Source organism: Arctopsyche grandis, chromosome 3, assembly GCF_051622035.1.
Source record: "Arctopsyche grandis isolate Sample6627 chromosome 3, ASM5162203v2, whole genome shotgun sequence".
Classification (NCBI taxonomy): Eukaryota; Metazoa; Arthropoda; class Insecta; order Trichoptera; family Hydropsychidae; genus Arctopsyche; species Arctopsyche grandis.
Window position 1 is genome coordinate 19,345,687 of NC_135357.1, and position 143,689 is coordinate 19,489,375.

The following is a 143,689-nucleotide window of genomic DNA, read 5'->3' on the forward strand; positions in this document are numbered from 1 at the left end:
TTCCATATCTAATATATAATTTGGAAAGAGACTTTGTATATATCCTTGGTTCGTTCGTTGGTTCGTCATCCGTAGATCGGTGACGTCATCGAACACGTGATTCGATTTTTTTTTTCGATTCATAGGCGCCGATTTGTTTTTTTTCGATTCAATGGATTCACCTCCGCGGGGGCGCAAGGGGCGTAGTCCCATGGAGCCCCGCCAGGGGCGCCACAGGGGGCGCAGCCTTATGGGGCCCCGAAAGGGGCGTAGAGGGGCGCAGCCCTAAGAGGCATTAGCTAAGGGGGGCGCAGAGGGGCGAAGCCCTAAACGGCAATAGCTAAGGGGGGCGCAGAGGGGCGAAGCCCTAGAAGGCAAAGGCTCAGGGGGGCACCAAAGGCGAAGCCCTAGAAGGCAAAAAATATATTTTTTGACTTTTTTGATTTTTTTTTGATTTTTTTTTTTGATTTTTTTTTTAGTTTAAATTTTTTTTTTTAATAAAATGTTCACTATTAGATTAGTCATGTTCAAGTGGTTTATATTATAAATACTGAGCGAAGCCGGGTAATACAGCTAGTTAGCTATATGTTTGGCAAAATATCAGAGAGACCTGAAGAGTGAAAGCGGTTCAAAATTATGGTTAAAAAATCTGATTAAAATTTTTTGACAGACAGGAATGTCGCTGAACTAGCAGAATGAAGTTAATAAAAAGAGTAAATTGAATTGCGTCGTACATAATATGGAATACGTGTGTACATATTTACATACATATATGTACATATAAAATCACAACTTGCGTTAAAATTATAGTTTTGAATTAAAATTTAATTTGAAATATTTTTTTTTCAAGCAAGCCATAAGCGAGGGGAAGACTTACAGTTTTCAATTGAATAAAATGGAGTGTAATAACGTATACGTTTATATTGTATTAAAGTGAATTCATGAATGCAATTTGGAACTCTCTATCGCCAAGTAATAAAACAATATATATATTTCATCATTTTGTTTTTAATCGATTTTAGGCCGGTTAATCTTTGACGAAAATAGCCGACGGTTTGGAAAGTTTGCGCAATAACTGTAAAATAAGTAGATTAGTGTCGGGGTTATCATCTGGGTCTACCTAATGTACATTGGATAACTGTGCGGTGTTAATAAGTAAATAGTGTGACCCTGGAGCGTTGCCTGCTTAATCACTGATCTATAACGTTACAGGGGTATGGCCAGGAGGGGAAAATTCTCCTAACGAAGAGAAAGGGTAGGGAGTTTGGCGATCAAAGCTAAAGCCCCCTGAAACAATTTCGCTTGAAAGTTTGTTCAATAAACTTTCGAAAAATCAAACTAGTCACCCACCCTTTTGTATAATTTGAATACTATGTTTCGCGAACTTTCCTTTTAAAATTAACTATATTATAATTCGGCTTGAGAAAATAAGTTATCTGCAAGTGAAAATTATTGGTTTAATGGCGAATTCATTATCAAATTAAAAATGTACAAAACATTACATAAGTGATACAACCGTTTCAAGCATTAAGGTTTGTTTATACCAGTATATCTCAAACCGGCAACTGCACGCAAACAGCAGTACGAAAAATATTCTTTAATAGGGGTTCCAAAATCCGCCCGAAAGGAAAAGCCAGTTTTCGTTTTTTTTACAAATAAAAAGCCGGTTGATAGGCTTTCACCGGTTTTAGAAAATTTAGTTTTTATTAAGTTTAAAATTTTTATATCGAAAAAAAAAATAAGATCATTATTATATATTATTATTACAAATAATACAATTTGTATTATATATAACAGCCGTAAAATGGCAGATTCTAAATATGCACAAATAATTAAATGATGTAAATAAGCTACTACTATAAAGAATATATTATTAAAAAAATAATGTGTAACCTCGCAGAAAACTATAATTGTGGAATCGTGAATAGATATTAAGAACTGCTGAAATTCGCTTTGAGGTGCGCTCAACGTTGAATTATTTATATCTTTCAAAAGTAGTATTAACACATCTGTTTTAGCTTAAAAATCCAAAAGCTTAACAATCCGTTGCAAATTTTGAAAACAAATTCATTAGAAACGGCATATCACAAACACTTTAAAACCATAATAAAAGTAGGTACGTGGCCTCAATATTTGAAGGACTTCCAATTCCTTCGAAGAAAAAACAATTATATTCTGGAAATTCCCACGCATTTTGTATAAATATTTGAGTTTACGAATACTTCTTTGTTGTTGTCAAGTAAAAGGTTTTGCGATAATAGTGGTTTTTATACCTAAAGTTGGGTATGTCATTGAAACTACATACTTTCAATAATATTTTATTGGTTTATGACCTGGTCTTCATACATCTCAAAGAAACGGCGAAGTGCTCTAACTTTTTTTTGTTGTTCAAAGAAATATACGTCTATTACCAAAGAGAATTTAGATATACACATTTATTTTGTCTTTCATAGAAATTTGAAGTTCCGTAATATGCTAGTGACGTAATCAAAATAGCAGTAACCGACACGATCTATTCATATAATCACGACAAGTAAAAACAGTGTTTTTTGGCAATTGTGGAAATATTCACGCATGGCGTAATGAGTGCACTCGTACTAACAAAAATAATGCCATGTGTATATGAATATTTTCGGAAACGTCATATTGTGACAATATTGATTCGTTGATACGACGAAAGGAATATTGCGCCGTTTCATTGCTCTTTTTAATGTAATACATGGAAGTCGATTTTGCCTTGCTTTCATCTTAAACAAGTATGTATGAACGTGCCAAAAGCGGGCGGTGCGGTATAGTATGTATAGAATTCGTCTTTTACGTGCAGTGTTGTGTCGAGCTGTTGACTCGCAGTGCTGGATAATATAAACGAACATTAAGGCGTACCATAATGCATAGTTTATTTATAGTACTTTCGTATGAAAATTTTTAATATTGTATTCATGCGCGGATAATCGTGAGTTTATTTGTGCGTATGAAGTAAATTTTTCATATAAAAGTTTCGAATTGGATTGTTTTTATATAAAGTGGTCGATCCTTTATTGTAATCGGCATCATTGTCAATATCGAATTACGTGTCCCTTATTAAATTAGCCTGACGTTTGAAGGGGGCTGCTGGGCGGTTTCTCGCCGACAATTTCTAGGGTTTGTGTCGTGATTGGTCCTAGTTTTGGGTCCTCGAATTGGTTGGACGTTAATACCTAATGAGTGGAACTGGGGTCGTAGGCTTCACGTTACAATACAATGGAAAATTCGCTTTCTACTCTATAGCTATATTATGTTTAATTTCAATGTGCAATCTCGCCTCCATAAACTGTTGGGGCTTTGACTTTTGCCCAAAATATGTTTGGTGAGTATTAAAATATGTATGTTTAAAAGATATATTTTATCCGATGCGTATGCCATTAATCTCAATGAATGTCTGGGCACTGAAACTCCACAGAAAGAAATTCTAAAGTGCGTGGTAAATTGAATGGGTTTTGTTAACGTTTTATTGTCATGTTTAGAGCTAGGGCTCTTCAGAGAGAAAGGGTCAAACCATTAACATAATTTACAACATTATCGGTAACCCATTATTCCTTGTTATGTGAGTCGACCTTAGAAATATTTTACAAGATGTATAGTGTATTGCAGACATTAAACTTTGCAGACAACTTAAATTAATATACTCATATATATGTACTTACGTACATGTCTGTATATCATAATTATGTTTTGCCAAATATTGCGTTAAGGACAATACGGAAAACAAACTGTTGATAAGCTTTTGGTTCTGAATACCGCACAGTCTCAAGAGGGTAAAATGCTAATCCCTCGATTAAATAGCCTTAAGGGATTGTTTGATTAAAGAGCGCAGAACTTCCAAATCGTAATGGAATCTGAAGTTCACTCGATATTGTACTAGTATTCAATTAAATCGATACATTATCTCACTAATGTGGAATATTATCACTAATATAAGTAGTCATTGTTCTCTTAGTCGTAGTATTGGATATAATATGCTCGAAGCTATTTGATTGTTCTCAATACTGTTTTGTTTATTTTTCCATGATGCCATTAGGCGATATCTATAGTATTTAATTTGTAAATATATAAATTTATATATTATAAATTTGAAATCATATTCAAATAGTGGTGACATAGTGGGTAAGGTGGTTTTGCCAATTTCATGAGGATCAGTTTTATCTTTGAAATCAGATATATTGGTAGACTTTGATAGGAAATGATCGACTTGGACTCACAAATATTTAAATCTGACCAGCATAACTACAAAAATCGTTTAGAATAAACCCAGGGTTTGAACCCGTGAACCTCTCGGTGTTTGGCATTAACCCATCCACCGAACTGTACCGCTGGTTGTTTTGAATAAATTATTTATTTACATATCTGAATTGAACCAAAAATTTGTTGGCAAGTTCAATTGTTCCCATGCATGGAAGCAATGTGGTGATTAATGCAGGCTTGTTGGAAGGGTTCAATAAAGGATGATCGAGTTCTTGAGTTGACCTGGTAGTGAGGGTAGTTTTTGTACCATTAGGTGTGATATTAAAAATTGGGGTCGAAAAAGTAAAAAAAAAATACCGATTACGAAAAAACGGGGTTAATACTTGTTTGTGCGGAAGGTGAGCCTCCAAGGTGGAGCGTGGCATTGATTGATGAACGGCTTTGATTGCCGTGTTTATTATGAAAAACTCACCCTGTATGTATATGGAAGGCCCAGCATATTCACATTTTACATAATATACGTTAAATATTGTTCGCGTATTAAATAACGTAACGTGTTGACGGTTTGATGAAGCGTGTCAGCGCGAGCGTAATAAAGAATTTTAAATCGATATTCGATGATCGCACATACTTAGTGTAAGAACTTACGTAAAATATTTACATACGTATGTAAAATATATCATAGATAGAGAATGGTTATATTATAATAATCAATGATGAATGATTGTACATATTTTGGTGTGTGACTTTTGTATAGGTACTGAGAATACAACGTTCCCAGAAATTCCATTGTATGATATTTTGTACTATCATCGTCGTTATTGTTAAATATGCATGTATATATTAGTTTGGTTTGGGCGTGTTAATGTAAAAATCAATTACAGTATACCTATTTGATATATTAATTTTTTTATTTTATGTACTTGCCTGTTTGTGCTAATGAATAGGTTTTAAATTAAAGTTCATAAGTTTTAAGTTCACTTAAATTATGATTCATAAAAATATGATTTGTGTTTATAATTTATATATGTACATACATATGTACATATGTATGTAAATTCACTATGCGAATTTTTCTTATGGAGTGCGACAGAATTACATTATAGAATTTACGTGTTTGTAGTAGGTATAATTAAGCACAGAAAGGGTCGAGAATCGTTTGTGCCAGTTAGAGGGTTAAATTCAAACTGATTAATTAGCCAGCGAACAACGTTCTAGGAATTAATATGTTACTGAGCCGTTTGTTTGGCTTATAAGTTAAATCTTGTTTTGCAATGTTTCTACAAGTTTGGTTCGAGTGTAGCGAAACAGTACATTTGTATTCAAATTTATTGTCATTCGCAGAATTTCACTAGTGACTAAAATTCTTCCCAATGTTTCGAATTATTAACGCTGTAAATAATTAAAAAAACTCATGAAACCAAACCTACCTTTATTTATTTATATATTATGTATATGGCCATGTAACTACATATGTATATGTATGTACATATGTATACATATATTATAGATATACAAAATTCACAAAATATTTTTATTCACGTGGAGTTGGGTATTAAAAACAGTAGTGGGTAGAACTATGTAATTAGTTGGGAACGTGTTTGCGAATTTTTTATCGGAAGCAAGTTAGGAGTTAGTTTTACATATTAATATGAGAAGTTATTTTTTTTTGCATCCTTTTTGTGCGAACTTCCGCTTCCGGCGAGAATAATGGCGGTTTATTAGTCACTGTCCCGACCAGTCGGGGTGAGGCATTTGTTTGGTTAGTGTCTCGGAGAAAACGATCATTTTCACATTGAGTCAATATATTTTCATCAGCGAAATAATTTTAATTTATGAGCAGCCTTAATGAGAAACGATGAATATCATACGTGACTTATAAGGATGAATTCTATGTATATGTTTGTAATACATATACATATTGTAAACATATGTACTACATACATACGTATACCTACACATATTGTTACTGTTCTGCACACATAATATTATTAAAAGAAATTGTTTGTCTTCACAAAAATGACTGAGGTTTAATATTCATAAGGAGTGAAAAAAATACTGCGTTTTATAACAAAAAGATATCCAGTCACTACACCCTGAAGCTGTATCAGAAATATGCATTATGTTTTGGCAAAAAAATTGTGTGGCCCAAAAACGAAGCGGTTTTTGACCGATTTCTATGTCGTAAGAGATCCTTAAGGTTTTTTAAACTTTTTATTTATATTTTATCATGATGCCATTACGGGTTTTACCCCTTTGAGTGACCCCTACGTTATTAAATTTGTACATATATAAATTTATAGGTTATAAATTTTAAATTATAATCAAATAGTGGTGACAAATAGTAGGTAGAATGGTTTTGCCAATTTGCCAATCAATGAAATTAGGTTAATTTGCAAACTGTGACTTGGAGTCACAAATATCTAAGTCTGGCCAGCAGCACTTATTACAATAAATTTTCTTCAATCGAAGTCAACCGAGGGTTCAAGCCCTGGTTAGCATTTAAGCAACTACCGAGCTGTACTGCTGGTGTTTGTATCGTAGGTAGCGATTTTACCACTGCAAATTGATTATTATTATAATTTATTTTGTTTTGATATAATATTAAACAATTTTAAAATTTATAATAATTAAGAAAAAAACTTTTGGTTCATTGTTGAATATTATTATATTTTCAGTCTTTGAAAGAGTAACGAATGTCGCATAGTAAGCTTTAAGGTATTTAGATGAAGTTTTAGAAAGGAATCGAAATTAAAAAAAAAGTATTCGAATACATACCTTTTGGACCTCACCCACTATCTACCTCTTACTAATTTGTTGCTACGATTTTTGTTACGATGAATTGTCTTATCAATTGTAGCGTCACTATTGAACCTAATGTACAAAGTAATGAAGATTTATGTGTATGTACAAATTAAATGTAAATATGTATGTATAAATATATTTAATTTAATATGTTGTTAAGATGCAATTTTGTATGAATACAAAAATATTTATATTATTAAATATTCATACAATCAATACCTAGGAGGTTTCGTGATTGCGAAATTTTTCAATATAAATTTATGCGATTTGGTAACATAAAAACTTTGTAAATTCAGCGTCAATGTATATTCTTACAATCGAATCCCAGCGGAATACTTACGCGGAGCGCGTTCGTTTGACAAATGTTCGAACCATTCAGGAAAAACTGACGCAGAAAGACATCTTCAGTTTTTTTCGCCCTCATACCCAAGTCTTACTGATGGAAAATCCAAAGATGGACGAAGAAGCGATAGGCGGGAATGAGAGATGGTAAAGGGAGAGATTTTGGATTTTTTTCGATGTGAATTCGTCGCATAAATAACTGTGCGTCTTCCTCGGCAGGTCCTCGATCAAAGGAGTGTATGACGCATTATTGAGAAGATCGTGACTTGGCTGAGAACGACTTTTCAATAAATAATATCGTCGAGGACGCTTCACGAAATAAGCAAATTCTTGGCAAGCCCTATAAAAGCCTCATAAAAAGGGTGCCTCGCGTAAGAGGCGTCCTCCACTATACAACATGCCCTCAAAGGAAAGATTTGAATATAGTCCGATTTAATCTGCGCTGTGAGTGAAGCGAAATTGATTTTACACTAAGGTTATCTCACTACAATACATAATCTGATTGAAGATTCATTTGCAGGAGTAGTTTTTAATCTATTTGTGTGACACTAGAATTTTTTTTAGTGGATTTATATTTTTGTATATCAATGGAAAAATTTGGTATCTCACAAATTTCAAAACGAAATTATTAAGTGGAATGGTATGTTTTGAATCACTTTGATTTTAAATTTTTTAGACTTTATTTTATTTAAAAGTTCATAAGCAGCCCTTTTCATATATTTCAATACATTTTTCATGCAAACGGTATATTAAGATAATTATGCACTCAAAAATATTTGAAAGTACTACATACATATATTGTAGAAAATATAATAAAAGTTACTGTATTTTACATATCGTCTGCTTACAGAAAAATTATGATATGTCAACGAGAATTAAATTAATCAACGTTCTCTTTTTTTATTGAAATAATGATAATTATTCAAAATTTTTCTCGAGTTTCAATTGTTATTTCCATTGAATTTTATTTTCTTCTAATAATTTTGAAGGATTGATACGAGATTTAAAATAATGTTAATTTCATATCTAAAAAAAAAGAGAGGTTATTTTGAAAAGTCTCCATTGTGCTCTGATATACATAGTATGAAAAATGGAATAGAAATTAAATGGTGGAATGATTATTATTGTGCTCTAAATACATGTATTGTACGTATTTATATACATATGCACATATAATAGAATAAATAAATTATGCATTTCACTAATATGTTTTAGAACGTTTTAACTCGTGTGCCATTAATTGCTCCCAGATGGATACGTCATCGTGTGAATTTCGTGAAAACCACATTTGCTACGCAGAGTAACATAAAATGATTTATTACTTGTATGTGGGTGCAAATTTTAATGGAATAAATTGACGCGAGGGTTCAGGTGGGATTTTAAATTCGTACTCGGCGTGTTGTAAATAACGGTTGCTGAATAAGGGGTGATGTTTAGACTAATGTTCGTAGTTTTGTTCGGAAATGTAAAGGTGTCCTAGAAAGCCTCTTTAGGGGAAAAAAGCCATGAATAGAAAGAAAACACGCGCCACAGTGAAGTGGTTTGTAAATATTGATAAGGCCACCTTTGCTTAGAAAGCTACTACAGACACCAGCTTTTTTCGAAAACGTTTGTAATTTTTACTGCGAAATTTATATGATTTTTATGAATAAACAAACATATGTACATGCATGTGTATTGAAAAAAAAGTAGAAGAGCTTAATTTTAAATTAAAACTGCGAGTAAATGTATTTTTCATACTTTTCTATTCATACTTTCCTAAATTTTGTGTTATTTTATTAGGTTTCAAATTTTTCATTCGGTATTCGTCAATAGTAGATTTTTATTTGTTAACGAAAATTTGTAAAGTTGAAATATCCCCCTTTCCCTCGTTGTTAAATATCTCAAAAACCTAGCCTGTTCCTTACCTGGTGTGTATATAGTAAATTTTGGGTCCAAATATAGATTTTGCATATGTTTGTAGTAAAAAAATCGATAGTTATTTTATGAATAATAATATTTTAAACTTCAATATCAATCAATAAAAAATACTTGTGTTAAGTTTTTTATGCTCATTATGTAGTATGTACATGCATAAAAGTTTTAGCCCTATTCGCAGAGTGATTTAGAAAGTATCTGAATTTAGAAACTTAAATAATAGACGACATCTATAACGGGAGGTACCAAATCCGGTCAAATTAAAAATTCACGTCGTATGCATTTCAGTATCGATAAGCAAACGTGTGGAAACTTTTCAATATTTTCAAGATGAATATAAAATGAAGCTATTAAAATGAACGACTTAAAAGGTTATGCTTAGAGGTTGTGATCGAGAAATCTCGAGAAATTTTGATTCTCGTTTCTCGAGAATATTTTATTGTAAAATTTCGAGATTCTCATTTCTCGAGAATATTTTATTATGAAAATTTGAGATTCTCGTATCTCGAGAAATCGTTTATTAGAATCTCGAAAATATCGAGAATATTCTTAATTTATCACTACATGTTTTTGCTCAATAAACTGACTGATTTGTGTACTTGTTAACTCGTAAATAATTTTGTGAAGTATTGTAATATGTATAGATGGTCAGTATTTTTATTATTTGTCCGGTAAGTTATTATTCGGTCATCATATAAGTACATATACACATGTTACAACGAAATCGCACCATTTTAAAGTAACATATATGTATGTGCATGTAGGTACTAGTCACTAGTGCGAAAGTATTCGGTTGTGATATCACTAAAACGCTAGTGAAAATATATTTTCACTGACAATATGACCCCATTTAACACACATAAAACAAATATTTTTGATTTATTATTTATTTATTCGAGTATATGTTCCTTAGTTATATTAATCAATTTATAGTCAGTATTTTAATATGCATAGAGGGTCAGTATTTTTATTATTTGTCCGGTCACAAAAACACGGGCAAAGCCGGGTAGCAACACTGGGAATCTTATATAATTATTTTTTACATATTGTTATTTTTACTATTTTGAATTACTTTTGTATATTTTTATTTTATTTTCATGCCTTTAAAATTATATAAAAAAAAAATATTATAAAATATAATTTTTTTTTTAATATAATTTTACTTTTTTTCTATTCAATGTTCAATTGTATCTCTCTATACCTTTCTTTCGTCATCTCTTTAATAAAGTTGTAAGCCCCTGATATAATATACATATGTAGTGTTTGTGTACTTTTGATTTTTGTATGTTGTCAAGTTTATATGCTAAAAAAATCAATTCACTATATTAAAAAAAAAATTATACTTTCTCGAGAATCTCGAGAAACAAAAAAAGAAAATCTCGAATTCTCGAGATTCAAATATTTCGAGAAAATAAGATTCTCAAATCTCGAGATTCAAATATTCCGAGAAAAGGAGATTCTCGAATCTCGAGAATCAAAAAAAGTCGAGAAATCACAACCTCTAGTTATGCTTTAAAATCGAAATTATACAAATGAAACAAAGAAGGGTATTCGAGTTTATTGTAATTATCTAACTTCAGTGTAAGAAAAGTTACTTTAACTGTCAGAAGCATCCCGTAAATGGTTTAATTTAAAAACTTTTACGTTTCCTGCGAGTTTCAACGTAAAACTACAATAGATTGGCATTATAATAAATTAACTGAGTCGGCGCGAAAGCGCTTTAATTATTTCATTCATCAATTAATTTTAAGTAAAGTCTCAAGTTGAGAGCCCTCGACGACACTCGTAAAATGCTTAAGTTTCGCCCTCGCGAAAAACCAGTATTAGGATCGACGATTGTTCAGCGTAGGAAATTTTTTCAGAGCCTCTCAAGTTGCTTGTAAATCAGATTATAATAAATAATTTTATCACGGTTACATTTGTATAATGAAGAAAACGTTGAGCGTTTGCCGCTTGTAAATCACGGTTTAAGTGACATTTTACTAGAGATTAATGTGTAAAGCCTCAACCCCTGGGGATATGGTAAACAGATTCCTTTTTTTATTCCACCCTCCCCCCCCTCCACTTTAATTTCTTATAGTCTGTGGAAAAAAGCCGAATTTTACACGCGTGTACGGTGTCGTATTTATTTTAACGAAAATACATACGTGTTATTAAAATTGTTTAGCATTGCGTGAACTGACGACATTTAAGGAAGTTTTATAACTAGGTTTTGTGGTTTTTTATACATATTCATGATAATTTATTTTCTCTAAATAGCTTTTGAGAGCAACCACTGAAGCAAATGAAGTTTTATAAAATTATTTAATTTTTAATTAGTCATAATGAATGCTAAGTAGCTTCCGTCGGTATTGTTTCTTCAAACTAAAAAAAATTAAAAAGTAAGTAATTTGAAGCTCCGATTATATCTTTTTTACTTACCAAGGTTTAGATTGTTTTTTTCCATTGTAATTTTCTTCAAACTTAAATATGTAATACATTTTATAAAATTAAACAAGGAGACGAAAATTTTACAATTTTATTTGTAATAATTTCTTCTTTTTTAATACATCACTGAGTTCAATATATTCTATTCAATTTAATTTGTATTTGAGAGCAATTGAATCAATAAATATATTTTTCAGTCCACTCTTTATATGTATGTATATTATAATTTCATATTACAACGAATGAATGATATGAGGGTGAAAAAAAATCAAGATTTTTATAGTTTTTGATGATATGTTTCAATTTGCTCGTTAAAATTGTCATGAATTATGGTTGTTTAAAAACTAAATATATATTATATAGTACATACATACATAATATGGTCATGATATTTTGGAAGAGTTAGCAAAAATAATAAAATGTATATGAAATTCATATTTATTTGATTGTCAAATCAATTTTGGGAAAATAGATTTTTTTTAATAAAGTGTGTGTATATAAAATATCGGGATGGATGTTATGCTCAGAAATTAGTAAAGCTTATCGATAAAAATATTGTAACATACAATTAAACGCAGTCTATAGAAGATTAAATTGTAAAAATAAAAATAAAAAGTATATACACACATAATATAATGTATATTATGTCATTGTTTTAATTCCCTAAAGCATAACATCAATACTATATTTTTATCATATTTCAATAAAATATACACCGAGAGCTTTCATATTGATTGTGCCCATATAATTCAATAAATACATCAATACAAGATTTAATCACAGTAATTTTATATATTTATTATTGCTAGTTTAAGTATCCAAATCAACGTACTCGCATATATTATCTTTTATATACACACTTCCATGAAATTCTCTTAACAATATAAATTTAGCATAGACTAGATTGTTTTTTTATTTAATATATTATATTATATCACCTTCGTTTTATAAACGAAATGTTTTTCATTTTAATCGAACCGCAATTTAGATTATTCATTTATTTATATAAAGTGTCTTCTTAGATCACAGTTACGTTATCCTGCGAGTCGACCATACCCTCTAATCATAGAAAACTTTCAGAAGTTCTTTCCTTGAGCTCCCTGTCGTCGGCAGTGACGATTTCAACACTCTCCTCGTATACTTGAGTCTTGTGCGTACTATTAACGGCACAATAGTGTTGTTCTGGATCACCATATTGACTATGATAGAACTCTTCCCTCATCATGTGGTTCAGATTTGAGCACCTGAAGTACAGTATCTCCTGGAACGGCTTTCTGAAGTCTTTGTTGAGCGTGGCGTATATAATCGGATTGAGGAGGCTGTTCGCGTATCCCAGCCACAAGAACAAGCTTGACAAGGAATGGGGGATGGCTTCCGGATCGTGTAGGAACGGTCGCACCAAAGCCAAAACGAAGAAAGGCAACCAGCAGAATATGAAAGCTGACATGATAATACCTAACGTCGTGGAAGCTTTCCTCTCTTTGGCCAGCTGAAATCGGAGCTTCTTCTGGTGTGGGGAGCTCACGTTGCCCGAAAAGTCTTTAGGGTCTTTGTGGCCTTTGAACACATTGAGGGAGTCTTTCTTTTTGAATATGTTCGATTTGGTAGTTTTCTTGGGCTTCTGTTGGCTTGTCGTCTTGGGCTGAGACTGGTCCGAGTTCGCTGGAACTATATTGGGTCTGTTGAGAGGGGTTTGGCACTGTTGCAGCATGGGGCACTGGGACTCGTTGGATTTCCTCTGCTCGCCGGAGAAGCAGCGTCCAATCGTCGATAGAGACTTCTCGACACCACACTGCAAAACAAATTGATATATTTAAGACAGTGTACATATACGTATTTGTAATGAAAATGACACGCGTTTAGGTCAAGGTTGGACACGCAATGACACGTGTTTCAGTTAACAGTGTATTGTCATTCGTGATTTTGACTCTGATAATAATAAACGTAACTTTCCGTTCGCATGCTATGTTGAATTCAGATTACATTAGCGTAAAAATAGACGTGACTTATAAGTGAAATGAATTTGTTAGTCCATGCTCGAAAACACACATTTTTTACTGATGATCAATCAAATATTCTTCCTACGTTTATCGAAATACGTCTGTATGAATTTGATCTTGACTTTTTAAAATGTATATATTTTAGGAAATCATGGTTAAAACTGTGTAAAATATGGCTTTAGTCAAATTTTTATGAAAATAGTTCGTTTATAATAAACTTTATCTTTTTTACAAGGCTTTTATTAGTTTCACCTTGTGCGTGCGCAAGATTTGCGTTTCTTGGTTCCTGAAAGATAAGTAATATCTATTACGTATTTTAGATACAAAATGTCGAAAAGAATAAGAAAATCTACAGACATTGAAAATGCTGTAAAGAAATCCTGGAAAAAAAATCAAAGCATCTTACTTTTAAAATTACAGGTCAATGTAGGTCTTCTTCGATTTTATTCCATTTTTTGATATTTCTATTCTTTCAGATGTTGAAACAATTAAAATTTTTGTAGAATTTTGTTTTATATTTTTATTTTAATAAATAATATTGAAATATTATGTTCAATGTTTAGTATAAGGTAATATTTTAAGGATATTGTTTTAAATTGTTACCAATAAACATACATTAGATAGAACGAAAATATGACATTGTAAACGAGTTCACATACATAAACAGAAAGAAAATTTTCACATATAATTTCAATGGCCCTTTCATGTGAACCAATGATCCTTTCATGGATGGGTTTCCATGAAAGGGCCAAAATTAATGTCCTATTCATAAAAAACCGTAAGAACAATTTATGATGTTTTTTTATAAATTTCTCTTCCTAAAGGTTCTTTTTATGTTTTGTTAATATATTTTTCAAATTTCGATTGATTAAACGGTATTTATGAATCGATTTATAAAAATGGCCCTTTCATGGTACTTCTCCTCTACATGTAATATAAACAAATTAAAAAAATAAATTTTAAAAGTTTAAAAAAAAATGAATTAGATTGTTATAAATTAAATTATATATTATAAATTATTTAAATATTTTTCTTCACATACAAAACGTGTATATTTATTAAAATTAACATTTTAAAGACTAAAATATCGCATTCATTATTGTCGATGCGAGTCGGTCGCGTATTTTTTCCAAGGGAAATTATAATAACGAGGCGATGCAATGTGTCGTTAGCATTAATGCACTATAATTTCTTCAATTTCCCTAGCTCTCATTGCAGGTTCTAAAGCACATGCAGTATGCTGAAACAATACCCAATTTAGTATCATTTCAGTGCAGGCAGCATAGCGCCACGTTCTAATATGCATATGAAAAGAATTCAACGTGACATTCACATTTACATAATATACGATGAATATAATCATTTTTGCTTTGTAAATGAAGTACATCACGTTTCTGTTTTTGAAATTCTATGCAAAATGTTCAATAGACTTAAATAATATGTTTTGAATGAGTTTGAAAGTGAGTAGCATTCGGTACACGACGCGCTAGAAATACATTTATGTTGAACATTTCGAATATCAATGGACATACTAATTGAGGGATGAGGTCTATTGCGAAGTGAAACTGTATTTAAATTGAATGAAAAACGACATAATTATCGTTAGTTGCGTGTTTATTTAGTATAACGTGGAGCATGCTTTAAAAATGAATAAATTTTTATGGTTATTTAAAATCAATACACGCGTATTCAAGTTCATATTCAACACTTTTTAATACTGAAGTCCAGAACTTCAACACTTGTAATACATTTTGTAATATTATATGTGACATTAGGCAGTAAATTTTTTTTTTTGTAAAAACGAAGTTTATCAAATTTATTACTTATTCAAATCGGATAACCTCTATTTAAACACAAATTTTAAATTTAAATATGTCACTATCGATTTCTTTTGAATTGTGGTAAAATGAACAGATTGTATTTAACCACGTCTCTAGTACTGAGCAAAAAAACAAACATTGTAGATATCTCTTTAAAATTATTATTTCCATTGTAATGAATGAAATTTTATCTGTTTATAATTCGCAGAATTTTACCCGCATTATGAAATACATATATATATTATTATATAAATACTGTAAAAGATAATAATCGAATTGAACTTACTGAAGCATTGGTAGCAACTGAAGACGATCGCGCATTAGTAGGCGTCGCTTGTCTACCCAAAAGCTTCGATTCTGCACCACCACCATTCTTCACATTGATTTCAAGATAGCAATGGCTCTCCAAATGCGACTGCGCTCTCTTCTCTTCCATGACTATCTTCCTGGCAGCCCTGAAAATCTTGTAGTATACGACAATCATCACAAGCAGTGGTATGTAGAACGAACCGAGCGTTGCGTAAATTTGGTAACCGAAATTTTGACACACTATACAGTGAGACTCTTCGCGTTCGTTTCCCAATATAAGAAGGGGCGGTAGTGAGATACAAGCCGCACCCAACCACACCAAAAATACACAGAAGATCATGCGCCTTGGAGTTCTTTTCACGCCGTATTCCAGCGGTTTCGTGATTGCGTAGTAGCGATCCACTGATATCATGCACAGATTGAGGATGCTGGCTGTACACGAGAGTACGTCGAACGACACCCACAGATCACAAAAAACAGGTCCAAAAGGCCAATTGCCTAGAATTTCGTATAGCATTGCCATGGGCATTACCAGAATGGCCACACATAGATCACTAACGGCTAGGGAGACAAGTAAGTAGTTGCACGGACGTCTTAGTTTCCTCACTAAACAGACAGCTACACAGACTAGTATGTTGCCCACAATCGTTCCGACGATTACACATAGGAGTATGAGTGTTATGAATACTGCTACTGCTGTACTGTAGTGGGAGTTCTTTCCAGGAAACCACAAAAAACTTAAAGTTTCGTTTTGGGAGGAAAAGCTTTGATTGGAATTTGTTTCGTTGGAATAGATTTTCGAAGCAGGGGTACTGAAGAAAATAGTTGTGGACTGACTGAAGTGCTCTTGGATCGCGGTTGTTATGGTAGATTGAACCGTTGTAGGTAGAATATCACCCTGCAAGGAGGATGCCTCCAATTGACAGCGTTCCAGGAGCAGAAGCAGGATTATGACAATGAAGATTGAAGATTGAAGAGTGAGATTGTGGTGAAGTCGGACGGTGTGGGCCGCCATACGCTTTATGGTGTTCCGTGATGGCGGATTTTCATTCGCATTTAAAAATTAAATTTCCAAATCTTGATCGGTGCATAGTTGAGATACACACACCGTCACAACGTATAAAATGTAACTTTAGTCTTTTCATGCATTATTTTGATATTTTTTCTTCTTTTTTCGCTTCACTTCACGTTTCATTTATAGTGATTGATGAGCTACTTTCACCTGCAACAAAAGAAAAATACAATTTGATTACATATGTATGTATGTATATTTGCTATGAAGGTTTTCCTATAGCACAATTTTAATTAATAATAAATTTAAAATAATTCGTTGACTATTATTATTATTATACACATACACACACATATATATATATATATATATATATATATATATATATATATATATATATACATATATATATATATATATATATATATATATATATATATATATATATATATATATATGTATATATAAATATATATATATATATATATATATATATATATATATATATATATATATATATATATATATATATATATATATATATATCATATATATATATATATATATATAAAGATATATATATATATATATATATATATATATATATATATATATCATATATATATATATATATATATATATATATATATATATATATATATATATATATATATATATATATATATATATATATATATATATATATATATATATATATATAAAGACGGTAATCTGTGTGTGTGTGTCCTAACGCTAGCCGAACATAATGAATGAATCGATAAAAAGCCTAAGCTTTGTATAAATTCTCATTCGGAGTTGAACCGGTGAACCTTCACGCGAACAAAAAGATTCTCTTATATGTACATAGGTTCAAAAACTTAACCGTGAAAACATCGTCAAATATTCAGTTAGTTCTTTTTTTTTAAACATTAAGTTTTTCGTTCTCGCCATATAAAAATATGTAATTATAATAATATTGTTTAGCGAAGTTTTGAACCATTTTCATATTAAACAATTAAATATATATTTTTTTTAATTAAAATTAATTATATTTTTAAGATATGTAACGTGGGGTGAAGTGGGTGGCTTTGACTGAACAGGGAAAGACCAGCAGAGATGGGAGTCTAAAGGAAACGACAGTTCTCAGAGAAAGCTGTGGTCCGACTCGACTTCCGAAGGAAAGGGCGCTTCTTTTATAGCTGAGAAAGTAGCGGTACTTTCTCCCACTCCCCAGCATCCGAGGGCGGGGGTAGTTTCCCCCCCACTCCTTCGGCTGCGGGGGCGTACGTTACACTGCCCTCTCCTTCAGGATCGGTCGTCTCGAGCGATTTATTAATGTACAAAAGCATATACAAACAAATACAAGGAAATACAATAAATAAACAAATACAAGGAAATACAATACGGGGTTTTAATTTTAGATCGGATCCGGTGTTGCGAGGTATCGCGCTAATCTGTTGACGTGCACCACCAGATACCGGGAGTTCCCTGTTTCCCGGCGGATCCGATAGACCACGTCGCTGATCCTCTTAATAATCCGGAACGGACCTTCCCAAGGGGGCTGGAGTTTAAGGGTGCGACCGGGCTTCTTGGCTGGGTTGTGCAACCAAACGCGATCGCCCTCTTCGTATCGTGGTTCCCAGATCCTCCCGTCGTAAGCCGCTTTCATTCTTTTATGCGTCTTCTGGAGGTGTTTCCGAGCGAATTTGTGCGTTTCCGCCATCCCTTCTATGAGATTTTGGACGTATTTGTGGGCTGATTGCTCGGGTATACTGTCCGGGGGTCCGCCGTAAATAAGTTGGGGCGGAAGGCGCATTTCCCTGCCGAACATCATCAGGGCTGGCGACTCTCCTGTCGCGTCGTGTGGGGTTGAGCGGTAAGCCATGAGGAACGGGGACAGCATCGTGTCCCAGTCTCGTTCTGCCTCCTCGTCGTAGTAGGACAGGAATTTCCGGAGGTATCCAAGTAGAGTGCGGTTTAACCTCTCGATCATCCCGTCCGACTGAGGGTGGTAAGGGGTCGTCCGAGTTTTGCAGATGCCCAATTTATCCAGCGTTTCGGCAAAGACTCGGGCTTCAAAATTACGGCCTTGATCGGAGTGCAGTTCTCGAGGTGTGCCCAGTTTGGCGAAGACATGGGTTACTAGGGCTTCCGCTACCGTTTCCGCCTCTTGGTCCGGTAAGGGAATGGCTTCTGGCCACTTTGTGAAGTAATCAGCGGCCACTAGCACGTAACGGTTCCCCCTATTGGTAACCGGTAGTGGTCCCAATATGTCGATCGCCATTCGGTCCATCGGTGCCCCTGACACGTATTGCCGCATGGCCGCCCTGTTCCTCGTATGTGGTCCGTTTTGCGCTGCACACCTGGGGCATTTTTCGCACCATTTTATAACGTTGGGGCGGCATGTTGGCCAGTAGTATCGGCGGCGGACATTCTTTAGCGTTTTATTGACGCCGAAGTGTCCGCCAGTCGGGGAACTGTGCATCTCCCATAGGATTTCATTTGTGTGGCTCTCGGGAATGACCAATTGCAGGATCTGACGCTCGCCGTTTGGGCTTTCCCATCGCCGGAAGAGCTGACCCTGGTCGACAGTTAGTGCGTCCCACTGGGCCCATAGAATCCGAACTTCGGGTTCTTCTGCCGAAACTTCTTCCCACAGTGGTCGTCTCCCGGACTCTTTCCAGGCGATGAAGCGTGAGATTGTGGAGTCGGTGGCCTGGGGACTTTGTGGGTTCCCTAGAGTGACGAGTTTAGCTTCGGGTGCTATTTGCTCACTCTCTATTTTCGCGCATTTCGGGCAGTCTGGGTCACATGGACGTCTAGAGAGGGCGTCGGCGTTGCCGTGTTTCTTCCCTGCTCGATGCTGTACGTCCATGTGGTACTGTCCCAGTCGTTGCAACCAGCGGGCCCATTGACCTTCAGGTTTTCTGAAGCTGCGGAGCCACGTCAGTGCGGCGTGATCGGTTCGGAGTGTGAAGGGGCTTCCGTACAGGTAGTGGTGGAAGTGCTCTACTGCGTCGACGATGGCGAGCAGCTCTTTCCGGGTGACGCAGTAGTTCCGTTCCGGTACCTTCAAGGTGCGACTATAGTACCCGATCACCTTCTCCTCGCCGTCTTGAACTTGGGAGAGCACGGCTCCGATGGCATGTTGACTGGCATCCGCGTCCAGAATATAGATTCCCTCGGGTCGGGGAAATGCCATTGTTTCCGCATTTGTCAGAGCGTTTTTGAGGGCATTGAAGGCATGCTCGCAGTCTTGGTCCCACGTGAAGACTGTTTTCTCCTCCGTGAGACGATGCAGTGGTTTCGCCGTTTGCGCAAACCCTTGCACAAACCTCCGGTAATAGGTGCAGAGGCCTAAGAAGCTGCGGAGTTGTGCCTTCGATTTGGGGGTGGGCCACTCTCTCACGGCTTTTGTCTTCTCTGGATCCGTGCAGACGCCGTGGGAGCTGATTTTATGGCCAAGGAAGCAGACCTCATTCCTAAACAGCTGGCACTTCCGCGTATTTACTTTGAGTCCGACCGCAAGTAGGCGTTTGAGGACCGTCTGGATGTGTTCCAAGTGGGCCTCTGGGGTCGGACTAAATATTATGATGTCGTCGAGGTATACCAAGGTTGATCCGGTCAGGTCGCCGAGAATGTCTTCCATTAGCCGGGAGAATGTGGCAGGCGCGTTGCAGAGGCCGAAAGGCATAACACGGAATTGGAACAGACCAAATTCAGTGGTAAAGGCGGTTTTTGGTCGGTCTTTCTCTTCGACTGGGACTTGCCAAAAACCACTCTGCAGGTCCAACGTCGAGAAGAATTTGGCGCCCGCGAGTCTGTCCAGGACGTCGTCCATTCGTGGCATCGGGAACGAGTCTTTCGTTGTCACGGCGTTTAACCGACGATAGTCAACGCAGAGGCGCAACTCGCCGGTCTTTTTCGTGACCAATACGATGGGGGAGGCCCAGGGACCGGCTGCTGGTTCGATTATTTGTCTTGTCAACAAGTCGTTGATGAGGGACCGTACCTCTGTCTTCTTGTGCAGCGGTATTCTGCGAGGGGCCTGTTTGATGGGGGCGGCGTCGCCGCTATTTATTCGATGGCTCCCTTTATGGACTTGGCTTAAGTCCCGTTCGCTTTGGGCGAAGGCTTGTCGATGCTGGAGGAGGGAGTTGACGATCGTCGACCGTTTTCCAGGTGGTAGGTCGATGATAGCAGCGTCCAGTTGGCGGGGCAGGTCGTCTTGTCGCTTTCCGTTCAGTTCGTGTCTTTTTATTTCCTGACACGAATGGACTGAACTTACTGGTCGATGGGGCGCAATGTCGTTCCGGAAAGTGACCCTTGTCGTGGTTCCTCCCAGTTCGACGATCGTATTGAGGTGGCGCAGGAGATCCATCCCCATGATGACCTCTGAGGAGAAATCAGTGACGGCAAATTTCCATCTCGCTTGTGTGCCTTTAATTGCCAACGTAGTCTCGGCCCATACGTAGATCGCTACGTGTCGACCGTCTGCGACTCGTATTCTTTCCCTTTTGTCGTTCACCCTTTTTCTATGTTCGCGGGGAATTTTGGCGAACAGTTTGCTGGAGATAACGGAGACGCTTGCCCCGGTATCCAACAGTACCCTACATGGTACTCCTCCGATCTCACCTTCGGTGTCTAATACGAAAGGTGAGTCGCCGACGCTCCCTAACACTGGGACGGGCTTTTCTTCATCTTCGATGATCAGTCCTGCCCGTGTGGAACTGACCATTATTCTTTTCCCGACTGGGATCGCACCTCTTCCTCGTCGGAGGCGTTCTCGACTGCCCGTACCTTCGGACAGTTCCGCCCGCGACATTGTGGGCTTCCGCAGTTTCGGCAGTTCCTTTGCCCTTGCCAGGGCGGTCTGTTGCCGTTACGGCCCTCTGCTTGCCAGGGAGGTCTGCTGGCGTTTCGAGCTGCGGTATTGAAGTGAGGCTGGTGGTCTTGGGCTGGTCTGTTGGCCGCCCCCCTCCCTTGACTCCTCAGCCGTTTCGCATCCCTCGCGTGTTTTGCGAGCCGTAACAGCTCCTGCAGTGGGGTCTTCGGATCTGCGGTGAAGACGGCAGCGCGGATATCCTCGTCGTGAAACGACAATATGAGGAGTATCTTGTCTAGGACGTCCAACGGGATAGGCTCTGGAAAGGCCTCCATCCTTTTTCGACGGATGTCCGCGAACCGAGCTTCTATGTAGTCGTTGTTGCGGATCGACGGGGAAATTAGGTCACGGAATGCGTCGTACGGGTGTGGCGAAGATTTGAAACGCTTCACCAGCCTCTCCCTCAGCTCCTCGTACGCTTCGTACGCTTCTTTCGGTACTTCGTCGATGAGGAATATTCTCGCTTGACCTCGTAGAGCGAGAATGAGTGAGTTTGCCGTCGGTTCGCAGCGTAGGGCTCGTGACACGATTTCAAATTCGCTGATGAATCGTTCTACGTCGCCCGTTCCGTCGAAAACAGGAAGCTCGGTCGGTTGCTTGTGGATGGTGCTTCCTAGCATGGGGTCGGTGACAGGTCGTGGAGTAGCGTCGTTTCTGCATACTGATGACGAGAGACTCAGTGTGCTCGCCGGAACCGCTGGGACCCTCGTTGAAGGGCTTGCCGGAATCGCTGGCGTGCGTGTTGTGGTGTCCCTCTCGAGAAGCGCGACGAGTCGCGCCATCTGCTCCTCCAGACGTTCCACACGTGATGGTTCGTCCAACTGGTGAGGAGATGCCTGTCTCCTTTTTGGGGGCATCTTTGCGTGGTGTATTCCTTTTGCGGCTCAGGTCAAACACTTCTGACACCAGTGTAACGTGGGGTGAAGTGGGTGGCTTTGACTGAACAGGGAAAGACCAGCAGAGATGGGAGTCTAAAGGAAACGACAGTTCTCAGAGAAAGCTGTGGTCCGACTCGACTTCCGAAGGAAAGGGCGCTTCTTTTATAGCTGAGAAAGTAGCGGTACTTTCTCCCACTCCCCAGCATCCGAGGGCGGGGGTAGTTTCCCCCCCACTCCTTCGGCTGCGGGGGCGTACGTTACAGATATTTGAAAAATAAAATTAAATCGTTGTCTCGGATCAAACCTGGGCCGCTCGGTTGCTTGACTGGACTTTAAACCAATACACCACGAAAGCTGACAAAGGAGGTGTTCTTAATTTAATGTATATGTAATTTATAATATTCAAGGTTGCGAGGTCAATGACTGGGGGTTTGTTTATACATAATTGTGGGTATTGGGTTTTGTAAGTGGGTATTGGGTTTTGTACATTTTTGCTTACGTCACGCGATGTAAAAGTGTGTACTTTTCATATTATCCGATTCCGATTTGAATTTAAACTTCAGGTTTTATAATTTTATTATTATTTTTTATTGCATAATTTAACTGGCGTAACCGATTCACGATTTCTGTTTCAGTTCCGATTCCGATTAATTATTACTATTCATATTGTAACTTCATTTTAAATTATGTATCAATCTGAAAGCACCCGTTGAAATTTCAACGGGCATAAAACTAGTATAGTATAAGTACGAAATAAAAGGGTCGAGCTGTGAAATTTATTCAAAACGTCTTAATTTCGAAAGAACGTTCTTGAATTGGTGCAGGTGGAAAATTGGATTTGCGTTTCACGCTACGTGAGAAAATTGTGCGTTTAAATCACCGCAGAAAATCTGGGTCATCGGGTTTTTCGAGTCGATTTCCATGGTTGGACGCGATACGTTAATAAATTTAGCTAAGCAATCGTTTCCCAAAAAGCTTTTAGAGAAGCCTGACAATTTTCGTAGTAGCAAAGACAAAATTGACTTGAAATCGGTTACATTAGATTTCTTTATGTAGCGCGGCGTCCATCAAATATTCAAAAGACAGACAACGACTTCTGTTTTGCCGTTGTTACACTCCGTTTTAAAAAGGGCACAAACATGAAAAGAATACACGATTTTCGCCCAGTGTGTGTATTTTCTTTGGTGTAGATAGTTCAAGGACGAGTTTCGCTGCGGCAAAGTAAGATATCGGATAATGTAGACCGAAGTTTTCTTCGACAATGAACGGCAATAAATTTCCTTCAAACTGAATAACTCCGCTCATATATTATACGATGTATATTAATCTTCAATATTTCGATGTATACATCCGACCTTTGCTGACTCAAATACTTTTAATCAACAAAAATATTTTTTCCATATCTTATATATAAATCCGAAACGGCGTCTGTGATTCGTTTCTGATTGTCTGGATTGGTCAAAGACGTTTGTGATTGGTCAGTCATTAAATGATATTATTTTTTTTCGATTCAAAATACTTTTTTCCATTTACCGAGCGAAACCGGGTGGCACCACTAGTTGTATTATACATATCAAAGTATTTATTTTTATCTATTTAAAAAAACTTGGAAGGCAGCATAGACCGAATGGACCAATAGACCGAACTCCGAAATAGTGCTCTTATGTAATTTCGAAAATGTATTCGGAAAATGCTTCACTTCTGTGCACCTAATATATATGTATATATACATAGTATGCATGTACAAAGTTGACCATACACACATATATGTATATCTAGGTGTCACATTGAGGCAATCCCGTAATGAAAAAAAGTAAAAAAAAAACATAAGTGATTTTTTTTAATTCCTGTAAAGATAAAATAAACAATTAAGAGGGCTGTACACCCGAAACCTTAATTTTGTTGCCGTTACTTTCTTCGATATATATATTGAGTGAATGTATATATTGAGTGAATGCGACAATATATATCAATATATATATTGAGTGAATGCGACAGTTGCGCTTCGACCAGATAAAACGTATTTTAAATTGATAAAATCGAGGTTTCGTATTCTTCTATTTTTCCTCCGAAACTGGACCAATTTTTAAAAAAATTTCATCATCGGTATGAGAAAGATATTTTCTGTGCAACTATGCGCGTATTTTTTTTTAAATCGACCGTTAAATAAGCACGCTGGACTCTTTTCGTGGGTGTAAAAAAGAGGCGATTTTATTGATGTTTGGCGGCTCTTAGCTCCTATAAAAAATAACTAATCAAAAAAATAAAACGATAGATGCAACCCAATGGTAGATATCCATCGCATATTAAAAAATAATTTCTCTAGTGCCATAATTGAGGAAGGGAGAAGTCTAATACATTTGTATGGACAAGGCGCTGGTGTCCAGCCCTCTTAAGTATGCATTTTGGAAATTGTTCTTTTTAGAAATTTATTGCACGGGTTGTACTATGAAACTTTATTTTTGAAAGCACATATCCATGACCTTTTCTAAGCTTTGCAATAAATTATGTCCTTATCGATTGTTATTTACGATCATAGCTCGACCTATGTCTATTTTCATCACAAAAATTAAACATAGAAGAGGCTTGTAATGAGGATCTAATCTAGATATACATATGTACATATGTATAATCTAAATTGAAGATTTTATATGACTTGAAGATCATCAAGAAAATCGTTAATAGACAACAGTTATGACATTTTATGTACATCTTTACTAAGTGTATGACATGCGGTTTTTTCGTGTTTGTAGTCGAGGCAAATTTGCAATGTCGTACAGTATTTGCACGTGTGGCACGCCACATGTTAACATAATACCTAAGTGCCCGTGCACTTAGGCGCTTCATGGCAGAAAATGCATTTAATTTTGCATCCGCCCTAATTGAATATGGCACGCCAATTATTATAGGTAAATAGGTGATACGCCATTTATGGCTTTTCAGAAATAGCTATTGAACATTAATTTAAGCAGAAATCGTCACATTATGATATGAACATAAATGCATGTACATACACATGTATATACATATGTACATAAACGAGTTCGATGTATTTGGCTCATTATAATATTTTAATAAAAAGTATTTCATATTACTAATCTTAGCAGAAATATTAAATTTTGATGGCATGCAATAACAAGTTTTTAAATTTCAAATTGTATGTAGAGTGCCCGTATATACATATGATATAATTAATTGAAAATATAATAGTGATTTCATAAAATAAATTTTCTTTTCAAAGTTTGAAATTGAAATTTATATGAACAATAAAATGAATATATTTTAAATGTCATATTTAATTAAAATAATGAATAATTAGTATATAACTATAAACAGTATAATAATAAACAGTAAAAATAATAATAAATATTAATTATTTATTGAAAATCTATATTTCACTAAGTTGAATCGTATCATAATTTTGAGTGAAAGTTAGTCATTGTGTTGAGAGAAAATAATGTTTTTACATCCTTGAAACTTTGACGCTTGAAAAGGCTTTTATTTTTCTCCAGATACTTCAATTCCACCTTGGAAAAACTCTACTTCAGCGTCGGCCAAGTGAAAACGCTTTTCCAACGTATTACACAAACGCCCACGAAGAAAAACCGAGCACCTTTTTTATTCCCCTGTTTTACATAAAAAAGCACCATTTTGTAGTAGATTTTTGTGCGGTGAAATTTAATTATTATTCGTCAAAATTCACTCCAAAAGTTGGGAAATCGGCAATTGATTTCATTATTGAATTATAATGTACATATGTTTAAATTTTTTTCCGATAAATCAAGCAATAAATGCAGTATTTTTTCAGACACATTTCAATGGTCATATTTAAGGTATTGTATAGATAAATATTAAGTTGGTTGTGAAATATATCGTTAGTAAGACCACAAATTTGATGAATTCTAAGCAAACATATGTATGTATGTACCTTTAAATATAATACATACCAATATTTAATGCAAACTTTCCGTATAACTTGGAATTCAAAAATATTTTTTAAATGTTAAAGTAACACAGTTAAAATTATTCACGAAAGCAGATTTAGCGAATCTTGGCAATTTTTAACATCAAAAATGTTATTTCCCGTACAACGGAATTCTAACTAACTTGACGAAAGGGTGAGGGGAAAGAGAGGACGGGATAATCCTGGCACCTTTAAATATTTAGATTGTTTCTAGCACGCCGGGGGCAACAGTTGAGTTTGCACTACTCTAGACTCCGAATATATTACCAGGGGGTGTATTTGCATATCAGGGTGGTATGCCGACACACCTGACCGTTACGTGTTGCTAAAAAGAGAACATCTAAACCAGAGATTCGGATTTTATTGAGGCATTCTTTAGTAGAAACGTGCTCAGCGTACGGTACTCAGGTTGTAATTTGCGATCGATAGCCAACTCGGACAGGCTAGAAAATTATCTCACTCCGTTGGGATAATTTTTATATAAAAACCGATCGATTGAGAGACTTGAATCACTCTGTATTATAATACACATACACTCTAAATGCATATATTAAATTGTGCACTTTTGTTTCTTCCATTAAACCATGTAAAAGCAAAATTATAAATTTATCGTATTTTTAGAAAGCTTATGAGAGAGTAATGAATCTGATTTGAATACTCCCTAAACATATAAGTAGGCTAGTGCTAGCCTGCATAAATACATACAGTTACTGGGTAGTTAAAAAAAAACTGTAGTAAAAAAATAAATGTATTTAATAAAACTGTAGTAATAAAATAATGTACTATAATATAAATAAAATTAAAAAATTAGCCAGCAGTTTGGCTTATTGATAGCGTATATATTTAGCATCACTGAGGTCATAGGTTCGTGTCCTCGCCACTGCTGGTTAGATTTGGGGGTTTTGTGACTCCAAATCGATCGTTTCTCTATCAGAGTTTGCCAATTTTATCTGATCATTGCTGAAACGGTTCCTGAAAATTGGTATTAAAAAATCTAATCCTGTTGTCACAAAAATCTGCCTGTGTATAATTTGTATTAATTATACACAGTAATCTGAAATCCATAGATGTCACTATGATTATTATTTCTGATTAATTGTTATATTCTATATATTCTGATTGTATATGTATGTATTACTGTATTTCTGATTTCTGATTGTTTATGTATTTCATTAACGTACACCCGTCGCATTGGAGCAAATCTGTAATGGCGAGTGTGTATTGATTTGTGACAATAAAATAAAATAAATAAATAAATAAAAGGAATTTAAACAATATTTCAACAACAAATGTACAAATATGTGGGATTTCATGATCAATATTTCAATCAAATAATTTTCTATGATTGGGATTTCAATTAAAATTATGATCCCGGCTTAAACTAATTTAATTAAATATATTACTAAGAGGTTTGGGCCGCATGTGATGATATATGCACGTATGTGATGATTTTTATTATTTTACTTTCCCTTGATACGACGAAAGTTTTCTACTAGGTCCATCGATGTTTTTCGCTCCGGCCTAATGTATCCATTGTATTACATTAATAAGGACATTAAATTACAATAAATTATGACGAGACGATTCTTACAAAAACAATATCCCTCGTATATAATATTTGATACAATTTAATACCAATTATCGACTTGCGAATTACTAGGAAGACAAGGATAACAAGATCGCTTGTTATCCTATAAATCCAATTAACATATAGTGGGATTTCGTTTCACTATAATCCGATTAAAATTGACGAGAGGTAAGCGCCATGGATTACAAATTACTATGTTCCACATAGCGGTCGCAGCCCGGTTGAACATTAATTTTTACCCACTTTACAAATTCGGCTCCCGTAAGAGTATGAATATAAAAGAATGAATATTGACGGGTGAATAATTTCCAAGCGAAGTTTTGTTTCCGAACTGGTAGAAGCAATGGTAATAATTTATGTTTCGACATTCACAGGGCCGGATGAGGCTTATCGCGGGCCCCACAGACAAGCCGTAAATATTACATAATTATAAAGTGAGCTCATCCGCCCGGGCTGTGGCTGAAATCATAAAATTTCTTCTTCGAAAGCCATCCCATCTCATCCCTCTGCACTGCCATCTCCACCCCAGTTTGCAGGATAAAACTTGAGCTCGTGCAGCTCTTCGCCCGAGGATACCTCATTAATACGTAACAAGGATGTGCCTCTGGCATCTCCGTCTAAAATGAAAGCGTACTTCATACATGTACGTAATATATTGACTCTAGTCCCTGCAATCCTTCTAACCAGATTTTAAAACATAATATTTCACTGAAACTGTAATTTTCCGATGATGATAATCACGGTTTTGGATTAGTATAATATTTTCATGAACGTGCGTAATGAATGAAGGCTACGCCACGTGCTGACAACGTTGAAAGTCATTTCGTGAAAGCTTTACGGCTTTACAGCGAGACGCAATTTATTCATTTCGCTGCAACGTTCGAAATCGCGAGCTTTTCGGTCCGGGTTACGATCCGCCATCAAAGTTTTACGATTGCTTCGTATATTCCTTTTTTTCCCACTCGGTTTCTATTTCATTCCTTCGTCGTGCTCGAGGTTGTCATAACGCGACGCAAATTAAATTTTTGCGGTATTATTTCATTTTTAACGACTGCTTTTATAATAGTCGCTTGCTGCAGGTAAAAGCGCTTAGCTAGATTAAGTACTCGATGAGTTAAACGGCGTACTTTGACTTATAAAATATGTAGGTATCTAATTTTTACTTTATCTTTTTTTTTTAAATTTCAAAAGCAACCCAATTAACTTAAGACATGTCATTTTTTTTCTTTTCTTTTAAATATTAGACATATGGCGGAGTTCAGTCTGTATTTTGGGTTGGAGAATTTTCAGATTCTCAAGTCAAGTCAGAGTGACTGACAAGTTGCGTCATTTATGTCACTCACTAGTATTACATATGTTCACTATGCAACAAAAAATGCAATTGTATCGATAAGAATTTCAGTAACCGGTACTAAGTTTCAGTTCGAATGGTATTCAAAAAATCCCAAAAATACACAGTCACACACACACACATACATACATTATTTATAGATCACGAAAACATGATCAGTAATCGATTCCGAGTTCGAATCAGTTAAAATCACAAAGCGGAGCTGATCAATCTTAGCCCACTGAATTCGAATATGATGATTTTTTTGGGTTCGCTGACGTTTATGAAATATGGGCGCCTAAAAAAATTCACAATTTTTACAGAGTTTAGTATTGCTATGCTTAAAGTGAGTATTGGAGTTGATATTCAGTTGGTTTTTTTTAATAATTTTTATTTTTGTTGCTTTAAAATACCCAATTAAATAAATGATTATCTAACAAATTTTTAAAGTCAAAAATATAAATTACTAGTGGTTTTACCTGACTTCGCTCGGAATTTGTTACATAAAAAGCTTAAACACGACAAAAAAATCTAATAGTAAACTTCATTTGTTTTTTTATTAAATTTATTTGAATCGAAAAAAAATATTTTTTCAACGATATCGATATCCTCGTCATTTTTTTTCAATGCTCCCACCCAAACCTTTAAACCTTACATACATACAAAGTCTTTTTAGAAATTATATAGTAGATAATATATTTTTTTATCTGTGTTTTTGCCAACATTTCATTTAGCCACCTTAATAAAGATTGGTTTTCTATCTCAATTATTGTTTGTTCATGTAAAACATTTTTTAAACACTCATAAACGAAAGCGAACTAAAATATATCGATGGGTAAAGCTCAGTAAATATTGATTAGCTCTATAAACATAAAAAAGGGATTTTTTGAGCCATCAAATAAAAAAAATATTAATCCAAAAAGTTATGCTTATGATGATTAGACTGGAAATATGCAATTAGTGCTGAAAAAGTTTATTAAAATTAAAAAAAAATTTATGTATTAAAAATACTCACTTAAAGGTAGAAAATTTTATGTCTACTAAAATCCTTAGTAGTATCTCATGGCCATTCTGCGAATCAAATGAAATATAATTCGTTAATAGTGTTTCTTTATGTATCAATTTTGATAAACTTCAAAGCGGTATATTTCAAAGAGTGTTATAAATTTGACAACCTTTTGTTGTACATTCGATAAAATAAATCGAAATTTTATAACTATTATTATTTTTTATGCGATATCGTTTAAATTACTCTCAATAACAATATCTTGTTAATTGAATTTGCTATAGATGGTTACTCTGAGTAAGACCTTTTTAAAATATAAATACTACGTATAAAATTTGTAAAATAAGATTACATACATTTTATTATATTAGGAGACAGAAATTGTGCAACATTTTACATTGTATGTACATACATATATGCCCTGAAGGACAGATACGTTTTCTTTGTCTATCTTTCACGTGGTTACAAATCCAGGGACTTAAAAGGCTTTAGGAAATTGCATCTATCTCACTTAAATGCATAGCGAGTACTTAAGTATGAAAGTAGAAAGCGTTTTTTCTTCCACTGTAGAATATAAGATTTAATTTAAAACCAAATTTACTATAAAAATATTCATTTAATTTTCATGGGTTTTGTTGATGTCATACATTCTATATCATACCTATGTATCTACCACCGTAGTATTTTATGACCCTGTGCGAATCTGCGACACAAATTTATTCGCGAAACTTTCTGGACGCAGATGTACGCATATAACTCGTACTCGAATATACAATTCAAATTGCCGAGCGTTTCGGCCTAAGACAGGTGCTCGCGCCATTACTAAAGTTGCTTTTAAAATCCCATAGTTCACAGACATTCAGACAAAAGTGCTCACATCTCATTATTTATTAAAGCCAACATACGTTCCATCCATATTTATTTTATATAAACATAATAAACTCATAGTGTAAGAGACTTCTGACACTTTAAATACACTTTGTCTGAGGCGTTACGACTTTCTGTATAATCTATGCACGGAAAAAAAGTAGCTCTCTTCATACTATTCAGTATTTAATGCTCATTTTCGGAACGTTATAGTAGCGAGTGCACGAATGACGAATTTTCCCAAAAAAGCCATAGAAAACCTGTTTTGCTTGATACGTTATGGTAACATGTACTGCTTTTTAGTATGAATAGGCTATGTCAGCTACTGCTGTTACATTTACGCCACGTACACAGTACGGAACATATGAATGTACATATCTATGTATATAGAATTTACCAAAAAATGCTTTTTTTACTGCTGTTTACATGCAGCTACGATTGATGTTTTGCCAGAATGATTAGATCTTATATCGTAGTAAAATTTATAACGGATCACTACATAATCACAGAACTTATGCAGTTATACACGTTTATTTTATGCAGTTATAAACCTTTATGCAGTTATACACTCCAATCGGTCAATGGAGTGTATTTTTAACGTCAATGACCATCACTGGCTTCCGATTAAACGCCATCAATTTTCTTTATTTAAATCTATTTCGACTATAATTCATTATAGAGTAGACATAATGTGTCTACTCTGTAACGAAACAGAATTTTTTTTATTTTCCTATTTTTTTATAATTGAATTTAAAAAAAATCCTACATGTCTTTCTGAAATACCCTAAAGACATATGTATGTATATTATACAAATAAAGCAATGTAAATTTTGTTTACACATAAAGCCACAGGTGCATATCTTTGCGACGAACACTCAAACGTTTCCCTACGATTTTCATCTCAGCCCTATAAGTAACTTCATTTTCCGGCCGCCCCCTTTTCATCATTTTCATCGTCATTTTTTTTATCCCGCGTTTTCGCACATAAGAACAGGGATGAATTTTATATGAGTGGCACGCGAACGAAGGGGTGGTGAATGCTAATTTTTTAAAGAAAGATCTTGGCTTCAACGTTGGATCGATAAAAGACGTGTGTGAAACGATAAGAAAATGTTGTAATAATGACTGAAAAAGGTTCAGTTTGAATTTAGATCGTGTCTCGAATAAACTCGCGAATATTGCATATTGAATGGGAGTGAGCCGTAATCCGCTGTATCAGAATGATTTTCGAAACGTTTCGAGAAAAATATTATCACAAACATGTAGGCGTATATACCGTTGTAGTCCAAAATTCAATAAAAAAAAAATCTGTCAATAGTATGTTTTGAAGCGTAAAAAAACCCATCGAAAAGATTTTGGAATGCGTACTAAATGTATTCAATATCGTTTTAGCATTTTTTAAGTACGATTTTTACTATATTTGAGTGTTCGAATTAAAGTGAATAAAAGCTGTGGTAAATGATTTAAAATTTTTCAACTACAAGATCAACATTAAGTGTTCTAATTACATTTTATGTACATACATATGTAAATATGTGGATACATATACATACATAGTATCACATAAATAAAACTCATATACATATGTAATATTATATAATTAACTGCTTATCGTTTTAATATTATGGAAGGTCGAACAAAGTAACAAACTATCGAGTTTACGAATTTAACGTATGCATAACTATGTGCATACACATGAACATTCGAATGTGTAAATTTAACTTTGTATACATTGTATGAAAAGGCACACTGAAATAACTTTATTAACATACTTATGTATGTATTATAATTTGGTATTTATTTATTTACATATTTAATGAAAAATAATTATGAAATGATTATAGAGTGTTATGTACGTTAAAATAAATCAGCGTCTATTAGTAGTATTCAAATCAATATAAAACACTGAGTAATGATGACGCTTGGCAGCGGATAAGCACGTAATCTCTGACGACAGACGGACGGTTTGTCTATACAAAATGGCCACAATGTATAATATGATTGTTCGCAGACGTGAAAGATGAAAAAGAGCCGACGAAGTAAGCGCACTCTCGAAACAATCCGAATGTGTTGTGCTCCAAAGAAAACTGTTCCACCTAGAGATTGACAGGTTATTTAAACGGTTTTTCACCGTGCGCTACGGGATTTTCATTTCCGCAGACGGCGGCAACGAGAAAATCTTATACGATTTTTCAAACAAATCTTAAAAATCGACGACGACTAAATCGGCACCGCACCCTCTTCTTACCTCCCTTTGCTTTCTTATTGCTTTCAAGGAAATAAATAAAGTGCAGCTGCTGCGTAAATTGTACGCTGTCACGAGCACTCTGACTTTCTCCTGGACCACAAGATTCTTGGATTGTACTATTCGACGATTGGACGATGCTAAATCATATATAATAAAAATCTAATTTATTTTCGACTTTTTTTTAAATTAAATGCCAATGTCTTAAAATTTACTAAACGATAATGCATATATTTTATCATTTTAAATATAGGCACTTAGTACTTTTAAAGTTATACATTTTTGGAAGGTAAATATTTTTATTAAAATGTCCATTATACATATTAGTCTTTCATATGTTCAAGAAACTAACTGTCAAAATAAGCTGACCATATCAAAATATCGGAGCTCAATTATAGATATCGTTGGTCAGTATTTTAATAAAATATTTACCAATCGATATCTATAATTAAGCTCGTACGATAATAACAAATAATATTCATTATAATAACTGACCAAAACCATTTAACGTTGTTGACTAATTGAATACAGTGTTTAAGTATTGATTATAACAAATAGAATACGGATTGAAAATGAGTGGTATTGGCGTTGAAATGGATGGGTGATCCGTTTGAGGGTACGAATGAAGAGAAAAGCTTAAATTAAATATTTAAAACCTATTTTTTTTTTATAACGTAATAGGTAAGTTTGAAGGCTAAAAATAAAAAGATTCAATAATAGAATCTAAATTTAAAAAAAATCGGATTTTGTTAGATATTAAAGTATGTAAGTTAAATTTATAAAAGTCAGCGATAAGTACGGTGGTAAAATATTGTTATTGTTGGTGATATTATTATGGCTGTGCGGATGAAAATTTTGAAATTTCACATTCGGACGAAAGTTTTTTGGAACTGACATAATGATTACGCTCTGCTAAATGACGCGTGAAAATTCCAATTCCCAGACAATTGGTTGATTTTGTCGTTATAAATTAAATTTTCAATATTGGTCGATCGCTGTGCCGATCGAGCTCCAATTATTGTGGTCGGGAAATTCATTTCACGCATACGCTGTGCAAATATAATAAATTTTCAATATTCCAAAATGAAAGCAAAATATTTTTAAAAACAAGAACTGTGAATATACATACATATAATGATTCATAGAAATTGATGAAACGCATATTTAACTAGGCGAATAAGATTTGAGTGTGCGGTTTATTAAAGCGAAACAGATTACAAAGTAAACGAGAAAACTTTAAGGTGCGTTTCAATAATCAGAATAAATTGTAATACACCGTTTTTATAGCAATTAATATCTTTACTAATATACATTTGTATCGAATGCATCGAATGTCGAAAAATCGAAATCTTTATGACGATGTTCGTTCACATGAATACATATGAAGAGCGGGTAGTATATATCAGTGGCGAGCGGTAAAATTCTCTCTTTTTTTTGTCGTACAGTCTTACTTAATTTGCGCGAGCAGGATACAAGAGGAACAGGCTGTTCCTCTTGTATCCTGCCCGTGCACATTAAGTAAGGCTGTACGACAAAAAGAGAGAGAGAGAGAGAATTTCACCGCACGCCACTGATATATATATATATATATATATATATATATATATATATATATATATATATATATATATATATATATATATATATGTATACATATATTCGGTCTCCGTGACGAGCCCACATATATTATATATATACATAGTACCGTTTACCATGCATGCGATCTTTCGACTTAAGATCTTTCGATTTTCGTTCTTTGCTTTCCGATATTTGCTTTTCGATCTTTCGACTTTCGATGTAGTGAACCAGACCCATGTACAACATAGATATTATATACATTTATTTCAATCTAAAAGATTTCGATTTTGTTTTATCATAAAAAGTTTTAAATTAATTTATTCTAAAAAACTTTAAAAAAAAAATTATTTTTGTATAAAGTATGTTCTTTCTACTGTAAAAGTCATATATATACGAAGTACACTAACAATAAAATACATCGATTTTTCACGTAAAAGATAAGCTATCCAAATTATATTTTAAACTATGTACATATGTACACATACATATGTATGTCCTTTTTGTACAGCGATGACGTCTACAAAAGATGAAAATCACAAATTACATATATAAAATTAGAATGGACGTATTCGACGCACCGTATATGATCCGCGGGCCGAGGATTGGCCGCACCTGACGCGGGAAAAACGAAATCGGAACACAGCGTTTACGGAGCGGAGTGAAAAACGACTGCGTCGCACACACATAAATAATCCGCCACTATTAATCTCGCATGCGAATTTTCCTACATTTTTCACGATTTTCTGCGGTGTCACTAACGCTGCCACCTGACGTTTTATTAAATTACGAGTAATTTCCCACGTGCGAGATCGGATCGATACGTGTCGCCCGGCTTTTTCATAATGTGTGAGTGATAATGAGCTGTCAGTCAATGGCGCCGAATTAACTTGCGACCAAAACAAAAAATAAACACTGACACAATTATATATAATATGTATAAAAAAAAAGTAAAAACGAGAGAATTTTCGACGCACATTCGAGCCCTGTCCTGGTTTTTCGCTAATAATACGCGCATTTCGCGACGTTTCGCGTCACCGGGTAATTTTTGAGTGACATTGAATTTTAATGATTTTTTTTACCCGATCGGTCCCACGACGCCGAGTGTAATTTTTCTCAATCGGGTTTTATAATGCAATTTGAAAATCAGCGTTTAAATGTTTGCAGAGAGATTTAAACTAAGCAACAAATATTTTGGTCGGCTAATATTTTGGGTAGCTTTGAATTAAAATGATCGATTAAATACAGACATTTTAATTAATATCTTGCGTTGGAGTGAGAGTACGAATATATTAAGGAAACATTGAACTTATCAAAATTGAATAGAGTAAAATGTTCTATAAATACTTCACACAATTTGCATAGGTTTTTACACATACATTTTTGTGTGTGCATACATATACACATATAGTATGTATATGTGTGTACATACTATATTGGGTATTCAAACTTATTAATTCAAAAGTACACCGCATACGTTGACTAAAATTTTAATTTAAACTTTGTTTGACCGTTACATACATAAGTGCGGCACATAGACGGGTGAATAGAAAATCCTACTCATTATAAGTTTTTTAACTAACTTTTTGAAAATTCATTTTAAATTTTCAATATACATATGTATGTACATACATATGTACATATGCATGTAGTATCGTAAGAATATGTTTTACTTTAATGAAATGAAATAAATTGAACTTATTCACTTCGAGTTGCACAAAACGGAATCCAAGCAATGCTGCGTACGTCAGTCAATGTAATAAATATTATACATATTATATTAAATGAGTAAAGGCTCGAGTATTATTTTGATAAAAAAATAATTTTAATTAATTAATTAATTAATTAAAAAAAATTGATTCCTTTAAATTTTAATAAACTTAAGAGTATTCTTTTAATAAAATATTCATTAATTTTCAACAATGACCTGTGCCACCAAATAATCGATTATCTCGGCAAAAATTTCGAAGAAGTAGTTTTATTTTTATTTTTTACTATTTAAAAAAATTAACACACCTTAAATTTTTAACTTTCACCTTAAATCTTATATGTACATATGTTATGTGTCTATGTGTTTCAATATTATATGAAAAACGAGCAGAAGAATTTTCATAACACGCGGCCATACAATTTTTTCGGCTAAAATAATGTTTCGACTTTGAAAAAACTCTTCAATTAGGGGATTCAATAATAAAATTTACTATTAAAACAAATTAAATTTGAATCACGTTGTATTTCTCTTGTTCAAGTTGTACATATACATATGTATATTTTTTATGCCAGTTAGTATAATAAAATATATTTATTTTTGATATCGAACAATGCAAATCAAAAATAATACAATACGAGCCTCCACGGTCCTTTCGCAGAGGATGTTAAAAATATAAGAACGAATGATGAACAAAGCGATTTGTGTACTCGAGACTAAACTGGATAAACATCGCATCTTTTGTTTGGTTGCTTTTGTCATATTTAACCGTGCACGAAAATAGAAAGGATTTTGTCATGGAATTACAAAAAGAAGAGGAGAGTAGAACATGGTTATAACCGTTGTTCCCTCGCTCTAATAAAGGATTAATCCTGTCCGGAAAATGATGTCGAGGTGGCCTACATTTTAATTCGTTTCGACCGCATTTATGTATTTAAACATCGTATGGAACGTGAAGTGTTGACCGCATTTGCGGGATCGATACAAAGTTTAGTGGTTGCCACCCGTTAATGGCAGCTACTCAAGGTGCTCTGCAACCACCCAACAACCCTCTAAAGTCAACATTCACCATTACCACCTCCTTACAACCCCCCCCCCACCCTATGCATGACTATTGTGTGTGCCTCCGAGTATTATCTTCGTAAATTAATGCCTATAATGTTGCCAGTGTGCATGTGAAATTTCAAAAGGATCTATGATATACCTATACATCTTATACTAGATATACAAGTACTAGCATACTGATGTTGAAGTAATAGTGTAGAACAGAATGTGCACTTTAAGCGTCGGTTCTGTAGCAAGAGATAAACTAGTGTTGGATATGATGTCATGCAGTACTAATGGATTATCATATATACATACACACATGTTGTATGTATATATATATATATATATATATATATATATATATATATATATATATATATATATATATATATATATATATATATATGTATATATATATATATATATATATATATATATATATATATATATATATATATATATATATATATATATATATGTATATATACATTTATACATACAGCATGTGTGTACGTATGCATATATTCAATTATTGTATATCAGTTCGTTTTATATTGTATTTCCAATACCAATTCAATTTTGAAAAGAGACTTCGTGCATATATTTTACTAAAACATGCATATATAACGTTCTAAAAAATATGGAATTTATGTGTGTGTAGTAAAATATCCATATACATAGGCTATAACTATATAGTGTAATTGGTCCCATAGAGACACTGTTGGAATTTACGTATTAAAATTCCTTTTTATAAATGTACATGCGTGTATATGGGGGTACTTACGTATATATGTACATTCATGGGAGTATATGGGGTAAAAAATAAATGATCTACATTGAATGTACACCGTGGTGTATGCTAGCGAACCACAAATCATTTCGTATTTACATGACAATTTATATCTCACGTAAATACAAGTACATCTTCGATGTAAATATACACAAGTGTTTGAATCGCAGCGTAACTCAAAGGCTCTTCTAGACTAGGTGAATACGACGAATGGTGTTTAATTTTTTAAAACACCATTATTTTTTATTTAAAAAAAATTTAAATAGATACTGAATTGTTTGCGAAGTAATACATAAAAGAGCCTTGTAAAAAATAAGAATATTTCTTAATTTTAAATTCCAACGCAAAGTTACCGAAGCTATAATAAAATCCATGTAGATTTTTTTTTATAAATCACTTTTATATTCAATTTGTAACAGTGTATTTACATATTACAAATAAACATATGTACATACATATTTGCTGAATTAACTAATTTGTGCTTTGAAATTTGTTCATCGAATCACATATGCGTGGGTTGTTGGGGATGTTTCTGAGAATTCGACCGGGATGTCGTGAATACGAGTAAATTGAACGCCAAGTTCTAGCCAATATTTTCATAAATCGAATCAGACACGATAACGAGAAATGTAGCACGCAAAGTGCCGATTTATAAATCTGCATTAGAAACGTTTCAACGGATAAATATGTATGTCTAAGGAACATGTTACGGTCAATGAACGAAGTTTATTGAGGATATACGAGATAAATTAGATTAATCGAACGCAAGGGAATAAAAACACAGCCCACTTGGCCAATAATAGAACTTCGAAAGTTGAATAAGTTGTTCAAGTATCATTATTTACGGATGTTATTCGCAAATTGTTCGTACATACATAATATAGAGAGATCAATATATACAAAAAATGCTTGAAATGAGCTAATTTGGTGTTTTCAAGTATATTATAAAATAAAAAATGGCAATCGACGGAATTGTTGAAATAAAATTCAGTATCAATGGTATATTCAGTATCAATCTGCAAGATCAATTCTCTAGAAAAAACAATGTAGAAATATCCGGCATACCTATGAAAAAGGGTGAAAATCTAGTGTCTATATTATATGACTTATGTGCTGTCGTGGGTCACAAATTGTGCGACACAGATATTGACACCATACACCGTGTGCGGCCGTACCCGTCCCAGGGCGTTGCAGGTTCACAGCAACAGCAACAGCGAGAGGGCAACAGCGATGTGAGTGTGCGCACGTCATCAGTGGTCGTACGGTTCACTCAGCGCCGTCGTAAGGACCTGCTGATGGCGGCCGTGCGCGCCCGCCGCGGCATCACCACCAACGACATCAATATTCCAGGCCCGCCCACCACCCTATACGTAACGGATCACCTTACACCAACGAATAAATTATTATTGAAGCGAGCACGCCAATTGAAAACTGAATATAACTACGCCTACTTGTGGGTTAAAGATTGCAAGATCATGATTAGAAAAAGTGCGAGCTCCAATATCATACAAATCTCAAAAGAATCAGATCTTTGCAAAATCAAATGACTAAGTGCAATATTAAATTTTAATAACCTAATAATTATCTATGCATTTATTGTCTACTGGTCTGCATCACATATTATAATGTATGTGCAAACAATTATGTACGTATGGCTATATAATTTATTATTTTTATTATTACTATATAACTATGCTATTTACATATATTTTACTCATAAACTAAAAAAGGTACGAGTTCGTTTTTATATTTGTGTCCATGTATACCTTTGCATTTCAACTGGTATCACCAAGGATGGTTTGCTTAATAATTCCATATCTTTATCTGTGTATGCAGTTATGTGTATGTTTATATGCATATATCTATTTTCATTTATGCATATGGATATTTATATTTATATCAGTACGTGCTCTATCTACTTCCTTTTTTACAATGTCTTCTAATCGTCTTGTCATTTATTATCAAAATGTCAGAGGTCTCCGAACTAAATCTGACTCTTTTCTTCAAAATGTATTAGTTAATAATTATGATATTATCTGTCTATCAGAAACTTGGCTAAATGACTCATTCAATAATAGTGAGTTTTTTGATGCCAGATATCAGGTGTTTCGACGTGACAGAGATTATTCTCTTCATAACCAAATATTTGGTGGTGGTGTAATCATAGCTGTGAAAAATAATCTACCCTCTGTCATTCAAAATAATTGGTTAACTTCCACAGAAGACCTTTGGATTACTATTACCACTAAATTTTTTAAACTAAATATCTGTACTGTCTATATTCCTCCTGGTAATTCTCACCAAACTCTATTAGTTACCCATTTAAATAAAGTATCTGATCTAATAACCAATTATCCAGAGGATCGATTCATTTTACTCGGTGATTACAATCTTCCCACTATTGATTGGACAAAATACGACTCAAATCTGCATCTATTTCCTTCCAATTGTATTAATTTTTCTTCCCTTTCCTTTACTCAATTCTTATCTTATAATAAACTTTATCAATACAATTATTTGTCAAATACTAATAATCGTATTCTTGACCTAGCTATTAGTAGTTTCCCCTTATATATTTCTCGTGCTGACTCTACGCTAATCCATGAAGATTCTCATCATTTATCCTTTTGCATCTCAATAATTTACAACAAATCTTCACCCTTGAATTATAATTATAATAAAACTTTCCTCTTTAGAAAAGCTGACTATGCTACAATTATTCCAATTTTAAGCGATATCAATTGGAATTCACTTTTGTCCAATTTAAATATTGATTTAGCTTGTAAAAAATTTTACGATACCTTACAAAATATTATTGAATGCCACGTCCCTTTTACTCTTAAATCTAAGCGTACCAAATATCCCCCTTGGTTTACATCGTCTCTTATTAAAATAATAAAAGAAAAAAACAAATTCCATAAAAAATTTAAAATTTATTCAAATCCCTTAGATTATCAAAGTTTTTCACTATTAAGAGCTCGAATTAAAAAATATTCTTTAATCTGCTTTAGAAATTATATTTCTCTTATTCAAAATAATATTAAAACTAATCCCAAATCATTTTGGTCATATATAAATTCAAAAAAAAATACCTCCTCTTCATATCCTTCCGTAATGTATTATGGAAATAAGTCGGCTTCACATGGTTCTGAAATCTGTACCATTTTTGCTGACTATTTTGACTCCACTTTCAATAGTGATTCTACCATTAACCTTTCTATCTCTAATACAGATACTTCTTCTTGTAACTTATCTACTTTTCATTTTGATTTATCTACTGTACTCAGTCACATCAACTCTCTCAATGTTAATCTTGGTGCGGGTTGTGATGGTTTGCCTTCTTTTTTCCTTGTTAAATGTGCTGTCCCATTATCTCTTCCCATAACAATCCTTTTCAATCTTTCTATGTCGAACGGTAAATTTCCTGACTATTGGAAATTATCTTACATCACCCCTATTTTTAAAAAAGGTGATAAGAATCTTATTGAGAATTACCGTCCTATATCTAAACTATCTGTCATTAGTAAAATCTTTGAAAAAATTATCTATAATTTCCTTTTCTCCAATTTCAAAAACTACATTATACCTGAACAACATGGTTTTTTTAAGGGGAGATCGGTAGAGACTAACCTGCTTAATTTCACTAGTACTCTCACATCTTATATGGACAAACGAATCCAAATAGACGTCGTTTATACGGATTTCTCTAAAGCTTTTGATAAAATCAATCACAACCTTTTACTCAATAAACTTTGGTCCCTTGGAATCCGAGGAAATTTATTTCGTTGGATCTCTTCGTATATACTAAATCGTCACCAAATCATAATTCTCAATGGTTTTAGATCATCACTTAGACATATTCCTTCCGGTGTCCCACAAGGGTCGCATTTAGGTCCCTTATTCTTTTTACTCTATATTAATGATATCTCATACATCTTCAAACATTCCTTTATACTTCTTTACGCTGATGATTTAAAAATTTACAAACCTATATACACCATAGACGATTGTCATAAGATACAAGAAGATCTAGATAGATTCTCTATATATTGTTTAAATAATGATCTTTTTATTAATCTAGAAAAATGCTCTATTTTAAATTTCACTAGAAATAAGTCAATTATTACTAATCAATATCAATTAAATCATTCAATCCTTAACACGTCATCTTCTATTAAGGATCTTGGTGTAATACTCAATAATAAACTAGATTTCTCTGAACATATTTCTTTTATTACCAACAAAGCATTTAAATCTCTTGGATTCCTACTCCGCTCAACAAAACCCTTTAATGATCCTTATGTACTAAAATTACTTTATTTTTCCTTTGTAAGGTCTCACCTTGAATTTGCCTCAATTATCTGGTCACCTTTTTATTTATCCCATATTAATTGTATTGAGAAAGTTCAACTTAAATTTATTAAATCCTTACGCTACCTTTTTCCTACCTATACCCATTCTACTGTTTCCGACATTTTAAAAATCCTTTCTTTTAACAATCTTTCTGTCAGGCGACGACATTCTGATGCTATATTCTTCTTTAAGCTCATAAATGGTTTCCTTGATTGTTCTGATTTACTGAATAAGGTTAATTTCAGAATCCCAGTTCGATACCCTAGACGCGTTACACTCTTTTCACTTGATCCTTTCAATACTAATTCCCAAAAATATTTTTATCTGCAGCGCGTTTATCGTATGTTTAACGGAGAGCTGAATGAGGTTGATCTGTTTGGTATTTCCCTACATCAATTCAGGTCTAACATCAAGAGAATCTTGACCGATTGATTCATTTTTTCTTCTATTCTATTTTTCCAATATTTCCATTATTTTTATACTTTAGTTTAGTTATGTAATGTGCTATTTAATCATATTATAGCTTTCATTCCTTTCCATTTCATTTGTTTATTTTGTATTTACCTTTTTCATTTGTTTTTTATATTTGTAAATTTCAATTTCTTCTTATATTCTATCTTATAACCTTTTCCAAATATTTTAATACTATAGTTTAATTATGCAATGTACTACATATTTTGTCATGCCTTTATTCTTTACTTTTTAATTTGTTTTCCTTATATTTATCTTTTTCATTTTTGTAAAAATCTATTATTGGACTCGGGTGTTACATATATTATTTATTTACTTTTTGTGTTTTTTATACCTATCTCTGTACATCCTGTCTGTTGATTTTTCAATTAATAAAATAAAAAATAAAATAAAATATTACATACGAGTAGTATAGTGAAAGTCATTTATGCAGTTGGATAGTAGTATCATGTGAACTGCACTAATTAATAGTCCTATAGATATTCCTAACTCATCGATGTCAACTGTATCATTACTAAAGACCAATGAGGACCAACAATCACACATACTACCACGATTATCCTACATAAATGACTTAATTTTTTGGTTAAAATCGTTAAAACAGCAAAAACATGAAGACGTTCTAGCGAAGTTTTTATATGTTACGTTATATGTACATTGAATTGTTATGTTGGTTGAATTGTTTTGAACGGATAAGACTATTTCCGAATACATATATCGATTTATAACGAACTGTTATCGCAAAAATTATCAACTTTCTCTTTGAGACCCGCTGATCGGTATTTCGCAAGGTGTAGAAGAACCTAACACATTATTTTGTAAGTAATAAAGTAATAAATTATATTAATTGATTAAAATGACAAATGCTTAACGGACAATTAGCCAACGTTTAATTAATTCATATTTTATCGTGTTAATGGCTTCAATAAATCAAAACTGGTAGTAAAAAATGTTGTTTTTTTTGGAATCCCTTAGTATGGGTATTAATTATTAGTCATAAAATGTACCTTAATCAAATTTTTGTATAAGTTTAATATTCACAAAAAATTGAAATATTTACATGTAATAAATACACTCGATATACTCGTATATAAAATTTTCTATGGTACGTACATACATACGAAAATTACCAAGTGAAGTGGGTAGTAGTCAGGAAAATTCATAAACGCTGCTATAAATCACTTTTTGTCCTATAGAAAACATCATATTGTCTTTGCTTTTTTGTTAAGCGTGTTAGTATATAAATAGCATAGCCTGATAAATTTCATACGTATAATATTATATAATATAAATCTAATAATAAAATACGAAATCTAATAAAAGCGAATCTACGATGGAGTATGTAGGTACCAACATATGTATGTATATATGTACATACACACATATGCATTCAAGATAAACTGTATCCAATAAACTGATGGCTGAGCCCATCGATGTATGTAGATATACATATATAATAATATTTTCGATTAGTGTTCTATGCGAGAATATTAGCAGGGTAACCATCCGTCAGCGGTCGCAGCCCGGAAAATGGGATTAGATGGGGGTTTTGTGGTCGCAATTGTGTAGCGTCAGGGGTGTAAGATACGGGCGCCAGTCACCATTGTGTCAGATTTCCACATCATCAGATCAAGCATATCTGACAAGGGTAAAAGGGGTCGATTGTGTAGCCCGGAATTCGGGTTTGTGTCGAAAGCTTAAGGTGTACGTTAAAACACCTCGCCCAAAGACGTCCAAATCTCGAATGAGAATATGTACGTTTCCCGAGAGATTGTGTTTCGTGCGATACATGTAAATCAGATTGACAGTGCTTAATTAATATTATATGTACATATGTGGTGAAGGCAGAATTTGTAAAACTGTTCTATTGAGCCTGATTGTAGTTTTATATATATATATAAGTGTAATATAAGAAATAACAGCGAGAACGCAATACAAAAAATTTCTATCAATGGTCGGATAAGATTTATAGGAATCGCTTTTTTTAAAGTGTGCGTATATTATAAGTTCATAACAAAGCTTTTTGAGGTTAAGTGTTTGTGTATTGCAAAGACTCAATGAAATATGAAGGTTATTAGTTTCAGAATTAGCTGTATGGGTTTAAATGTGTTCTACAAGAATTGAATTTTTGATGTATATGTATGTATACAATATTTTTAGTATTGTTCAAAATAAAAATGGTCCGAGTTTGATTTCGAGTAAGAGGAAATCGTTTCGAAATCAATATATCAAAAAGTCAAGATATCGAAACAGTTCAAACGGCAGCTGTTGCAAATAAGAAAAAATTTTCCCTTTCGATAATTTTTCTAACGAAAAAATAACAAGTCAGAAAATGTTTCGACGCAAAAAAGGTTTTTTCGCGATATACGTGTCCGACCGGCAACTCGAACTCTGATGAAACTCGCGTTATTTTGTTTAACAAATTTTCAACGGCCTACGAAATTTCATTATATTCGTAAAACAGTACTCTTTGAAACTTCGTTATTTTACAAACAAAAATTGAGTAGCGATGGGATTTAGAGGGAAATTGTTAATCTGAAATAATAGGGAGTGACTGTGATAATCACTTTGACCCTTTGTCCTCGTCTGCACGGTAGACAGAACTTTGGGCAAAGACAACGGTCAAGTTCTATTAGTGAAATTACATCAATTATTCCAGATTAATTTATCGAAACTTTATGACGAGACATAAATCCATCTTTAATTTATTGTTTGGTCGCCCTCCACCGTGGAGGTAATTTTCTATGAAGCGTGGGCGAATCTAATATTGATGAAGTATAACGAATACCTTTTTCGATTAAAGTGGATGCAAATTTTTGTTAAAAAAAAGCTTTTTTTCCCTCTCCAACATTTTCTTTTACATCACAAAATACTTCTTCGCGACACAGACAGAGATTCACGCCTTTTGCGAGTTTCCTCCGTGCAATTCAATTTTCAACTTTATTGAATTTGCTCTTCTTCTTCGTCGCTATTATGATTGCTGTGCAAAAGGTTTTTCTCGCTACCTTAATAACCCACTCATCGGAATTCTTCTTGCAACTGCAACGACATTGTGAAGCGTTAAGTTTACAAACACAATCATTACATATATGAATGTATGGTTTGATTTTAAATTTAATGAAAAGTATCTTTATATGGCTAAAGAGTGAATCAAATTATGTTTTTTTTCTTGAAAAATATACTTTATGATTACATATATAATACATATTTTAAATTGGGATTCATTTATGTGAATAAATTCCTCAAGGTTTTCCAGACATCTGCGGATTAAGAGGGCATACGGAAATTTAGCATAAAACTAGTCTGGAATAGCGAAATTGTACATTTTTTGTGCTTTTGTAACAGCTGTGGCCTCGCAAAAATACTGGCTTTTTTGGGCTTTCAGAACTCGTTTTATACGACTTCTCTTCCGTAGTGACCAGCACGTTAGGGTTCAAAAGGAAACTGACCAAAAGGTAAATGTACATATATTTGTAGTTCTTTGTTGCTCTCCCTATTTTCTATCACAACAAAAAACGCTTAAAAGAAGTTCGTTTATATTTTTTATTAAATTGATAGTTTTGATTTATTTTATTCGAAGTTCAAATCAGTTAAAACATTGAAAGTATCCAATATTGAAAAATACGTAACAATTTATTTCTTGTATTGAAACTATGTACATTTCTCTCGTTGTTATTATATATCTATAAATATATGTTATATTTAGGCCGAAACGGAAAAAGTGCAAATTTGAAACATTAAAATAAGTATATGTAAATAAAAAACAAATATTATAGCTTGTGTATAATTGGTCAGTAACTAATCATGCTTTTAATCAGTTATCACAAAAAAATGTCATTAAATAAAAATAAATGACCAATATTTTTGCTACAACTGATAAAATAACTGACTAAAATCATACATATGTATATATACATATACTGATAGTTTAATTTGAAAGTTACTGATTTATAACAGATAATTGATAACTGTTTGAAAGTTTTGTTGCCTAAAACTATTCCATAGTTTCACTGTGAAATCTAAATAATAAGTAGTAAAATATGAGTAGCATGATGATTTTTATATTCGTATTTTGAATTGATAACACATTATATTGTATAGCTGTAAAAACGTATGCTATGCTGTATAAGCATCATATACAGTAGATTGAGTATCATTGTTTTCATTGCATTCGGTTCCGATATCGTTAATACAAGTATGCACTTTATGTCAACTGGATGACTTGTAAAAACACAGCGTGCAATATAAACTTGTATCTCACGTGACACAATGACTTATTCAATTGCAATTGAATTGGCAAAAGCTCACAATTTCGCTCCGATACTCAATCGCATGCTCAGAGACCATTATTAGACGGACCTTGCTCAATTCCGCGATGGCAAAACGCAAATGGAGAAACGATGGGATAGGGACTGTTGATAGAGATGAATAGAAGAGCGGAACAAGTGTTCAATTTATCGACCATGCTAATCGATTGTGTGATACTAGACAATTGCACTAATGATAGATGACGTGCATGCTTGTAGTTACAGTGCATCCGATACATTATTCTGTTGACACTCGGGAATATGTTGTATACATTTACACACTTCGATAATGTAATTTGCAATGCGTCTCGGTAAGATGTGTGTTGCGAGGAGATGGTGATAAATTCGCCTGCTAAAATATTCACGTTCGAAAGGCTTAATGCTCGAAATAGCTTCACATTATTTTGATGCCAACGTTAGGGGGATGAAATGCACGATTTGAGGGATTTGGCGGGTAAAATGCGTACGTTTTGAAAGAAACAAAATAAAAGCTCGAATGATTTCACATATGCACATATACACGATTTTATAAATTTATCAAATTTTTCCCAGCCTCTCTTATTATTTTTATTTTGTAAATGTCTTCTCTTATAATTTCGAAATTTCTTCATTTTAGTGAGCTGAAGTTTAATTGCAGCATGATGGTTAGACAAATTACATATTTAGATATTCTAGAGAAGAGAATTTTCAATGATTTTTGGATCAGTGAATGTTCTAACTGAAGCTACAAAGAATTCCATAATACTAATGAGCACAATTATATGTTTTGAGTCTTATGACGTCCCCGAAATTAAACATTTTTTTAGTAAGATATAAATTTAATAACTAATTAAAAAATAAAATAAAATTAAATGTACGAATATTTTTTGCATGGTTTGATAAACTTAAAAAAATGATGTTTTCCCATTTATGTGTAAACTAGTAGGTACAATTTACATATGGCAAAAGTCTATTTTTCTTAATTTCGAGAAATATTATAACGGCTCATATTATGTTATACATATTAATAAATGTATGTACAATATACATATATGGTAGTATGCCTTTAGTCATAGCTATAGATCTTTTAACGAATTTTTAATCCAATTTTGTTTCTTATCAATATGCACTCTTAAAATTTAAAGTAGCTTAAGCTTGTTGAAAAATAAGCTCGTGAAATTCTCGGTAGCTCGTGCAAAAAATTCAATTTTATACACGGCTGATTTCATACGCTTTTTCTCTTCGTCGCTTCAAATGTTTTTCATGATAAAAAAAGAATCAGTATCGTCGAAGTTTACGAGGAAATTCGATCACCGAATATATTTTCTTTATTATATCAAATTTGTCGATTGCTAAACAAATATCGACTGGCATATATTCACCTATCAATCTAAAATGGTAAAAGTAGGCTGCATACAGTTTCAAAAGTATTTATTTTATATTAAAAATAAGCTTGTGAAATACATTATACATTGTAAATATATAAAAATACACACAGAAACAAAGCAGACATATTTTATAAGCGTGCACAAAGGAAATTTATCAGGTGCGAATTTAATGTATAACTTATTCAAGTGTTGCGTAGATGTGTAGGTAATTTGTCGTTTAATCCCCCGGTGGAGAATAAATTAACACATCCATTTGAAAGGAGATCTAAAATAAAAAGGTTTACCATCAAAAACACATTAACAATTTAAAGCGGACAAAAATTGCGTAACGCCATTTTGAAATCGACGGCTAAAAACCCTTACCGAAACAATTTTTCTATCTGAATTACATAAATTAAATTTTAAAAATGCATGTGAATTTTCCGCATGATTTCGGCGTGGATGAGTTTATATTTTATAACCTTTATATTTTTATTTTTTGTGTTCTATTCATCCTTTCGGTTGGTTCGTATGTATGTATAGGCTTTGGTTACTTTGGTCCAGTAAGCCAAGCCGCAAGTTTCGCTGCGGTCAGAGTAATTAGCGGTATTCTTTGAATCTTTTATGATCGAGAACCGTTGATTCTGCGAAATCACCCCGGCACTAATCCACCCCAGCGAAAGTTAGGACTTGTGAAAGTTAAACTGTGCTCCCATTAACCATTAATAACTCGTTTCGGCTTATGAAATTCGGATATAACGGAAGGTCATTATTATATTAAAGAGAGAGATAAAGAGATAGAATAATTTATGTCTTTTTTTATATTTGCAATTATAATTTATTTCGTATTAAATTCGAAAGTGATTTTCAATACAATTTGTTCAAAAACAACAATTTAAAGCGATTTATGATCTAAATAGTAAATTTAGTGTGTATTAATGTGGTAACTATTATAAGATTTGTAATTTGTAAGTTGCGTAATGTGCTAGTGGTATAGACGAAACAGTCTTTTTCTTGGCCAATGTATGTATTTTCTGTAGTATGCTCCGTATTAAAAGACAAAAAATACTAAATAGTAAATATAGCAAATATAAAATATTGATAATACAAATTACAGATTAGCCACATATGTATTACATACATATATGACTCCTAGCTTTAGCCCTAAAAGTAAACATATTGCAAGAAAACACATTAATAGACACTCTTTAATAATATTATGAAGGCAGCATATCAGGGTAATAGCATTATTTAATGTGACATTATTAGAACAGAAAAATAGAGTATAGTATGGATAGAAGTACTGCTAATCGTGCATTGCTGTGCCAGGGTGTTGCCTTGCAACGCGGGCTAATATGAATAAACCTTAAGGTGTATACACACAAAATGGTATGCGGCACGTGCTTTTTTTAGATAGTTTTGCACACGCAAAAAATAAACACTGGCATGCCTAGTCTGTATACCTAGTCTTCGTGATCCTTTCCAAAACCAACCCCCTGTAGTGTTTTCGGTGATACTTAATCCTTGTATTGACAGTGATTCCCATATTTGGAAAAAATTTGGAGAAGATTCTCAAAATAATAAGATCGTACGAATTAGCAATGACATCAAGAGACACCTATCACAGCTGGAGTCCACCTAGGCATACGATGCCGCACTTTTGAGTGTGTTCTTACCAATTGTCGCAAATATTAAATTCACTCTATCTTGCGTAAATAAGTTTTCTTTATTATAAGATTCATCCACCGAATGTAATTAGTATACAAAGTGTAAAGTGGCGTGCGATGGAAATTTCTCTGTTTCTATCGCACAAATTTACTTAGTTGTGCGCGAGTAGGATACAAGAGTACGCTGTGACGTCATACTACATACATCTGTATGTAGTATGCATGCAATTAAGCTGTAATTATTAAATTGATTGTATAATTGTATTATACATATATGTAATTTGAATTTTAAACTATTACGTAATAATTTCAGGAATGCGTTTTGGTATTGTATACAATCAACTATTCGTCCCTAGAGATATTGGTTCACAAATGAGCCGAACGTGCTCACATAATGAATATTAACGTTCAGGATTTTCCAGAGAGAACTCGGTAATTTCTCAACAGAAAAGATTTGTTCTTTAACGTGTTACACACAGACGTACAGACTGGGTAAAATTTAACATACCCACACACACATACACACATATTTGCAAACATGTCAAATAGGTGGGATTATAACACGTTATGGTTTGCAAGTATCCGCAAAACTCTGTAACGGAATTAAGATTGATGCGACAGAAAGCCGATGTTGGTAGTAACGGTCTTAATGCGCCGCTGAAAAATGATTAATGATGCCCATCATCCCTCAGGACACACCCCCGTGATATACTATTGAAGATACAAATTAAAGCCCTGTCACATTATTTCAAACTATGTGATCATGCGAAACAAATAATGCAAGTGGTTGTTGTACACAACCTGTATGTAAAATATGAGAAACAAATGTCATATATGAACTTATTATAAGTATGTACGTACGTACATATGGACATATGTGTGAGTATGTGAGTGTTTTCAGATCAAGGACCAAGGTTGATTGTTTTGTGGTAATAAGTAGTCGTCGTTTCGTGCCCGTTTGGCACACGCCGTTTTCCACGGCAATTAAAGGGTTAAACTGTGATTTTCAGGGCACGAAGTCGGCCAAGGTTTCTTCTGTTTTAAAACGTTTGGCAGTGAATTTGGAATTTCCATAATCGTTTTGACTTTCATTTTGAGGTCGCACAGCTCTTCGCCAAACACGAAAATCAATTCGTTTACGAACACCATTTATTATTATAAGACGACCCTTTGCTTTTTACGTTGTTTACACTTTTATGTTTGACGGATTTTGCATTGAATATAAAGGTCCATATGTACATACATACTCATATGTGTGTATTTAGAGGAAAAATAAAAATTATCTCTATATGTATACATACATATGTACATATGTACATACATAAATCGTCTAACATTTTCAAGAAAATCACGCTTTCCTATTTCTCACTTTTTTTCATTTCCAGACAAATCCGATATTTACCACACCTGCAGTGTCAGGTGACAAAGTTTTCAAAATTTTAATATAAGAAGATTGATATATTTAATTTAATACGTGCGTGGAATTTTGGCCGAATGCACATTTGTCCGAAGGACACTTGGCCGAACGGACATTAGGCCATTTAATTTTTTTTCATATAAAACGACCCTAATATTTAACCAAATATTGTTTAATTTTTTTTCATATAAAATGACCCTAATATTTAACCAAATATTGTTTAATTAAATATTAAATATTAATATTTAATTAAATATTAAATATTGTTTAGTAAGTCACCATGCCTATTAGTAACTATTGTAACAAAATGCAACTTCATATCTATATATTATTGTAATGTGAGAGGTAGTCTCAGATTTATAGAGATTATAAAGGAGACATATTTTATTTAACCTCACTAATATGTAATGTAATTCTACATTTGAGCCGTTATAATTGAAAGTGGCATAAGTCCACTTTTTTAATTTATAGAAATATCTTGCAAAAAATTAAACATAATCTTTTGCGTTTAGAAATATTTAAAAATATCGATGTTTTGTAATTCGTTTATTCTGCTTTTCCGAGATTCTGGATATATCGGATAAAAATAAGTGATAATAATTTGCAACAGAAATAGTGCTTAAGAACTGAAAACTCAACTTTCGCCACTTTCAAATATAATGGATTATGTGAACGTCAAAAAATATCAATAATAAATAATGAGTTTGAAAACTATTTTTCCATTTTTAGCATATGATTTGATGTATGTATAATAAAAATAAACAGTTATCGTGTTTTTTTCCCAGCGGAAACATTACGTAATGAAAATTATTGATCGGTAACTAAAGTGATTATATACATAATATCAATTACGATATTTAGTTTAGTGCGCATCGATACTATAATGTCCAATAACATTTTATTAAAATTGTACATTTTCTTGAGCTTTATCGGGCGTAGTGATGTAACGATGGGTGCGTCGATGGGCTTAGTATGGAAACCACACTAAACGTACGACACATATGTATGTATGTATGTATGTACATACATACAATATGTACCTATCGGAAAGCTGTTAGGGTCGAATCATCATTTATTGGAATCCTCTTTTTAGGTTTGTTGGATAACCTTTTCTACCGTTTTTTTTATATATTCGGAAATCCTCTATATTCACTACTCGTCCTTAAATTGATAAGAGAGGCGGTATTAGAATTCAGAGAAGTATGTCGTAGATGCGATCTAAAATGGCATGAATTATTAGGAACGATTTTTTCCAACCGACTTGATTCAAACGTGTTCATATGAATGTGAAAGACTGTTTCGAAGCATTTCTGTAATTGATATAAAAATATGGAATAATTATAAATTTAGCTATTTCGTTACAAAATTCAATTGAAAACCTTTTCTATAAATTCTAATTCTAAAGTAATAAAATGAAAAATTTTGGCATTAATTAAAGATATTTGTAATTTTAATTTTATATTTAATTAATCAAAGACATTTGTAATTTTAATTTTATTTAAATTGTTGAATTTCATACTATATTTTATAATACTAGTTGTTTTACCCGGATTCACTCAGTATTTTTTTTAATATAAACAGCTTAAACATGGCGAATCTAATAGTAAACATTCATTTGTTTTTTTATTAAATTTATTTGAATCGAAAAAAATATAATATTCAACCAATTGAATTGTCACCGTAGAAACATTGTATTGCTTACTAAATTCCCAACCAAAGATACAAACTTACATACAAATTCTCTTTCGAAATTATATATTAGATATACGATTTGGTTAAAATTACTGAAACCAAAATAAAAAAATATTTTTTAAGTGCAAAACGAAATTTAAATGTTGTTTGTAATAAAATTTTTAACGTTTTGTATTGATATCGTTTAAAAAAAATGACTTTTATGTGTATTTTCAGGATTCTCATTTTATTATATTAATAAAACACAAAATTCTCCACCCTGAGCAAATACTGAAAAAGCCCGTTTGATAATTTATATTTTCTGCCGGGCTTGTATTATGTAAAACGCGGCTATTTTCTAAGATATATGTACATATACATATATAATATTCGTAAGATGGAGAATCACTCAAATGATTCAATACGAGGATTAGTATCGTTTCACACGTAACAGTTTCGTGGTGACAGACATACGAAATTATACAATTGGGGTAATGAAATTAGCGCATTTTCGCGTTATTTACCCGACGCTGTCGTGTGCGAGTTCAAAGAGCATAGGCAAAGTGGGCAAATTAACAAAGGGCTTTTGTGACCGCCTAACGGAGGGTTAATGTGCCGAGAGGACAGTGGTCCAAATTTCCAAGGGAAAATGTGTCACGAGGAAAATGTAACAATCCCGTGACGCGTTGTGAGTGTTACTGAGAGTGATGGCTGGTTTACCATTAAACTGATGAGTGGTTTAGAATAGTGGTAAGTGGGATTGCGCTTTGTCTACAACGAATTTAGTATTTAGACAAGATTCAAATGAAATTATAACATCTTGCTGAAGGGTGGTACACGTTTCTGGCGAAAAATATTTTTTTTTGCTTTTATGAAATGAAAGTTAAATGCTATTATATTAAATTCATTTTTATACATATTACGTCCTTCAAATACAATGGTAATTCCGATGTACATATGTATATGTACACGATTTTACTATATACATACATACATACATATGTACATATGCACATTATTACATACATACATACATACATATGTACATATACAATTATCATATTTTATCAGAAATTTTTCAATATAATATTTATTTTTCTACGGGTATCCAGACTGGCCAACACAAACAAGATTAATACTTATAAAATTGATACTTATGCAAAAGATAAAAAGATAAAAGATAAAAGCTAATAAGCTGAAAGATACACCAGTTGAAATGTCAACGTGTAAAATATTATTAGAATATAAAAATAAATTCAAAGAAACTCAACTGGAAGACAGGTTATTGGAATACAAATAATGCAGACTCAATATTTTCCTATTCAGTCTCCTGATTTTATACATTATTAGACCTTGGATATATGTATGTATGTATCTTTGTCGATCGTGTCTTATTCGATTTAATTTTTGAAATGGTTTCTCACCAAATTGGCCACCTACCCTCTCTTTGTCACCTCTATACATAGAGGTGACAAATACACATGTATGTACAACTTTGGCCATATGTGTTACATTGGGGAAATCTGTAATGGCACCATGGTAAGATATAAAATTAAATAATTCGGATGTGATCAGCGACTTTATCTATGTACATATGTATTTGAGGAATATAAGAAGTATTAAAAACAAAATTCTATAATGAAACATATGTAAGTAAACGTTCACACATACCGGCTATGAGAGTATTTCGATAAAAATTGAGCGTAAATGTAAGGAAACTTACACAAGATAAAAGTTTTACTTCCGGCAGTCGGATTTATTATTAATTCCGGATGTGTATCATTCTTGCCTATTAACTGTATTTTATATGTATTATCTGGTCACAGTGTCATATTGGGATTACCTGTCAAGACACTGGTATTTTTTTATTAAAATAAATAAAATAATATTTAATATGTACGATACACCGAAATGACTAAATTTTTTTTGCAAGATGAAATATTCTTTTCCGTAGAAAGGTAAAATGTAATTAAAACCGACTTATTGCGGGAAGCGGGACTTTTCAGCATGTTTATAAAAAGATTTTCTATTGACAACATTCCTAAACGAATATAAATAAAGTGAAAATATGCCGTGAATAAAGAGTCGAGTGATTAAAGGTACACCTAAAAAAGCAATATTAATTGGACAGTTCATTTAAAAATTTACGAGAATTAAAAATACAGTTACAAAAAAGTTTTCCGTCGGCAGTAAATTTTTAATGGACCTTTCAATTTGTCGGGATGAAAAGCTCATTTTTCCCTAGCGAAAAGCGAGCCTTCTAACCGTATTGGTTGTGGGGCGCGCTATATACTAGAGTGTGGGGATGGTGTTAAAAAAGACGACCGCCAAGGGAGGCTGTGTACGTAACCGACGTGAATAAATAATAGAGAATGGCGGATGCTTCTGTGGTCATACGTCAAGTTGACGCTTTAATATTTGACGTTTCGTCGGGATAATGCAAGACTCGTTTCCTTCTCGGAACAGTCGAGTCGTCCGAAGTATCCCACTTTTCTCGAAGGCATAATCATATTTTACAACTTGCATGTGGAATGTGATCGTACATTCGCCATTGAATGTTTGATGACTTGCAAACGTGAATTGTATATTTCTCTTTTTGCGACCCAGTATAACGATTTCAGACTGAAGCAATTCTGTCGTCTCACGACGTCTACGACATAGAAAAATGGTTTAAATGCAACGAAATATAAACGAAAAATATTAAATTCAATCTAGAACTTTTTCTAATGGCTTCTAGACGTAAATGAATGGAGTATGTCAACGTATACCGAGAAAAAAATTAATGACTGTCTATAGGTATACTAATTATTTTATATTATCCAATTCAAATGTATGACTCAGCTCCTATAGTTAGATTTTCATTCGGTTTTTTGAATAACAAACACTTCAATTCAATGAATGCTAATTCTAACATTTATACTGATTAAATATTAAAAAAAAATAAGCATCACCTGAGTTTATCACACCATCAAATATTACACATACATACATATAACTACATAATATAATTGCAGATGATAGTGTCACGCTATGTTGCGACACCTATGCGGTTATCTGTTATAGTTGCCGTTTGAAAATAAAGGTTGTAATTTGTAGATCACTTCTTCAGAATAACTATGAATTGATTTCGACATTTATTACGTTCTAATATTTGGTATTTTTATAACGACTCCGATTAATTATTACTATTCGTATTGTAACTTTATTTTAAATCATGTATCAATCCGAAAGCACCCGTTGAAATTTCAACGGGCATAACACTATATATAAAAATCAATGTTTGTCTGTCTGTTTATCTGTCTGTTTGTATTTATTCCTATACCATTCAACCGATTGCAATGAAACTTACATGAGTTATTGTGTGCATGCCCGCAAAGGTTTCTGTAACGGGAATGGGCAAACAGGAATGAGTGACTTTGCAACGCAATAATTTCAAATTTGTTCGCGTCGCCACCTGCGTTGTTAGTGTAAAATAAACAAACAATTGAATAATTTCAAAGGTGTTCGCCGCCTGCGTTTTTCCGACAAATTATCATTACTGTAATTTAATTTGATTATTAAGTATTTATTTGAAACTGAAACATTCACTTATAGAAACACATCGAAAAACGGGAACGGGAATTGCATGCGTTATTGTGGCATTGCAACGCATGCCGGGTTCAGCTAGTACTACATTAAAACGTTCCTGTAATTCTCGTTTCCACTCATTTTTAAAATATAAGCATTCATACCTAGAGAATGGGACAACGATTGAGAATACTTAAACTTATGCCTAATAGTTTGTGCATGAACAAACTACATATGTCCATACATACATAGCTCGTTTGTCAATGTGTTGTTTTGTGTACACTCAGTCAATTCAACTGAAATCATTCAATTGAAATCAGTGTGCTTTACTTTGTGATAAAAAATCGGGCATATTTATTTGTGATGTGGTTAAATTTGTCTCGGAAAATTGTGACGACAATTTATTAGGAAAAAACATTTAATTATTTAAAATTCTGATTTATTAGGAAAAACATTAAATTATTTAATGTGAATGTGAATTTTTGTTACAACTCACAGAGACAAATTAAAACACATCACAATCGAATATATCCGATTTTTTTATCGCAAATTAAGCACATTGTTTATATCGTTAGCAAAAAACTGAAATCTATCATTTAAAGCAGTGCTTCCCAATTACTTTCATGTCACGACCCCCTAAATCTGATGGAATTAATTCCCGGCCCCTAAAATTATTTTTTTCTAGTTTTAAGGTTTATTTGGCAGTAATTATTACAATTATAATACACATATTTATATTCGGCATAAAATTATAGGAACTTGCTTAAAACCATTTTTTTTAAATTAAAACTATACACACATGAAACAATTTAATGCAATAGATGAGGTCGCATGTATTTACATAACAAATCGATATTGGGTTAAATGTCAGAAATGCTAACTCGCAAAGTCTCCGTGGAAAGGCATGACCTTTGCTTATTTTTTAATATATGTAAGTAATGACGAAAATGGACACCTACATATAAGGGTAGGTACCATTTCCAGTCAACTTAAAAATTTGAAAAATAATTACGTCGTGTCGATAAGAATCTTAGTAACCGATAGTATGTTTTAGTTCGATAGAACTAACAGTGTTCAAAAAATACACAGACACTCACACCTACATACACACATTTTTTCTAGATCAATAAAACGTGATCAGTGATCGATTCCGAGTTCGAATACGTCAAAATCTCGAGTTCGAATTTTTGCATGATCACAAAGCTTCATCTATCGTTACTACGTATATACATACATATGTAGATAAAATAAAAAGTTGGCTTGGTTACTTACGGTTATTTTGTATTATTGCGCTATCCATGCGAAAAAAATACGAAACTATGATATGAGCACTATAACGATGAAATGAAAATAAACGAATACATATATGTAAGAGTGAAATCGTATTTTTAAATAAAAATATTTTTAAATTCAAATATTTTTGATAACGGTATGATAAACAAGTATACAAATACGAAAGAAACGTAGTACCATTTAAAATGTTTACGTACAAGAACAAACATAGTGAATGTGTGCTTAAACAAATTCTGATGTAGAAATTTAGCATTGCACAACTCTCTGAAGAAATCGTTTTATACTATTTATGAAATAAATCTTTTTCAAATATTTATTTTAATATGAAAACAAAATTCATCAAAATGTTGTGTTTTGAACGTATTATGATTTGTTTTAAAAATTAGGCATCGGAATAACGTAATCGGAAAATTTGTAGAAAGTTGGTAAATAACGGGCGATAAGGCGAAATATGGATTCCGTCGGCCAACTTGGACTCGGCTGTTATGAAATGTTCCTATTGTCGGACTACAAACGGAACATTCGTCGGTCTCCGGATAACTTCCCCTTATTTATGCGGAAACTTTAACCGAAATACGTACCGGCGGAGGGAAGCTGAGGAGGTGGGCGGCGGCTCTGTGGGGGCGGGTGGGCTTACAACAGAGGCCAATCTGAAACGAAAACGATACTCGTTTTTAATATTCACCAACCGCGGTGAAATTTCACCATCGCGTGTGTATTTTAACGGCGGTTGGGAATTTATTCCTCGGATCAAGAGATATCCCGTTAATCAAACTCTATTAAAATTAATTGAATAATTCAGCAGATTAAGCGAATATATAGGTACTATATGCATACGCGTATGTGGACGACCGATTGCTATACCTGCTCGTTTAAATCTACACACATTGTACATACATATGTATGTATGTATGTATACACAGCTGTATTTAAGGTGTTGTCAAACCAGGGCTCGCGAGCCGTTTGAGGCTCTAGGGGTATGTATATATATATATATACATACATACATATATATATATATATATATATATATATATATATATATATATATATATAAATATATATATATATATATATATATATATATATATATATATATATATATATATATATATATATATATTTTATTTATTTATTTATTTATTTTTTTTTTATTTCATACCAGGAAGGCATTACAGGTAAACCCCAATGCGCCTTCCTGGCCAAATTACAAACAATACAGCATTTTTTTATTATATAAGTCGCTAAATTACGAGACACTGACTTAAACTCGACAATTAACGAGACATCTATGAATTGTACATACATTTTTATTGTAATATTTACATTAATCATACTCAAATAGTGGTGACATATGAAGGATTTTTAGCCAATTTTTAATCGGGAATCGTTTCAACAATGAAATCAGAGAAAATTGGCAAACTCTGATAGGAAACGATCAACCAGGAGTCACAAATCCTGGTCTGACCAGCAGCATTACAGATATACTCAGAAAAATTCTTTTCAATCGAGGTCAGCTCAAGGGATCGAACTCGGCGCCTCTCAGTGTTAAGCAGAAGCTTAACGACCGAGCCACGCTGCTGGCTGGTCATTAAATCTTAAAGTAAATTAGTCAGAGCAGAGATCGTCAGCTCTATAAGCCGAATGTGAAAAGCACAACTATTTATTTGTAACTCTTTGACAGGCAAAACATTTTGAATTTTACGGTTGATTTAAGTGAATCGGTAGCACGTTTTAATTTTTCTTTATCTCTAATTCGTGTGTGTATGTACATATAAGCATATGTGTATATATATATACATATATATATATATATATATATATATATATATATATATATATATATATATATATATATATATATATATATATATATACATATATATACACATATGCTTATATGTACATACACACACGAATTAGAGATAAAGAAAAATTAAAACGTGCTACCGATTCACTGACGATCTCTGCTCTGACTAATTTACTTTAAGATTTAATGACATATTATACTAGACGGTAACTGTCAAGCTATAATGTTAAGCCGAATGAATTGTGGTTTCAAATTTGATATGTGTATGTATGTGATATATGTAGATACTATTAATTCAACATCAACTTGCTCTCGTAGACAGTGCAATGACTTTGTTGGAGTAGGTGAACCCAAATTTCAATATCATATTGCCACTGGAAATATATATGTTTTTACATATGTATATGTGTTCAAAATTTCAAGAAAATCAGCTGAGAAGTGCGTCAAAAATTAATTACAAGATTATATTGCTGTTGGTTCCCTCATCACTGAGGATCGTGACTATGATGTCCAGCTTCCTCCATTCAGTTCTAAATTCGGCCAGGCGAAGACTTGCTACCGTGGAAGCGCCCGTCACTGCAGATACTTGGTCAGTCCAGCGTGCGGGGTATCTGCCTTTGGCTCTTCTGCCTTCGACGATACCAACCACAACCAACCGCTCCAAGCTCTCCTCACCTCTTCGTGCAATGTGGCCAAAGAACTGCAATATACGTTTCAGGCATATTGTTGACAGTCTATCCTTGATTTTTAATTCTTCAAGAATAGACAAATTTGTGCGTTTGTCGGTCCAAGGCACGCGCAGTAGCCGTCTCCAGGACCACATCTCGAAGGCATCGATTCTCCGTCTATCCGCCGCCTTCATGGTCCACGTCTCGACCCCATAAAGGCAGACAGAAAAAAAGAGACTCTTCACGAGACGGATTTTGACAGTAGTTGTAATGGCTCTATTCTTCCAAATCTTCGTTAGTTGTGACATTTATATTAGCCGATTTTGCTAATATAATCCGGCGTCGTATTTCCAATTCGCTGCCGCCGTTGTTAGACCCCAGATAGACAGAATTATCAACCATCTCTATACCGTTTAAAGCTGAGTTGTTGTTTTGCAGCTGATGGTGACGGTCAATTATCATAATTTTTGTTTTGGGGCGGTTTATCTGGAGGCCAAGCACATTACTCTCTGTCTCAACACGACGGATCAGTTCGGCCATTTCTTCATGATTATTAGCTATGAGCGTTGTGTCATCCGTATACCGAAGATTTGATAGTTTTTTTCCACCAATGGACACTCCACCCTTCCAACCATCCAGTGCTCTACGCATTATATACTCTCCATATATATTAAATAGGTCTGGAGATAGTATACACCCTTGCCTTACTCCACGTTGTACTCGAAAATTTGTCGAGCTTAGCGAGTTGATTCGAACTACTGCATTGTTATCATTATACAAGTTATATATTATTTTGACAAGATGCATGGGGACTCCCTTGTCCAGTAGAACTTTCCACAGATATTCCCAGTTCACAAAGTCAAAAGCTTTTTTAGAGTCTATAAAACAAAGAACGTTTGGAGTTTGAAATAAGCTGACGTATATTCAGTATTTGTTCCCTCGTCCCTTTGCCTTTTACAAGCCCTGCTTGTTCGTTCGGTATTTGCCATCCAAGCTAACTGCTCAATTACAAGATTAGAACCGGACAAATAGAAATTCAAATGTATAGGTATAATAAAACAATTTTTTTAATGTAAAATACATACATGAGTGGATTCGGCATCCAATTTGTTTGCAGTGCTTTTGATTCATTTAAACGAGCTATTTTACGTCTGCTTTTTATTTATTATGTATGAAGTGTGATGAGTCTGTACAAATATGTTTTCGAGATACCTGGGCCACCGTGACTTAACAGCATTTTAATTAAATGTACTTACACACGTCCGTCAAACAAAAAGTCGCTATCTAAAATGACAGTTTGATTTTCATAATATTGAAATAACACGTGCACGTCGCATGTTCGTACTATTCTCTAATTAGCTACGACAAAAAATTAATTACAATAATTTTATCCGACACCATGCGTGCAATAATTAAATACAAATTTAATATTTCATTTAAAAATTGAATTCAAAGAGATTTATTTAATTTAATTGAATGGCTTTCGATGTTGTTTCTTTTTGTGGTGCCCACCGATAGATTAACTTTTTCCGGCGACACACTGATGAGAGCAAGATTTTTTTTCACTCGTAACATCCAACGAATTTGTCGATTATTTATAGACGAGCGCAATACTATTAGTGATGATTAATGCGTACTTTGGCTTGTTTATTCGCCGACAGTAGCGTGTAAAAAGTGACCTTCGAGAGGAAAAAAATAATGATAAAATATGGGCTGCACAAGTACGCTGTACCGGTGACGTTCGCCTAAATATTTCATACGCAGAAAAGACACATCGGAAGATGTGAAACTTTATCGGAAAAAGGCAATACATAAATCTAATGTATCGAGAAAAACTTCCAGCGTTAAAAAAATATAACAACCGTACAAGGGAATAGTGAAATAAGTCTATAAATTTATATTTTTATATTTAATACTCGGTACAGTCAACTGCGAATTGTTTTTACTATATTTTTAATGTGATTAGAATTACATTACATGTGCATTTCAACTGTGAGAAATATATGAGTGTTTGCTTGCGGAAGAAATTAAACAAATCGTAAATAAAATTTGAAAATTCGCAATGGCCACGATTTGGTAAAATTCACGCATCCGCAGAAGGTTATCTTTAATCAAAGTTTTGTGTTTGTTTGATAAAAGGAAAGTTTTATTAAAAAAAAAATCCAAAGATAAATTAGAGACCCGTTTTCCGTTTTTCCGACTGTCAACAGCCGCCAAAGCAGTAAATTTGAAATTCCATTTTTATGTGCTCGTATTCAAATTCTTACTCCGTCTTTTTATCATTTTTTAAAAAGAAAAGAAGAGTAAAAAAATAAAAAAATAAAAATTGAATTTCATTAAAATGTAATCCGAATAAGAGGCGTCGATTTGAACATGACGATGTTATTGACATAATATTGAAAATTTTTGAACAGTAAAATTTGCCCGAACAGTAAGTGGAAACGCCTAAGTATAAAATATTACAAATTTGTATCACGCGATTTATGTAAATAAAACATATGCAAATGTAAATTTACATTTTACATAGTAATTCACAATTTAATTTTCAAATAATTATAACATATAATGTATGTATTTTCATAAATTCATTAATTCTACATAAATTAACAAAGTACATGTGATCATTCAAAAAATGTCATGAAACGGAATTAAACGAGAAAAAAATTCGCGACACGTTTTGGAAAAGAGTTTACGGCGTAAAATGGACGATTTTTTTTTCTATAATGTGTCAAATTACGAGATTTTTCGCATAGATTATTTTTTGAAGAAATGGCCTTGATTTCGGTCGGATTTCCTTAATGTTTTGGCTTTATGGATTTCAACGGAAGCCCATTCAGAAAACACGCAAACTTCAACGAACGCAACCCAAAGCTTAATCATCTAACACTCACCAGTTTCGAAGGGAGACGTGGTTGCGAAGGTCATTTCTCCGATTACCTAAAATATAACACAAACAACTTTTAGTTACGTAACGAAACTAGTGTGATATATTTGAAAATAGTTGAATGTAATTTCAATGAAAATATTTTAGATCAACAGTATATTTAGATTTAAATGAACAATAGTATAATTAGATTTAAATGTATATTAAGTATATTTTTTTTAAATCAATTTTCAAATTTGCATGCTAAGAAAGTCTCAAATTTCGGGTTCAGAAATAACGAATTACTCGGCTGAAAAGAAATGAATTTAAAATATAATGACATTTGTGTAAAATTCTTTATTAAAAGAAATATAAGAGATTGTTTAGGTGCAAGCTTGTGTGATCAGTAATATTTAAGAATACATGTAATAAATTGTATGATGATGAAAATATTTGAACAAGTTTTAAGTACATACATAAAAATGTACCTCTTTTTTTACCGTTATCTATGTTTGTTTTCACGATTAAAATTAAAAACAAGAAAAAGGAGATTTCTCTTCGGCGAAGGATATCTTAAAAAGGAAAGGTTCGTTTTTATAACGGATTATCCCAAGACACAATCTCCTCCAAAATTCGCGACTTAGAATATTATAATAGGGATGAATTTTCAAGAATATAAAACCTTTCTAACATCCAATTTTTATACGCAAAAAACATGGAATAAAAATATATTTTACATTATAGTTTAAATATAACACACATATTCATTAACAATATTTGCCTTTGAAATGGGTGCGATCAAAAATTCACATTTTTCTACATAATTGTCGAATAAATCTTTTTCGTGTTATTCCATCTAAACTGTACACATATTTCTTTCTTATATTTGCCTGCCTATCATTTAACGCCATTGATCATATTTTAACGTTGTATCGTATTCTATGAAAACTCCCAATATACGAAGCCTCGGATCTCAATAAAGCCGTTATTTTATATAATAATTGTTCATTGCGTGCGTGTCAAGTGTAAATATGTATATGAATGTAGCCAACATGCTCCGTCTCCCTTTCGACCCTTGGAATCGTATATCGTGGAAAGAGACACGGCATAGTATTGGCTTTGCGCATGCGCGATGCGATGCGATATATACTCACTCCCCATGCTCCGTTTCTCTTTCTCCCCTTGGAATCTAATAGTATAATAGTTAAAATTTAATTAATTTGTTTTGAAAGAAAAAAATCGTATTTTTAATTTAATCTTTTGTTAATGACGGCCGATCAAATGGAGTGCACACAGGTCACTAGTCATGTTATAAGGTTTAATTCAAAAATTGTAGTACATATGTACATACTAAAATGAATATGCGAATATGTATGTAAAGATAGCGATATAAAACCAAGCTAAGCCTAGTAATAGTAAGACACCATAGCAAGTACATATAAATGTTCATATTTACGTCATTGTAGTAATTTGAACAACTGTAACCTTTATTAAAATAATAAATTTCTTTGTAAATATTTAAATGGGCAGTTGGTTATCCTCAATGAACGTTCGTTAGGAATAATTTCCGCTATATTAACGAATATAGTCTTCAGACGGCACAGTTTATTTACTTAGACGTGTTCTTAAAATAGGCATTGGAGATCTCGTTTGAACCTGACAAGAATATAACAACATCATTAGTCAATCTCGAACACCTCAAACACATCTATTTCCAAGTTTGTTTTATTTATAATTTTACAAACTATTTCAATATACTGCTGGAGTCATATTTTAAATTGCAAAATACTAATGTGCTATTGCATATCATGTGTATACTTAGAAGGTATTATTATAGTATTATATAATAGGTATTTTGCGATTAAAAGTGATAAAGATGAGGCAATGTGTGAGTGTGTTTTCACCTCAAAACATAAGGTCTTGGACCCCACCCCTGTCGTCGTGTTTTAAGGGCTAAAATTACGACGGTGAGTGGGTAATTTTCTAAAGTACTAGTGATTTATCGGTCGTCCTGCGAGCGAGAAAATTTTGTTAACAGGAAAATTCGCGCGGTAATGGTCGCCAGCTAGATACGTGAATAAATCACACGCGATTCGGGTATTCGCGCGAAATTCATTTTGCGAGCCACCATTTACGCTGAATCATAATAATGTTTACAATCTTAATCTGCTCTTCAAATTTTTTTCATGTATTTGCTGTTCTATGTATTATTTTTTAAAATAAAAAATGAATTTTCGTGTAATTTCGTAGTGGTAAGGTGTCCTCTTCAATTTTTGTTGTATTCGCGGAAGGAAAATCATTAGCATCACAAGCAATTACAAAGCAAGGAATGATGAAAGTGAACGACGATAATAAGAAAGGATGGGAAAATGGAGAAAAAAAACTGAAGCGCAGGTTCAAGCGACGGTTTCGCAGACGGGAATTATGAAAAGTCGTTGGAAAATATCGGTTTCAATTCGTTAAAAATGCTCGCCTCAATTAATCTTAATCCGCAGAATCAACAGAAGATAATAAATTACCGACAAAGAATGGCCGACTGATATTTTGCTGTCGGGAAACGGAATGGATAACGGAAAAACGGAGACGAGGGGTATTATAGCAAACGGTGAAAACGAAAAAACTGGCGAATTGTGGATGTTTTTCTCGTCTGCTTTATAGGACTTTTTCAAAGAAAACGGGCCACATCCGTTCGTGGCTTCATGCGAATATCCAATCGAAATAACTAATCACATAAATCAACTGCCGATCGTCATATTTTCGCAATACGAAAAAGTGTGAACATTCATTCAAACGCTTTCATTAGTATAAAACAAATTTACAGATTTTTTTCGAATTGTGTATGATTACTATTTCCGATTTCCCATTAGGTAGCAGTATGGCTCCGTGGTTCCGTTTATGTTTAGCACCCAGAGGCTTTTTTAGCACCGAAAAAAGCACTGGTTTGATACCGTGCTAATCTTTAATACTGCTGGTCAGACTTGGATATTGGTGACTCCAAGTCGATCGTTTCCTATCAGAGTTTGCCAATTTATCTGATTTCATTGTTGAAACGGTTCCTCCATCAAATTGACAAAAACCATCCTACCCGCTATGTCAAAAATATCTGAATTTGATTTATGTACAATATGTAAAAATTTATGTACAATTCCATATATGTCTCTATGGATTAATTCATTAATTAATTAATTTTTAATTTCGTTTTATTCAGCATTTTTCAATATACCTACTGCGATTTATAAATAAAAAGCTGCAATGTTTGTAAATAATTGTCTAGGAATGCGCATTAGGGCCTTCCTGGTATGTAAAAATAAAAGAATGTATGCAAAAATAAAATAGTGAATTTAAAATATATCATACATATGAATACATATAAGGTATATCATAAATTCCGTTACACATGAAATAGTGGCTGAAATCATACGGCAAATATCTTAAAGCACCTACACACACATTGATGGCATGAAACATAGTAATTTTCCGGGTTTTTCGCTGCCAAAAAAGGACGTCGAGTCATTTTTTATTGAGTATGTGAAGGTGAAAATTCACGGCGGCGAGATGTCTGGAAATTTCCCACTATACGAGAATAATATTTTTCTCAATGTTCAAAAATGAAGGAACATTTATCAGAGATAACAATAAAGTTTTTAAAGACAAGTTATCGTGTCTTTTTTGCCACCGCGGAATGTCTTACAGCTTCTGTGAATACCTTACATGAGTCAACTCGCTCGTTTGTTATTTCCGTACCTGAAATATGTATTTATGACCATTTGAATAAGCGATTCATGTTTATGCTACATGAAAATATTGCCAAATACATATATACAGATACATATATTAGAATAATACGAGTCAAAATGTATAATGTATATATAAAATATAGATAATCTTCTTAAAAGTATAAATATTGTATAGTTTTTTTTTGCTTTAATTTTGAATATTTTTTTCTGACCAACCAGAGTGGCAAAAAATTACGAGTGATGTTTGTTTTATTTGAGGATTTTCGTATTATTTCATCGTTGAAAATTAAAAGGCTGAAAATTAGAATTTGTTTATTTTTTTTTCTGATAATACAGAGGTTTAAATTTTTATAATCTTGAGGCAGGCCGTGCGTCAAAAATGTGCAACGTGTACGCACCCTCATCAAAACGCAAAAGTTTAGCTACAATTAATCATGGTTAGCCGAGGGAACATAATGGACTTCTCTTGAGAGGAAATTTTCCCATATTGCTTCCTAAAGTTTTCACTGAAATAGTCCAATGCTTTGACGTCCAAAACGCGCTAACTTTTCTTAAATGATAAAAGATACTATTTTAAATTATTTAGTTGGCTTGTAAAAATTTTAGTTTTACCAAAAACCATACTTCAGAAAATAGTATATACATATATGTACATACATATGTATGTATGTATGGTGATAGTACTAAATCAATGGAATCTCATAATAATGAGGTGAACACGCAAATTAAACACGTAAGTATATACATATTTATGTAATATATTGTTTCAGTTTTGCGTTGTTCAAAATATCAGCTGAAAAATATAATATAAGTGGGTGCGAATACTTTGACAAGGGAAAAATTTGCATCGAAAAAAAGGCAAAATATGAGGAAAGTCAAAGCTTATCGTCGTTTGTACCGTGCAGTTTTTTTCAATATACATATGTACATGTTTCGCTATAAGTTGAAAGAACGATTCTGTTACAAAATTGAAAATATTCTATGGAGGCGTTTTTTTAATTTAATTTTAAAAGCAACGCTTTGAAAGTTGAGGATTTCGCCTGTAAAACATCAAAGATGTATTATTCAGGTCTCGCGAAAATAACAGGTAATTTCTTTCGTATATTACATTCCGTATTTCAGCCACGTTAGCGTTTCGAATTCGCTTTAATTTTAATTTTTTTACATAAAACGACCGTTAATCCTATTAAAGAGAAATAAAAATAATGTAATATTTCTTTCACGGTGAAAGGAATCATCAAGAAGTATTAAACGTAAACGTAGGATTTTAGACGAAAACGGATATAATTAAACTTTATAAATCAAAATGGCGAAAATCTTTCGCAGTGAAGAAATACGGTATTTTTGTTTTTCTATTAATTTTTCAATTAAGGCCCGTGATGGTAAAACTTTTTTATTTTGATACTATGATAAAGAAAGTTTAAACCCAATTCATAATTATAGGTAAATATTTAATTCGTGAATATTTTCAAGTGACAATAATTTAAATAAAATTAAAATCACTTTTCAGCAAAATAATATTTTATTTGCAATTAAAAAAGCGAATCTATGAATCAATAACGCGCATTTTTATAAAATGAGACAACATCTTAAGCAAGAATTATTGTCATTAAATGTACAAATATCTAACTAAAATTTCAGCCAAATATTGAAAGAATAGATTTTCTTGTCTATAATGTCATTATATTTAAATTAATTGATAAATTCAGAAAGGACTCGAAAACAATTTTTCTTGTTTAAAAAATTCTTTACAATTTGCTTTGATTAATGTTTGTCGAGCTTGAAAAAAATGGCTAGACATTAATAAACGGGTTTGAGTCATTAAAATAATGGAGAGATCATTTGAACAAATCTCTCGGGAAGAAAAGAGGTGGAAAACTTTGGTTTTCCTGAATTTTACCAGCCAAAAATTAAATATATATTAAACGTACGTCAGTATCTCTACCAGTGCTATATTTTTAAATTAAAAGTGTACTGTATCTGTTAGATATGTGTGTACATTTTACGGCGGATGATCAATTATGCTTTATTTGTGTATAATTAAGTTAAACAAATATGCTCAATTCGAAGCGGATTGTTCGAATATTGAAATTTTATCAAGATGAATCTGAGTTATTATTGTATTGGATTCCCAGTTGGTTAAATGGATTGGGTTCGGTTGAGGTTTCACCGTCCCTATTTATATATCATGATATATTACACATTGTTTCCAGCTTGATATTTATTACAGATTATGTAGTATGATTACTTCATTTATTATCAACGATGTATTATGAAAAATACATTGTATAATACACGCGATGAAGAATTTTTCTCCACGTAGTTTTGAACTAAAATCCTATGAAATGATTTAGCAAAAATATTAAGTTATATAATTTTTTTCCATAATTCAACCTCGGAAACGAGATAGTATAATATATAAAAAAAAGTACGTTGGTGAAAAGTTTCGCTGCTAAAGATTGAGAATAAGAGTAAAGAATTGGAACTCTCAGATGGTATTTTGGGCGGAAAATTGTAAAAAAATGTTTTTCTCAAAAACATTTCAAACTGTATTTATGAAGATCGATGAGAATGTCATCTGACCAAAAGTAATCTTAAAGTTTCCGTGCAAAATGACAAATTGATGAATATTTTTTTTACTCTTAACATCACTATAAATATTATAAACATTAAATATAAAGAAGATAGAAATAATTTAAAAGGTTTAAAATAATAAAATGTTGTTTTTAAAAAAATTACTACTTCTGGTTTTTGAATTCTAACCAAAACTATTTAAAGGGTCAAGAAAAATAGTGGAAGAATGATCTAATTAGAATGAACTGCAACTTCCGGTTGACGGTTGTTTAGCAAAGTTTGTATTATATACTAGTGTTGTGCCCGTTGATTTCAATGCTTGGTTTCGAAAAGGAATTGAAACACGAATAAAAATAAAGTTAATGAAATTGAAACGACTGATTTCGAAAAGAAATTGATTTCATATTTATTTATTAATGTCTGTCTGCCTATCGGGTTATTATTTTCACGAATACACTATTTTTTTATTTTATTTATTTAGTTTATTTTCCATTTAACCAGAAGTCGCATCAAAAATACATAAAGCTTAAAGCCATTCCACGAAAGTTTCCAATATATTATGTAACATCAAAAAGGTCGGCATTAAAATTGATTTCAACGTTATCCGATTACCAAAGTTTGTGGACACAGACTAAGCATCTATGTATGTAGACCGTGAGCTCTACACAGCGTATATATGTACATAGATATAGACATTTAATTTTCAATTACAACGAGATTTAGAACACAAATTTGCTATCAATTAGATCACTTACGAATAACATAATGATTCACCGCCAATTTGTAAGCGATCCAATCAAAGCTGTATCCGAACTAAACATTCAAATGTCAAATATAAAATTACTACATACATGCATATATTGCGTATGTGTTTTCCATGAGCTATTTCATTGGGGGCGTATATATAGTGTGTATAAAATGTACATATGTATATAATTTGAGGGGCGAGCGATTAGAAAGTGTCGAGGTGACACGTCACACAAATTACACACCACTCACTTCATATAATTGATCGCTCATCAAGATGATTTCAAACGCCAAGTTGTGAGTTTCTCGTCATCCGCACGACGGCCATTAAACGGTTACCATGTTTTACGAAGCGAGTGCTCCCAAAGGTGTGGTTCGCGCACAAAAAAAATGTATAAAAGGGATGTTCCCGACCATCCCCCTGACGCAAGGGCGGGGAAATTTCCAGGTGGATTTATAAAAGTCGAAGAGCATTAAGCGCGGCTGTAAACGTGGATGTGTACGAGTGCCGTTTTATGGCAGCAGTTGAAATATGCACGACGGCCTACCACAATGTAACGAGAAAACATTTTATCATGTCCTCGTCTCGTATGCAAATATGCAAACGTATGGGTGTATAAAAAGGTCCCAGAGTCCTATTATTCTTGATTTAATTTTATTTTTATGAAATTTTAAGAATTCTTTATATGCGTACATGCATACATATGAAGAATGTATAATAAATTATTTTATTATTTATTTTATTTACATAGATATATACCAAGAAGACCTAACAGGCTTCCTAGCCAATTACAAGCATCGCAGTATTTTTTATTATATAAATCATTGAATTTCGAGATGTTGAAGAACACGAAATTAGCAATTAATTAATTAATGAAATCCATAGAGACATGGATTTAGACTTGTACATATTTTTTTACATATTGTACATACATATACCCAGCAGCATAGCTCGGTCGTTAAGCTTCTGCTTAGCATCGAGAGGCGCCGGGTTCGATCCCATGAGCTGATCTCGATTGAAAATAATTTTTCTCGGTATACATATCTGTAGTGCTGCTGGTCAGACCTGGATATTTGTGCTGAAGGTCGATCGTTTCCTATCAGAGTTCGTTAATTTTCTCTGGTTTCACTGTTGAAACGGTTGCCGATTAAAAATTGGCTAAAAACCTTCCTACCTACTATGTCACCACTATTTGAGTATGATTAATGTACATTAAAATTTATATACAATTCATAGATGTCTCGTTAATTTGCGAGTATTCAGTGTGTCGTAATTCAGCGATTTGTATAATAAAAATGCTGTATTGTTTGTAATTGGCCAGGAAGGCGCATTGGGGTTTACCTGTAAGGCCTTCCTGGTATAAAATGTAATGTATGTAATATATCGAATTCAGATATTTGTGAGATAATGGGTAGGATGTATTCATTATGACTATGACACGAATTTTATTTTAATTTTTCATAATTATTTTATTTGTATGTATGTACATAGGTTTATATGTGTGTATACATATGTATGTATATATATTTTTTTACATACATAGATATATACCAAGAAGGCCTAACAGGTTAACCCCAATGCGCCTTCCTAGCCAATTACAAACATTGCAGTATTTTTTATTACATAAATCACTGAATTTTGAGATAGTGAAGAACAAGAAATTAACAATTAATTAATCCATAGAGATATCTATGGATTTAGTCTTGTACATATTTTTTTACATATTGTACGTAAATCAAATTCAGATACATATATATGTAGTTACATAGTGGGTAGGATGTTTTTTTACCAATTTGACGAAGGAACCGTTTCAACAATGAAATCATATAAATTGGCAAACTTTGATAGGAAACGATCGAATTGTAGTCACAAATATCCAAGCATTAAAGATTAGCACGGGATCGAACCCGGTAGCCTCTCGGTGCTAAGCATAAACGAAACCACTAAGTCATACTGTTAGATCGGTGGTTGCGTAGTTTTTTTGTGGTTGCTTATTTTATTTTTATGTACATACACATATACACTTATAAATGTATATATTTATGAACAACTTAAAAGTTAAATAATAGGTTTGGAAATTATTTTTGTCTATCTATTACAAATTATGTCTATCTATTACATATCGATGGCTCAGTGTATAAATATTGTATATCCATTTTTGAATTTTCATCGAATTTTACATAAGTTTGAATTGAATTTTTAGTAGGTAGATGCTGGAATAATTCAGGTTTTTCCTATCAAGGTAATTAATGTACACTGGAGTTTTTTATGGCTGTGTTAATTATTATTTTTTTTTAAGGATTTAATTTGAATTATTTGAAGCTTGAAAAGGTTATTTAATTATTAAGGTTATTTAATTAAAGTTTAATATTGATAATATGAGTGCGCGATATAATTTTATTTAATTTTTATTTGATTGAGAACTATGGCAATTAAATATTGGGTATATTGAGGTTATTTATTTATTCATTTATAGGAAAAAAAACAGGCCTCAGATGTAGAAATTCATAAAAATAAAGAATAAAGGCTATAACACGTATCGCCCTACATTTTTCTGCCATATTGTGAAGGGCCCATTTTATTCTTTTATCGAACGTTACTCCTTTACATTTTATTATTGTTTGCCATTTCAGACTTTCGCCAGAGGGGATTTTCAGATCTGAACATGGCTTATGCTTTCTAATACTAAATAATATCGTGTCTGTTTTGGTTTGTTAAATTTTAATTTTCTACTTAGTGAAGTATTTCGTCATTGTTTTAAGTGCAAGTTCAAGATTTTTAGTGTCTGAGCATGCAAAGTAAGCGAATAATTGGCTGGGTTTTTGGGCTCTTGTCAGGATTAGGTATTGGAATTACGTTGACTGTTTTCCAATATTCTGGGAAATACCTTAGGTGATTAAACATGCGTAGAATATTTTAGTTAATGTAAAAAGGGCTTCAAATGGGAGTTGCTTGATTGTATTGGTATCTATTGAATCGGGTTTAGGTACCTTTTTATTTAAGTTACGTATATTTTAGTTCTGTTGAAAATTTAGTGGGAAATCTTCAACCGTTTATATGTATACACATACACGTGCTCTATTGTCTGCACCACACACTCGTTCTACGCTCTGTACTCTAATTAATTGGATTTTTTTTGAAATCTCCATACTTGTCGATACAAAATCAAACACACACACTCACACACATCAATTCCATTTCAATTTTCGTCAAGTCTCCAATTTTATGAAATAAATCCAATAATAAATTGAAATTAAATCATTTATTTACAAAAATCACGAATTGAAATTACATACGTTATAAATAAAATCATTGAATCGTATTTTGAAGTTTTGTGGCCAAAATTTTTCCTTCGCTTATTTTATGTACAAGGTTTTTCTTAGTTTCACTTAGTTCCTTCCTAAAACTTTTCTGATCGCTTTAGATAGATATCCCCAGATAGAGATTTCAATTGTGTCCTCTAGTCAATAGTGAAATATAATTTATTCTCGTTTTGTTTATTAATTTGTATTTTTTTCTGTATGAAATTCATACACATTAGTATGTATGTATGAACCCTATGAATGTACTTACTTTTTATTAATACCATTTTTATTACCAATAATTCAATATTTTGGGATGCATGTCAATTTCTAGTGATTTTTTAAATTTTTTTTTTTTTATTTATTTTTTTATATTTTTATATATTCTTTATATATTTTCTCTATTTTCTATTTTATATATTTTTTAGGTCTCCAAATATTTTAAGCGACTCCACTGGTATATATATATATATATATATATATATATATATATATATATATATATATATATATATATATATATATATATATATATATATATATATATATATATATATATATATATATATATATATATATATATATATATATATATATATATATATATATATATATATATATATATATATATATATATATATATATATATATATATATATTATACCCAAGAATTGATTCCAGCATTAAGTAAGGTCAAATCAAGATCAAATTACATAATTTGATTTTCTTTTTGTGAAAATTTTCATAATATTTCAGAAAGAAAAATATGTATATTCATTTAAAATGTAAGACTACGTTTATAGGTCAGTAAATTTATGTTTACATAAATATGATATGTGAGAAATATATTCCTTTTTGTTGCAAATAGTAAATTTTTTCATTAAAATTTATATTAAATTTTTTACGCATATTGTGTCGCAATGTTATTCATATTAAAAATAAAAGCTACACAAAATATACATAGAAGGAGGGGTAAGTGACCTTTTTATAAATGCAACACGATAATGCCAGGTCGTTTTATGTATTATGAGGAGTACCCGTCGGCGATAGCTGAAAGCTTCATGAATAAATAAATGACGCTTTGTTATATCCTTAACGCACTTTCATATTGTATTTTCACAACCTTTAAACACATACACACAAATCCATACCATAAAAGCTCACCGTATAAAACAGGATCCCTCTTTCGATCCGAATCGAAATTAAAACGAGGTCTTCGAAGCGTTTATTTCACAGGGTTCTGCATTAATCGTATTGCGTAAATCACGTTAAATTCACCCCGTGGGCCATTTGTATTATTCCCTTTTAACTTTAACGACCGCCGTTTCTTTAATAGTACGTTAAAATAAAAGGGCCAGTCGAAGAAACCCAAACAACACACGAAAATTTCACGCAGAATCGAACGCAAACACAACTTATCCCGTAAAAAGCTTGGAATCTCTGCCTGAAACGGATGAAAGCTTTTTTTATTAACTATAAACAAACGGTCAATTATTTGATAATGCACAAAGAGCAGACAAAGGCTTTGGCGTCGTTAGCGAAACGCTGGACTGTGGTGAAATCCGGATCGTGTTCAAAGGGCGTGTCTCTATTTAAAAGGACATGACACTAATTGTCGCTATAACCGGGTCAAAAGCGACCCATTTTCTTGTTAAACTTTTCACTAGAGACCTTCGCGCAATTTGGCTCTTTTGTCCGATACAAATTGAATGCTTTGCCGGGCAGTTTGCGATTTAAACGCTAGGAGGATAAATGACTGACGTGGATTTATACGGCATTAAATTCGTGTACTTTTAACTAAATTTAACTAATTTAATGTGTATATCTTACACCGATTAAAAAAAAGTATGTGTATATTTTTGACGCGATTGAAATCAGTTACTCGATATAATAAGATATAATATAATAATATTAATAAGAAATTGACCATATGCTTTATAATGCACACTACAAAAATATATATTCCTTGTTGCATTATGTACACACATATGTAAAATCTACTACAATATGTACACATCAGGTAAAAATTAAGTTTGTGGAGTAGTTCTTACGTACATATGTATGTATATTTTTGTACCTTAAATCAAATCAATTTGTTGTACAAGAAAATCGGCTTCAAAAATAATTTGTATACTAATTCAAAATACGGTTGATCAGGGGCAGCTCGTGACTTTGAACTTAAATTATTTTTAGTAATATTTTATGCAAGGAAAATGACTTTTTTAACAAAATTATCGACTTTGTTCATGATTGGTTATAAAAAAGCAATAATGTAATTGGCAAATTTCGATAGATAATTTAAGCATACTTCGCAAAATATGGTCGAAAAACGTTGATGCAGTCGTGTGTTTTTCAAATTTTATACGTATACATATGTATGTACTATATGTTACAGACGAAATTTATTTTCAGTTTTAATATATTCCAACTAGCGTTTTAGGTCCAATTATATCTCTACAAGCGTAAATACACTTTCAACAATGTGCGCCAGTTGTAATATAACAGGTGAGTTTTGACTGCTCCGAGTTTTTACGAATGCTTTAGAATTCAAAAATACATATGTATTTCCTAGGTATTACGTATAAAGGTAATGAGTACCGTATTACGATAGCTCTAAGAATGTGTTCAAAATAAAAATGTAGCTTTCCATATGAATCAACTTACGTGGGTTAGACGGAATATATTCCAAGTAGTCAAAATATTTTACAACTGAAAATATACTTCAACTATGTATTACGGTAGTTGGTACCAGGTTAGATAGAATATATTACAACTGGAAGATACATTTCAAATGACAAATTGACTTTTACGCAGCATACTTAAATTGACCTTCTGTATATAGAAATACGGATATTTTTTTCTCTGCTCAACTGACTGTCTACATTCTACGCACATAAACTAAAGCTGGCGACCACTGGCTGCAGCAGATAAGCGATTGTCCCGAACTAAATTCCATTTCTTTTTTCGGTTAGAAGAAATGTGTGTGGGGCAGTGCGCTGGTTACCTTTTAAGGGGGTATTCTAGTCTAGAAATTTGAAAAAATCGATTTTTTTTTGTTTCATATTTTCAAATCTTAAGCCTTTAAGAATATGTCCTTAAAGAGGATTTTTCAAAATTCAAATTATTTTCGGAGATATAGCTGCTTTAGTTACGTGGTATCCAACCGGCGCGTAACGTTACCCGAAACTTTAAACGCGTTTTTCTCGAAACTACTTTTTCCAACGAGTTCGACATGATATCTCAAGTTCTAATGGACCAATTAACTTAAAATTTGATGTGGTTCTTTTTTAAATATCCCTCTATGGTCCGTCTTTTTTATATATAATTATGTAAAAAATTTGTTGTTTAATATTTTTAAAAAATTCAAAACTAAAAAAGGCCAAAAAATGACTTTTTTTTTCAAACAGTTGCCATTTCGCGAAAAAAATTTTTTTATTTTTTTTCGTGGTACGGACCATAGCGACACTCTTATTAATTGAGAATCTTTTTTTTTTTTTTCGGATGACTAGAAGGGTTGGAATCGTGTCAAGATGGAGGCACCCTTTTTTTTTACCTCCCCCACTTTACCAGCCTGTGATTTTTTCAATTTTTAATGTTTTTTTTTTTCATTTTTGTTATGTATTATTGAAATATTAATAAACATAAAGTAAAAAAATGCATGTCAAAAATGTTTTTAGTTTTTTTTTTATTGAATTTTAAAAAACGCCCAAAATTTGTCCCTCTAGACTAGAATACCCCCTTAAGATGAGCTGCCCCAAATTTCACCAACATTTTTAAATATTTTGATTGAAAAAATTATTTATTTGTATTGCAAAAATGAAAATGGTAAATAGCAATCAAGATGGAAGAGCTTATTGATAAGTACACTTTGCTTTGGCGTAAATACGAAAAAAAAAACACAAATTTTCCGGCATTAACTGTTGGGGGAGCGTTTAGAATCACTTTTCAAATTACTTTAGTACGATCAAAATCGACAATTTTGTAAACACGTATTTATTTTGTTAAAAATGAGCGACATGGAAAATGCGTACGATAATGAGGTATTTGCTTCTGCGATGGAACATTGATTGGAACGTTATGTAAAAATTTCGTTTACAAAGTAATTTTGACGGATTATGAGAGCGCACAAAGAGAGCTTTATTCCTGCAGGGCTTGCGAAGCGGAAAAATTGCGAAAATAACGTTAAAAGTTTTCCAATCCCCCCTTCTCCTCCCCCATACATACATACTCCCAGTGGAAATGAAATTGTAATGTAACGATCGCTATTCCATTGCTTTTAATACTAACAACTTTGACTGACCCACTTCAGTCAGTCGTGATTTTATTGACATGTTGTTGGAAAGGTAGCGATTATCTTGACCTATATACGCTATATGATATTCGTATTTTAAAATTGCCGTTTGAAATGTTAAACTAGTGCAATATCGACCAGTCGTCAAGCGAAGCGTCACCTCTAGCAGAGTGGTATGATTTGGCATTCGGATCAATTTGGGTTCAGTGTACCGGTTCTATTGTGATCCCAACCGGAATCAGCTCGACTTCAATGAAGTATGTAGGGATCACCAATAATTCCCCTGGGTGACGTTTTGAAACTTTTCTACTCCTCAACCGACCCATTGTTCTGGTTACGTGACCGGTCAACGACAATCTTTTATCCGGACCGCGGCTGCTGCTCACCGGCATACAAATCTCCTCATATATATTTTTTTCTCGAACACCTTTTCCTCCCATTGAAAATAGAAAATTCGAACACACTCTCTCTTTCTATTTCTATCTCTTTATACTAGCTAACCTGGCATGCATTGCAATGCCATATTAACGCATGCAATTTCCGTTCCCGTTCCCGTTCTCGTTCCCGTTCTCATTCCCATTTCCGTTCCCGTTCCCGTTCTTGTTCCCGTTCTCATTTGTCGGAAAAACGCAGGCAGCGAACGCATTTGAAATTATTAAATTGTTTGTTTATTTTACCCTAACAACGGAGGTGACGACGCGAACATATTTGAAGTTATTGCGTTGCAATGCCACTCATTCCCGTTTTTCCCGTTTCCGTTCCCGTTTTTGGGCCATTTTTTTAGAAAAACTATCGCGGGCATATACAAAATAATTCCTGTAAGTTTCATCGCAATCAGTTGAATGGTATAGGAACTCATACTTGACAGACAAACATATGTACATCACGTCATGCGTGAATATTTCCACAGTGGTCAAATAAAACTAGTTCTGCTTGATACGTTTCGGTAACAGGTACTGCTGTATAATATGAATAGATCTTATTGGTTACTACTATTTTGGATACGTCACATTCACATTACGGAAGATATGAATGTGTCCATTCACTCGCACATACACTCACACACACACACTCACACACACACACACACACACTCACACACACACACACACACACACACACACACACACACACACACACACACACACACACACACACACACACACACACACACACACACACACACACACACACACACACACACACACACACACACACACACACACACACACACACACACACACACACACACACACACACACACACACACACACACACACACACACACACACACACACACACACACACACACACACACACACACACACACACACACACACACACACACACACACACACACACACACACACACACACACACACACACACACACACACACACACACACACACACACACACACACACACACACACACACACACACACACACACACACACACACACACACACACACACACACACACACACACACACACACACACACACACACACACACACACACACACACACACACACACACACACACACACACACACACACACACACACACACACACACACACACACACACACACACACACACACACACACACACACACACACACACACACACACACACACACACACACACACACACACACACACACACACACACACACACACACACACACACACACACACACACACACACACACACACACACACACACACACACACACACACACACACACACACACACACACACACACACACACACACACACACACACACACACACACACACACACACACACACACACACACACACACACACACACACACACACACACACACACACACACACACACACACACACACACACACACACACACACACACACACACACACACACACACACACACACACACACACACACACACACACACACACACACACACACACACACACACACACACACACACACACACACACACACACACACACACACACACACACACACACACACACACACACACACACACACACACACATATTTGACTGATTTAAGCGAATAGCGAATAGTAATTCAATGCATTTTCAATAAAAATAATCGTATTGTAGAATTAACATTGTTAATATGGTAAGAATATTTTGTATTCATATTCAATAAAAAAAATCAAACATAAAAAGCAAACGCTTGATCCTCATTATTATTCTGTGATGTTCAAAAAGTCTGGCTCTAATAATTTTGTGACAACGTGAAGTGATTTTTAAACAATTCCTAAAGCTCTGATTATTTGTCGTAACTTGCGGAATTCCCTCCTGAATTATTCAATAATTTGTTTGATGAAATACTACCGAACGTAATTCAGAATTTCAATATTTATTATTTGACATTTGCGGCTTAATGCCCATCTTCAACGCAAATAATTTCACGAAAATTAACGATCACAATTTGAATAAGTAATTAATAATGATTTATCCTTTAGATTCGGCGCTATGGTTTCTATTGATTCTACACAGTAAATTTTCGGATGGGGGTGGGAGCAGGAGCGATACAAAATAAAAAAATATTATTAATTCACACAAAGTATGTCAATTTAGAGGCGAAGGAGGGCATTGACTAATTCGCCGACCGTGTTCTGCGTCCATTATTCATGTACCGCTGAAAGATAAATTGTGCGGTGTGTCGACGACCAATAAAATATCGATTGGGTTCGGTTTACACAACTTTCGACCGGCCGTAGACATTTAGCAGACGTGTCGTACGTCGCGGTTCAAAAATAACACGCTCGCTCTCTGCGAATGCCACAAAATTTAAGCCCGTCACGCAATGAAAATGTCTCTTTAATTTATGTTTCAAAATCGGGAAATTCACCCCCAGCGGAGAAAACTATTAACAAGTCAAATATGAGAAGACTCCCCAAGGAAAACGCTGAAAAGTTATTCATGAATTTTGAAACTTTATAATGATCGTGCTTCGCTCGATAACGCCTCGCTACCCTCTAATTGAAATACAAAAGCGGCAATGACAATTAGAAAACGAGTCTGTAACACCGGAAAGCCACTCAGAAATCAGGTCCGGAATTTCCGGTGATTTTCACATCAATAAAGAGTGTTGAGCTCTCATTGACTTTTCGCTGATTTATTTCCGCTCGTCTTTGAAATCAATAGGGAGACAGTGGAATACAAGAAAATCTATCAGAAGAAATAAAATATGGGGTGGTAACATAATATGTACATATGAAAATGTAAATAAACGTAACACAAATATCACGATCATTTTCAGCTGAAACATAATACTACATAGAAGTAACTTTCAAAGAAAATATCGTTAAGATTTTTTACTTACTCTTCGCATACAGTAGTATTGTTACGTGAGATATTTTAACCTTGAAATTCTGAAATATGCGTAAGTCAAAAGCTGTGCTTTTCTTTATAATTTCATATAAAGCTGTGCTTTTCTTAATATTTTCATATAAAGCTGTGCTTTAATATGGTATAATTTTATACGTTATATATAAATATTTTCTATAAAACTTTCTTAGCATTTAAATGCAGAAAACTTAAGAAATCTCATTTTAAAATAATTTTTTTAAGTAAATTTTGTTTTTAAAAGCTTTGTATATTCATGAATTTATAAATTCGTGTATCTTATTTGAAAAAAATGGTATTTTGCTCTTAATTACTGCAAGAGCTTTTCAGAAACGACCTTTTTAGTCCTACCTCTATTTATTCTTAGTCCTACCTCTATCCTTTTAAATTGTCAAACTATCCTACCTACTATTTGTCACCATTAATTGAATATGATTTCAAATTTATAATCTAAAAATTAATACATATACAAGTTCTAACCCATAGGTGTTACTTTGGGGCAACCAGTAATATCATCAAAAATTTTGATCTTAAAATTATTTTATCCAATCTACAAAAAATCATAAATACACATGTCGTATACTTCGGAAGCTTCACTTTGATAAAACACGTCTCGTATTTAATTAACCGGTATAATACACTTAAGCTCATATCGTAACGATGATCGCGGTTTCCATAAGGTTAATGACGTCATAAACGTTATAAACCACCCGGATAATCCGGATAGGGTGGTATCAAATGCGTATTGAGGAAAGTGGAGCCGGGGGTCTAGATTCGAAAAAAGAGAGCCGTTTCGCAACGTCAAATTATATGGCGGGCCGTAATAAAATTTGGCCCGATGCACACGATCCGATTTCTTTTACGACCTTATCGTAAAATCTACGCGAAAACTCTCGAGAAAATAGGCGTGATGAATGCGTTAGCATTCTGCTATACTTACTACCTGTAGACTATACCCACTGCTAGAGAGGTATGTATCTCTTTGAAACCCTCAAATTCGAGGACACTCAATTTCAATGCATACATATTGCGGGTGAGAGTCAATAATGAAGATTCGTCATACATGTGGTTAAATATTTGGTTAGGGTGGGTGCAATTCTCACCCCGACTCGACCCCGAATATATATTGGTTCTTAAAGACTCAATCTGATACACTCAAACTATTCCATTCTCGGGTCAAAAGTTTGTCGACGTTTGATAATTTTGGCGAAAGTTCGGTTATCACGTGCGTCAGACAACACGCCCAAAGCTACGTCGAGTTTCACGCTCAAATTGTTTATTAAAATAATAATGTATTATACCTGGATATGAAAAGCTTTCCAGCGTCTCACTTATGAAAATATTATGCAAACATAAAAAAAAACTAATAAACAATTCGTTGACACAAATTTAAACTCTTATCTATGCACTGTCGTCGTCTGTAGTGAATTTTTTTTTCTAATAATACTTTTTATCAGTGATATTCCACAATCGTGTAAATATAAATGAAATTATCACACCAGGAAGCTTAACTGGATTAGGTCTGATATGATATTTAAAAACACGCTAGCGAAGTAAAGTTCAACAAGTTTGGAGGTGCGATAAGCAACTATGGTATGCTTGTATTTATTTATTTTCAAATTAAGTGATATTACTGTTAAATATATGCTTTGAAAATTAATAACGTGTATGTACATATGTATGTAATACATACTTAACGTAAAATACGCAAACAAATTAAAATGTATTGTAAAAAGATACAATTATTGTATAAAACACATCATAATTCTAAAACCTTAAAGTGTATATGTTAAAGTTAAACATTTTAAAGTTTTTTCAATAAATGGTCAGAAAATTTAGAAAAAAATGTACAGTCACGAAACTGCGTTTGTTTTAAGTATTTTTTAACAAAATCAGTGACCTCTAATGTATAATAACTTACTGATCATTTATTTACTGACCAAATCAAACAAAGCTGCTGACGAAATAAATGCGGTCCTTAAGTATATTGATGACTTGATTTAAATTATGAAAGGTTTGAAATAGTTAGTTGAAAAAAAGTTAGCAATTTAAATTAAAACTACAACACATACTTTGTGGGTGTAGTTTAACGAATAATTTAATTAGCAAGTAATCAGATGTGCTTGAGTGCTTAAGCTACTTAGTTCTGCCGTATAATATTTTTCAGTGAAATATAAGACTACTTATTTTTCAGTGGAAAATAAAATCTCGTTCGTCCTTCCAGTATTTATATTTTTAAATTAATGCAGGAACTTAACGTAAAAGAATTTATAAAAGAGGACAGCTCCTTACGAACGTTCAAAATAAGTCTGACGTAAAATATTAATAATAATCTTTTAGTGGATTAAAAAATAAATATGAGAAAGTATTATATAAGTCTCGTCATATTAAGTTTATATAAGATGAGAGTAATAAGATAATATATAAAAAAACCTAATTAAGAAATCACCAATTCTCTCGGTAAACTTTGATCATGGGTATGGCAAAGTGCTCAATCTGCCATAGCGAGAGGGGAGCGAAACGGGAAAAAACGATCAGGACAGTGTGGACAAATGGGACAGTGTGGAAGACAGAAATCACCGTGAAGGAAGATGCAGTATTTTCAAACGTGTCCATTACGATTATTATTCACCATGGTAATGGCGGACGTCATTTCCACTTATATTGATGACCAAACCGAGCAAAATGGCAAAGTTTTAATCGATCGGATACGAACCTAAGCTTCGTCACACGACCAAATCGTTTGCTTCAAAGCTAAAAAGAGGTGAGTAATAAGTAAAAAAAAGAAGTTTTTACCACTGTTAAATTAATTTGCAAAGTAGTGGTAGAAAAGAGAGTATGGATAGCTAGCTGTCATTGCTTCGATTTTAAACAAAATTCTGATTCAAATTTTAATGAGTTCGTCAATGATTAACTTTTCTAGCTTCATGTCGGAGACATAGCTTACTTCGATGTTAGCTAACACCCGGTATGTCGATAAGATATTAAAATGACCTGAAGAGTGGAAGTGGTTCGAAATCAGAACACAGTTTCTTGACGGGCAGGAATCTCACTGAACTAACAGAGTGAAGCTTGTTAAAATATCTAAGCTCCTGTTTTACATACATACATACATACATATATACAATACATTTTATTGTTATATTGTATATTTGATCTGTGAACGTATTTGTATGTACATAATTAACAATATATTCGTGTATTACGCTCATTTATGAAACTTCATACATTGCTACAGACTAACTGAAATGCACCAGACAAATTAATTTATCACGAATAGACGTAGCTTTACATCAAATCAGCGCCAATTGACGACCTATCCAGAAGCCGATTGTTATTCTATCAATGAGTTCTGCTTCATATGTATGCGTCGGGCAAAGCTTTCGGTGAGAGCTAAATTCTACGAACAAGAGAGCCGTATACATATATGTAGTTCTACGAACTACTAATTAAATTTTGCGAACTTCATATATGTACATGGACATACAATTGTCTATTTACGAATAGTCGTATCCATCAAAATGAAATTGTATATTTCAATAGACTTTATATGTAATTATGTAAGGTTTGGGTGGTAGAATCCGTGACGTTATCGAAAAAATCTAATTTTCTATGGCGTCAATATCGATATCAATTTCGATTCCTTTTTTATTTACATATCCAGATTCCTTTTTTAGTTACTGATCCAGATTCTTTTTTCTTTTTCTATTCCGGATTATTTATTCGGTTCCGTATCCGAATTTGTTTTTCATTTCCGATACTGGATTCCTTTTTCAGTTCCGGTTCTGGATTCCTGTTTCAGTTTCAGATCCAGATTCCTTTTTCAGTTCCGGTTTCGGATTCCTTTATCATTTTCGGATCCCTTATATTTAAAAAAAATCATTGGTTTCTGATTGAATGTTGTTAAATATAATTTTTTTTCGATTCAAATAAATTTAACAAAAAACAAATAATATTCAAAAAATTTAAATAAAACAAAAAATTTAATAAAATGTTTACTATTAGATAAGCCATGTTTAAGCGGTTTATATTACGAATACCGAGCGAAGTCGTGTAAAATCACCAGTATAATAATAATGATGTCTACACTAAGACAGTGAGTGGGTCTCACACTATTTCTGTGTACGCAAGTGAATAATGATTTTTATATTTGAACACGGTATTAGGACCGTGAATTCGGCGAACCATTATAAAAAGGACACGTTTTCATAGGTGGGTCCCCCGTGTAAATTGTTGTGCGTCGAGGGGGTAGCACGACCTTTTGTTTTGAGTCGTGACGTTATATACGCGATGCGATGGAAACTTAAATAGGATTTGTGTCAACTTGGTGATAGATTGCCGGCACGCAAGTCACGCGCCTCCCCTGTTATCTCGTTAGACTAAGCTTTTGCGAGGCGAAAGCTTCGATGGAGCTTTCGCCGTGCGTTTGTCAGAGCCAACAGGTTCGAACCGAACCAAAAAGCCATTGTGTGCCGGTTCTCCCTAGTTAAGTGGGACCGCTAATTCCGCTTAGGTGCGTCTCTGGGTCGAGAGTTGTGAACGCATTTGCGAAATTACTCGAGACAATGGAGTTTCAGCCAAGTCGAGTGTGTGGAGTGGAGCCTTCGTCGTTCCGGAAAGTAACAAATATTCATTCTGATAATATTTAATTTAATTCACCCAACACGCGAATAACATACATTCGGAGCCGACGAAACGCTCTCCCACTGTCGAGATATATTACACCTCGTCCGTTAAAATAAATACAATAAAAAGAGGCCTACTCGTAGTGAGAAAATGAAGTTTTAAGTTGTTACGAATCACGTACTAGACGTTTATTTCAGGAAAGCGTACGTGAGGAAAAGTTTAAGAAGCGTCGAAGCGGCACATCGAAACGCGTCTACAATAAATAAAATCTTGAAATACACTGCGCTTCAGAGCTAAAGTTAATTATTGAAATTTAATCGTGCGATTAAATTTCAATAATTTAATGACGTTTAAAAATAAAACGTATTATAGACAGTTATAATAATTCTACATTTGTTATATACTAGCTGAGCCCAGCATGCAATGCCACAATAACTCATGCAATTCCGGGTCCCGTTCCCGTTCCTGTTTCCATTCCCGTTTCTCAATGTGCTTCGATAAGTGAATGTTTCAGTTTAAGATCAATACTTAATAATCAAATTAAATTACAGTAATTATAATTTATCGGAAAAATACAGGTGGCGAAATTATTTGAAATTACAATTTGAAATTATTCAATTGTTTGTTTATTTTACTCTAACAACCCAGGTGGCGAAGCGAACACATTTGAAATTATTGCGTTGCAATGCCACTTATTCTTGTTTTGCCGTTCCCGTTCCCATTTTTGGGTGGTTTTTTTTAGAGAGACCATCGCGGGCATGCTCACAATAACTTATGTAAGTTTCATCGTGATCGGTTGAATGGTATAAGAACGTATACGTGACAGACACAAACAGACAGACAGAGAAACATTGATTTATTATTATTATTATTATATAATAACTATTAATCTACCCGGCTTCACTCGGTTCCACTTTGGACGATCTCTCCCGTTTTAGCACGGATATAATAAGTAACTTGAAATGGAAATGCAGTCTGTTAATAAGAATACTACCAAACCATGAAATACATTCACTTGTTTTTTATGAAATTTATGTGAATCGAAAAAAAATAATATTATTTTACGGACGACCAATCACAAACGTCTTTGACCAATCCAGCCAATCAGAAACGACTTTGATGACAGTCAATCAGAAAAGAATTACAGACGCCGTTTCGGTTTTATATGTAAGATTATTATTATTATTATTATACATATATCATGTGACCTCAAATGGACTTTTCATATCAATCAAATTGTGAACAAATGCTACTAATTACAAGCTTTTAATTTATGTTTATTATTAAAGGTGTATTCAATTTTCTCAAATTAAGAGTCTTAAAAAAATTTTAGAAACTTTTATCAGGCCTAAATTACACTTTTAGTATGTGGAATCCTCATTTCAAAAAACATGTTATATGTATTGAAAAGGTCCTAAAGAGAATTAATAAAAATACCTTCCGAACTTAAAATAATGAGAGGTTGAAAAAAATAAATCTCACCACATTGGAGACAAAAAAAATAAGAGATGACATCATTTAAGTCTTTAAAATATTAAATATTCATTAAAATTGTCCAAATTCTTTATGTTTAATTACAATACTCATATTAGAGGTCACTCTCTCAGACTCTTAAACGAAAAATCGAACAAATTGATTAAAGATTCCTTATTTTCTAACAAAGTGATTAAAGTTTGGAATAGTCTTCCCAACAATGTAGTAAATTCTTATAAACAATATTTTTTTTAAATAAGTTAGAGGGGGGGAACCGGGGTAAAGTTCCAGGGTCCGGGCTCAAAAATCGTACCTGTTAATCGTACCTTTCTCAATAAATTATTTAATAAAAAATAACAAACTTCATATAGGTATTTTTCTAATAATAGTTCTGATAGATTTTTCGCATACTAAAAATACATATATCTATAAGATATTTTTTGAAATTTGTTATAGGGCCCGGAATTATTTTTCCCAGGGTTTGGGATTCCTCTCGGCGGCCTTGGGTAGGAGATCAGTTTTGTAGGAACCATTTTAAATAACAATGAAATCAGTTAAATTGGCAAACTCTATATAAAACGTTCGATTTGGATTCACATATGTATATACATATCCAAGGTATGGCCGGCAACACCCGGTCAGGGATTAAACTTTTGACTTCTTAGCTGTTAGCACAATTCATATATGTAAAGTGGGTAGCATTATATTATTATCAATTCAAAAATTTATTAAAAAAATTGGATACATCTAATATATAATTTCGTTTACCCTTTGGCTGCTATGAGGTTTTTCAATGTCCAAGCGAAAAATGCTAACATTTGTAATTATTTTGAAAAAAAAAAAAAAAAAAAATTTTTTTTACATACTTACTTCGCCGAACGCGCGTAATTTTTATAATACTTTATATACATTTTTAAGAAGCAGTTGTGGACTCGTGCTCTCTCTTTCTGTCTTAAAGAGATACCTACATATATACACTAAATAAGTTTTGACGATTGTTTTCCGACGCTTTATTTTTTTCAATAATCTATTTTTAGACATCGATGTTTCCTTACAACATGCGATATATTCGAAACTGGTAGCGGTCTTTCTCTCTTTCTTTCTTGGTTTTAATTGTGTACGTGTGAGCGAGACACACAAGGATGCGAAGTTTCTAATAATCAAATAATTTTTCAACATGTATCATAAACATTTTGTATGCATTTCAGTTGCATTTGATTGATTGCACGAATTCGTGACGTCTCGTGACCTATATAATTAAAAGCGGATTTCTATTGTTTTTTGCCATTTATTTTAACTCTGCAAAATGATATCGGACAGTGAAAGTGACGAAAGCGAAATAATAGCTCCTCGCCGAGGAACTTGACAAATAAGCAGCTCTACTGATTCTGAAAATGAATTTATTGACAATAATCAATTCCCAAGTAATAACTCCTTATATGACTTTGACAACGAACCCGAAATTTACTTTGATGATGAACCCCTAAATTGAAGAGCTTTTATTTAAAAAATTGATAAATATTTATAAAGTTTGATTGAAAAATAAATATAAATACGTATATAAAAAAAATGTTTCGTGCCACTGATGCGCTGGCGGCTCAAAGAAAGTATTGAAATACGACAATTAATGACGACAACAACGATCGTCGTAGCAATCTTCGCCGATTTCAAAACAACGATTTATCGTTGTTGTAGCAGTCAAAGGGTTAATAAGAGACCGTGTATGTAAGGTTTGGGTGGTAGAATTCGGAACGTCAAATTTAATAAAAAAAAAAATGAATATTCAAATAAATTTAAATAAAATACAAGCTTTCAAATACATTTAATAAAATGTTTGCTATAAGCCATGTTTGAGCGGTTAAAAACACTAGTATTTTATAAAATTTATTGTACGTTCTGAAAATGATTTTATGTAAGTATTTATATACTAGTGAATAGCCCGATGAAATATCATCACATGGGTATAAAATTATTATATACCCGTATAAAACTAAAAATAAATCCGGAACCGGAACCGTTATTTTCGTAGACTCTCATACATAGATAGTTTTCAATTCTTTATTTGTAATACTTTCAATTCTTAAAGTTAACGTTAACAAAATGTAATATTTTCCGATTATACACAAACGGTCATTGACCTCGTAACGTTGAATATTATTATTACACATAACAAATTACGTGCATATACATATGATGTGTATTTACAACACGTATTCTGGGCGAGGATATGGCGTTCGACGCGAGCTCACGAGGACATTGCGTTTGGATCGGAGGGTCCGAGGTTCGATTCCCGGCGCCCGCGGTGAATGAAATCAATTTTTTTCTTGAATAAAATATAAATAATTTAAATTATAATTATAATTTAATTGCAAATAAATACATAAAAAAATGGTTCAAAGCCTCGCTAAATGAAATTATTAAAATTACGTATTTTTATATGGCGAGAAGGAATATTTCAATTAATGTTTAAAAAAAAAAAGGCGAAATGAAAAATTGGATTTGGCGTGATATCCGAGACCATTAGCTCAATTTAGACCCATATTCAGGCTATTTGGGGTGATCGGTTCGAGTCGCGACAAAGTCGTCTCGTCGAAAAATGAATTAATCGATTTTTATCGATTCGATCATTATGTTCGGCGAGAGTTAGGACACACACACACACACACGCAGATTACCGTCTTTATATATATACTAGTGTTGGACCCGTTGATTTCAACGGGTGGTTTCGAAAAGGAATTGAAACTCGAATAAAAATAAAGTTAAAGATATTGAATCGACTGGTTTCGGAAAGAAATTGATGCACCAATTACGAATGACAAATTACGAAGTGATTACGAATTACGAATTACATTTTGTGCATCGCCGACGCCTCCGGCACCCCGGGGTCTTCGCCCCCGGCTCTTCGGTCGCTCCGGGGCCTCCGGCCCCAGCGCCGCCGACGCCTCCGGCGGCCGCACCGCACCCAGTGCCCCCGATGCCTTCGGCACCCCGGCGGTCTTCGCCCCCAGCGTCGCCGATGCCTCCGGCGCCCCCAGCGCCCTTAATGCTTTCGGCACCCCGGGGGCTTCGCCCCCAGCGCCCCCGATGCCTCCGGCACCCCGGGGGCTTCGCCCCCAGCGCCGCCGACGCCTCCGGTGCCCCCAGCGCCCCCAATGCCTTCGGCACCCCGGGGCCTGAAAAAACTGGGAAACTGAAAAACTGAAAAAATGAAAAAAATGAAAAAACTGAAAAAATGAAAAATATGAAAAAAAAAAATTTGTTCCCCATACTGGTTGATTCATTATGTTCGGCGAGAGTTAGGACACACACACACACCCACACACACACACACACACACACACACACACACACACACACACACACACACACACACACACACAGATTACCGTCTTTATATATATGATGATGATGTATGTTGTAATGTCCACAATTTTTTGATTAAAATAAAAAGATTTTACTGTCGTGAAATATTGACTATTTTGTTTACCTTCTAATCGGGCTTTTGGTTTAAATAATATTTTTCAAATTGATCTGCGAACAGGATCATACTTATATACATGTAAGTAAGTATACAATGGAATGTACTTAAAAATGAAATATACAAATTATACTTACAATTGAAATGATTTTCTCTTCGTTGAATCTGAAACAAAATAAAATAAAATTTAAGTAAATGAACACGTATTCATAGCTTTATAAAAATGACTATAATATTTTTTTCCAACAAACAAACATCTTGATGGAAGCTCTTTGTTATGGAAAACCATTCTAAAAAGCCGGTGTAAAAATATTTTTTGGTCCACTTTAAATAATGATTTCTACCTACATATGTATGTATATAAAATATACACGTGTTTTCGTAAGTGCCAGAGTAAATATTGATTTTATAATTAGCAATATATGTATCTATGTATATACACAAAGGAAATTAATTAACGATTAACGTAAATCGTAAATCGGCTTAAAAGTAGGCATACCTAACAGAATACTAAAGCTCAATTAGAAACGTATTGTCTTCATACGTTTAACCGATCAAGTCGGAAACGGTAATAATGGTGATTATCCGTCGGGTTGTGATAACGAGTGTAGTTTTCCGTTTTATAATTTCATGGAACACATTTACTAACAATCAGATAGTGAATTAGTACCGATATTTAAATCAGATACTGCGACCTCGAACGACGGCCATGAAAATCAACCGTTAACAATTTAAAAATTCAACTAACAATATTTTACATTCCATTCGTTGAAATATTCAAACTATTAGTTTCGACGGAGCACACACGTGAAAATGGCGAACTAAGTGAACTGTGCACGTACATATGTGGAAATCAATATGCAATTGATAGCGTTACCTTTGTGAAACGATAGCTCGTTCAGAACTACCTGAAAATCGAGTATCAAAGTGATACGTCGCAAAGGATCAAACTAGTTAAGCGAAACATATATGTATACATATGTAATGGTTCATATATATGTACATACATACATATGTACATACATAATTATTGACCGCAAATGTTTACGTATAGCAACACTCGAATGGGAAAACTTTTAAGTCGCTGATGGCATGCGAGGAAAATTTTGCCAGAAGTTTTCACTCCTCACAGTTTCGGTTCATTATGTCGCATAACGATGCTCGTTTGGAGTAGAGAGGATGTGCTTTGTGGCGCAAAGACAGCAACGTTATCCGAATACGGATTACGGTGTGTTTCCCGAGCGGAAAAATCTATTTTTGTGCGAGAAATTTGAAAAGGTATCGCTGTGTGAAAATTCGCCGTTAGTTTTTCCTCGCGTAACAAGGTGAGTTTTCCGCACTGTGTGTTGGGGCTCGGCTACAAAGGCGCGTAACTATTGTACGCCGCGGACACGAAAAAGCTCTTAACCGCAAAAGACCCCTTCAATATTTTCTCGGTTTAACGGACACGACATTAATATTTATTTTTAAATTTATTTTCTCTTTTTTTCCTGTTTGCTTGTCAACGTTTTTGTTGACTAAATTTCAAAATGCTGTTTAGCCAGCAAAGTCGTTCGTTTACGGTTACCGAAATTGCATTTGAAAACTTTCATCATATCTATCACTAAATTTTCTCAAGTACATTTCAAAATGGATGCAAGCCGGATATGATATGAATGATACGGTTGAAAGTGTAATGAAATGTTGCACTTCGCCCTCCCCCCCTCTTCTCCACCCGTTTGAGCTAGTATAGGATGCTGGAAATGTGTCTACGCCACCATTATCCTCATTGATAATTACCTCATATACATAACCTACTTGTAACCTGTTGTGTATGTATGTATGTACCAATGGATACTACGTAAATAAGATTTGGTGCCCTTCGTTCCACCGACATGGAATATCCCGATACTCGTTTTAACAATTTAAACGTTCATTTTATAAAATGAATGTACATTTAAAAAAGCGATCAAAAATTTTTTTTGTACATTAAAAAAGTTTCTGTACATTACAAAAAAAATTTTGTGTATTTGACTAAATGACGGAAACAGATTGCAATAGAAATTTTGCTTTGATCATTGAAAAAAATATCTGCTACTTAAAAAGCGGATGAAATGTATATTAAAATGACAGATGAATTGTATCGGCAACGTTGCGAATACCAGAATACTAACCGACAACGACCAACGCTTCTCTCTACTGGATTACTTATTTTTTATCCTTCGGTTTGCGACCTTTGACACCTACGACCTTGGTTTTAACCCTACGACCTGACATCATCATTCATATTCATACGTAATACGTAAAAAACGTAAACACTTTTGACAGTTGACAGTTATCAATAGTGGAAGACTGCAACGTTGCCACTTTTTACATACCTCCTTTACGTTTCACATGGCTTTCGTGTCAGTGGTCATTTTTATCTCTTATCCGATCGTTTTTGTATCTATTCTAATGCTAAAATCTATTTTATCGAATGATCGTTTCATATTTTTAATGGTCACTTTATAATGCCAAAAAATTTATTCGATGCACAATACGAGATTTTTTTAATGCACTGAAAATAATGCAAATTTTTAATGCACAAACATTTTTTTAAATACACAAAGTATTTTTCTCAATGTACAGCTAAATTGCACCACTGTACAAATGTCAATGTAATGATATTTTTTCAAACATTAAAAATAATAACTTCTTTCACCATGGTTGTGTAATGTAATGTTTTTAAATAAACAATTGATGTAAGAAAAAAATAGCTACGTGTTTTAAAAATGAGTGCTATTCAATGATTCATAACAAAAATAATTTTGATTTAGGTCTTCAGTGGCTCCAATTTGTGTGATTGAATTAATTGGGAATGAAAACCCGTACATTATTTACTATGGTAATTTATACCGTACACATTCAGAATTTGTCTATAAATTTCCGAACAAAACTATATTTGTTGTATATATTTATGTACATGTATCTATATACCTGGTAATAATAAAAAGCATCGTTTTCGTTACAAATAGGTCTCTATCGTTTCTCGTTTGTATTAATTATATATCACGGGCATTGAGTCTCGTATATTCCTATTAAGATCGCTCCGGGCGATATCAATAATGCTGCTCCCCTTATTCCCCGAGGAACAATTAATTTTATGGGTCATTTACACATCCAGGCCTTCTGGCACGAGTGTATAATTCAACCCTTGTGTGCTGTAAAATACGGACATTATTTTAGTATTGAAACGTACAAAAAGAACGCGTTCTCGGGCGCGATTGTTATACAGAAAAAGAGTTATGAAAAATATTTTATCTTGAAATTTTCAGATTTTAGAATTGATGGCGAAAAATACGTGTAATTTATAGAAGTGTTAAACTACATATATTACGATGGAATTAAAGGAGTCTTATAATAATCTGATAAAATTTTATCAAAAAATCTTGTTACCAGATATAAATTTTACTCACTTTATTTGAATATAATTTTAAAATATTTAAATTCCATTTCAAATTTTGAAACCTCGTCTATTTTTACTAACCTCTTTTATTATTACAGTCGCGTCGTGTAAGTGCGTATGTAAGGATATAAAGCGGCCCAAGCCTCATAGTAATATATTTAATTACATTAATTCAAACCGGGATCATAATTTTGATTGACATCATTGAAATCTTTTTGATTGAAATCCCACACATTTTATATATTTATTGTGGTACATTTGTTAATAATAAAAATATTTAATAAAAAAATTAAATTAGAGTAATTATAATTTGTCGGAAAAACGCAGACAGCGAACACATTTGAAATTATTGCGCTACAATGCCACTCATTCCCGTTTTTCCCGTTCCCGTTCCCCTTCTCGTTTTTGGGCGATTTTTTTTACAGAAACCAGCGGACATACACACAATAGCTCCTGTAATTTTCATTGCAATCGGTTAAATGGTATACGTACGCATACGTGATAGACAAACAGACAAACATTGATTTTTATTTACAAACCTCCTTTAGGTTTCACATTAAGACGACTTTTTTATATCTCTTATTTCTTATCCAATCGTTTTCATACTTTGCCATATTGCTCATTTTGATCATCAATATAAGTAAATGGATCCTCCACCATTACGATGGTGCAAAAATATCGTGTAAGACGCGTTTGAAATCTGCCCGGCGAGATAGTCGTTGACGTTTATCCACCGTTTGTTTAGCCTATTCTCACTTTTCGCCATGTCAGATTTAAATTGTTTAAACGCCTATAACTTTTTCTTTTTCACTCTATATTTTATAAAATTTGCTTTATAGGTTTTCGGTATCACTAATATATAAATATTTGTAGTTTTAACTCTCATATGTATATATAAATTTCAAATTTGGCGCATAGCTTCGTGTAATGGCATATAGCCTCTATATATCGATTTACGGCCAAATGTGTCAGTTCTGACATTTCACTGCTACAAATATGTACATCTCATCACTGATTGTTATCTGCGAGATAAGTATTCAATAAGAAGTTATGTTGTATCTAATTTTTAAAATGATTTACAATAAGTTTTCTACCAACAAACAAAGCTTGGCCCCATTTTTACTTTATCTATGTACCTAGTAACAATAGATGAAGTTTTTTTTAAGTGTAGTTCTAGCAGTGACGTTTAATCCATAGCCTCAAATTTCAGTTGTTCCTTCATCCAAAACAAACTTTCTAACCAATACAGGCTTAATATATGTACACAGATCAAACAGTGATAGTTTTATTTTTAGTTATCAGCCGATTTATGTTATATATGTATAGATATGTACTACGAATCATTAAACAACAAAAATCCTTACATTGTTTGACCTTTTTTATAGATACAAAAAAACGTACAATAGGAAATCATTAGGATAAGACGTACCTACACAATATTTTTTTTCTTACTAGTGTTTATTTACAAGATTTGATTGGATGCTCGCTTCGACGAAAAACACAGCATTACGTTGATTTAATATTTACAAAGTCTATGGATTTTGTCGAGACAAGCAAGCACGTACAATAAATAAAATCAGTGGAGTAATATTATCCACGGTCCAATTTAATTTTTCGTATTAATATGTATAATATAATACGGTATTAATTATATAGATCGCTAATTTAATTCGTAGTTTGGACTGACCGCAACCATTTTCATTGAACATTCAATCGAATAGTAAAATGTACGAGCGGTTTGTGGTCGGTTCAGTTATTCAAATTAGCTTTGTTTTCTTTTGGGTTTATTTTAAAGGTACAAATACAAATATTATTTTATTTTATGGGAAATTCCGATTTTGCTTCGTCATTCAGCTGCCAAAAGATTAACACTGCTGTAAGATTGAATATCACCAAGGTAAATTTTTATTGATGCGTCAATCTTTCCATATATGTAGTATATAAAATTGTGTATATTTGTATATTTGGACAGCCTTTCGTTATTTGCATGAGTTTTGTTTCGGGAAGCATATGATTGTGAAACATTTCACAATAAAATGTTTCCTTCCGAAGTTTACTAAATTTTTGGAAGAAATCTTTTCTCGGAAAAGCGAAATTCAGAAGATAACCGAAATCGTTGTTGGTTTCAAAGGATAGCAAACTCGATAGCGGTACTTGCTACTTTATTTTTGGACGGAAGTTTAAATATTTTCTAAAAGGTTGTTGAGAAATATTGTGCAAATATTTATATTCGATTGAGCGAATACCTCGATTTTTGGTAATACACCTACTTTATGTACATAAGTATTAATAATTAAATATCAATTATGTGAAATAAATGTATTTCAATAGACTGTCTTTGAAGAGTCAAATATTAAATATTAAAACCACCGTGTTAGCATTTATGTGATTTTTCTTTTTATATATTTAAAATAATATCGTATACTAGACTTTGAGCATGCAATGAAATTTTGTATTGATTTTACTATACATATATGAGCAGTTATATTTGAAATTACTATTTTTCATTTCGAGAAATATTTCGCAAAACATTTCGTTTAATGTTTTGCGTTTTAAAATATTTAAAAATACTGGTGGTCTGAAAATAAGTTTCAGCTGCCTTTCCGTGATTTTGGACAAATCGTACGTACTTTTGACTTGATTTGAACTGGACGACTACTTAGAGAGATATGAGAGCTGAAAAGTACTACAAATGAAAAATAAAATACCTGACTATACATTCCAATATTCATTTTGAACAGGAAATTGACAGATTTTGAGATATCGACCGAACAACACCAAGATATACAAACATCGCGCGATTTGAAAAATACACATATCTCCGAATTTCGAGCCAATCAACATTTTTTATTACCAGATTCGTGTTTACTGAGCATAGATCTATAAGAAAAGTCATATCTCGTCTCTGAACCATTTTTCGTGTCAAACAGTGTTATTGTAATGTTTCCGAATCATAACAACAGAGCGGTTTCAATTGCGAATCCCAATAAACATGTAACATTTTAAAAAAAAATTATCATTGTATTTAGTGACATTTTTTCTGAATCCTAATAAATTTTATTACATACGTATAATCAATATTTGTGTGAATTCTAAATAATCTCAATCAAGGTCGAAGATTATTGAATTCAAAAATATTTCATAAAATAAATTCTGAGAATTCCTGACATTTACACTGATCCCAATCGAATATTCGAATATTTGAGTATTCGAATATTATTCGTGTATATAATTTTTTATAAAATAAATACACATAATCAACATGAAAAGAGTGATGACGAAGAAGCCGACGATTATGAGGAAAATGAAATATATGTATGTATAATGGGGATAATTGTGATGAAAATGAAGATAATGAAGAAGATGAAATGTCTACATGTGAAGAAACGGATTTTTATTCATTAAATACGGAAATGTTTGAAGAAAATCACTTTTCGATCGATAATAATGTCTACGAAATTTTAGAAAACATCTGAAAATTAATACGAATATTTAAGAAATCACCGGCGAAATATATATTTGTACAAGAAATCATAATGAAAAAAGAAAATATAAAATTTAAATTATTATTGGATGTAAAAACGAGGTGGAATTCAATGGCAACTACATATGATAAGACGATATATTCAAGTTTACGAAAGTGTAAACATAGCACTAAAAGAATTTAATTTCAATACTGTTCGAAAAATGAAATTGATATTTTGAAATTTTTTAAATATTCTTAAAATTATGTTTTATTAATTGTAATATATTACATATATAAATATAATGTAATTCATGCTTAGTACATATGTAATTACATTTTTTTTAATTTTCGAATACATTCGAATATTCGAATAGCTCTTGATTTAATATTCGATATTCGAATAGTTGAAGTCGACGAATATTTGGGATCCCTAATTTAGACAGACCTTTGCCTTATGAAATTTATTATACTATAGAGGGAGATTGAGGAGATCAATCGTTATTGTCAATGCAATTTATTTTCGAACACTTTTATGTATACAGTCTTCAGAAGTTTGAATTTTAGAACTGGAATTTTGGGAACGCTGTCTGTGGCAAGATATGGCATTGTAACAAGACATAATTAAATACTATACTATTCTACGTCTAGCTAAAATTTCATTGTGCAAAATCAGCGATTCGGCTTGGGAGAAAGCCTTCCGAGGAATTTGTATACCCGTAACAAGCTTTCGGTCTCGGGAAAATGACAGTAGGTATGTATCAAACATACGTCTACTTTGATCGCGACCAAATCCCTAAGCACCAGAATGTACATACGTATATCTATTATTAAATATATACATAGCAGCATTTGAGTTTATTTCAAAACTGCATATTCCCTTTAGAAAAGTCTATGTTGATGTGGAGCTTAGTAGAAATATGCGCGAAGTTGCCTGCATTCAGCACGCCTTTGTTTGAACGAGTTTTTCATCTTCAATTTGAAAAATTCTATCTCACAATTCATAGAAAAATTTATTCCCTGTAGATATGTTAAAGCGTACCAAATCTGCTTGGAACGATTCTTATTTTGCGGAAAAAAATTGGATATACACAATATTATATTTATATCGAGTTGAGTAAATACGTGACACACATATGAATAATATAATGTTTATTTCCTCGGAAGATCACACTGAACTACACAATAAAATAAAAAATACATTTATTTTTTATATTTATTTTGTGAGCATCTGGAACGATTATTTACATATTCATTCTAATAAAAATTGAAATTGCGTTTCTTCGCCTAGCTTGCTTATGGTCACGTTAAGCTCAAGTTTAAATATGTCCATAAAATACTTCATAGCAAAGCAATAATCTTTATACAGAGGGGGAGGTAGGCTGGGATCGTAAAACGAACCCTTTTTTTCGCGTGAATGTTGCCGCTTTTTTATTTAATGCACAGATAAACCGCAAAAATTTACGAGTGCATAATTCAATCCTCGAAAAGATTAAAACTTTCGGTCCGGCGATCGCGGGTGAAATTGCCCCGCAAACCGAGGGAAGTTCGCATAATTGTGACCGCTTCGCGACACCCTTGTTTCACTTTTTTCAACAGAAAAAAATTTCACTGGCACGAAAATATCTTCCGCTTCCTTAAATTGGTGGGAAATATAATATTTTCTTTTGTGTGTCGGAAGGGGGAAAGTTGCTCGAGGTCGCGTCGTTTGATACGATACGTATTCCTTTTTTTCTTTTTTTTTCGCGCGCGCGTAAATATTGCGGTTTTTCCAGGGCCGCATTAGTCTTTTCCATCGGGTCGCACAAAATGGTTGTTCGCGTATCAAATTGGCTCTAAACCAAGGGGTTAGGGTCTGAATCCCGAGAAGGTGATGATGGCGGTGGAAACTATTCTTCAGCGCCTTATTGAATCCGATTGACAAAAGCTCTACCATCACAACGGAAAGGCGGATTTTGTACGACAGGTATTCGAGGGGGGAAAAGCGAGCCGCCGAAGATTGAACTCGACTCGATTCACTCTCTATCGAGAAAGCTTGGTGCCTATTTGCCGTGAAAGCTCTCAGCAAACTGCGAAATAGCCGGAAGGGAAGTTCAATTCTGAAGGAATTCTCAAATAGGTTTATCGCAAACTTCCATCATTAGAACTGAAATTATTCATACAAATGAAAACTATTTAATTTTGTAAATTAATAGTAATGTAATTAATAAATAATGTCTCATTTTTAATTAATCATTATAACCCTTAGCAAAAGAATTTTTGAATTTCATTGTTGGAAAGTGTGCGTTTTTTATTATATTATAATAGAAATTAATAAAATTTCGTTTAAATTAATATTCAAAATGCTATAAATTTTGACTTCAAAATAAATATTGGAAGAAATTTTTTTTATGATTTCAACACAACATTCACTTGAAATAATAAAAATATTGTCAGACGAAAACATCGAAAGCAAGCTGAAAAAAGAGGCTGGTAATAAAAAAAGGACAATTTTCGTCCGTATATTTTTACCGTACATTCGATTTCAAGCATAGTGGTCGTCATCTAGTCAAATATTTGCCATGTACTGAAATTGCTTTATCTCTTGCAATTTCCGTCTTCCTTCGAATGAAATGAAAGAAAAGAAAGCTACATAGAATGGATACAAAATTTAGTGAGCAGGTTGGTTTTTAAATGTTTCCAATTTTTGCATGGAAACGTCTCAACAACTATTGTCAGATAAAACTGACAGGTTATGCAGTTCGATTTGAATAGTATAATTAAATATATCTTCTCATGAACGATAGATTTATTCGAAATCGTCGATAGAAACGAATTTATTTTTCAATTTTGGCTTGGATTTAAGCCAACGACCAATTCATAACTGGTTAGCAATTACTTAGACAGAAAACAAGATTTTTGAACGGGGCTTAATGGGATAATTTTCATCAGGATTGGAAGCTAAGGTTACTATTAAACTACATCATTTCGATAATACATCATATTGAACTTAAAAGATCATAAAATGTTACAAGTTTTTCACATTTTCCCAGTAAGTGACGTCTACATACATAGATGTAGTACATATAGATATATAATATAATGTAGTACTCCTAGAAAATACATATAAGAGACATCATTGGTAACGGCATTATAGACTAGTTATCCTACGGCGATATGCCACCATCAGGACGCTGTCAAGGTTGATGTTTAAACGTCTTCAGCGGCGGCGGAAGCTGTCACTTGTGTTGTCGCGATATCGTGGGAGCACTTGGGAAAATTTAATATGCTAAGCAGGTCGCACACACCACAACGCAGACACATAAAACTGAATTATGCTCCGATTCTCGTCGGTAACCGATTCGATTCGATAAAAAGGCGATCGTTATGCTCACCCTAATGCGATTCCTTATGCCCTATAGCGCATTTGCAAAATTTCGTGTAAAAACTGCACGACTTTTCTCCCTACGAATAATGAAAGTGGTGCTGATGTTATTGCAAATTTTTTACATTTACAAATATCAATTTATAAAGGTTTGATTTGAATATTGTTTTAATTTGGTGACTTATGTATTCAGTCCGTAGTATTGCGCAGTAAGCGATTCAAAGAAATTTTGTCCCGAAAATCAAACTATTGTCAATTCCGACGATTGTCGCGATAAAATGCACAAAACAATGGCGATGACAATAAAATAAATTAAATTTTGTATAACAAAAATTTTGGTATTTTTCTCAGATATTCTAAGCCAGGGGATGATGTACAAACGTAGTTATATGTACATATACATACATATGTTTGCACGGCGGATGAATCCACTTCAACTCTGGTAATGTCTTACTTTGGTGTTAGAAAGTTATACCGTATATGTGGGACATTATATTCCAGGTATTATTTCAAACCAAATTGTGGATTTGGTGCTGGGATTTTTCCCTACAGGATGTTTCCGGACACGAAAGATTTGAGGGATAACTTTGATTTTTGTAGACACTGATTATGCCGTTACCAACTGATTAGCTCGTGGGCTGAAAAATCCAATCGTTAACCTTTTATTACTTTATTTAATATAATATTAAAAATATACTATGAAAGAAATAATCTGTCTGAAAAATATACGGAAAAATCACTGCCAGGAATAGTCGATTTATGGAAAAATCTGTCCGCAAAGTTCGTGTCTCTGAACATCTCCTACGGAAAAATCACCAAACCGTGGATCAGGGTAGATCGAAAACAGCGAATTTTGAATTTAGAAACAGCTAGATTGAAAGTTTTTTTTAATTTGAGCACGGCTTATGTGGTTTATTTTTTTATTCACCTCATCATATAAATGGAATAATTTTACATTAAAAACCCTCACACAGAATGTTTTTACAAATTGATAAGTTCTGATAAAAAATCTGAAACTTTGTCGCGCTTATCTCGAACATCAATATCGGCGCGTCTGCAATACATTATCATTTTGCATTAAACATCGTTTCTTTCATCTACCGTAATTATGAAATCAAATATTACACTGTTCGACAAATGACGACTTTTTTTTTGTTTAGAGACGAGATATGACTTCTATTGATAACTGGCTTACATCGATAAAATAAACGAATTTTTGTTATTAATCCACAAGCATAGTCGAAATATGATTTTTCTAAGTGGAATTTTATTTAATTCTCATATAAAGAAAATGTAATATATTATCCCTATTAATTGAATTCAGATTCGTGTAAATACGAGTAAATTCTAGTACGAGCTTTTAGCTCGCAATTTTACCGATTTAAAATTCAGCACACTTCCAATTAAACCTATTAAACGAAAAAAAAATAGTGTGGCCAGAACACTATCCTAATAAACATGTTTCAATAGAAAATACTCAATATAAAATAGTATTAACATTGGGAAAAAATCTCAAATGAAAATACGTATTTTTGACTTTTGATTTGAACTAAAGTACTACAAATGAAAAATAAAATACCCAACTATAGATTCCAATATTCATTTTGAACAGAAAATTGACAGATTTTGAGACATCGATCGAACAACTCGAAGATATAGAAAAATCGAGCGATTTAAAAAACACATATCTCCGAATCTCAAGCCAATCAACATTTTTTATTACCAGATTCGTATTCACTGGGCATAGATCTGTAGCGTATGCTAAAAGGAGCTGCCGTTATAATTGGTTTCGAGGATTATCTCCAGTGCAAGTCGGCTGAACAATGAGAAACCCTTAAATGCACTTAGCGGCGATAGCGGCACGCGGTCGCATTCCCGTGGAGTTCTTAGAACTGACAACGCCAAAGCGTGGGACTGCACATCCGAGTTCGTGACTAAACAATGGGGAAGTAACCGGACGTCGAAGATGCCTTGAGCGACCTGTCTGTTACAAGGAGGTACTTAGGTGATATCAAGACATTCTGGACGAAGCACTGCCAGTGCGTGTATCTCCTTAATCATAAAAAAAGGCTGTGAAACGATTTTGGCCTTTTAATTGGATCCTCCACCCCCCTCTACGCAACAGATCTATAAGAAAAGTCATATCTCGTCTCTGAACCATTTTTCGTGTCGAACAGTGTTATTTTTAATTAATTTATTTTATATTTAATAAATAAAAGCACACGAAATCAAGGAACCGATTATATATGTAAATACAATCATTCAAACGATAAACTTCATTTAATTTGATATAGTATAATTTATATTATGTACATATGTACATACGTGTATGTATATTGAACGTGTTAGAATGCTCAAATTTCGGAATGGATATATTAACCTAATCTAATCAAATCTGGACTTCCTATTGGAATGTAATATGTTCGGGTACATTATTAGTTTGTAGCTATATGTGTGTATGTATATCATATTTAACACATCAATATAATCAAAAATTGGCTTATTAGATAATATAATATATACCACACCAAAATTTTCATCACACGATAGACTAAAATACATTTTCAACGCACAGTTAGTACTTTTATTTTAGATAAAAAAAAAACAGTAAAAATAAAATAAAAAACAGAAATGAACACAAAATAAAATAAAAGTTGCGATTTACTGTTTACACTTGTGCGCGTGTGTAGTTTTTATCAATTATCGCACAAACAGTAGTCGAAACTTAAATGAGATAAATACAAAAATACAGATACAACGTAAAAATACAAAATATTATATAAAGATTGCACTCAAACCGGATGCGGCGTTTGATAAATTTGTGGGGCAACCGTGCAATGAAGACAAAGAAACCGGACGCTACAAACCGGAAAACCGGACGCACGTTGGTCTTAAATTAAGGTTATTTCAGCCATTAATATCGGACGACCTTTATATTGTGGGCGCGTGGGATGCGACGTTTACTGTCCATTAAGAAAATTGTTTGTAATTTTTTTCATTTCACACCAAAAAATACATACATATAATGATGTTGTGTTTGCCATGGGCACCCATAGTATTGTGTGCTGAATATACTCGATTCAATTTGTATTGTGTTTGCATAAATAAATGCGATTATATTTATAAACTACGCATTCAATTGTCAATTCTATCAACGACGCAGTTTTTTTTTTCATTAAAAAAAACGATAATTTTAAAATTGATATTCTGTAACTTTTTGGCTGTGATTTTAATATTTTTTTCTATGACAAATACATACATATGTATATAAAAACTATTGTTTTTCATTTTCATTGAAAACGCACAAGGGCAACGAAAATATTTATGGTTATTGGCAATTCCATACTTATTATCGACGGCAATAGTCATGGCAACAAATGATTTATAAGTCTATTAGTTATGTACAAACAGACATAGCTTGTATACACAGAATCGGGAAACAATCTAATAAGATAGAACATACAAATAGCTATCGATGCCGAATTACTATTTTATTCGTATTTAACAACGTATGTAAGATCAATGTCTAATTTTGATTTGATTTTTGAATGCTTTTTATTATTACGAAATTATGTCTAATAAAAATCACTCAATGTCTAATAAAAAGTATTGAATGTTGCAAAAGTGAGCTAGTTCGATTTTCTATTAACCACGCCAAAATATCGACATAAATGATTTTGAAACTGAAACTGAATATTAAAACAACGTATCGATAGCAATATGCGACATGCAACTAATTTATCATTATCAGACAAAATTTATTTCAATATATGTAATGTTTCAATTACATCGTGAATTTAATTTCAATACGCGTGTCTTTTTTCAAAAGTGCACCGTTCGTTCGATATTTGCTCATTTTCGCTAACGTGAGCTTGTCATACCTGATTGATTTTCGATTTACGAGCTCGCTGTATCCGAACAATTGCCGATTAACAGCTTCCCGGCAAGGTCGACTGCGTCACAGCCATTGACGCCTTATCATCAGTTAATTAGCGTATGCCTCTGACGCGAAATTACGGTACCGTCAAATTTGACGTCTCGTCATCCGCAAAAGAGGTCAACATTTTTTTACCGAAAGTACCTTTAAAATGAATTGTGGTAGTCATATAAAAGCACAACGAGAGTATTGTTAAATTTACATAGGTTTATCTGTACACAATACACTAGCACTAAAGTCAAAAGACAATTTTAATACGTATGGTACAATATGTATTTATATTTTGTAAATGGTGTATCATATTTTGCTTAATAGCGATATATCAATGCTATTATGCCGCGGTTTTCACATAAAAACTGATATCGATATATCAAAGACAGCAATATATTGGAAAGATAACGAGGCTATCTCGTTAAAAACTTTATCAATACATCAATTCCATTTTATTTAATCATTTACATCAAATAAAATAAAAATTGAAGAATCAAAAGCTACAAATTGAATAGTATAATATGTGAGTATTTAACTCATATATGCATTTATTATTACTTTACCCTCACATCGTTTATTTAATTTTTATTACGTTTTTATTTATTATTATATGTATAAATAGGTATGTACATATGTAATTATATGATACATTTGTTTTCAGTTCGTTATTGTATTTTGTTTATTACTTCTTAAATTCTTACACACGTACTATATATAAATTTATAATATTATTATTATTAATTTGAAATTTAACTTAAATAAATCATCAATGAGGAGAGTAGGTGGACAATTCGGTAGAAAGCGTTTCAACAATTAAATCAGATAAATTAATAAACTCTGATAAGAAACGATCGACATAAAGTCACATATATCCAAGGTCTGGCCAGTTACACTGGGTTAGGGCTAGAACCCGTGACCCCTCTGTTGTAAGCATTATATGTTAGTCCAGTGGTTCTTAACCTGGTTCGATCGAACCCCAGGGGTTCGGTGAGTCGAGACCCACACCCGACTCATATGATTCGGGTGCCAATTAAGAAGGGTTCGGTTAATGCGCATATGAAACTGGTAGGGGTCAGTACCTCCAACAAGGTTAAGAACCACTGCGTTAGTCACTAAGCTATGTTGCTGGTTATGAGACTTAATATCATTTTTATTTGTTTGTTTATACTATGGTCAACATAGTACATATGTAAGTATTATTCAAGGCCAATTAAAAAACATCGATCATCAAATATTACAATCATTATAGAGACATTTATGAACAAATTTTTGCAACATTTTTAAATATCAACAAATTATGAGATGCCGTAAACTTAAGTTTTGCTAGAAATAGGGCAGGATTGCCAATTTGTTGGAACCGTTTACAATGAAATCGGATAAATTGGCAAATACTGAAAGGAAATTATCGCCCTTAGTCACATGTCGAAGGTCCAAGCAACAAAGCCAGGGATAGAACCCGTGACCACACAATCGAAAGCATTGCATACTTTCCATTGATCTGTGTTGCTGGTTAACGTTAATTACAATTAAATAACATAATTTTCTATTACAGTATCATTAGAAACGTGGTTGTGATTAATATACCTATAGTTATTAATTTGTTATTTAATATTTGATATATTTTTCATTGCTAGTGAGAATTTAATATAAATTTAATTAGTTTTTTTTTGTTTTATTAGAAACGTTTCGGTATTTTAATGAATAGCTTATTCAAATGGGCGATTTAATTTGAACTTTGTCGAGAGGTGAGAAGATGATTGCATTGACATTGAGTGTGTGCGCAATGACAGACATTTATCATTATTTATTTAAACGTCATGTTCTTTTATATTAAGCGATATTAATTGATGGAATGCGTGGTTAACGACCATTTGAATCTGACATTTTTTACTATTCTACCATCATTTATATGTACGAATGTATATTTATGTACTTACATAATATGAGCGTTGACTTGTATTAAATGATAATGAACAAAGCAAAGGCGTCCTCTTATGCAAATCGAAGAATGATTCTCGAAATTTAATTTTAACGTCCCTTTTGAAGACGCCTGAAATGTTCCTTTTGTTTATTTGATACTTTCTGGCGAAGGCTCTTCCCTCGGTTATGGTGCTTCATTAAAGAAAGAAGTTATTTAATTTAATCCTCACCTTCCACTCCAATTCGTGTCAAAGACGGTAAAAAACCGACAACGAAATGTACGCTTGAAAGTATCACAAAAAGAGAGTCTATTTTATAGATTTGGGTCGCAAAATAATTTAAAGTCTATAACCTTAACAGTAATTGCCTACTTCTAAAATACATATAAATTCAATCTAAAATATAAATTTCAAGATATTTTTATATTTTGGAATAATATTTTGTATTTTATAGATATTTAACACGTAAAATGGGGTTTGCGCATGTAAATAAATAAGAGCATAATTCATATTTATATGCGCATTATATTACATATATAATACGTATAATATTATAGATACATACATACAATGTATACATATATTTATATATGGGGTCAGATACTCGTACAAATCCGCTGAATAATTCATTCGAAATCGTTTTTCAAATATAGTCAGCAAAATGTACTCTACTCACATGTAATGAAGAGTGGAACAAATTCTATTTCTATCATGAAAACTGACGGTCAAACGTTAGCGTTTTGCGTAAATTGTGAAAAAAACCTGCCGAAACCACTGCCAAAAGAATTCGAAATAGAAATGTTCTATCTATCTGTGCAAAGATCTTTAGACATCGTCAAATTGATTATCGTTTTGACTTATCGCCAATGCAATTTATATACATATATTACACATGATTCACAATTTTCGGAATTAGACTAACAAAAATACAATACTAATAGGTACAGAGCTTTTTTATAATTATAATAGTACAATAATACGTACAAAGTATTTTCAATTATTTGTATCGTTAGTCTCATTATGTTCTTATTGATTTTAAAATATGTTTGTATAATTTGAATTCCGTATCTAAGTTATAAAAATTAATTTTCAATTACTTAATGAAAAGGCTATTCAAGAAAGGAAATTTAAATAAAATTATTATCCTTAACATGTTTTCATAATTTATTTTGTGAATAATATAGAATTTCAAAACAAATCGAGTAATTCAATTCAAAATTGAGTTTTTGGTGATTAAAAGAATAGACTTTTTCTAAAATAAAGAATTTACAAATTGCAGATTCATGGAGGATCATTAAGGGAAAAATGTACCGTTGGTTCAATTCATCGTTTTTTGGATTTTAATTGAGGCGCTTCATTAAAACAGCGGTAGTGGCTCCCCCTGTTTCCGATTACACGATGGGAAGTTCCCAGGGTACGCGAGGGCGCAAATGGTTTTTCATCGGAAAACTTAGATGATGGTCTGAGTTTTCAAAGAGACGGCGTTTCACGCGAGGTGAATTTTCGTTGTATAACGACGATCAGGTTTTCCCTGGCACGTTCACCGGCACTTTCGTGACGAGGCTTTGAATCGTCGCATCGTGTTGTCTGCTTGCAGAGCGCACCTAAGTGGTTTGTTTTTCCTTTAGCGGAAAATTTCTGATACATTATTTACGACCGGCATGTGATGCATTTTGCTCTATTTCCATTCGGACGCTTTAGTGCTTTGAATGCGAGAAAAGTTCATAGAACGAGACTAGATGTCTAAAAATAGCCCCATACAACTATTTTGGTTCCACAAGACGCCCTGAAATTTTGTATTATGAGGAATTTTTAAAACGTATGTACACTATTGATAATATCACTAACTAGTGGTTTTACCTGGCTTCGCTCGGTATTTGTAATATAAACCGCTTAAACATGACTAATCTAATAGTAAACATTTTATTAAATTTATTTAAATAGTTTAATTTTATATAAATTTATTTGAATTATCATTTGTTTTTTTTTATTAAATTGACTGTCACGAACAAACAAACATATATACTGTCTCTTTTGAAATTATATGTATACCAGAAGCCGGCGCCCCCCCCCCGGCGCCTTCACCTTCGGCGACGTTGCCCCCGGAACCTTCGAATCCTTTGAATCGAAAAAAATCGAATCAGCGCCAATGAATCGAAAAAAGAAAATCGAATGTATTATCAACGAACCAACGAACGAAGTTTACACATATGCAAAGTCTCTTTCGAAGTTATATATTAGATATATGAATCTTTGTGAAGTTATATATTAGATATAATGATTTCAGTGATAAAATTTATTTCTATCTATTTACATACATATTATCTTCCCACTTAAGAAATTGACTTCTCACTTAAGAGTTGAATTCTTTACAGCGAAATTATTTACAAAGAATTGAACCATTATTGAGAGTTTTATTTGTTTACCGTATAAATTAGTCAAAATTAAAGCTAAATGAAATAATATTTTTACAAAATTTAATTTAAATCTGTTTTTGAAAATTTTATATCCGCTTTTAATCATTACAACTAAAGGGAAAAAAAAGACCAGACCCTCCAAATTTTAGGCATCTTCATATGCGCTAAACTCAAATTAAGATTAATATTATTTCTTCTATTCAATCTTCAATATTCAAAGTTCATTCAATGATAAATCATATGTTGAATATTGGAAAAAAAATTCGAATGGTCGAAACCACCAATACGCGTTAATGAAAAACGTGACGAGCGGTCAATCGTCTTTTCAACTTTACAAAAACGTCACGATCTTGAGAAAAAAGCATGTTACACAACTCAAGTATGTGCATGTATGTATGTATACATACATATGTTAATTGCTAATTTCCAACAAGACAGATGCCAAATTTTACACTTATTACAAGAATAAATTAATCATTTGATTTTTTTTAATTTAAATAAAGTTTCACAATATCCAGTATAAACAATTTTCCGTTTTTTTTTTAATATTTGAAGTATTATTTAAAAGTATAATAAAGTTTCTGAGAATTTTTGATAGCATATCACATTCAATTTGACATCAAGAGCGGTTACCTCGATATAACACTTTGTTATCAGATATATCCGAAGATAAGAAGACTGGGGGTACTGATGAGAAGAAACGAGGGTAGAACCGGGAAAAGAAGGATGAGGTGGAGCACCTTTCAAATCCAGGAAGTGCTGATGGATCCTTTATAATGTAAGTGAGGCTGCCACCTCTCACCGGTTTTTCTCGTATCCTCTATGCTGAGGACATCTCGAAAATTTTCCTTTGTTGTATTTTAATAGCACTGCCCCCACTGTGTTTTTATTATATTTCACAGACATCATGTGGAACTTTTCAGCATTCCCAACGGCTATTACTTTCGTTCGTCATATTAAACGAATGCAATTTAAATGAAATGAAATTCAAAGCTCCGAAATGTTATAGGGATATCTTTCAAAAGCATTCATTACCTGCAAACGCCGTTCTGATGCTCACATAATGATGTTCATATTAATTTGTCTAGCTTCATTAAAAAGTATTATTTTGCTATTGGACATTCTTTTATTGGATATTCAAGTAATTCTCGGTAGCTTCATGAAAAGTCACTATTTGGTTTGAAGTTTGTAATTTGAGAAAATAAACAATTAAATATACATATGTACCTATATATAAACTTTTTGATATATTAACTAATTATATAATTTTTTTGAGAACGAAATTAACTGAGATTTAAAATCCAGATATATAATTTTAATAAGATGGGGTCACCACTCACATGGTGAGAAGATAAATTCATGTTTTGTTATATTTTTTCCATTGCACTTGTTTGGCCCGCACGTTTGCCTAAATTCGCCATCTGCGATTTTCCCTCTGTGGTCTAAAAGTAGAAATCTTTACTTTGCAGAAAAATTTACTGATAAATTGAATATACAATCAGAAATAATCGCCCCAGTGTTTCGAAATCGAAGTGCAAATATATTATTTGCAAAATTAAATTAAAACAAATTGCATTGTATGCACTTTCACATTGTTAAATAAAATTCTGAGTACCATTTACCGATTCCCGGAAAGATTAAATTGCACTAAATTGCACTGTATAATAAGCGCAGTTTCAAGAAGTCATAATTTTCAACGGCGCTAACAAAGAACTTATGCAATAGAATTCCGCAAAATAAAGGTTAGCACCCTTGGATAATATTCAAATACCCCTTATCGCTTTTTATGGAATTCTATTGCGTAAGTTCTCCTTAAACATCTTTGAAAGTTTGGATGTTTGGATCTCGAGTGAATTTTTCCGGTCACCCCATTTACCATGCCTGTTTTTCAATATATTTTTTTTTAATTTTACAAGTCACATCCTATATTAGAATATTACAATATCCAATTTTTATATTACATTAAATTTTTATTTTTAAAATCGGATGAATTTAAAAAATACATATACAAAAATTAACAGTACCATTTAAATGATCATTTTTACTTGATTTATGTACTACATCATGAAATGTACGTTTGAATAAAATATCCAGAAAATTTTATTGAATAATTTTCACGAAAAAGGTTTTCATATAATATCGACAAAACTATGATACATTCCAAATTTATACAGCGCGAATTTATAGTTCGGCATTAAAAATTTACATTTGGTGAATCAAATAAAACTTTACGATTGTAATTCTATCGGCAAGGTTTTATTGCAAATGAGTTTTTAACTTTAAAAAGCTTCTTACGGGAAAGTTAGAATGGTGGTTTAAAATTGAAAAGATTACTAAGTTGAAGTGAAATACGCACCGGCATTCACACCATTCGATAAAAATAAATTTAAAATCGAATCGCATATAACTTTCGTATAAATGAATATTTCTAGTGATTATGAACGAGAATCCGTAGTATATTTATTTTTAACACATATGTACATTAATATACATATGTAGGTAAATCGTTCCGCTCAAATTATATACACATTTAATAAAATATTATACATAGTAAACATTGCCTATACAAAAATCCAGATGTGCGCTGTAAGTAATAGTTTTTTTTTCCAGTTGCAATTCATATATTGGCACGTTAAATATGTTGACTATGAAGTGTACGAACACTTTGCAACACATTAAAATTTAAATACGCTGTCGTATTTTTTTTCTCGATTCAAACACGATATTTGTCAATAAACACTAGCGTGTTTTTCAAATCAATTTTGTTTAGCACATGCGAACGGTAGCTGTAGCATTTTTCTGGCATTATCGTGTTTTTCGCGTGCGAATTCTGTCGACACTAGATCTTTTCACGCGCGATGAAAGAAACTAGAATATAATCGAACGAACTATTTGTAAAATGTTTTAAATTCCCTTTACAGAATTTATTTTAAAACAATATTAAACAAATCCGTGCCATTATCACACAAATAACCGTCAGATGCTATAATTTCCATCAATGACTCACTTACACGGTGTATAAAATAAATATTTAAATATATTTCACAAAAAATAGCACACGTACTATCATCAATAAAACTAAATAATCACGGTGAACTTTATATTCATCAAAAAATTCAACATATAATACGTACATATACATACATATATACATAAATTATGTACATACACACATAATACTAGTGGTTTTACCCATCTCTGCTTGGATCTGACTTTGAAGTTTTATTCACCTTGGTTTGGGGGAGGCTTTATGCTCTCGTGCACATTTCATACTCGTACACTACATATCTGCAATATCATTCCATTTTGTTCTCATCTAAGTTTTAAATATCAACTTTTCACTACCGTTCATCAGTTTTGACGTTATATCATATTGATATAATAGCAATATGTATGTATGTACATATGTACGTCATCACACAGCATATAGCCCATCAATTTTAATGCACCAAAAATATAAACATCACATTTTAAATTAATTTGGAAGATTGCCATAAATAAATATAAAAAAATGTGTTCTAATAGTTTTATTCTTGTTTATATATATGATAGCCAATAGATTTCTGACTGGTTGACCTGCGTAAAGCGATCTTCTGCTATTTTATAAGATTTATTATTTGACAATTGTTTTCGGATTTTGTGGACATTATAGAAGATTTAATTTTTATTTTAGATGAAGCCCTTTGAGTTCATCAGTATTCATTCCTTGAAAAAAAATTGTAATGCCGACTTATAAATAAATAAATTTCAAAAATTCCCAATTCAATTACATACATACATATGTATGTACATATATTATACTAGTTGTTTTACCCGGCTTCGCTCAGTATTTGTAATATAAATATTATATGTTGTATTTGTAAATATTATATATTTGTGATATTTTCCACCTTAGTGAGCGTAAATTGTCGGAAATTACTCTAACCCATTTATCTGGTAGTCTGCGCTCATCATTGTTTTCATGATTGATTGTGATTTATGAGTGAAATTTTGATTAACTCTCTTCCATTTGGGCCTTACAGGGATGTTTTGTATTTGTAGTTGTTTCTTACATATTTATTGAAACTGGCTGTATGTGCAAGGCATTCCTTATGCTATATTTTATTTGATATTTTTACTTTATCTGTTATTATTAAATGCTATTTTTTATGTTTATGTATGGATGTATTTATGTTTATGTTTAATTGTTTTTTTTTTTTTTTTTTGTGTTATATTTTTTGACCATTGTGGCGCTTTAGGAATTCATGTTATGCCACAATGGTCTCTTTAGAAAAAATAAATAAATAAATAAATAAATAAACAGCTTAAACATGGCGAATCTAATAGTAAATATTCATTTGTTTTTTTATTAAATTTATTTGAATCGAAAAAAAAATATATCGAATCGTCATAGAAACTGTTTTGTTGACGAAGTTTCCCTCCGGCGAATGCCCCCGGCGCCCCCGGAGGCCTTCGCCCCCTGCGCCCCCTGGGTCTTCACCCCCGTCCCCCATCCCCATGTCACCATGGAAATTTTGACTTGTTTTCGAAGTTCCAACCATTATTCAACCAAAAATACTTACAAAGTCTCTTTCGAAATTATATATTAGATTATTAAAATAAGCTCAGTCCCTTAAATTATGAGGCTTCATAAACACACACACACACATAAACACACACACACACACACATGCACATACATACACTTATATGTACATATTTTAAGAAATAATCAAATTTTCAATGAATTTAAAAAATATGTTACTTCCATTTCAGCAAAACTACATAAATCTATAGCTACGATACATTACGATACATATTATATAATTATTATTAATATGCGTGAATATTTCGATAAGGAGTTTGCGTGTCGATCTAAATAAAATAATAAATCATAACAATGCATTTATTTACGTGACTAATCATACACAATTAATCAACGTGATTAACGGACCCAAGCCTCGTGAAATTATAGCATAAGAAATTAATTCTGAGTGTTATTGTCAATAATTGAAAAAAATAGACGATTTTCCCTCGAACTTGATTTATAGCGGTCAAGATCATTTGAAGAAAAAAATTATGCGTGAGATAAAATATTGAAGCATACTCAAATTGAAGGATGTACTACATGTCCGCATGACGTAAAAAATGAAGTTACATATATACATACAACCCAAGACCAAAATAAATACAAAAATGTTTTTCTTTTGTATGAATTCAAAGAGTAGATATCATTATAACGATTTATCGATATAGACAATACGAAATCTATTTATTGATATTTAATTTCATCACGTCGATGAACGAAAAAATAAATTTAGTTACGTTCTCTGACCTTCATTTTTTATATATGTACATACATATGAACACATAATAATAAAGTTTGATCTGCCAAATCTTTAAAGTCGACGATAATAGGTGATGCGTGAGGTTTCAATGAAGCTACATAAGTTACGAAAACAAATTATTTTTATAAGAATCAAAGCCAAATTGAGCTACGATTGTATTTTTTTTATGCACTTTGTTTGGTATTCGAAAAAATTATGGGATAATATTTTTGACACGGCAAATAATGTCGTGATAAATAAATACTTAATTTGTCTGGAAATAGGGCTATTTTGCAGGGCTGATAAATGGTACCCAAAAATTATTATCAATCATGTACTCAAAGAGTTTTATATTATTTTTTTTTCTGTCATAATGATGTATTTTAGATGTAACTTTACGAGTAGTTTTCAATATTTATTTCTTTTTTGTAAAATTAAAAGGAATATCGATATTATTTAAAATATAAATATTGAATATCGATATTATTTAAAATATAAGTATAGATATTTATAATTTTTATATTATAAAAATATGTTAAATAAATCAACCCGTGCTGGTTGATTCTATTTGGAAAATAACTTAAATTTATGCAGTAAATTTAAATATAATTTTTTCAAAACTATGTTTGCATTCATTGATTTACAATTAGAACTTCCGGGTAATTTCCCAGAGTAATTGTTATATGAATATCGATACGCTCGCACGTAATAGATAGACAAAAGATTTTTTATTATTTACAATATTGATATCGTGATCGGTTCGTATCGGTAATGATAAGGCTGTCGTAAAAACCTTATACGCAAATTAGTTTTGACGTCGAAAAAAAAATGAATGAATGACCAATAAAATCCTTGACCTTTTATGACACCGGACATAAAAACGAGAGAATTAATAGCATTATTACAATATTTAGATCAGAATTCGTCGGTACGCGCGCCGAAAGTCCCTTCCATACATTTAACGAAATGTTTTGTATTTAATGCATTTAATCTAAGCAAAACCGAGAATTGAGGAAAACCACAACGAAAGCATTTAGTAGGAAATTAATTCCATTTCGTTGTCTGCGCTACAGTTCAGATGTAGTAACGACTCAGCGAATAATTAATATCTGTACATCGTCTTATAAATGTTTACTACTATGATGAAAACAAGCTTCACACACACACACATACAAACTCATATTGATCAATCTATACGTCATGTTCTTAGTGTTGGGGTGATGTTGTCATTCGATAAGGATATGGGGATGATAGAAACATTGTGCGTCACTGATGATATATTAACGATATGCAATACACACGGTAATTAATTCACCATTGAACAATAACATTCAATGGTAATTCTAACTTTTTCTCAATGAAATCCACAATATTTTCAATTATATGTAGCAAGTCGTAACATTGACCCGCAACACAATACGTATGTAAATACTATTGAGAATTAAATCATACTGAACATGAGCTATAATCAACGATATCACTGTAATTCCGATTGATCTAGCAAAGACAGCGTTGGAAGAACGTGTATTGATTTTCAAATACAAACTGAATACTTTATTTGAACAGTTCGCAGTATATATTATACGATCAAACTGCGACGCTCGTGTTAATACATATGTATTTACTACTATTCAGTTTTACTGTTTGCCCTTTGGACAAATCAAATGTCATCTTGAGCTTAAATCCGATCTGAACGGACGCACACATAAATCAAATTGACGTTACAGAAATTCAAATACATGAAATTGTAACGAGCCAATATATATAATCGCCAAGTGTTTAATATACTTTGATGACAAATTTCCACGCTTCATTAATTTCGACAGTTGCCTATTGCAAATTGAAAATCAATTCGATGAAATAATTTAGAAATATGTAGGTACCTTTAGATATTTATTCTTCAGTCAATTTGCAGTATCTCCGTTGTAGTCTTTGTGTTGCACACTTTTATGGACACAATTTATATTGAAATAAATTTATAAACCAAAAATTGGTCACAAGCGACACAAATGTGTTGTTGACGTGCGTTTAATTTCAACACGTAAACACACATTCAATTTAGATTTCAAATTTCATTTTTCAAGTTGCCGTAACTCAAGACGTGTAGCTTTTCAGCGTGTCTGAAATAAAAAAAAAATTAATAGCATAATGCTGATTTTTTTTAATAACCTTAATATTGATTTGAATTTAACATCGCTAAAATAAACAGTTGCTCAACGAAAAGTACAGGATTTGAATTGCAAATCTTTTTTTACTTTAATAATGTATTTGACAGTTGTATTTTGTACCATGGTAAAATTAATCATGGAACGCTACGCATGAATTGGAGTTTATTCTATCAATGGAGTGCGCTATAGAGACATGTTAATCAAGTATTTGTGACACAATGGTCATTGAGATCATGTAATTTGACGCCATTTAACATTTTAAGCCACGATAGAGGTTTCGAAAGTCTATGACAATATTCTAATCAATTTTTGCTCTCAAAGTTAACATTTAAGCCACTGAAATAGAGGCACATCTTTGCGGAAAAGTGATAGAAAAGATGGCGCGTGGTATGAAAGAAAAGTCTATGCGGCCATTTGGATGTACATACATATTCCACATGTATAAGTACATAATGTATATATGTATAAACACGTACATATGTATAACGGAATAAGAAAATCTTGATTATAATAATTCTTTGTAATTTGTTTCGAAAAACAAATCCAAAAAACGTAATATTGAAAAATTCGATATAATATGATAATATAATATAATTATATAATATATATATATATATATATATATATATATATATATATATATATATATATATATATATATATATATATATATATATATATATATATATACATATATATATATATATGTATATATATATATATATATATATATATATATACATTTATATATATATATATATATATATATATATATATATATATATATATATATATATATATATATTATAATACGCATTGATTTTTCTTTCTCCAGTTATGCTTTTCAATAGAAAATTAATTTTAAAATGAAAGCATTTAGTAGTGTATTCATTATTTTTGTCATTGCTTTTATAATTTGAATTACGCATACTAAAAATAAAAATATAATACTAATTATGTACCTATGTATGTATATATGTATGTACATTTAACGGTTACATTTGAGGTTTATAAAATATTTACTAAAAATCCTGTGCAAACATTTAATCGCGATTTATTAAACAAATGCTAAATAAATACAAGTTAAAATACGCTAAATGCGAAAACCCCTCCGGTGTGTTTTTCCGTTCAAATTAATTTTCTTGACTACGCCTCTGAATTTTATAACAGTATAAACTTTCCTTCGGAAGACGACGAGAAATCCATTTGAAATGTTAAATTTTCGTGTTAAATATCAATCCCAAGCATAATTACAACCATCAAGAATTCAAATTGAAACGCAAATATGTAACAATGTAACATTTCATTGTAAAACATTTCAAATGTAAAATAACATTTCAAATGTAAAATAATTTGCTAAGATAATATTCGAGCATCGTATTGCATAAACTAGAGGAAGGATTAAAGGTGCGCGATATCGATTTCATCGACATGTCAAAAACCGAATTATGTAAATTGAAAACTGATGCGATTGAAAAATCACTTCGATGCTCGTGGGTCCAATTTAACACCAGGCGGATCAAAAGGTCACCGACGAGGACATTCGTTATCTAATTTATAAATAAATATTTAGAAGATAAGAAATAAATCGAAATTTCGCCGGCTCAACCGATATGCACTAAATTGTGATACCTACATATGTACAATATTGTACAAAATTTTCAGTATTAAATTAATAACATGATGGAATACGTATAAAAATGCACGAAAAGTTTATCTACATATGTACATATATGCAAATTTGCGAATGAATAATATAATAATTGTATTATTCTACACAAAGGATTACTTTTTATGTAAGTTTATTCAACAAATTTGAGTCGTCATATTATCAATCCTATTGATATATTGTCGGGAAAATTTTGAATGAAAAATTTAATTTACATATTTAGGAAGAAATAAAAATAATTGCATACATAATTGTAATCTACATATTTGAATGTTTTATTTTTTAATATAAAACTGCAAACATTAAATTGAATATTTAATTTGTTTTTTCTTAGATCCGTCGCTTTTGATGAATCTTCAGTTTAATGTTATATCTAATATATGTATAAAATGTATCATGAACATTTACATGAATTGTTTTTTCACTATTTTCTTGTTATGCTGTATATATTTACATTAAAATAATACAATATTAAAAATATCAACAACAAAAACTATCTTTAAAATATATAATGATCACAGGATCAGTAGCTTTTGGAATAGACCTAAAACGTATTGTGAACATAATTTATGAACGCAAGTAAAAAGCATTTTAAAAATATAAGAAAAAAAAACAATTTTGCAATAAAAGAGCAGGCGACGGACAAACATTATGCAAAAGTTTAATACATTAATTCAAAAACACAAAATTAATTGTTTGATTTTTTTGCTCAATGTGCAATATTTTATCGATTGATGTACTTCTATAATATAATATAATAAATTGAGATTACCTGTCTGGGAGCACTGGCGATGAGAACATACCGCAAACACTCGACAAGCTGAATCGCCTGAATTGTCATGTAAACAATAGCGACGAGGTTTTAAAATTGTTTGGTTAGTTTGTTTAGTACGCACGCACCGCCACTGGAAAACGTCGGTCCGCGATCGCGACCCGCCGCCACTGGAGCCGCCAGTCAACTGACAACCGTACCCGCCTCAAGACAGAGACAAATACACGCTTTTCCCTCTCACACGCAAATATCACATACATACACGTGAAAATGATAATAATATGAATTTAACAAGATTTTACACAAAAAAAATTCTCGATGAAATCATATGATATATGTATGTACATATGTATGTAAATATGTACATTAGACTATAAAGCAGGGCTGTTGTGTCGGAGACGTAAAATTGAGTGACTCCAATTCAGATTTCGCATTTAAATCACATATATTTATTTCCATATTTTACGTGAATGTGAATATTGCATTACTAACAAATGTGTATTTCTCATGTTTGTGATGAGAATGGTCCGGTCCGCCTATACATGCAGATCTGAGGCGCAAGTATTTTTCTCGTTATTGACAAAAAAGACGATTTTAACAAGTGGTAAGACCTGAAATCCAAATAAAATTTATGGAAAATGTGTTTGAATGACTTTTGAGAGCTTTCGAAATTTTACATTTATTTTGAAAAACTAATGTAAAATTTTGTATAGAAGAACAAAAATCAATTGAAAGTTAATTATTTAATCAGCTCAATATAATTTTATACAATGTACATACATATATATGTATGTATTATAGTACGACAGAGATATTCGATTATTAAACCATTCGTTGCACTGGTTAGTGAAATAACGAATGGAAATTTGAATAAAATTTCACATTGTACAACATATGTATATGTAGCATTTTGGCCTGATTATATTTCATAAAATTCGTAATTTTTTCCAGGTTTTTTTGTTTTAAATAAATGTCCAAGAAACTAAAAATAATACCCAAGAAATAAAAGAAAGAATACCCATATTAAAAATTAAAAATAATACCCAAGAAAGCTCTCATCAACTTTTATTTTCAAAATAATGACGGGAATATTAAAAAAAAACGATTTTATGAAAAAATCACTTCCGCTATTCAAACACGGCCGCTGTGAGCGTTATTTCGTTGATTTTCGTTATTGATCAGTCAAAAATAATCATACCTTACAATTTAACGTTTTTTTAATAGTAAAACAATAAAAAATAAAAATATATCTAACGGTTTTTCGGTACGACGCAAGTTTGCCACTAGGTTCATAATGGGAATCACATTCGCAAAATTCGCATTTTTTAGTTTATTCCGGCCATTTATACAAAAAAATTATGAAAACCTATCTTAGGATTTCTTGCGGTGAAAATATACATAAGAGTCGCTATTTTGAAAAATATTTTCATCACATAGAAAGTTATTTTTCAAGTTTATGTAGTAATCTATTTAAAGAGATTCTCTCCGCAATAAGGCAATACTGACCTCCATCAGATATTATGCAAAATCTATATATATATATATATATATACATATATATATATATATATATATATATATATATATATATATATATATATATATATATATATATACATATGTAGGTACATACATATAAATCATAGAAAAATGTTTTACACTGCAAACGTAGGTGTAAAACTGTTCAATTGAAAGTAAATCAAGTAAGCATTTAAGCTTTAATTTTGAATTTATGTAAAAATCCATTCATATACACACGGCACACACACACACATATGTACATATTTGTGTACTAGGTAAATTACTTATTTAGATTGTGCGGTATTTAATATATTAACAAATTAAAGTCTATCTGGAATTAATCGTAATCTAATCGTATCAAATAAATAATACGACAAGGATCAATTAATTTATTTTTGCTATACATATATAAATGTAATATGTACATACATATACATACATATATAATGTATATTTGTATATAATGGGACTTTCGGAAAAAGGTCTTATCATTTGAAGTGAAAAGAATTGGACGATAAAAACACTATAGATTTGTAAATAAAGTCCATATTTTTAAAACTCTCGCACTCAACAATTGGAAAACAATATGCAAAAACATTTATGTGAAAATATTTGAATATTTTTACGATCCCCAAGTATCATTCATACGGTAGTAGTCCGCATGTATAGTGTGATATTTATTCATTGGAGATTTCCGTGCGAGACGTGATTGTGTTAGGAAAAATGCGAAAAACGTATGGAAAATTCGATAAGTGTCCACTAAAATTTTACAGTTGGGAGATGCCGTTTCACGTTAACTTATCCAAGGAATATTTTGCCGTTTCAAATTGCTTTCAAAAAATTCTAAATTACCCGAAAGGGTTTTATCGCGTCTCGGACACGAGGGAGCCTAACGAAAATTCAATATACGAATATTTTCTATTGCCGTAAAATATTGAAAGCGTTCGCAGTAAAATGTGATGACGGGGAGGCACACAATTTTCTATTTGTACAATAAAAATTTGAATTGTTAAAAATAATTAAATTGACATCAATACAGTCTTTTCGTTGATAATAATTAAATATCAAGAAATTGACGTAAATTGTTTCCTGTCGGAAGAAATCAGTCAAAGGAAGAGCTTTAACTGGAATATTTGTAGGCAAAAAGCGTAATATTACTCTTCTGTCAGATGTCAGGAAAATGATAGCAAACCCGTGCTAATGTGATAACTTGATGTGTGACCTTTATACATATATAAATGTATACACATATGTACATACATATGTATGTATGTATTTATTATATCATACACTAGTATGAGCTGTCGATCGTTTGGTACACGTTTACATGAAATTATAATTTTATTTTATTTTATTTTATTTTATTTTTATTTTACATATATACCAGGAAGGCCTTACAGGTAAATCCCAATGCGCCTTCCTGGCCAATTACAAATACAAATACAGCATTTTTATTATAAGTCGTTGAATTGCGAGACACTGAAAAAACTCGCAAATTAACGAGACATCAATCAAATTTTTCAAATAGTGGTGACATAGTAGGTAGGAAGGATTTTTACCCAATTTTTTTTTTTTTCCGGGAACCGTTTCAACAATGAAATCAGAGAAAATTGGCAAACTCCGATAGGAAACGATCAACCTGGAGTCACAAATCCAGGTCTGACCAACAGCATACTCTGAACAATTCATTTTCATTCAGGGATAGAACCCGGCACCTTCTTGACGGTAAGCAGAAGCTTAACGTCCGAGCTATCCTGCTGGATAGCTCGGACTATAATGCAATTTTTTTTTGAATATTTCCAAAATTTGCATTGAATAAATATTGAATATTTATTAAAATGAGTAGATTAGTATTTTTTTTTTGACACTACGCAAACGTGCGATCTATCGGCACGATTTCGATATGCGTATATGGAAAATGTTTTATTTTCTTTTGTGGAAATTCTATGCGAAATAGACGCCTACATACATACATATTATACATATATACATATGTATAATATATTATATATATATATATATATATATATATATATATATATATATATATATATATATATATATATATATATACATATATATATATATATATATATATATATATATATATATATATATATATATATATATATATATATATATATATATATATATATATGTCACCTGAACGTTTAGATTTATTAAATAATACGGCTATTATTTGATGGTTCTCGACATGTAACGAGTGCAAGATTAAAGAAAAGATCAAACATACACGCAAGAACGAAAAATATATTAATTATATTAGAGTACGTTCAAGTGCAAGTTAAAATACTTTTATACATACATATATGCTCTCTCATTTATTTATGTGTTATAAAAATTATTCTCATTGCATAATAATATGCGCTTTCGTTTGAAGCAAACTATTCCAATTGCAAGCTAATATCCTCTGGGAATTCTTCCGATTTAAATGCGGTCTTTCTTAGAGGTTTAAAATTCTATCTACTGAATAAATGGGAAATGCTCGTTACGATTCCGATATACATATATATTATATACATATATATATATATATATATATATATATATATATATATATATATATATATATATATATATATATATATATATATATATATATATATATATATATGTATATATACGAAAATGAAAACGCCATGTAAAATATTATATACGTATGTATGAATGCGTGAATGAAAGCCGCGTTGTATTAAAATGAACATGGCGATTCTCGTCTGCCTGTTGTCATGTTTAATAATGAATCAAAAAATCAAATATACTGGCATTACCAATTCAAATTTTGTTTTTGAAACGAGCTAAAAGCATAAAAACAAAAACATATGTACGTATTTAAAAAAAAATCACGGTTGAACGCATCAAAATATCCCTATTTACTTTTTGTTTGATTTTATAACAAAAAAAATAATAATACAAATGTATATTTCCATAATATTTTTAAAAATTATCGGCGATGTTAATATTCAACATTAGCTTTGTCTCTAGAATAGTTCTACATATATCATTTGAATATCACCGAAAAAGGGAATATTACCTGAACAAAGAAGTCGAAACTCAAATTATACCCAACTCGAATCATCATAGCGAAAGGACAGGTAAAAGCTTTCAAATTTGTCAAAATTATTAATTTATCCACGGCAGATATTTATTTTTATTTTTTTTTATTTTATTTTTATTTTTATTTTACATATATACCAGGAAGGCCTTACAGGAAAATCCCAATGCGCCTTCCTGGCCAATTACAAATACAAATGCAGCATTTTTTTATTATAATTCGTTGAATTGCGAGACACTGAAAAAACTCGCAAATTAACGAGACATCTATGAATTGTACATAAATTCTTATTGTACATCCATCAAATTTCAAATAGTGGTGACATAGTAGGTAGGAAGGATTTTTAGCCAATTTTTTTTTCCGGGAACCGTTTCAACAATGAAATCAGAGAAAATTGGCAAACTCTGATAGGAAACGATCAACCTGGAGTCACAAATCCAGGTCTGACCAACAGCATACTCTGAAAAATTCATTTTCATTCAGGGATAGAACCCGGCACCTTCTTGACGGTAAGCAGAAGCTTAACGTCCGAGCTATGCTGCTGGCTATATGAATGATGATGAATGATGTGTCGCGGCTACATATGTGTGTACATACATACATATGTATGTACATATATACATACATATTCACAGAAAACATGGCGAGTTAGTCGTGTCAATTCCTCGGGGAACCGAATATGCGAAACAATTTAAATAAATCAATGTACGCAGCATCTGCTCTTTAGCGGATCGCACTTACATATAAGATGCATAAAATATGCGCTTCACCAAAACCTAGAAAATCTGAAGTGATGCGCTTGATAATACCAAAATAGACAGAACAAATTGTATGCATGTGCATACATATGTATGCATGTGCATACAATTATGTATAATACACGTAAATTCGGCTATATCTATACGTAGATATTTGTCTGCAACATGTTTCTATCAAATATTTTGTATTTTATTTTATTTAAAATTTTGCCGTAGTGACATTACAAAATTGCTCCAAGTCATCAATATGGCCAAGAAAAAGAGGATGAAGAATAAACATGGATACAAAAACAGAATAATATAATTACAAATCTATATACGTATGTATATAAAAATGAACGTCTGTTTGTCTGTCTGTCTCGTATAGGCTCCTAAACCACCAACCGATTACGATGGAACTTTCAGGATTTGTTATATGTATGTCCGGAAAGTCCGGGAGAAGAGAACAAACTAGGGCATCTTATGCACCTGAGTTGGCTGGGAGCATTGGAGTTCAATAGTGCAAAAATTTGAGGAATGCTCACCAAACCAAGCAGTGACTTGCAAAATTGTTTTCCCAAATTTTCCCCACGTTGTAGACTATATTAACCAACATATTTATGCATATATGTTTTAAGGTATTTTTTTTATTTTTATTCAATTAATCAATGTACACTTGTCATTACAGATCGCTCCAATTCGACGACTGTACTATAAACATCAAGAAATTATATATGTATATGTACATAATTATTATATAATTCGAAACCATACATGACATGAAACCATCAGACATTGCAAACATCGTATATAATATGATCAATAAACATCGTATACAATACGTTCAATAAATATCGCATACAATGCGATCAATAAACGTTTTTATACAACAATACGAATTTTATACAATTAACATTCACATATACGTCTTTAAGATTTCACGAAAGAAATGGGGAGGGAAAGCCAATTTTGTAGGAATCGTTTCAATGAAAATCAGAAAAATTGACAAACTTTGATAACAAACGACCGATCTGGTTACAAACCAAGGTATGGCCAGCAGCAACCAGCGTGACTCGAACTCATAACCAAACTGACCATAGCAAGATATGCTAGCCACTAGTCAATGCTCCAGGTTAAAATTTCCCGAATTTCAAAAGAATGATGTTATATCGGGTATAGTCTGAAAACGTCTCTAGAGACGAATATTTCATTGTTCGTCCCCTATGCAAACCTACAGTTTTCAATTTAGAATGATTGAATTTTGTTTATTATATAATTTTCGTAGACTGTAGAGCTTAGATCCAAGCTACGACAAATGTCGTAGCCACAGCCCGTACTTGGAGACTTCTACGGACAAATCTCTGAGTAGATGGCCTCCTTAAAGATAACTATTGAACTCGAAGAAGTCACGGTATGGGTGATCGTAGCTGGAAACATACATCAATTAATATACGCTTACTAGCGGATATTGTGACAAACTACACTGGAGGGGGTTTTTCTTTGCGGGTTCATAAGGACTTGGGTCGAACAAAAGGAAATCTATTCCCTTTGTCGGTCCAAGGCCACCCAGCCTCTGACAAATAAGTTCCGTCGTAATAAATCGAGGATTACCACACTGATGTCGCCGGGGTTGCTTAGCCGCTCTTTGTTTCTACGCCCAGGCCATACATCAACATTGCCGGAGGGAGATGTCATCCTAGTCATTTCAGGACAATTCGCCTAATTTGCAAAGCAAAAACCTCCGACAGGGAGGGGCAGATAAGTACGCAAATATTCACACTTTATCTTCGTCATGGAACGTAGTGTCTCGATAAGACGTGTACGGATCGGCGAGCTGCCAGTTTAACGTGTGCCACTATCAGTTGGAAGCAATCTGCAAGAAGGGAAATGAAGCTTTGAAACATGTTGCGATTTAATTGAAAATTGTTTTTAATCATGGGGAAAAGTCATAAATAAGTAAACCCGACAATCTGAAGGTCGATTTTCATGAAAATTCGTTACGCGACAGATGAAACAAAGCATCTGCGCGGATGTTTTATACATATTGAAATAGGCAATAAATGGTTTTGGCAGCAATTTCGAACACCAGTAACGAATTATATAGTCTGCGCTCTATCTGACCTTATCTATGATGGAAAGTACCTATACATACATATAGCTTTATTCAAAACAATGAATGCTCATTTGATATTCAGATAGTCAAATATAATTGGGTTAGTGCACGAATACAAACATACATATGTGTAATATATTATATTAAATCTGGAGTATGTTGTGGTTTAATTATAACATCGACCACTTTAAATATCAATCGCTTTGGACGAACAATAAATTGGTGCTTTAATTTTATATTCTATCGACTGACATATATTATTTTAAATTAAGTGTATTATTAATATTATTTTAAATAAATTATTTTTGTAAGCGTTATCATTATTCTTAATGGAAAAACCAGTAAAAATTAATACATATATACATAAGTATAAGAAAATTTCATTTGATACTAAAAATTGAAATACACCAAATTTTCTGATATTAAATTTATTAAAAACACCTCAATGATTTCTAACCGAAAATAAAATCCTTCCATGTAATTTTTGTGTTATAATATTTCATCTACTCCACAACAAATCTTAATATTATTGAAGGATTGATTTTCAATATATGTAGAATATAAATATTATAATATCTCACATGAAATATTAAAACAGCCCCGTTCATTGTGCCCGCTAAGAATGTGCATAAATTTTGAAAGCTTCTTCTTTTAACAATAAATTTAAATATGTTTTCATAAATAATTAAATAGAAAATATTAAGATTTAATATTTGAAAAGTCGCTTTCAAACGAATCTACCCTTGTGTGATTTCGGGCGAAATAAAATTTCGAACAATTTAACATTTGCAACTCCACCGTAATACAAAAGTTAAATTTTAAAATATAATATACATATGTACATACATATGTATGTACATATGTATATTACGTACCTTCAACTACATTTAAAATCGCGTCTATGATAATTTATTCCTTGCAAAATCATACGCCTCATTCCAAATCTGTTACGGCTTCGCACAAACGTGAATATGCTTTTAACGAACGTGAACGAATAACATTCATTACAAAATAGACATATTCATACAAAGATCTATATATGTAGTTGCATATGTTTATATTTAATATGCTTCCCAGAGTAGTCGATATTGTAAAAATTTCTTAATTTTGACGATTTCATATACTAAAATTTCAACAATCAAATGAATATAAAAATTTGGCCACTGAAAATTGAAAATATTACACTATCCATCTGTGGATCATCTGTGTGCATGTTTCAGTGTGGATGAATGTAAAAGAAAATATTATAATGAAATTTTCAACATTGGTCTGTGCCTTTTGTGCTTCCGACGGAAAATGAGAAATGTCTTTTTAAGCGAAATGAAAATATTATCTAAGGTCAACACGAAACATTTGTTAGTGTCACACGAAGCCAACGAAACATCAACGTCAAAATACATTAAATTTTTACATATATGTATTTACATAAATGTACATATATGTATTTATAGTATTAAACGTGAAAGACAATAACTAAGATACAATTCATTACTACATATATTCTTTTATTTCGAACGAACAATGTCACCTGAACGTTTAGATTTATTAAATAATACGGCTATTATTTGATGGTTCTCGACATGTAACGAGTGCAAGATTAAAGAAAAGATCAAACATACACGCAAGAACGAAAAATATATTAATTATATTAGAGTACGTTCAAGTGCAAGTTAAAATACTTTTATACATACATATATGTTCTCTCATTTATTTATGTGTTATAAAAATTATTCTCATTGCATAATAATATGCGCTTTCGTTTGAAGCAAAATATTCCAATTGCAAGCTAATATCCTCTGGGAATTCTTCCGATTTAAATGCTGTCTTTCTTAGAGCTTTAAAATTCTATCTACTGAATAAATGGGAAATGCTCGTTACGATTCCTATATACATATATATTATATACATATATATATATATATATATATATATATATATATATATATATATATATATATATATATATATACAAAAATAAAAATTAAATTCCAAAATGTAATAAAATGTAAACAAAAATAAAGCATGAAAATAATGTAAAGACAAAAATAAACGAAATAATAATAAAAAAATAGAAGATCAAATATTAAAAATTAATTTGAGAGCACAATCACGATCTCAAACTGAACAATACCCCAATCAGATCAGCATATTGAAGTTTGAACAAAAACAGAAATCTGTTGAGGAGTTTGATGCCCCGAGCAACAGGCGAAGAAACCATCAGCCAGCGTCCCAGGAGAACAGAACAAATTGCGACATTTAACTGGGATTGCTCATCAAACCAACCAGTAATTTATAGAAATGTTTCCCCAAATATACTCTACGTCGTGATTAAAGTATTATCACCTAGTGCTCGCAGTAGGTACGTACTAGGATTGCAACCGTAAACCATCATGTACATAGGTATATTTGAGAAACCTCCTCTGTACTATTTCGATTCTCAATCAATATATGTATGTAATAGAAGAAAACTCAAGAATGCTTCATACTAGCGAATCATATAGGATACGCAGTACAAATGCACTCTGGAAAGGTTTACTTGCACGCAGTATGAAACTCAAAATTTTTATAACTATAAGTCCAAAATCACTGAAATCACAGATCACTGAAACTCACAAATGAATTTAGCTTAATGCCATTTAAATGGTAAGATTATTTAATTTGGTTTCGCGATCTGGTGAAGCTTAGATAGCAGTACTTCTGAATGTTGAACAGTAACATATTTACCGTTGACCAATTGAGTATATGTATGTATAACAATAAAAATCAAATTGACTTTATTATTATTGCTGAAAATAATGACCTCTCAAATAAAATAAATATTTTATTATATGTAAGTACATATGTATATAAAATATCTACATATATACGAAAAGCGAAGCGAATCGCTGAAGTACTCTATGGACGTCAAACGAACAATGCGAACTGTCAATACTAATAAAAGTTAAATACGCTTCATGCGAGTGACGTATTATTTTCAGAATATAATAATAAATATAAAACGACGTTCGGAAAGGACCATTGACATGAAAAAAAAAGTAAATATGTATTTGACGAAAAATTCCTAACGTTAGTCTCGAGCATTTTTCGTACAATTACCCCTTCCATGCTCGGTAATACGATTTTTGCGACCGATAAGTTTCATCTCTCGTTCAAATTGTCGTTTTTTGAATTATTGCGAGCCCAGCATGAACTGACCCAGTTGAGTCGTCGTCGAAAACCTTGCAAATGATGAGATGCGAAAGATGTGCTGCTAAAATAGCCGTGGAAAGAATCCGCGTGTGTGTCCATTATATGATATACCTACGGCCCCGGTTTCATATCTTGTTGCTTTTATTTATGGACAGACAGAGAGCATGCTAATGCAGACCGTTTGTACCGATACGATGATTGAAGAGATCGGTGCGGTCTGAAATAAGCACATACACGTACAATATATATCGGTCTCCGTGACGAGACAGAATGTTAAATTACAGAAAACGCAGATATCGGAAGGCAAAGATCGAAAATCGAAAGATCTTAAGTCGAAAGATAAAAAAAAATGGTGCATGGTAAACGGTACATACTCACGTACATACTCAATTTAATTTGCGCGAGCAGGATACAACAGGATCAAGAAGAACAGGCTTTTCCTCCCGTATTAATGTGCGCGCGCAGAATACGGGAGGAAAAGCATCGTCACGTAGACCCATATATATATATATATATATATATATATATTTTTTTTTATTTTTATTTTTATTTTACATATATACCAGGAAGGCCTTACAGGTAAATCCCAATGCGCCTTCCTGGCCAATTACAAATACAAATGCAGCATTTTTATTATAAATCGTTAAATTGCGAGACACTGAAAAAACTCGCAAATTAACGAGACATCTATGAATTGTACATAAATTTTTTTTTTTTTATTGTACATCAATCAAATTTCAAATAATGGTGACATAGTAGGTAGGAAGGATTTTTAGCCAATTTTTTTTTCCGGGAACCGTTTCAACAATGAAATCAGAGAAAATTGGCAAACTCTGATAGGAAACGATCAACCTGGAGTCACAAGTCCAGGTCTGACCAACAGCATACTCTGATATATACTCATATATATATATATATATATATATATATATATATATATATATATATATATATATATATATATACATATATATGTAGTATACATATGTCTGTAATATTAAATAAATCTCTGGAAATATCATAGAATATGTTTATTTTAATAAGAAGAAAATTGAGTCATATATATATATACACACATGTCTATGAATAATCGATCGATGTAATGTAAGCAGTGCCATTGAAATATAAAGGATCAAAGTTCTTTTGAGTCTGTTGACGTCATGATTGGATTGAATTATTGCGATACACCGATACTGTGGACCATAATTGAATGGATATACATATGTACGTTTTGTATTAAACCTAAATATGTATGTATTTAAGTGTATATTTACATACATTGGGAGAGTGTATGCTGAATTCAAAGCAACAATTACAAACTAGCAATCAATCGTACCAGGGAATGTTCATCTGTGATGATAATTAAAATGTACATACAATCCTTATTACAGAATTTATTTATTTACAAAAAAAAACAAACCGCATTTACTAAAAAATATTCTAAAGATTAATAACAACAATGAAAAAATAAAAGCAAAGAAGAAAAGCATTGAATATTGGTAAATATGGGATAGATATACGCATGTGCACATGGATTACTAAGAAAAATGATGAGAGAAGAGAAGAAGTAAAATGAGAAGAGCGAGATCTATGTACATATAAAAAATGTGTGAAATAATGAAGAATTACGGAAGGATCTGATTGGATATTGGAAAAGGATATTACTTAATAAATAAGGACTATCAATTATATATTTCAAAACCTTAAACAAACACGTAAATTATGAATTTTCTTCCTAGATTGTAAGGAAACAACGATCTTTGTGAAGAAATCTGGAATTACAGTAGGAATAGAGTTTTTTATTTAAACTTTCTCAATATTATTAACACATTCGCGATCAATAGGATTCCAAACAGTATATGTATATGTATGTATGTATATATATACATATGTACTAGTTAATTCCAGATTACTTCTTAAACAATATAGGGGATGTAAGTCTAGATAATGTAATGTGGAAACTCTTGGTAACACCACGATATCTACATATGTACGAGATGTACATGCATACATACATATGTACATACATATATTGGGAGTGGCCAACTTTTTTGCAACCAAGATCGAATTTTCACATAAAAATATTCCCAAGATACAATGACTCGCACGTACACATGTACATATAAGTGTATTTTAAATTTTATTGTATATTTTAAAAATCTTTCGTACTATGTAATATATGTATGTATGTACAAACCACTATTGTAATTAGATCGACGGGTTTTACCAATTTACCTGTACCACCACGTCTCTTTTCCAACAATAAGATTTTATTTAACCTCTTCCTCCCCGACTAGCGGAAAATCCACTAGATCAGGGATTACTCTTTCCCCCAGTTACGTGACCCTATCAAAGCCGAACAAGACAAAGGCCAAAGCCCCGCCCACTTGTCCATCTGTATCCCATCGAGACTTTTGTTGTTCTAGTTGTATAGGAGTTTGCCCACAGGGCCGATCCAATTATATACAGAAAAATGACGATCGAAGAAGAACGATGCATCGAAATCGATACATCGCACTGTATGTATTTTTTAATTTTATCATTTGATTTATTTTATTTTAATTTAAAGCAAAATAAAAACAGCACGGTGTACACAATACGAGAAAGTTCAATATCAAATTTTTAAACTTCGACATCTAGATTCTGAGTGTTTTTAATTAAATATTATAAAAAATCTTTAAAGGCGAAGTTTCATTATTATTAGTTGGAAACTAAATTTTGCATTGTTTTCTACGAAACGAGTATTCCTTAATTAAGAAAAACTATTATATTCTGTTTTTTTTTTACTAAGGTTATTATACCGTCGTCATAGTTCAAAAGAAAAATTGAATAAATTGAGTTATTAATGCAGTTTTGTTTTTGTTTTCATATTTCATATTCATTGCACATCTGTAAGTTTTCAATATGACGCCTTTTTTTTGGAAAACAAAAAATGTATTAAACAACACAGATTGAAACCAACCACGTGTTGAAACCAACACGTAAAACACCACCAAAAAATAACTGGAGTGAATAATAAAAAAACTGTAAAACGCTGCCCTGAACGATCTGGTTTTATCTGATCTAGTTATCACCTTTACCCTCTAAGGACGCGATATGATGCAAGTAATATTAGGATATACTAAGAACGAATGATTAATTAATGAAATCCCTTACGCGAACATTATCAAACTTTATTGCAATGTGAATAATTTAATAACACAACCTACGAGCACACTATAAATACATATGTATGTATTTAGAACGCTTATACAATTTTCAATACGAACGCTTCGTCGTGCACGATTTTCCGCGATATTGTAAATACACACAAACATACATACGCGTAGATATATCATCTGACAAATTTGTCTGTTTGCATTGAAAACAAAGGCTCACAAAAACAAGCGTGGGTTTTCCTTTCGGTGTTGGAAATATTTTTTGACGACAACGCAGAAACGCGATCGAACAGTGAGGGAAAACACCGTTTCGCGTTGCGCGTTCACGCCGAATTGAATTTTCCCGATTTTAGTATTCCCGGACTGGCGACGGCATGCGAAAGTATGCATCGGATCGGATCTGAGAACAATTATTCGCCATCCATCAATTACGCGGTGTAATCGAGCGTTAAGCAGTCACAGGAAGATGTATAGTCGAACCCTGAAATAATGAAGAACCCGGCCATATTCATCGTTAAGGACGATCGACTCCTTTATTTCCATAGGAAAATTCCTCCCGCCCACCCCATCATCGTCGGAAAACTAGCGGAGGGTGGGGCGTGTACTACATTGTTCACTACTACTATGAAGGACTCTCAATTTTCATACTGTCGAGAATTAAACAACTTTGCAAATTGATTCCACGAATTATAATATTGAAACGTCCACCAGAAAACGTAAAACCAAATAAAAATATACATTATCTGATTAATTAAATTACAAAAATATTATTATTTATACTACCGTAAGTTTATAAATACATTTTCTATATTTAAATTTGAATAGACACTGATGATTTCATTTGTAAGAACCCGGATATTTTTAGTATCAATCAATACTGTCTACAAAAATGGACTTCTATTCATCGATATTAATAGTAAAGGTGTTTATTTTGATACAACTTATTTTTTAATATTTGTTTTTAGATTTGTCACAAAAAGATTGTAACTTAATATTACAACTATGAAAAAAAATATAAAAAAAAAATTATCACCTAATAATTTTTAAATAATAATATATTGAGTTCTACTCGTTGACACAAACTTGATTTATAGCATATTTATGAAAAACATAATTAGTTGTGACAAAAGCTTATGAACCGTAATAAATCAACTCGTGATTTTATCATCACAAAGGTTATCTATGTACATACATTCATACATACATACATATATGTATGTATGTAATTTAATGAACTGCGGCTAAAATTTTGTAATATGTTGTTAAATAATAATTTTACCTGATCAAGAAGTATGTTTTTAATATCTATTACTTATTTACTACAAACAAGTGATGAAATAAATAAATAAAAAAAATCTAAACTTCAAGGTCGAATTTTCTCATAAAAAATACTCATCTACGTATGTATAAATACATTGTACATAATAGATACAGGAATGAACAGTAAAATATGTACATACATGTAAGAATAGAGCTATTTATCAACCCAATGAACTAATACAGTTACAGAATCGTCACGAGATAAAATGTACCAAATTAACTGCATTTGATACATTTCCTATCACATTCTGATGGTAAATGGAAATTCACAGCGTTCATGGGAAGTTGAGGGAGCAAACAGTTTCCGGACTATCAACAGTTATTAGTACTTACAGTCTAAGTAAACCCATTAATTTAACTTGAGAAAATTTATGAACTCCATAGTTCAAACTACTACTACCCTATCTTATGTTTGTGAATGGAAATCAAAAGAAGACGAAGACTTAATATATTTTGAAAAAATTTAGTTTAATTCAACAATAAATTTTAGTGCACGCTTTTGTCCGTTGCTGTCTTACATGTGTGCTATGAGTGGCACATATCATTGTGAATAATGCGAATACTTAAAATTCTGCACCATCTACCCATCCTGCTGTGCTGGCCTCAGGGTGAACAATATACATATATTATACAAAGCATTGGGTGCATTTCTGCATTGTCTCCCCGACACGGCAATATGAACCGGAGCGTTGAAGACGCTGAATTTTCTAAAGGGAAAACCATAGTTTCAAAAACGCAATTGAAAAAAGACACATGAAATGTTGAACTTTCGCACATGCACGGATGACCTTATGCCACATACGATCTAATAAAAATCATATTATTATACGACGGCAAATATGCAAAGGTCATATTGTTATTTTATTCTACCACGTGTTTTATTTCAAAAGCAACCATAAAATAATACATTTTTATCAAGATAAATATAGTGAAAGTAGGCGAACGAATCGATATCTGAATTATTATTGTGTTTTAGAGCTTTTTCTGTTACCTTTTTCTAATATAAGAACCACCAAACGGTACTGAAGACAAAGGTGAAAGTTAAAATAAGCAAAAAATATTCCGCTTATATCATTTAAAGCTTCGGCAGAAGATTTTTTATAACATATAAATATAACGTTAAGTAAATTTTACACGAAAATTTCATTAATACTATAAATACATTTCGTTAATGTAGATTTTGATGTTATTTTGACTTATGAATTTCATCAAGAATATATCCATGGAATAAATTAACTAAATTGAATTTCGCCGCGTGACTATATATACAGTACAAAAACAAATAAAATTTACGAGCTTTCAACAAGTGCATTGTTGCACATACTAGTGCATTGTTTGGAAATGCAACGTAAATTTCTCATTCGCACGTAACACGTTATCGTTCACGATTCAAGAAAGATAAATACACACGTAAATGTGGATTTTAATGTAATTCAAAGTACACTAAAAGAGGATGGGGGCTTTGGGGTGATCAGTATATCTGTGTATGTATATGTGTGTATTAATATGGTAAAATTTCCGAGTCGAACGTAGTCTGATGACCGAGCAAATTTGTAGTTACTATACATAAGTCATCATCATATCGGGTCGAGATTTACAGTCACAATTTTTCACGTCAAATGAACCGTCGTTCACGAGTAAATAAGTCGATTTTTACGTTACAATAAAACACAGGCGCCCCTTTTCCTCCATTTTCCTCGCTTACCCCTCGTCCGCTCCCCTCCCCCTAGCCCGTCCTGGCCATCGACCGGTATACATATATTGTACAGACAAAATGAATACACTTCTCGTCGAACACATAAATATTATTTGGCAAACGAAAAGAATAATACGTGCCTAATGCGAATTGAGATGTATTTGGTCGATTTTTACTTTTAGACGCTTTTGGCCGTAGTTCAAGTTTTTTCTAGGCGTTTTTCCTTTCACGAAAATCATTTTAGCGTATATTAAACGTAGGCGTCGTCGACTGTATCGATTCGGAAGATGAGAAAGGACTGTGTGTTTAACTAACGTTTCCTAGATTGAAATGGTTTTCAGGTTTCCTTAATGTCTTTTTATATCGTTTGATACACATGTACGATGCTACCTTGATTCCTTTGTATCAAAAGTCTTATAAAAGTAACAATGAAAAATATATAAATATAAAGCTCGATATACAAATTATTTCATATATCCAGTTTTTTTTTGCATTATTTTTCAAATAAATGTAAAAAAATGAACTCAAATGTGCAGAAAGACCGTACATTTTTCATGCCAGATTTCTCATTTAATATATTAAAATAAACTCGATGGCGAAAAGTGTGTTCGCGCATTAGCCATTACCGCACCTGTCAAATTCATTTCTAGATTTATTTTCGTTCAAGTTATCTCAACCCAAATCTGTCATTTCTAAAGACGACTTTCAACTAAAATTAATCGAAATGCAAAATGTTTGTGGAGATGCACATGCGTTTTGATAATGTATGTACATACATACATATGTATATACATACATATAGTCGGCTACCTACTTGTAGATGGTTACACAGTGGTGGCGATAACAACTGTATGGTGTTCATAAAAAATTAATTAATAAGCCTCGAAACCCCATTTTGCCTATCATTGACCAGATTAGATAAATTTTATCGCGTTTTTTTTTCAATATTTGCCTACCAAACAATGTTTATTCTTTCGATTGATTAAAGAAATAACGAATATCGCGAATGTCATCGCTAGCTTTGAAGTGGACACGTACGAATATAATGTAACTATAAGTATTATGGAATTAAATTAAATTTTAGTAATTATGGCTGAATACTTAATGACACCTGACCACCGACATTGACGTCTTTTGGGCGACGTGTATAATTAATTTTACCACAGCGATTCCAGTTAGAAATTCCAGGTTAAATATAGACTGTCTCATAGAATTTTTCATATAAATATTTGAAAATATCTCCGTGTATTCAAAACACATATGTATAACATATGAATATATATGTCAAACATTCGCATATCATACCGAAGGTTGAATCTGAATTTTTCGCAAACAACTTCATCGTAAGATGTACACGTATAAGTTATAATATGATGCAATATTATGGTAATATGAATTTGAACTATTGGCCCCGATCCAAAGTTTCGAGTACCGTGCGGTGCAGAAATACCTATCATCAACCTATTTTGATTCGATAATTCCAGAAGGATACGTACGGTACTTGCCCCAGTTTCTAAAACGAGGAGAGGAACCCATCACAAATGTAATAGTGTTTCATATTGTAATCTATATTTCTCCCTGTTCAACTATACTTTATACAATAAAACAAAGTAACTTTCAAGGTATGTATTACCAAAATCGCATAAAGCTTTTAATGTGATAAATAAATTGCGAGAGAAAAATCGTCGTCGCCTACACGTCGCCTCCATAAAGAATACATTCATAAATACAAAATGTACGTATTTGAAGTGCTTTGTCTAATTAAATTCAAAATTGGATGCAGTTTTTTGCAGCATGTTGGGAATTTACACGGAAAAGGTTTGAGCTACTATTACTACTAGCTTTTTAATCACGGTTAAGTGAACAGAATCTAAGCAATTACAACATATTTAAAATATTTTTCGATAATATTATATCGAAATTTTAAATAATGTATTCAACTTAATAATATAATAATAATGTACAACAAATATAATAATAATTCAACTTAATAATATAATAATGTACCTACTTAAGAAAAACTCCCAGAAATGTGATCAGTTGAAAACTTTAACTATTTTTTAATTAAGCAGTTTATATGTAAATTAAGACGATGAAATTATTTTCTTAAACGATCTCGCCCATTCTTAATTATACTCGGACTTAGTTGACTATTTCCGCTATTAAAAAAAATCATTTTAAATTTCTATTATTTTTTTGTCATTCCAAAGTGCCTCGTTAATATCTGGTTAACCAGTCAAATTAAATAAACGCTTGAATATATGTACATACATACTGCTGCTTGTTCGGACACGAAATTAGCCTAATCGCTATCATAAATGATCCATCGCGCTAATGTGACATATCCTGTATAAATATGTGTCAAAATTCACATAAAAGACCATCTCAACGTTAATTTATGTGCTTTTAAGACGTTATCACACACAGCGCGAGAAAGAAATAAAACATTTCTCATTTTGAGCACCACTCAAGGAACAATTTGACTCCGCTCAAGCAACAATTAAAGAACAGGATTTAAAAAAAAATCGCGCAGTTCTCTTGAAGCCTACATTGTATGTATGTATTGTCTATAAATACATACCATATTATTATTATACTCATTAATATTATCAACTAGCTGTATTAGCCAGCTTCGCTCGGTATTTGTAATATAAACCGCTTAAATATGACTTATCTAATAGTAAACATTTTATTAAATTTATTTCAATAGTTTTATTTTATATAAATTTATTTGAATACTCGTTTATTTTTTTTCTTAAATTGTCTGTCACGAACAAACAAACATATAGTAAGTCTCTTTCGAAATTATATGTATCAGAATCCGGCGCCTGCGCTCCCCGCGGCTTCGCCCCCGGCACAAAGGCGGCTTCGCCCTCGGCACCTTCGCCCCTGGGGACTTCGAATCTTTTGAATCCAAAAAAACGAATCGGCGCCTATGAATCGAAATAAAAACTACGAACCAAAGAACGAAGGTTACTTACATACATACATATATGCAAAGTCACTTTTTAAATTATATATTAGATATGAAGTCATTACAGCTTAAATTTATAAGCAGAAAATTGTATTCTTAACCAAATTGTATTATTATTGAGAATGTAGTAAAAAAAATAATTTTTACATAAACATAACTATCAAAATTAAAATTTTAAAGGATATAATGAATTTTGTAAATAATCTCCAAGTCATTTTTGCAAAGTCAAGTTACAGCCAATTAGATTTTCATTACAAAAATTATATATAAATGTACTAAAAGAGCATTTCATTACATGATAACACAGTAGAAGTGGTAGCAGTAGTATAATTATTTATATTTAGATCAAACAATAAACATGTAAAGAAGATGAAATAAAGAGACATATGAAATTAGGGTGAAGTGAATTTGGGCGAATGAACGCCGCTTTAAATCAAAAACAACGCTTTGCCTGAAGTCAATGTGGCAAAATCAATGTGTTTTGCCAGTGATGACGCATGGATGTGAAACTTGGACAATGAACGCAAAAGTGTATTACAAAATTCAATGCAGTCAAAGAATTATGCTCATCATAACGATGAGAGGGATAGGAAACGGAATACATGATTGAGAAGTATAACAAAGGTGGTGAATATAGTAATGAAAGTAAAGAGATTGAAAAAGAATGTACCTAGAAGATTGGACGAAAGGTGAACAAAGGAAGTACTGGAATGTTAACCTAGAGAATGTAAAAGGGTGAAAGGCCGCAAAGAATATGGATGGATGAAATTATAAATTAGGGGTGAAATGAATGAGAGTTGCGCAAAACTCACAATTCAGTTAATTTGACGTCTAGATTTTCGACATGCAAAAATTTTATTTCGGCGAAAAATTCCATAGATTGAACGACGTTTTTGAGCGCATACTTTTACCTCATTTCTCAATTAAAATTATACCGGATTACTTTATTTACAAAAACCGATCCCTTTTTATTTACCGTTGCGAAAATTTAAATTAAATCCGTCGAATGTTTAAAATAGGCGGTAAATTAACCGGAAGGTCGAAACTTTTTGATTGCAAAACTTAATCAGAAGTTCAAGTTTAATTCTATTATGAATTTCTTTTGTGTACCCGTTGTAGCAGCCGTTTGTGGCTCGGTTATCCGGCACGATTAATTGGAATCACTTAGTTGAGACATTTGAAACCATCCATTTGGTGAGCGTGGCAGGGAATGTTTTAAAGGCCGTATCGTAATTCAATCTATGTATATAGGCTTTAGAAGCGCACAGGTCTTATTGGGTGCTAAGCAAACAGCTTCAAAGTCCCCAAGCACAATGTACAGCTACTTCTGTTTCGACTTAGTGGCGCGACCGACACAAAAGAAACTCACCCACCAATGTGTATAGTAAAATACGTATCTTGAAACCTACTTCGTAAACATAATATTTCAAGAAAAGCGTCTTTGTAGGTACTTGCTTAGGTTTAGTCATTGACTCGGTACAATGAACAATTGTAACCAAGAGAAAATACTGCAAACTTGTAACCGACAGTGTAACTTTTCAACGCACTGTACATATAATACATACATATGTACATCGTATTTTGAACAATCTATTGTTATGCAGGTTTTATTAAGGTTGACATTAATGGTTGTCTGTTTAGACAAATTTTTACCCATTTATTGCATTTTCTTTCAATGTATCACACAATGCGATACTCTCTCCCGAACAAAGTCTTAAATTAAACTTAAGTTTACAGAAGTTATATGGTGCTACTTAAGTATGCGGTCTACCTTAGCATGTGATCTACCTTTGAATCGCAGTCGACTATTTTTTATATTTGTATCGTAGCAACGAAATGTTTATTACAATTTTTGATTTTTCCTGACGTCCCATAATGTTGTCGAAGCATTTCTATCAAAATATCGTCAGCAGATACATATCTCTTAACCAAATCTTAAATGAATAGGACCAACCTTAACTTAACCTAACCTATTCTGACCCTTAAATAAATAGATGTTGTCTGCCAAGATTTGTTTTTTTTTTGTGAAAACTTAAAAAAAGATATTTTAGCAGCCAACACCTATTTATTTAAGGGTCAGAATAGGTTAGGTTAAGTTAAGGTTGGCCCTATTCATTTAAGATTAGGATGTTAAGGTCAGTATTATTCAGTCTCAGTGTCACACGCGAGAACTGAGACAGTGAGACCGCATATTAAAGTAAAAATGTGAAGGTAGATCGCATACTAAAGTAGATATGTGAAGGTAGACCGCATACTAAAGTAGCACCAGTTATATAATTGTATTTGTTTACTCGGTTACCATATCAATTAATCAACATTTAGTCTTTGCATTATAAAAGACTAAATACATACATGCATATAATTGAATATTTAGTGTTTTTTCAATAGTCGAGAGAACAAAATTGAAACATTATAAAGTCGTGTAATTTAAAAGGTGTTTCTAAACCCTTTTTTTTCAAGTAGTACTTACAATAAGTACATACATATGCTAAAGGAGGCATTAAATTTAATTCTTCCCACAGATCGGTATATACACATATACGTACATAAGTATTAAATTCGATGTGAGATATCTAAGAAGAGGTATACAGATATAATTGCATATACGTATGTATGTATGTATATCGTTATAAGACCGAAACCCTTCTTCATTAAGAGGTTGCATTTGAATTGGCTGGTGTATGTACACGAAATGTCAATAACAATGTAATTAAGTTGGTATATGTATGGTGAATGGTAAAATACCAGTGGGATGACAAATGAAGTTGGGATTTCTAAGGAATATGTATGTATGTACATATACGTATTATCAAATTTTCAGTGAGTATGGTACATGAAATTGATTTCAAAAGCAGCACAGAAGAGGATAATCTGAGGAAGGCCAGCTAAATATTTGGGGTCAATATTTAACTGGCCTTCCTCAGATTATCCTCTTCTGTCAATACGCTTTTAATGTTAAGAAAAAGAAGATATTACCAGATTAAGATACCTGTCTACTTCCAAGTACATCATTTAAATATCAAAAGCAGTCGAAATGTAAAATTTTCTAGTAACTAACTAAACAAATGTTTTTTTTAAAACAAAAAAAAAAGAACGTCACTTGTTTTTTTTTAAACGAAATTAAAATAATATGAACAGTTTTTCAAAGAAAATATATACATATGTAGTTTTTAATTTATGCTAGATTATAAGTATTATATGTAGTACTGTAAAATGTAATTGTAAGATGAATATATTATATGTATGTATGTATGTATGTACATACTATGTATGTACATACATATATTCATCTTACGACCATTTCTACTATGTACATCAAATATTCAAAGATTTATTTACGCTGTACATACATACATTCTCGTTCAAATATGAAATACATTGAGTTTATATTATTTCTTGAGTAAAGTAAAAATAAATTTTATTTAGAGAACATTATATAACATAATGAATTATGTAATATGCATGAGTCCCGAAGCAAGATCGGCTTTAATTGAAACTTGAAAATGTAAATATAATAACCGTGAATAAATTCGCAATGTCATTAAAAGCGTTTCAAACTGAATGAACAAATTTACAAAGCAATCGTTAGTTGCCGTCAAATAACAAAATTTCCTTTGTCATTTATTGTGAGGATTGCTTGTCGATTAGATGGTGCCTACCATACATTGAGAGGCACTAGATACGACTCTGCTATCCCAATTAAAATACGGAAACGTTCCACTAGAAC

The 143,689-nt window shown here is 32.4% G+C and overlaps 1 protein-coding gene across 3 annotated transcripts; it reads right to left on the reverse strand.

Moving 5' to 3' along the window:
* Nucleotides 1-11,768: 11,768 nt before the first annotated feature.
* LOC143909714 (5-hydroxytryptamine receptor 1-like) lies at nt 11,769-120,402 on the reverse strand. 3 transcript variants are annotated; one of them, XM_077427836.1, is made up of 8 exons: nt 120,179-120,402; nt 117,453-117,689; nt 91,886-91,913; nt 64,177-64,222; nt 59,389-59,457; nt 30,493-30,548; nt 15,798-17,042; nt 11,769-13,483 (listed from the first exon to the last, which is right to left on the reverse strand). In XM_077427836.1, exons 7-8 carry the CDS (start codon nt 16,833-16,835, stop codon nt 12,755-12,757), a joined length of 1,767 nt encoding a protein of 588 aa, XP_077283962.1. In that variant the 5' UTR covers nt 16,836-17,042; nt 30,493-30,548; nt 59,389-59,457; nt 64,177-64,222; nt 91,886-91,913; nt 117,453-117,689; nt 120,179-120,402; the 3' UTR covers nt 11,769-12,754. The 3 variants fall into 3 exon arrangements, with proteins under 3 accessions (XP_077283962.1, XP_077283959.1, XP_077283960.1); XM_077427833.1 differs by lacking the exon at nt 59,389-59,457; XM_077427834.1 differs by lacking the exons at nt 30,493-30,548; nt 59,389-59,457.
* Nucleotides 120,403-143,689: the final 23,287 nt, after the last annotated feature.

Excerpts from the sequence above, each read along its gene's own strand:
- LOC143909714 (XM_077427834.1), bottom strand. The coding sequence starts at position 16,835 with ATGGCGGCCCACACCGTCCGACTTCACCACAATCTCACTCTTCAATCT. Across the intron at positions 13,484-15,797 it reads CAGTTGCTACCAATGCTTCA|TGTGGTGTCGAGAAGTCTCT; the intron begins GTAAGTTCAATT and ends TTTGTTTTGCAG.